The 129320-nt window shown below is 51.6% G+C and overlaps 5 long non-coding RNA genes across 11 annotated transcripts; 2 read left to right on the forward strand and 3 right to left on the reverse strand.

Annotated features, from left to right (window-relative positions):
• Nucleotides 1-2381: 2381 nt before the first annotated feature.
• Nucleotides 2382-40590, reverse strand: LOC148754942 (uncharacterized). Of its 5 annotated transcripts, none has more exons than XR_016019420.1 (5): nucleotides 39916-40590; nucleotides 13079-13179; nucleotides 10248-10927; nucleotides 9977-10092; nucleotides 2382-6384 (listed from the first exon to the last, which is right to left on the reverse strand). It is a non-coding gene; the product is annotated as an uncharacterized LOC148754942 (long non-coding RNA). The 5 variants fall into 5 exon arrangements; XR_016019419.1 differs by having other exon boundaries at nucleotides 10248-10604; nucleotides 10803-13179; XR_016019418.1 differs by having other exon boundaries at nucleotides 10248-10325; nucleotides 10484-13179.
• LOC109445928 (uncharacterized) lies at nucleotides 36148-39832 on the forward strand. The gene is made up of 2 exons (XR_002137112.3): nucleotides 36148-37561; nucleotides 38369-39832. It is a non-coding gene; the product is annotated as an uncharacterized LOC109445928 (long non-coding RNA).
• Nucleotides 40591-49885: 9295 nt separating the features above from the next.
• LOC141571197 (uncharacterized) lies at nucleotides 49886-71760 on the forward strand. The gene is made up of 3 exons (XR_012495979.2): nucleotides 49886-49993; nucleotides 66986-67038; nucleotides 67425-71760. It is a non-coding gene; the product is annotated as an uncharacterized LOC141571197 (long non-coding RNA).
• Nucleotides 61446-65069, reverse strand: LOC148754943 (uncharacterized). Its single transcript, XR_016019344.1, has 3 exons — nucleotides 64761-65069; nucleotides 64466-64578; nucleotides 61446-63118 (listed from the first exon to the last, which is right to left on the reverse strand). It is a non-coding gene; the product is annotated as an uncharacterized LOC148754943 (long non-coding RNA).
• A 377-nt stretch (nucleotides 71761-72137) lies between the features above and the next one.
• On the reverse strand, nucleotides 72138-110371 carry LOC109445926 (uncharacterized). Of its 3 annotated transcripts, none has more exons than XR_016019342.1 (5): nucleotides 109869-110371; nucleotides 102366-106074; nucleotides 89624-89882; nucleotides 85369-85551; nucleotides 72138-76653 (listed from the first exon to the last, which is right to left on the reverse strand). It is a non-coding gene; the product is annotated as an uncharacterized LOC109445926 (long non-coding RNA). The 3 variants fall into 3 exon arrangements; XR_016019341.1 differs by having other exon boundaries at nucleotides 102366-108290; nucleotides 109869-109907; XR_016019343.1 differs by lacking the exon at nucleotides 109869-110371 and having other exon boundaries at nucleotides 102366-105674; nucleotides 105949-109862.
• Nucleotides 110372-129320: the final 18949 nt, after the last annotated feature.

Genomic DNA, 129320 nt, shown 5'->3' on the forward strand with positions numbered 1-129320 from the left:
AAGGTCTTCCAAACTCGAAAGCTGTCAGAGGCTGAGGGAGTAAGTGCCCAGGCCTTGCTAAAGTGGGCGTCCTGACACAGGAAGGGGTCCCTGTGTGGGGAGAGGAGCCCTTCACCTTGCACAAGTCTCCACGACTGGCTCAGGGCAGGAGTTTGGTTGATGTTGAGGGGTTGCCATGTTTCGAGCACTGACCATATGCCAGGTACGCTGGGTTGAGCTGTTTGTGCAGGGCACGACTGTTTCCTCCTCACTCTGACCTTAGGTGGTAGGTATAATTCTTCTCCCCATTTCACAGATGAGAACATGGAGGCACTGAGAGATGAAGTTTGCCCAGGTCCCTGCAGCTTGCAGATGGCAGAGCTGGGTTTTGAACGCTGCGTGCCTGACTTTAGCCTTCACTCTTCCGTCCATTAGTGAATGATTGGGAGGGGGGCCTAGGCATCAGGACCCTGGGCTCGCCTCTGAAGTACAAAGCGGGGGAATCTGCCTTTTCCTTGTTCGTGCCTCAGTGCTCCCAGAAGCACTGAGTGGCTGGGTGGTTCACTTTCCTCCTGGGGAGGGTGGGAAGGAGGAAAGAGAGCAGAGGCTCACCTTCTAGGGGACTTCCTTCAGAGGACAGCAGTGCAGACTCTGACAGCTGCCTCCTTTCTGCCACACCCACTCTTCTGGGGCCGCTGGGGACCTTTTCCTCCCCAAACGCAGAGACAGCTAATCTATCCATCCATTCATCTGTTCACTCATTGATTCAGGCCCAGTGCGGGCAACAGAATACACAGGTGAGCAAGAGACGCCACGTGTGTGTCCTCAGGGAGCTTCTTGAAGTGTAGCCGAAGACACATGGTGAACAGGTGAATGAGGTAGTTCAGGCTTAATAAGCTCTGTGAAGGCTGTGGTGATGAAGAGGCAGGCAGAGGAGTGAATGAGGGGCGGGCTGGGGACCTCCCTGAGGAGGTGACATCTGAGCCGAGACCTGAAAGGTCGATAAGAAGAGCCCCTGGAAGGGCTTGGGAAAGGGGTTACCAAGTGTAAGGAAGGGCGAGTGCAAAGGCCTAGAGAAAGGGAAGAGATAAAAGGGGGGTGGGGGGGGGAGTGACCGGAGGTGACCTCAGCAGGGGCTGTAGGAGCAGTCAGGGTCTGGTGCCCTCCTGGGTGCAATGAGAAGCCGTGGGGTGGACACAGCCCAGTCACTCGTCACAGGCTCCCTGGGCTTCCCTGGGGCTGCACTGAGGAGGAGGCTGGCAGGGGTGGGGGTGGGGTGGGGTGGGGGTTGAGATGGTGAGGCTGGACTGGGAGGGGGTTGTGGGAGGCTCCGTTCCTTCCTCTGATTTTTTGGAATAGTTTAAGAAGGATTGATATTAATTCTTCTTTGAATGTTTGGTAGAATTCACCTGTGAAGTCATCCGGTCCTGGACTTTTGCTTGTTGGGAGTTTTTGATTACTGCTTCAAAACCATTGCTAATAACTAGTCTACATACGTTTTCTATTTCTTCCTGGTTCCGTCTTGGCAAGTTTTATGCTTCTAGAAGTTTCAAGGACAGGGTGAGACGATTACTGGGTAATAGGGGTGAATCAGGCCCTGCTCAGGTCTCCTATCTGTGTGTGCAGGGGATGGTGGGAGCTCCTGAAATGACAGTCACAGCAAATGTAATCCCCCATCTACAGGGCTCCAGCACAGTCCCGAGAAAGATTTATCCATGGCCACAAACGGAGAGGGCACTGCCTATGGACAATAATAATAATAATGGTGACGACGCCCACGCTCTGTGCTGAAAGCCACACTTGCTCAAACTCATTCCATACCTTTATCTGCCCCATCTCACAGAAGAGGAAACTGAGGCTCCATGGAGTGGAGTGACCCTCAGGAGGCTTCCACTGACTCTCAGCAGGGCCTGCAAGATGTCACATATTGGGGCCTGTTTGTGCCCCACTTGCTGCCTCTATGTGAGTCACAGACGCTTCCTGTGGATTCTGGGAGGTATTATGCTCCCACCAGCCTCAGGGCTTTTGCACATGCAGGGAACTCTCTTCCTCATGTTGTAATTTTTAGGGTATGTATTTGTTGCCCCAGAGTATTTACCTATGAGGATGAGGTTAAGGCTTATTTCTCCCTTGTTTCCCCAGGAAGTGGCCAGGCCGGGATGGAGCAGGGGCTCCCCTTCTCATGGGAAGGCATGAGTGAGTAAGTGGGCAACAACCTAAAGCAGGGCGCATGTTGCAGTCTGGCAAGGGGCGGGCAGGTCCCATGGTCCCGTTCTTCTGTCCTAGTTGGGGCACCCATGTTTGCTCAGGATGGAGCTGACTGGTTAACATCATATCATTGAATCCTCATAACCATCCTGTGAGGTTGCTACAATCATTTTTATAAACGAGGCTTGGAGACGTGAGGTGACCCACCCAAGGTTACTCAGCCAGTGAGTGGCAGAGCAGGGATTGCTTTCAATTTATTGAGGTATAATGGACATACAATAACTGCACCCATTGAAATTATACAATTGGATGAGTTTTGCACAGGTATAAACTCATAAAACCACCCCTACCATCAAGAGAGTGAACATAGCCACTGTCCTCCAAAAGTTTTCTTATGCCCCCTTGTGGGACCTTTTGGCCCAAATGATCCCAGGCAACCACTGAGCTGCTTTCTGTCACTATAGGTTAGTCTGCACTTTCTAGAATGTTCTATCAATGGAATCACACGGTATGTATTCTTTGTCACCTGGCTCCTCTCACTTAGGCGCCATGACCTTGAGATTCCTCTGTGTTGTTGTATTAGTTCACTTCTTGTTGCTGAGTGGTGTTCCCTTGTAGGGATGTACTACAACCCGCTGGTGGACACGTGCATTGTTTCTGGTTTTGCCTGTTTCAAATAAAGCGGCTATAAACATTCACGTAAAAGTCTGTATGGACCTGGGTTTTCATTTCTCTGGCATAAATGCCTAGGAGGGGAATGGCCCAGTCCTCGGGTAAGTATGTTCCGCTTTTTCAAAAGCTCCCAAATGTTTTCCAAAGTGGTTGAACCACTTTACTTTCCCACCGGAAGTGGAGGAGGGTCCCACAGGAGGGTGGGGACTTGAATCCAGGCCTGCCCTCTCCAGAGCTTGTGCCAAGCCCCAGACATCCAGGCCCTCTCTCCCAGTCCACCTTGCTACCTGGGCTGCTGGCAGGAGAAGCCAACAGGCAGCAGGGTTGCACCCCTGAACCCCCAATCCCACCACCAGGAGCAGGCACCTCCCTTGCCCTGCTTGCATCAGTTGCCCACCCGCCCAAGTCTGGCTTCCTCTTTGAGCAGCGTGCTGCCTTCCCAAGGGGCTTAGTTGTTCTGGAGGGCAGGGCTGGCACACAGTAGGCACCGGGCCAATGCCAGCAGGCCGAGAGAATAGCCAGTGGGCCCTCTGTGGACGTTTGTCTCTGGCTGTGTTGAGGAGCCTGGAGTCTCCCAGGCCAGTGAGAAAGGCTTGGTGGGGGGCTGGGGAGGAGCTGAGGGTTTCACTGGGTTCCTTACCAAGCTGCTGAGAGAGGTGAGAGAGAGTGTGTGTGTCTCTGTGTGTGTCCCTTTGAACTCAGAGAGAAGGAGAAAGAAAGAAGCCATCAGAATCCTGGCAGAGGCAGAGAGCGGGAGACAGAGACAGAGAACCAGAGAGAAAGAGAGAAGCAGCCCAGCTGAGGGGGGAGACCCTCCCCTTCCAGACCCCAGGGAGGTGGGCAGGAGGCAGGGAGGGGTGCAACAGGGGAGCAGGAATTCTTCATTAAAAATGAACCCCCGGAGCCGGGCCCGAGGCGGCCGAAGTGCTGGGCTGCCGCAGCTGCCCTCGCGCAGGAGCACTGAGGCCCGCGCTGGCTCCAGCCGCCCGCGGCCGACCTCACGCGTCCTTAAAGCCAGCCTGTCCCACTTCCCCCGCCGGTTGCTACAGCAACTGAGCTCTGAGTAATCAGCTGCACGGTGACCTTTCTTCCCCCGGAGAGAGGGAGGGAGGGCAGGCGGGAGGAGAAAGGATGGAGGGAGGGAGGAAGAGAGAGGATGGAGGGAGGGGGAGAGGAGAGACGATGGGGAGGAGGAGGAGAGGATGGAGAGGGGGAGAACAGAGGGAGAGAGATGAAGAGGAGGAGGGGGAGAGGATGGAAGAGAGAAAGAATGGAGAGAGGAGGAAAGATGGAGATGGAGGGAGGAGGAGGGGAGGGAGAAGGGGAGGGCCAGGAGGGAGACTGAGCGGCTGGTCAAAGCTGTAAAAACACTACAGCTGGGGTCTGGGGGCTTTGTGGGGGAGGAGCTGGCAGTCAGAAGGCGGAGAGTGGAGAGGCTGCTGACAACACTGCTGGTAGAGCGGGTTCCGTAATGTGGGGGGCACTGACCTGGCCAGATCCCTGCCCAGAAACCCCCTTTACTGCAATCACCCCTCCAGTGCCGCCCCTCCTAAGCCTTTGGGGATTATGAGAGAAGGATGAGTCCCCCTGTGCTCTGGGTTAACTCCCCCATTCCCCAGATGGGAAAAGTGAGGCCAGGAAGCTTGTTTACAGTTTCAGAACTCAGGCCCTTCACCTCTGTGACATCCCTTTCCTCTTCCCTCTCCCCAGCTGCCTCTGACTGGAAGCAAAGCAAGCCAGGGCCATGCGGGGTGGGGGTTGAGTCCTGGTCCACTGCCAGCTCCCTGCTGTCGGGACTCAGTTTCTTGGTGGTAAAGCAAAGATGCCTGAGACCGACGCATGCTGACCAGGAAGGCAGCCTTTGTGAGAGAGGGTCCATGGAGCGTCTCACCCCCAAGTGCTGATTTGAAATTCTCTCAACACAGGGGAGGATGTGAGAGATCCAGGTGCTGGAGGAGGTTGGGGAAGGGGGTAGGTGCAAATGGGAAACCAGGCCACAGAGGAAGTCCTGGGGAGTAGGGACACGAAGGAGGGAGGGCATGGAGCCTTCCTGGTACCTGGTATCCTGCCTACCCACCCACAGGCTCCTCCCCAGCCCGGCAGACCTGGGCCACCACTAGGCCCTGGGGACCAGTCGGCCTCCTGTTTACCAGGCAAGCCAGCCCCCAAGTCACGGCCTTGCCCACTGAGTGGGGGAAGGACAACAGATGGTGGAGGTGCCATTTTAACCAGAATCTGCAGTGGGTAGGAAAGGGGAGGGGGGAACCCAGGGCTGGAGGGGGCAGAGACCTAGCATTGTTGCCACCCCCAAGGTCCCTGGGTCCCTACTCCTTTCCACCTGGCACATCTCCCAAGCCCAGGTCACTCAGGTCTGACCCACCAACCGTCACTGGGCCGCCCAACCCTCTATGGAATCTGTGGGTGCGCCTCGGGTCAGCAAGGTGTTAGGGGTCCCCTGGGGGGAGAAGGGCAAGGAGGACGGTCTCTCAAGGCTCCGGTGCAAGGAGAGCCCTGTGACCCCCCCACCCCCAGCTCATAGCCAGGACTACTGCTGACCAGGAGGTGCCAGGTACCGATAGGGAGTAGTGGCAGGAGGGGTGGGGCAGACTGAGGGCTCCAGAGCCAATTTCACCTCCACCTGCAGCTGGAGAGCTCAGGGCAGGTTGGGAGCCAGCTTGGGAGGGGTCTACATTTTTATCCTGTCTCCTCACCATCTTCAACTACAGAACCTCTCTGGACCTCCAGCAGTGAGGGGTGCTAGCCCCACCCACCTTGCTGGGAGGCAAAGCAGGTGGTGCTACCGAGGCGGAGGCAGGCGAGCTGCAAGGCATAGAGCTCACTCAGAGGCCCTGTCTTCTACAGAAGGAAACTGAAAATCAGAGAGGGGAGGTCCCTTGCCCAGAGGCACCTAGGTGGTGATGGGAAGTGCTGCCAGGCTCTGGGTTGTCCAGGACATGGTACACATGAAGCCACAAAGCGACCACACAGAGTTGGCATCAGAGCTGGCTGCCCCGGCTGGGAGCCGGCTTGGCCCCCAGTTCTTGACTCCCTGGAACGTCCTCATTCCAGAATCCTGTGTGCACCCAGACCTTCTTCACACAAGTGACACTCATTTTACAACAAGCCCTGTGGGTAGTCATTTGGGTCATGGAGGAGAAGATTGGCAAGGATGGCTGTGTCTCCCTGAGCCCAGCCCTGGGCCCACGAGGGGCCAAGCACCCACGTGTGCTTTCTCACAGAGCCTCCTGGGCACCCTGGGAGGTGGGTGCTGCTGTTATCCCTGTTTTCAGATGGGAAAGTGAGGCTCAAAGCGATGTGGTGACTTGCCTCAGGTCCCACCACACTGAGTGCCAGAGCTGGGATCAAAATCCTCTTCTTGACGTCAGAGATGACCTTCTTACCCCAGCCTGTATCAGCCAGGCTTGACCAGATTCTGGGGCATGGGTCACCCATGCCGGACTTGGCTGTGAACAGAATTCCTTTGCCCCTATTAGAAAATGTTGACGGAAACTGCACAGAAGGTCCCTGTGGGCAGAGGAAAGAGGAAGCTTGTCACAGGATAGTCACGTGGGCAGGGTGAGACTGGCCAGTAGGGTTGGAGAGGCCATGGTGCCAGAGGGCACTCACAGCCCAGGGATCTTTTCTGACAATTGCCCCCGTTAGACAGATACAGAAGCAGAAGTTCAAGAGATGACTCACTGCAAGTCCCACAGGGCACTAGCATCAGAATCAGGGCAAAGGCAAGATTCTCTGACCCTCAACCAGTGTGCTGTTTGCTGTACGCCAGTGCTACCTCTAGCCACCCACTCACCCCCATTCACTTATTCTTCCATCCATCTATCTGCCCATCTACCTACTCATCCACTGATCCATCCACCCATCCATTGACTCACCCACCTACCCACTCCTCCATCCATCTTCTCATCTACCAGTCCATCTGTCCATCCACCTGTCCACTTATCCACCCAATCATCATGAACCCACTTACCTGTTCATCTTCCCATCTACACCTCCATCCATTCATCCATCCACCACCCATCCATCCACTCACCCATCCACTCATCTATCTATTCATTCATCCACCTGCCTTCCATCCATGTATTCATCCACCTTCCCATCCACACATCCATCTCTTCACCCATCCACCCACTCGTCTATCATCTATCCATCCTCCCATCCATCCTTCTTTCCATCCATCCATCCTCCCTTCCATCCTTCTTTTCATCCATCCATCCATCCTTCTTTCCATCCATCCTTCTTTCCATCCATCCATCCATCCATCCATCCATCCATCCATCCATCCTTCTTTCCATCCATCCATCCATCCATCCATCCATCCATCCATCCATCCATCCATCGACTTATCCTTCCATCCATCCAGTCATCTAGCTATCACCCATCCAACTATCACCTACCCACCCATGTACCATCCATCCATCTATCTTTCACCTACCATTCATTCATCTATTCACTTTATTCTGTAACTATTCTGAGTCTTGTTCCTATACCTTTTAGTTCTGAAGCATATATTTATGTGCACTGGGTGCTGAGCCTGTGCTCCGTGTGGAAACATACCAACTCCCCACCCCCAGTTCAGTACACCAGTTCCAAGTGATCCCCATCAAGACTGTTACTCCAGTGGAAGAGGTTCAGGCTGCCCCTCTTTCTGCTGGCCTTCACTCAAGTGGGAACTGAGTAGGTGCTTCTTCTCCTTTTCTCTTCTGAGTCACTTCACCTCCCCAGTTGGGTATTTCAGTCCCAAGAGAGTAGCCTCAAAAAATGTGGGAAAAGACCAACTCACGAGTATGGAGTTCACTTCCATAACCTTATCACTCTGCAAAGGACACTGATCACCAGGGGTTTGGGACCGTGCCATGGGCACCAGAGGCTGCCATAGTATGGGCCCAGACCCACCAGTCCAGGGACCAAGGACCAGTAGAATGGTCTGGACCAGGAACTGGGCAGCTTCTGCTCCTGCCTCCAACCTGCTGTGTGACACAGGGCAACTGAGAACTGGAAAATATTGTCCCTGTCCTGAGGATTTGAGGGAAACATAGAAGTTTTAGAAAAGGCAGTGGCCCTTCACCAACACAATGGGAAGTTCTTTGAAGGGGTTAGCAGGGCTCAGCCTTTAAGGTGTACATTCTCTTATTACAAAAGCCTTCTGGAAAGGTCTCTTGATTCTGCTCAGACCAGTTAGCTATTCATTCATTCATTCATTCATTCATTCATTCATTCATTCATTCTGCACCATCTATACTAGGATCTATATAAGACTCCAGAGATCAAGAAATCAATAAAGATATTTTCTGCCCTCAAGAAATCTGCTGACACGTGGCTTGGAACAGAAATCAGTCCCGTTGCATGGGTGCTGGTTCTGGCACAAACTCAGTCCTGGGGGATCCGAGGAGGAGTGTCAACTGTGCCTGGGCTGGGCGGGAGAGGAGGGGCACACGCAGGATCCGGAAGGACAGGGCGGCTGATGTGGACAAGGGCCTTCAGGGCAGAAGGAACAGCACCTGCAAAGCCACAGAGGCAGGGGCGGAGGGGCCGGGGGAGAGAGGAAGGGAGCTGACTCCCTCGAGTACCTCCTATGTGTCAGGCACTGTACCCAGTGTTCCCGTCTCATTATCTCAAGATCCTCCCTACAACTCCACATGGTCAGCGTTCTATTCCCTTGCATATTTCACCTACTATAAAGCCAAAGCTCAGAAATGACCGGCAACTTTCCCAAAGTCACATGCTAGATCTGGGACACCAGCCCAGGCCTGTCAGCCTGACTCCAAAGTCTGGAGCCTTCATTCATCTCCCCTCACTCTGAGCATCTCCCCCTCTAGGTGTGAGGGTGAGGGAGAAAGCATCCCCATCAGTATTCACCTCTTTCAAGCAGCTTAGGGGGCTCATGCATTCATTCGATTAACAAATATCTATCTACCTGTTCTCTGGGTCAGGCCCTGTGCCGGGCTTGGGGGTGTAGCAGTGACAAGAGAGCCCCCTCCCTGCCCTCCTGGAGTTCCCTGTTTGGGGACTCTGTGGGGATACACCTTAACTCCCAGCAAAGCCCTGCTTCACCTGCTTAAAAATAAACCCAGGTGCTGTCCAGGCCCAAAGAGTGTGTGTGTGTGTGGGGGGAGGCACAGGCTCCCGAGCCGGGCTGGGGAGGCAGCAGGCAGAGCTGTCAGCTCCTAGCAAGCTCCTCTCATCAGCATGGGGCCCCAGCCTTCCTGCTTAAAGATCGCCTCAGGCGCTCTCTTAAAGATGCGAACGTTGCAGCTGACATTTGGGAGATTCTGGCAGGCGATCAAACCCGAGCTGAAAATCGGAGCTGCTGGGGGGGCACCAGGCAGCAGGGACCATGCTGCTTTGGGCTGAGGGCAACTGGGCTTGGGCAGCCGGCCCTGGCTAAAGTTGAGCTTTCAGTCCAGCCTCACCTGGCTTGGTATCTGGCTCTCTGCTGGAAGGACAGGGGAGGAGGAAGATGCAGGAGTCAGGGGAGGAAGTGAGAGGAGAATGGATATGGAGAGACCTAAATCTCTTAGTTCACTCCCAAACTCTAGGTCATTGTCAATAATTACACCAATTGGCAAAAACAAACAAACAACAAAAACAAAACTCCAAAACATCCACAGAGTGAAGAGTTATGGAAAAAGGTTAGGTGGAAAAAGATTCCTGGTGCCAGTGACATCTCTGGCTGCAGTGCCCAGAGCTGGGTCCCCCCAGTGCATGGAGGAGAGTGCTCTGAGGAAGCTGAGGAAGGAGTTAGGAGAGAAGATTCCCACTCCAGCTCCACCTTGGACACTCTTGGCCTTCACAAACTTAGGTGCCTGAGCCAATCGTGTCTCCTTTCCCTTCCTTTATATCCTGTCTCCTTTCCACCCACTCATCCACCTACCTACCCATTCATCTATCCAATCTACCCTATCTTCCACCCAACCAGTTCACCTTCTGCGTTTCCATCTCTCCAACCATCTCCTTCATCCATCTATCCATTAATTCATATACTCAGCCATCCATCTCCAATCCATTCACTCAACCTCCATTCATTCATCCATTTCCCCATCCATTCACCCATCCCCCATCAATTCCCCCATCTTATATACCTTATCCATTCACCCACCCATTCAAATGTCCATCCATTCCCTCTGTATCCATCCGAAGAATATTTCTTCAGCACAGGAGAAGCACACCAGCCCACTTGTAGGGCGTAGGACAGGCTTCACAGAGGACGACCACCTAAGTGGAGACATAAATAATGGCTAGGAGGATCCAGGAATCCACTAAAATGTGGAAGGGAGAGTGTTCCCCAAAGAGATGGGAGGCAAGAGACAAAGGCCTCTTCGGGACCATCAGGTCTCATTCTAGTTGTAGCTTAGGAGAGAGTAGCTTACCAGAGAGCCAGGGAGAAGCCAGCTCAGGCTGGAGTGGGCAGCAGGGACAGAGCACTAAGCTGGGACAACTTGCCCGGCCTGGAACCAGTCACCCGGGATCACGGGAAGGAAAGTGAAAGATACAGAAGATGTCTTGGTCCTGTAGCTGTTTACCGCTGGCCCCTCCAAATAGGCCCCACCAGTTCCTGCAGCCCTCCCACCCACGTCTCCGTCCTCTGGATTCCCACTGTACTCACAGTTAGGTCCCCACAGTCCCACTCTGATAGGACTTTCCCTGATATGTGTGAATTCTAGCTTCTCGGGGTCTAGGCTGTGCCTTGTCCTTTTAGGTTTCCTGTCCATGGTACTTGGCCAAAGCTCAAAAAAGATTCAAACAATAAAAAATACATATCCTCCTCTCTAAATCCTCCCCTTCTTCCTCTTGGGGACCCCTTCCATACACCCAATCACCCTCTCCTGAAATTTGGGTGTCGTCCTCATCCCCTTCCTGTCTCCCTGGTACCCTCATCATGTCCAATCAAACACCCAGACCTGTCAGTTCCACCTCTGACATACCTCGAATTGGTCACTTCTCTCCACCTGCTCAGCCACCAACCTGGGTCAGTGTGGCTGCGTCCAGTCTGCCTCCACGTTTGCTCTCCATCCAGGCCATGTGCATGGTTTAATCAGAGAGATCTTTTCTAAAATATAAACATTCCACTCTCTTCTCCTATGTAAAGCTTTCATGGCTTCCCACTGCCCTCTGGATTAAGTCCTAAATTCCTGTCATTGTCTGTAAGACCCTTCCCAAGTTGGCCAATCTGACTTCTCTGGGCTCCAGGATCATCCGTCTAAGATATGAGATCCATCAAATACATTGCTGTCCATACTGGGTCTCCAACGCCAAGGTCCTGGCTCCATCCATGGGACTGGCGAAAAGCCTAGAAATGTCCTGAGTCTTCAACTCCCTGCTCATCCTACACTTGACTCCACTTAGACCCCATATGGTGGCCCAGTGAGCCAGGCAGCAATCCCATGTTCTCAATACCATAGCCAACACTTGGCTGGCCCTCAGCTAAAAGAATATTGCTAAGAGCGACAAGAATATCAGAGTTTACCCCAGACCCTGCCTCCCCAGATCTGACCATTTCCATTTGTTATTTGTGCCTTAAACCAAAGCCAACTGCCTGGCCTCTTCTCTGCCTACAAAACATTTTTACTGATTTTATGGCTACAAAAATGTTCTTCCTGTCTTCGCATTCACAGGAGAGAGAGAGCCTGGCCCTGACTCAGAATTGGATTCTAGCTGGAGGCGTCCTCTCTGTGGCAGGCTCCAGGGAAAGGGTTTATCTGTTTGTTCCTTGACCTTGAGCGGGAGCTGAGGCAGCCAGAAAGAGGGGAGACAGGAGCTGGGAGGGGAACGAGGGGGAAAGCTGGAGCTGTGGCCCCAGAACCCTGCTCTCTGCCTGGAGGGACCAGCCAGGGGACGGGAAATGAGAAGAGAGGGAGGAGACGAGCCATGCTGCTTGCACAGCTGGTCCATGGAGGCCCCCGAGGAATAGGAAGCAAGCTGCTGCTCCTGATTTCCATCCTCTGAGGTCCTCAGGCTGCACTGCCTGTCTGTCCCCACCCCAGTTCTCCTGGAAACTGAACAGACCAGGTATTCAGAGCTGGAAGGAATTGTCTACTACCCTGGGAGAAACAGAATTGCCATCCACACGGGGGTGGGGGTGAGGTGGGGTGACAACTGTGGCTGTTACAGACCCAATGCTAGATGGATGGACACAGTCCACGCCCACAGTCAGCCTGCAGACTGAGGACAGTGGCACTTACGAGGGCAAGAGATGAAGAAATAAAGCAAAGGAGCCGTCGGAAAGGGTCTTCTTGCTTCCCCCTCCTGGTGCGTGACTGAAATTTAACCTAGACATTTCTTGAGCTTCTGCTATTTGCCATGTCCTGTCTCTCAATGAGCCAACCATCTTTCCTCCAGCTGAACTGGAGGGAAGCTTAAAGTACGGACTGTTTATTTCCTCCCAAACAACCTCATTCCTAATACAAAGTAAAACATACATATTTAGATACTGTAGGAAATACAGATAAGCTCAGTAAAGAAGATAAAGCCCTTTTCCATCCCATCACTTAACGGTGGCCACTTTGGACATTTGGGCTGACGCTCCCCCCTGTCCTCCCCATGCAGCATTTTCTCTGCGTCTTACACACGATGGGCATGTGAGAACAACTCGGTTGTCTGGTCATTTACCTGTGGATTCATTATCCTTTCATTCCAACAGCATCCATGGAACCCTCAGTAGGTAACCATTTAGTGGTATTTTAAATTCTTTGGGAATGCAAAGACAGGTACAGAAGCTTAAGCTAACACTGGTGTAACCCAAATAAAGCCAAGGTTCCACATGGCTCACTCTGCCCTGAGTGATTTGATAGGCCAGAAGTCAAAAGTAATTGAAATGAGTTTTCTGAATTTACTGGTCTCCCAAAGAACCTCAGAGGAGTCTAATTTACACCTCGCAGTAATTGCTCTCACCAGCGCTTTTTCTATCTCCCCAGTTCCCTCAATAGATGCTCTGGATGTTTGCAAGTGCCCAAACTCCTGAACCATTTGACCCGGTTGATGGTGCTTTTCTGTCATTCAAATTCTTTCCCAGATGCTTTTCCTGAGAAGACTCAGGGACAAACCCTTCTCTGCCCCTCCTCCAGGTAGGGTGAGTGGTGAACGGCTCATTCTCTGGGTCCAAATCCTGGCCCCATCACTCATCAGCTGTCTGGCCTTTGGCCAGTCGCTTCACCCCACGCTACCCAAAGGATGGTCCGCAAACTGGTGCTGGTCTACGTACGGTTTGATCTTGAGGCATAGATATCGAGAATAATTAGTGGTGGCTGGTTAGCTCAGTTGGTTAGAGCGTGGGGCTGATAACACCAAGGTCGCCACTGGGAGCTTAAAAAAAAAAAGAAAGAAAAGAAAAAGGAATTGAGAGTAATTAGAAATGTTCATTTCAATTTGGCACTTCCTATATCCAACTGTGATTGGGTATCATTCCTGAAAGGATGGACATTTTTTCTAAAAGTTCCTTCAGCACAGATAGTTTGAGAAGCACAGACTTAACCTTCTCTGTGCCTCAGTTTCCTCATCAGTAAAATGGGAATAATGATGGCCCCTAACATCATCATTCTGGAAGGGTAAACAAGTTCATTTACGGAATCCTATCCGCATAGTGCCTGGACATTGCCATGTCTCATTAAATGTCAATGTCACTATTATTTTGGCACATTCTCCCTATTTTGCATTAAGAACACCAAATTCTCCTTTGAGGGCAAGAGAAGGGAAGTTGGGTGGGAAGTGGACCCAGGTCAATGCATCCTATTCCATCCTCCAGTTTCTATGATTTTTTAGTCAATCCTTGAGATTGAGACACTCTTGTGACTGCATCCAGAATCTTTCAGTGGTTCCTTCCAAAGGAACCACTGGCAGTTTATTCACTTCACAAATATCTATAGACCACTTACAGGGTTAGAGGCAGGAGAGCCCAGTGGCTAAGAACTCAGGAGTGAGACAGCCCTGGGTACAAATCCTGACTCTGCTACTTACGAGCTGAGTGACCTTGGGCAAGTCACTTAACCTTTCTGAGCCACAGTGTTGCCATGGGAGGGCTGGAAATGTCCTGAAGTCAGGACTCAGCCCAGCCTGGGCCCTGGCAGATGACCCCCACACACTTGACAGAGCATGACTACAGGTGCTCACTGCACCTGTGGTCAGTGTGAAGACTGTGGCGGCCTTCCCGGTTCCCACCCGCAGTGAGGTCTTGTGGACTCAGGAAGAATAGGTGGTGATTGGAGATGCCAAACTTGCCGGGTGTTACTTCTAGAAGAGTGAATGAATTTAAGGACTTTGAATACTTGGGAATGGAGGGATGTCGTAAAAAATATAAAGGTCTCGAGACGAGTAGAAGTCTTAGCAATTGGACGGTGTCGCACGGACCGGGGGAGCTTGTCTAACGCCCCTCTCTCCAGCATGCTGTTCTTTGCGGAGGGAAAAGCGCAACCAACTGGCTCAATGGTGGCTCTGAAAGTTTCTCTGAATGGCCTGCTGTCACCTCTCCTGATTCACGGGCTAAAGCAGGTCATGCGGCCACATCTGACATGGGATGGTAGGGGAAGTGCACCCCTCACACGAGGCCTGCACATCACGTGGCGATGGGACAGGCATGGATAATTATCTCATTGGGAAGACAGCTAACAACTGGAAACAATGACCAATCCACTATCGTGGCCACAAATATTCACTCCACTCTCTTGCACCGGTGTGGGGGATTAAAGACTGCTGCAGACTCTCTGTCTTCCCCCATCAAGAGATGGGTGGTTTTTTTTCGCCCCTCCTGAACCTGGGCTGGCCCCAGGAGAGGCTGTGAACAGCAAAATGGAGTCATGTGATGCTGTGTAGCTTCTGAGATTTGAGGCATCTGCGTTCACCCTTCTTGGTGCGTCCCTCTTGGAAGTCAGCACTATGTAAAAACCCACCATGCTGTGAGGAAGCTGAGATAGCCACCTGGGAAGAAGAGGAACACTGAGGAGCCGGGCATAGAAAGTTCTAGGACCTTCCATCGCAGCCGCCAGCTAAATGCAGCAGAGTCAATCATGCTTCTCTCTCTTTTTTTAAAAATATTTTATTGGGGAAGGGGAACAGGACTTTATTGGGGAACAGTGTGTACTTCCAGGACTTTTCCAAGCCAAGTTGTTGTCCTTTCAGTCTTAGTTGTGGAGGGCGCAGCTCAGCTCCAGGTCCAGTCACCGTTGTTAGTTGCAGGGGGCACAGCCCACCATCCTTAGCAGGAGTTGAACTGGCAACCTTGTGGTTGAGAGGATGCGCTCCAACCAACTGAGCCACCGGGGAGCTCAGCCACAGCTCATTGACTTCATTCTAGTTGCGGAGGGCACAGCTCGCTGGCCCATGTGGGAATTGAACCGGCAGCCCCGTTGCCCAGAGCTCGCGCTCTAACCAACTGAGCCACCTGTCCACCCCAGGGACTGAGTCTTAACTGACTCTATCACACAGAGTGTTTCTTAGTTGTATTCTTTTTCTTAAGTCTAGAATATTCTTTATTGACTATTTGTGGATCATCCATTTTGAAGAGTCTCTACAGAAAGTTTAAAATTCACAATTAGACTTCTCAAATAATGCATTTCTGGGGGCACAGACATAGTTGAATTTAAAATTCATATCTGCTCCAAGATCATATCCTGTATTCCAAATGCCAATATGTCAGAAGTGTTACTAAAATGTCATTTGTAACTCGAATTTTGCAGAATCAACTAACTGCCAGAGGGGCAGGGACCGTGTCTCTTTTACCCACTTGTCATGCAAAGAGCAGGCTGTTCCAAAAATGGCCCTGGGTTCTCCCTCTAGGTTGTCTGGAAGACAAACTGCTAGGGTGGGAGTGGAGGTATCAGACTGTTTCCAATGGGGATGGGTGTCTGTGCCCAGGCTTAGCTTCCTGCAGGCGGGGTGGCCTCCTCCATGACTTCCCTGCATCTTCCCATGGGCTCCTGGCCCTCAGGCACTGGGCTGCGAGTCTCACTTCATTTCTCTTTCATTGGATGGAGATGAGAAATATTTGCATTTTTTAGCCCTGCAAATCCAAAATTTCTGGATTTTCTCTTTCCCTTTCATCAGTGCTTGCAGACAGGCTAATTCCCTTTGGCGCCCATCTCTTTTCTGTAGTATCTTGTGAAATGCAATGTATTAGTTTGCTAGGGCTGTTGTAACAAAGTACAGTAGAAATTTATTGTTTCACAGTTCTGGAATCTAGAAGCCCGAAATCCAGATGTCGGCAGGTTCATTCCTTCAAAAGAAAGGATCTGTTCTAGGCCTCTTTCCTTGGCTTGTAGGTGGCAGTCTTCTTCCTGTGTCTTCACATGGTCTTTCCTTCTGTATCTGTTTGTGTGTAAATTTCCTTTTTGTAAGAACACCAGTTATATTGGATCAGGGTCCACCCTGATGAGCTTGTTTTACCTTAATCACCTCTTTACAGACCCCATCTCCAAATACAGTCACATTCCGAGGTCCTGGAGATTAGGCCTTCAACATATGAACTGGGGAGACATGATTTAGCCCCAAACATGCAACAAATAGCAACCAAGGCATACTAGACATTTGTGCTTCCTGAGTTTTTCAGCTAAAGCCTCAAGTACAGTATCAGCTTTGCAAGTTATTGTGGGCAAGAGTCTTCCCAAATGTTTCCCACCGGATAACATGGGTCACCATCTTTCCTGCGTTCAGTAATGGTTTCCTTGTCCCCTGGTACTTGTTTCTAGAGCCAATGCTACATATTTTTTGTTGTAGCCACCTCTGCTAGGTACCAATTTCTGTATTGGTCAGATTTTGCTCAGTTATGCTGTATAACAAACACCCCCTAAATGTCAGGAGATTGCCATAGCCCAGGTTTATTTGCACTCAGGTATAATGTTGGCTACAGTTTGCTTGCCTCACCGCTCAGCTTCATATGTCATCTTCACTCTGGGATCCAGGCTGAAGGTGCAGCCTCTGTCTGGACCGTGGCAGCCACAGAGCAAAGAGCCAGAGAGCTGGGAAGCTCTGACATCTTCTGCTGGGCACTGGTATATGGTCACTTCTGCTTACATTTCCTTAGGCAGAGCAGGTCACATGGCAGAGCTGACGTCAGGGGATGTGGAAGTATGCTCTGTCCATACGGAGGTGCTCTGAGTCACTGACCACAGGGCAGGGCGGTATAACCTTCTCAGCACAAAGAATTATTGGGAGCAATGGCACCATCTGCCAGAACTAACGCTGGTTGAGATTTACTAACCAGTGTGGGGCTTGGCTCCAGCAATGTTACATCTTTGGCTCGTGGATTCCTCCTCCTAACCCCATTTGATAGATAAGAAAACTGGTGTTTCGAGAGGGGAAGAGGCTTGTTGATGGCCTAGTATTAAAACAAGCTCAATGAACATACTTTGAGAAACCCTGTGGCTCTAGACACATATCAGGCCTTGTTCCTAGTATATCTCTTCCCAGCAACCTCAGTGAGAACATGCTTGGTGAGAAAGGGCTGGCTCAGGATGTGGCCATGAGAGCACAATGTTCTCAGTTGGGTGGGGAGTCATGAGCCAGCCGTACACCCTGCCAGTGTTAGAAGAGCCTGTTCCTTGGGGAGCCTGCACCCCACCTTTCAGCTAATGTCTGCCTCAGCCCACCTGCCCTGTGAATCTAGGAATTCTGCCAGAGCTGTGCAGGGCTGAGGGAGGGCCAGGGGTTTATGTAAATAAGTACAACTCCCCTTGGAGGAAAGGGAGAGACAGAGCCTGCTCCACCCTAGGAGCCTGCGTGGTATGTAAGTCTGAGCTGATCACCCGCTTGCTGGAGGAGCGCCCCTGCTCTAAGTGCCTAGGGGGAGGTGGGTTGAGCATTTTCTGGTTTGTTTGTTTGGGGGAGGGAAGGCGGAAATTAATTATATGGCTTTATTATTATTATCCTTGTTTTACAGATGGGGAAACTGATGCCCAGGGAGGTTAAAGTGACTTCCCACATCCAGTGGTGATGGACCCAGGACCCAAAGCGAGCCAGGACGGTGACAGTGAGGCCTGAATGCGAGGCCCACGCGGACCTGCATTCAAGCAGGCTGTGGGGTGGGCTATAGAGAACGGGGTATCCTCTGCTCCTCAGGGTTGCCCTTGGGTCTTCCCAGGTCACACAGGTCAGCAGGCCTGTCTTTCAGTGAAGGGGAAGACGTAGGTGTGACAGTGGTTCTGTGGCAGAGGGACATAATCCAGGGGCCTGATAATGGGAGAGAGCACCCAGCAGGCGGCAAAGGGCTGTGTGCAAAGGACGGTGTGAGGACCCTCTGACAGATGTAGGACACACATTCCACACACACTAGATTCATACACTGCACACAGCACATACTGTATTCACACCCGCCTCACACACACACCACAGACTTGGTTCTGACACTCAACTCAGAGAAAGCTTTTTTTTTTCCACTTCAGATGTTTGAAAATGTCATGATTAGGAATAATAATAAAAATAATAAGGATGATAGCAAGCCTTCGGAGACCTTACTGTGGGTCAGGAAACTTGCTGAAGGCTTTGTGTGGACCTCACCAGGTCCTCACAACCACCCTGTGAAGTAGGTGCCATTGCAATCCCCATTTTAATGATTGGGAAACTGAGGCTCTGAGGATTTGGAGCTTGGAACCGATGGACCTGTCACTGCACACAGGCCAGCATCACTGTGACCACACAAATGACCTTGAGAACAAAAGCCCTACCCTGCTGCAGACAGAGCTCTGTGCTCCCCCCTCACCCCCACCCACTGACTTAGGCTCCATCTGCGGATGAGAGGTTTGGGACTCCCCTCTGGTTTGCAGTGGCAGTTTGGAGGGGGGAAGGAAGCAGATGACTGGGGACAACAGAGGGTGCAGAATGGCCAGAGGAAGGAGCTTGCTACTGACATGCCTTTACCTTTGGAACACAGACCACGCCCACTTCCTTAGGGAAGGGAGGCAGGGAGGGACCAGACAGCTGTGAGGCTCCAACGTCCGTGGGCCCCCAGATGACCAGGTGAGGGGCTTCCCCTGAGGGGATGAGGGCTGGACCCTGGGACTCTTGTTTCCTGAGGCCATTTCCCACACCAGCTCTGGTCCTAGCAGGGCCCCAACCATCCTCTCCCTGTGGAAGGGGCTGGAGTCTCCAAGAGCCACCCGCCTGCTCCCCATTCAGCGCCCCCTCCAATACCAATAAGGGCTCCTGCCCGTTAATGAGCCCTGAGAGGACAAGACTGGACACAATCTGTGTGGCCTTCCATTGGGGTTTGGATAGCCGCATGCAGGGACATGCGACCAAGGGGGTGCTACGCAGCCACGAGGAAGAACTAAAGGAGAAAGTCTAACGTATAGACTTGGAAAGGAGACCATAACGTGTACAAGGAAAAAATCACCAAACAGGATGTATAGCATTGCCCAACTTTTATAAAAAGAAATATTAGTTCTTGAGAAAGACTGCTGAAATTCATGGCATCTGCTTCTGACGTGCTTCCTAATTTTTCACAAGAAGCATCCACTTCGAAATGCACAGGATCTGAAGGTGATGACCAAACTTTCTGATAGTCCTTGTTTCTAACTGTTGAATGATGAAGGCCTCTTTAAAAAACACAATTTTAATGTCTTTCAGTGCATGCAAACAAAAAGCTTTTTTGCCCAGCCTTCCTCACATTAAGAAAGCAGCAAAGTTCACTGTCCTAAATTTTAAAATGTCATTTGTCAGGTTATTGGAAAAATAAAACATTTCAGCCTGAGTAAAAAAAAGTATTTATACATGCTTGTATTGACAGAAAAACCCAGAAGATTTCATGTTAAACTTTTGACACTGATTATTTGGGGGAGTAGAATTGTGAGGTGTTGGGAGGGAGGTAATTTTAGTATTTTCTTTCTTCCTTCTGTACTGTAACAATGAAGACGTCTCATTTTTGTAATTAAAAAATTAAAGGGGGTAGGGAGTGGAACATCTTGAGTCTCTGCAAAAAACACCAGAATTTACTTCCCAGCCTCACTTCAGGGAAAGTGGGTGGCTTTGTCCAAAGACCAGGGGTTCTTTCTCTTCTCTTGCATCTGTCTTCCCATCTTTCCCAGCAGGGACACCGTGGGTGGGTGGGTGGGGGTTTCAGCACCACCCCCGTAGGGTGGAACCAAGAGGCATTTGAGATAAACTGCAGGGTCTGGCCAAGAGAAGCCTGGAATCGCTGCGACAGGTGGGTACATAAATTATAATAATAAAAGTAACACGCACACGACTGGGGTGGGGGCACCTCCAAGTGCCCAGAGCTCTGCAGAGGGCTCCACCACCGAACTCACTGAACCCCAACAATGGCTCAGTGAGCTTTCTCATCTTACCAGTGAGGAAACTGAGTCTCAGAGATGGGTCGTGGGGAGCAGACCCGGCCTTGCCCTGGGGGCCCAGGCCCCAGCCACACTCTCTTCAGGGACAGAATCGTCCAGCCGCAGAGTCCAAGTTATTCCCAAGAGGCAACAGAGACACCAGGCAAGGAAAGTAGGTGAGGTGGACACAAGACAGGTCATGGTGACCATGACAGAGCCGCCCCCACATGCCCAGTGCAGTGCCCACGTTGACTTGGTCCTCACAGGAGGTACCACGGACTCCATTGGAAGGTCACAGAGGGGTCAGTGGCCAAGGTCAGTATGATGGGAAACGTCATGGCCAGTGTTTGAGCCTAGGTCCGTGTGATTGCAGAGACCTCCTCGCCAAACACTAGGCCCAGCCTGCAGCACTGTCCAGAGCCCCTCATCCTTGGTGCCTGCTCAGAGCTTGTCCCCAAGCACGAGCTTGATACATATACAACCTCCTTCCTTGTCTTGGTTCTGCCAGGGTGTGACCTTGGCCAGGTCGTTCTCAGTTTCCAGGCTTCATTTCCCTATCTGTGCAGAAAAGGGGCTGTCCTGGGGGTGTCCTAGCTCCCCGTGCAGCTCCAACATCCTAGATGTCCATTATGGAAAACAGGAGGGACTGGCGGGGTCCTCTGGAACTGGGGCAAATTTGGGGGCCAGGGTTCCATTTGGGGTGATGGAGGAGAACCCCGCAGACGGACCCCAGAACCCTCAGTCCAGCAGCCCTGCCCAAATCTGGCTCCCACCTCCATCCCTCTGCTACGCAGAGCCATGTTGGACCAGACTTGGGTCCCCCCATCCCCCAGAATCACGCATACTCTTGCCTCTAGCTGGGGCAGCCCCCGCCCCGGTCAGTGCTCAAAGCGCCTTGAAAAATCTCTCTGGCATTCCTTCCCCAACGCCCAGCCCCAACTCGCTGCGAGGTGAGCAGAGTGAGGGGGAGACAGGGAGAGAGCAGAGGGAGCCGGCAGGCGCGAGAGGGAGAGAAATGCAAATGGTTTTTATCCTCCTTTCTTTTAAATGCTGAAACCAGCCTTGACAGCCTCTGAAAATAAATGGCACTGACTCGCTGGGATTTCAAATTCCGTGATTAAGGGCTGAAGCAAATACTTTTTCCCTCCCTCCCTCCGCCCCCGCCCTCCCTCCGTGGGCTGATAGAGCGGCACGCAGGACCGGGGACAGCTTTTTGCGAGCCTGCCAGGAGCTCTGATACGCAGCCTCCTGCCGCCGCCAGCGCTTCTGCTCCGACTCCCGGGCAGTTTATCAGGAGCGCTCACGCCGCAGCCGAGAAAGCAGCTTTAAATCCCCTCCTGAGCCTCAGCGGCCTTCTCCTAGCGCCTGCCGCCACACACACAGGCGCGCACGCACACACACACCACACATGTACATATGCATAAAGGCACACACGTATGCACGCATGCACAGTACATACATACAAATATACACGAGTGCATGCACACACGAACACACACGCACACAAACCACACGTGCACACATGCATAGAGACACACAGGACACATGCACACAACACAATGCACACACATGCACATGTGCCATACTCTAAATCCAGCCAAGCTGGATTTCTGCCTGTTCTCCAACCAAAGTTGCGGGGATAAGGGAAAGAGGAGAAAAAAGGCGAAATGCAGAGAGGAGGGGGAGGGGCCGGGAGGAGAGAGGCCTCCTCTAGGTTCCCAGTTTGCAGGAGCTGTCTTTTGGGGGGCTACCCTCTCCTTAGCTGCTAACTGCTGGCTGGCAACTCCCGCCTCTGCCGCCTTGGTCTTCCTCCTTCCTGCTCAGTTTCTGCTGGCACCGCTGTAGCCCCAGGAGCAGGGCGTTCTGGCTGCCCAGGGGCCAGGCCTGCTCTGGGTTGTACCTTCTCAGGGTTGGATTCCCCCGAAAATGAGGGGCTGGCACAAGTCAGGCCTCAGTGTGACCACCAGTGCTGTGCACCCACGGTGTGCCAGGCAGGAGCTGCGGCAGCACCTTACACCTCACCTGTGAGGAGGCCGCTCCCCTTTTACAGGTCTGAAAGCTGGGGCTCAGCAGGCTTCACAAATGGAAAGAGGGAGAGTCAGGATTCACAATCTGGCAGGCCTTGGGGGTCGGGGTGGGAACTAAGAACACTTCCCTGATTCTGCAAGGGCCAGCTCTGCTCAGAGACAACATCCAGAGTGACTCCCTGGCCAGCTGCCTGTCTCTCACTCTGTGGTCTAGACCCTGCTGATGGATGGTGACAACAGGTGTGCTCAGGTGCCGGCTAGAGGGGGCACCATTCTCCAGGGTGGTCATTTGTGGGGAGCTGAGAACTGGGGTGAGGTGTGAAGCAAGTCCTCCCTCCCGGTGCCCGCTGGCTGTGTCACACCATCTCCCAGCAACCGTGACAATGCCTTACTTGGACAACCTCTGGCGGGGCACCTGTGGAGAGCGCTGCACCACACATCCATGGGGGGCAATGCCAGCCAGCAGAGGCGAGGAGTCTTTGCAAAGGCTTCTGGGCTTCAGGAAGGGCTCTGCATAGCTGGAGTGCCGCTCCCCATGCTCCTCTCCACACATCTCCCAGAAGCCCCCACCAGGCGATAGGGGGGATAGGCGGGATTTATGGAGAGTAGTGAGCATGTGAAGACACTCATCCTGCTTGCTGAGCTCAGTTCCATACGCCACAAAAATGCCTCATGGAATCCTCACTGCAAACAGACCCATTTACTAATGGAGACAAGTTGAGGCTCAGACCGGGAAGTGACTTGCCCAAGGACTCCTAGCTGGGAAGAGGCAGTCAGGATCCAAACTCGCATTTACCCCATTCTGCCCCTGGAGGCAGAGATGTCACAGAATCCCACTTTGCTCTTTATGTGCAAAATTGTTGGGCTGAATTGTATGAATGTGCTGGTATTCAGCCATTTTAACCCATAGAATCCTCAAAATTGTGCGGTTCAACTTGAGAGCAGCACTCATTGTACATCAGTTCCATTCCTGGTCAGTACGGCTCCAAAGCAAAGCAACGCCAAGTACCAACTGGGCCTTCTTCATTGATGGAAGGTCCATGGGCTCTTCAGGGAGCGGTGACCTCCATCCAGAGATGGGGATTCTGGAACCCAGACAGGTCACGTTCCCAAAGCTGCCCAGCAGGGTGGTTTAGATCTCCCCCAGAGTCTCTGCCTTACACTTTCTCGCTATAGATGCTGAGACTCTGGGGGTCGGGTCACCAGATTTAACAAATAAAAAATACAGGACACCCGGTTAAATTTGTGTTTTGAATAAATAATAACATTTTAGTTTAAGTATGTCCCATGAAAATACTTAGAGTGAAAAATTACTCACTGTTTGTGTGAAATTCACATTGAACTGGCTGTCTTGTATTCTATCAGGCAACTCTAGCTCGGGTTTTCCTCTGAAAACAGGCTTTGAAATTGGGTGCTCTTTGATCCGGAAACCCAACAACCATCAGGAACGACACTGGTATCCCTGAAATTGGGACCGATCTGGACAGATGAAGTAGCCTGGGATTTCGGGCTGAACTAGGCTCCCCCGACTGCCACTTAAGGAAGTGGGCAGTGGGGACTACAGTTGGTCATGAGAGCTTGGGGTTCCACACAGACTGGAAGATGCGATGAAATGAAAGCTGAGACTTTCCAGAAAACCACCTGTCATGCAGGGTGTCATGTAGGGTCTCAGCTCCCGCTCCCCACATAAGAACACAGGACATGGTGAGGCCAAAAAGGAACACCCACGGAGCCATAGATAGAGGAGTCAGACCACTATAGTCTCACTGGCGGCTGGGTTGGAGACACAGGAAGCAGGAGCCACACTGTCTGCAACCTGCCGTCCACTTTTCTCTGCCAACCAACTTCACTTGCTAGCAGCAATCTGCCGTGCTAACTGCAATCCGCTCTTGCTAGCTCAGCCACCATCTTCTTGCTAGCCCCCCTTTTTCTGCTAGCATAGCCATGGCAATTAGTGGCCAATGGCTCACTGGTTACAGCTGACGGCCATCTAGTCACAGCTGATGGCCATCCAATCAGTTGATGGCCATTTACTACCTGAGCCAGCACCTTTCCACGTGAGGGCGAGAGCCTGGAAACTGCACTCCTGGCTCTGTCCCCACACCACCTGTGCAGTCTCCCAAATACCCATTCCAACCCCCTTCCCTTTGGTTCTCCTCTATCATAGAGTCCAGAAAATTAAAATACTCAATTTTCAGCTTCCCTTGCAGCTAGGGGTAGGCATGTGACCCAGTTCTGGCCAAGGAGATGAAAGCAAAAGGTTCTTAGGAAGGTTTCCCTTCCTGCATTAAGAGGCAAAGATTTCAAGGAAAATACAGTGGTACCTCGATTTTCGAACATAATCCGTCCCAGAAGACTGTTGGAGTTCTGAAACGTTCAAAAACAGCCGACAGCTGGGTCTCAGGATCTTGTACTCAACGGAAGCCACGTGACATGTTTGACTTCCGAGGTGTGTTAGAAAACCGAAGCATTTACTTCCGAGTTTACAGCGTTCGTAAACCGAAATGTTTGTCAACGGAGATGTTCAAAAACTGAGGTACTACTGTATACTTCACCCTGCCCCACCTCTTCCTGCCTGGAATGTGGATGTGATGGCTAGAGGTGGAGCAGCCATCTTATGACTCTGAGATGTTCGCAAGTGCCCCATTAGGGACCAGTGCCAGGTCCTGGGCTCTGGCAAACCTTTCTCAGATCTTACAGTGTAAGAGACAGTGTAGAGTCTACAAATGCTCCTTTTGGGGGACGATGATCATTCGAAGATCATGTCCTTCATGCCTTTTGTGTTTCAAAATGTAATTTATTTCATGAAATGAAGGGATAGTTGATGATGAGTTTTTGTAGTGCGTGTGTTTTTGTTTTATTTTGTTTGTTCTCATTAATGTCCTTCCCTAGCAAAATTAAAAATTGGCATCACCTTAACAGTTCCCCAAGTTTTCTTTGGAAATTGTATTGGTTTCTTAAAACCAAAAGCTTAGGGAATGTACCTAAGAATCCCTCAAGTCACTCATATACCCAGGCCCATCTGGGAAAAGAAACACAGAAGCCGGCAGCTGCGGGGGTGGATGGCCCAGTGGCCCATGTTCCAGGCGCCTGTACTTTGGGGCCCAAGGGCCTGGCACTGGGAGGAAGTTCTCAGCTTGTTCTGTGCCTCTTGCTGCCTCCTCCCCACCCCCACAGGCATCCACAGAGGATCAAGAACAGCTTGTTCCAGCAACCCAGGAAGGTACGCCCAAGTACCCAGTGTTCTAGAGGCCAGCAAGGGCGTGTACCTGGCTCAGGCAGTGAACTGTGTGTGCACACCTGTTCCAAGGCCCAGCAGCCTAGCAGGTCCCGGCCAGGGACAGCCACACTCAGCCCAGCTAACTCCGGAGGTGGCCAGGGATAGCAGGGACTCATGGGAGAGTCCAGCCTCCTCCCTCACCCTCATCCCCACCTCACCACCCCTGAAAAGGCACAGGAGACCCTGCTGACCCACCCATCAGGAGAGAGAGGACCGGGGAGAGAGCGATGGGCTGGGAAACTGCTCAACCAGGAAGATAAAAGACGAACAGGGTACTACACTCTCAGCATTTTAAACCTTGCAGCTCCCACAACTCTGCCCTAATGAGAAGCAGGAAGGGGAGGGAGGGCCTCGGAGGTGGAAAGGATGGCAGAGCAGAGAGTTTAGCCTGGTTTCCACCGTGCCCTGCCGTGCCCTGCCACCTGGGGACCATCCTGCCCCACACAGACCCCGGGAGAGTGCTTCCAAGCAGCAGAGAGCAACCAGAATACCTGGATTGCGTTTGGGGCTCACTGTAATGGTGCAGACTGGGGTGCACGTGAGGATGACACCATGCATGGGAAATGCACTCACACATCTGTGGGTCATGTCCATGGTACCGCGCATCATGCCAGAAAGGTCCTGAGGCTGTTACAGCAAGACCCACGCACTCTGTCCCAGCCCCCTCTCCCCCCGCCATGAAAACACACAGCTGGGGGCAGCACAGCGGCACATGGTTCTCTCCTTAGGGGTGAGGCCCAGCTTCAACATGTGCAAGGTCATCCAGGGGCCAGGTGTCACAGCCACCTTGTTAAACGTGTCTGCTTCTTCCAGCCTCATCCTCCCCACACCCCAGCCCCAGATCCAGGCCCAGCCTGCTTTTAACAAGGCAGTGAAGAGTGTCAGCTAAAGGTCTGGCTGGCATCAGACAGTGCTGAATTCAAATCCTGATTGAGCTGAAAACTGCCTGGCTGGGTGACCTCGAGCAGATAACTTGCCTTCTCTGAGCTTCAGTTTCCTTTCCTTTAGGGGAAGATGAAGTCCACGTCCAACAACTGCCATGAGGGTCAATGTCAGTGCCAATTAAAGGCTCTGGTTGGCCGGTTAGAGAAATGGCCTGATTCCTTCCAGAAGTTTCCAATGTTTCAGTGCCCACAGGGCTCCTAGGAGATGCCTCCAGATCTCACCATTCAGGGAAGCGTGGGCTCCACTTTCATTAGAGAGGATTTATCTTATTTTTAAAGGAGTTGAGGCCACTTGGCAATCAGAGCCCTCCTGGCTGGAGCAGAGAAGATCGGGAGGGACATTAATCAGGCGTCTAAGGACATGCAAATCAGAAGACGCTCAAGTGATTAGGTGAGGTGGGGCCTGGGGTCCGGCCTTTATCTCTAAGAAGAGAGAACCAGGGGGGAGATGGGTGGCTCAGCTGGTTAGAGCTCGAGCTTGATTCCCACATGGGCCAGCGAGCTGCGCCCTCCGAAACTAGAATGAAGTCAATGAGCTGCTGCCACTCAGCTCCTGGGTAGCCGGATGGCTCAGTTGGTTGGAGCGCGTCCTCTCCACCACAAGGTTGCCGGTTCGATTCCCGCAAGGGATGGTGGACTGCGCCTCTGAACTAACAATGGCAATTAGACCTGGAGCTGAGTTGCGACCTCCACAACTAAGATTGAAAGGACAACAACTTGACTTGGAAAAGTCCTGGAAGTACACACTGTTTGTTCCCCAATAAAGTCCTGTTCCCCTTCCCCCAAAAAATAAAAAACAAGAAGAGAGAACCAGAGGCGTGGCTGGGGGCAGCAGCCAAGGGATTGCCATGGGGGCAGGGACAAGGGACTGTGAGTGAGTGAAGGACAACCACACAGGTGGCCTAAGGGCCTGATATTGTTGGAGTAGACGCGGTAGCCCTGCTTGCTTCTGCAGCTGTAGAGCGTGGGGCCTGTTTTGGCAGGACCCTCTGCCTGGCCTGGATAAGGCCCGTCTCCCTAATGATCAGAGAGTGGACAGGACCGGGGCCAGGAACGTGGTGCCAGCAATCTGGCAGTGTCTACACCGTGACAGACGTCCCCACCCCACGTGGACCCAGGGGTTCTAGTCCACAGACCTGACCTGACAACATAGACCAGTGAATGCACAAGAATGCCATCTTGGGGACGTGCACATTAATGAAAGACTGGAAAGAAACCGTGTCCATCCAACAAGGAGAATGTCCGAGCTGGTTATGGGATGTGTTTACGATGGATCTCCCTACCCCCCCGAAAAACCATGACTTAGATGTGGGAAGAGGGCACAACATGCTGTTTAATGATGGGGAAAAAAGTAGGTTACAAATCACCAGGTAGTGAAGTAGTGAAGACCATCTTTGGACACACACACACACACACACTATATATATATATATATATATATATATATATATATATATATATATATATATATATATATATATGAAAATATCTAAAAGGAAGGCTAGTCAAAGAAAGACCAGCAATAGTTACTATGGAGGGGGTAGATTCCAGGTTATTGTTACTTCTTTTCTATTCGGGTTTATGATAATGAGCAGATATTACTTTTATAATCAATAAAGCTATTTTTTATTCTCGTTTTAAGAAAACTGCTCTGTTGCTTGACCTCACATCTGCCCAACCCCTTTCATAGGAAATAAAATATCCCAGTGGATGTGGCAGTGACACCTGCCAGCCTCCTCCGGGGGGTCAGGTCAGTGAGCCCCCTTTCTACCACCCAAGGAGCAAGTAGGCCAGGGACAGGGGTCACTGTCGGACACTCATGCTGCCACTTGTCATCTTCGGAGGATGCAGAAGAAATGGGGTGCGTGGCAATCGCCCTGTACAGGGTGTAGATACACGTCCTGTGTAAGTCAAAATCGCTTTTCCTCAACCCCCGGGGCCGGAGGCATTCGGGACTCAGAGTTGTTCCTTTCAGATGGTGCATGTGATATACATTAGGTAACACCCCAGCAAGGCCTAGAGGGCCCCCACAATCATACACATTAATACCCAGTAATGAAACGTACCCATGTTCACATCAAGGGGGATACATAAAACTATAAATAGCTTCCCGTCAGCTGAGGTCACGTTTTGCCTGCAAATGAATCTGCCACCATCTCACAAAAGAACTTTGACATTCGGACTTTTTATTCATTTCAGAATTCCAGTGAAGGGATGGGGGCCAAATCAGGACCGGGGCTCGGGCTTGTTGGTTTGGCTCTTCCTGCCCAGTTCCCCCAGCAGCAGGGCTGGCTTCATGGGCAAGCAGCCTGAACAGTTTCTCAGGGCCCCGGCTTGGTTTCATGTTGTCACCATCTTGAAATTCTTAATACATTTTGGACAAGGGGCTCCTAACTTCCTTTTGCATAGGATGCGGCAAATCATGTGGCTGGTCCTGCCAGCACCCAGAACAAGGGCCCGCTCAAGACAGTCGCTCAGTGAGTGCTTGTTGAATGAATGAATGAATGAATGAATGAATGTAATGTCATCCCTGTCCCACCCTGCTTTGCCCCTCCCTGTTTGCCACCAGTGTGGGGAACTAACTCTCATCAGGGTCCTGAATGGCCCACTCACTGGACAGCGTGACATCCATGCAGATTCTTGGGGTGCCCAGACCTTCATTCTAAATCTCAGGGGGCATTTGAATTTCTAACTTGCACCCCAAGTGATTCAAACACCCAAGACATTGAGAACCAATCGTGTGGTTGCTTTGAGGGCAGGCTTGCTCTCTCTCCCTCCTCTAGCTGTGTGATCTTAGGCAGGTTGCCAAACCTCTCTGAAATGGGCAAGGGGTCAACTCCTATCCTTAAGTCCTTCCAGGCTAATTGCCTGGGAATAAGCGCCTTCCTGCCCGTTATCAGGGGGCTCCCTGGGGGCAGACAGTCTTGTCTTGTCCCCTGAGCACCCTAGGACGCAGCCTGTGGGGACCAGGCATATGGGGGGTTCAGGAAAGAATTCCTAGTGTACAGAGGGGAAAGGAGGATGACCCCCAACCTCACAGTGCTGCATGAGGGTGAGAGAGGGCGGGCAGAGGGCTTCGCCAGCATTGGCTGGACACACAGTAGGTGCCACATAAATGGAGCTATCGTTATTGGTCTCACACCCTGCTCTGGAGGCTGTGGCAGCCGGTGAGCCCTGCTAGGGGCTGGAGGCTTGCAGGCTGGAGGCGGCTGCAGGAGGAGAGGAAGGCAGGGGCCAGGAGGATGGAGTCCAGGCACGTCCTGATACCAATTAAGGCAGCGCTGGCACAGGGGGGCCTTGGACGGCATTTATCAGCCTGCCGGGGAGGGGCTGGCAAGCTGTCCTCCGGCTGACGGATTAGACAGCGGACAATTAGGTTTCAGGCTCTCTCTCTCTCTCTCTCTCTCTCTCTCTCTCTCTCTCTCTCTCTCTCACACACACACACACACACACACGCACATCCCTTTCTCCATCAGTCTGCAAGGCCCATTGACAGAGCCCAGCTGGGTCTCTGCCCAGCCCCCAGTGGTAGGGACAAAACAGACACAGAGCCCCGAGGAGGTAAAGAATGCCCCTCAAAGAGAATAACTAGGCCCCCACCCCCAGCGCTACACACATGAGGACCACGGCTCAAGACCCCACAGTCTGTACACCAAGCATCGCTTCCAACTGGATCAGGAGTGGGGGAATTCTCGAGAAACCAATATATAGGAGATGACAGCAATGTTGGTGCTTCTTAAGGCTGAGTGGGGGATGAACTGGACTCGCCCAGGCACCCCCTTCCTTCCAAAGAAATACCTCTCCCCATCCATAATTGGAGCCTTTGATCCATGGGTCCCAAAGGAAGGAATGTGTGAGCAAGGACAGGAACTGTGAAGGACTCTGCAATCCCAGAGGAAAAATCTTCAGGATTCTAAAATGTTCTATACTGCAGACACTCTGGGATGAGTCAGGAACACAAGAAGGGATAGCTGACCCGAATCCTTTGGGAAAGGCAGAACGGCCGGAACCCTGGGGCAGCTCCCACCCACAGCTGCTGCCGTCTGTCCTGGTCTAATGCCCACCTCTCCCCCGGGTCTTGGATGCTGTGGCCGCTGGTGGAAGGACCCTCCCAATAAGACTGTCTCAGGCACCTGAAACTCTGACAGGCTCTAACCTGAGCTCATTAACGTTCTTGGGCTCTCCACACCAGCAAATGGTATTGTTGTCACCCCAAAGCCCAGTCTAGAAATCTGGGTTCAGTTTCACCTCTCTACCAGCCTCACCCTCCACGGTTGTAATAATCAAACGCCTCCCTTAACCTCCTGGCCAGCTCTCAACTCCACCTCTTCTTCGTCCCATGGCCGCCATCTCTCGCCTGGATACTCCACGGGCCCCCAGTCTTTGGTCCTTCCTCCTCCAGTCGGCCCCAGCCAAGGAGTGTCACCTAGAATGCCCTTTAGTCACACAGCTTCCCGCTTCACGACGCCTCCTCAGTGCCCACCACCCTCAGGAGCAGATGCCAGCCTGGGCCCCCCACAACCCTGCTGTGCTGGTTCATCCACTCTGTACCCTCTCTGATGCTCTGGTTTATTTATTTGGTTACTCAGTTGCTGTTTGTTGTCCTGCCTTCTCCCATTGAAATGTAATTCTGGGGGGCCGGGCGGGCGTAGGGACCAGTTCTCTTTTGTCCACCCTCTCAGCACCTGTCACCTGGCAGGGACTCTAGGCATCTGTGGGGTGAGTGGGGACAGGAGATCCATCCTCTGGCTTCTGTCCACCCACACGGGCCACACCCAACTCCTGGCTGTTTCCTGAAGACCACACTGGCCTCACTGTCCGTCCCTGTGCCTAGAATGCCCCTGGCTTATCATACCTCTCTTCAGCCACCAGCGCCCGCTCCCACTTCCAGCCTCAGCTTAGATGTCACTTTTTCCTGAGGGCTCCTAACTCCAGCTGGAGCAATCTCTTCCCCTGGGGTGATCACAGTCCTGAGGGCCACTGAGTCCAGGGGCCAGTTCACTCACCTGCTTCTCCCATGCCATGTGCACTTCCTGGGGGCTGTCTCATTCAGTGCGTGACACACAGTAGGTGCTCAATAAATGTTTGTCTCACACATGAATGAAGCTGGAACACCTCCTCTCTCCCTAGCAAAGCCCCTGCTGTCCTCTGGTCCGGTCCGCCCTCTGCCTGGGGCTCTGAGAGCTCTGGGGCCAGAGTGGACAATGACCAGGCACCAGGCTGAATGACACGGACAGAAAGTGCTCTGGGGATGGCCTGTCACTGGGGACTCTGCCCTGCAAAGGGGGCAAAGCCTTCTGAGATGATGGGCTTTGAAGGGCAGGATGACAGTTTGGGGAGAAAACAGAGAGAATATTACCTTTATCAGTGAAAAGTTACATGCTGGACACCGTGCTGGGCTTATTCACAGGTTCGCTTGTTCATTTCTGGTTATAACCTTTTAAATAAATAGTTTTACCACCATTCTTCAGATGAAGGTAGCTGAAGAGACCTACCTAAAGCCACTTGCCCAAGATCTCACAGCTACACAGTGTGGCTGGTTCCAGGGGCAATGTCCTCGCTACATCTAGGGCACCAGGGACCACTGTGTCACCATCCAGCATGCCACCCTATACCGTGCCAGTGTCTGGGGGGAGGTAACTCTGTGAGCAAAGGCATGGGGGCTGGGTGAACCTGGTGAGTAGAGGCAGAAAATACCTCAGAAGGCTGTGAGGACTAACTCCCCACCCCAGAAGTCAGCAGTGAAAGCCTGAGGGGAAGTAGGTAAGGTCAGTCACTTGTCCTCTCTGTACCTCAGTTTTCTTGTCTGTAAAATGGGGACATAATGGCACCCATGTCATACTGAGGATAAATATCTCTAAAAGGCTTAGAACAGTACCTGGCACAGAGCAAGCACTCTGTAAACAGTTTCAAATCAATAAATGGGGAACACGACGGGTTCGAGTCCAGACAGAGAGGCTGAGTAGCCCCCAGGGTGTCTCTGGATGGCCAGGCTCAGTGGGTCCTGGGCCAGTAGGAGGCATGAGGCGATATGCTGGGGTGGGGTTGCGGTCATGGCTTTGCTTTCACCAGCCAGATCCTTGGGGAGCCTTGGGACTGCCCAGTGGGGTCACCAGACCTGAGGGCAGTGGGCAGCTTCCTTGTCCTGGTCTTTGGAGGCTGAGCTGCAGGGAAGCTGCACGGACCCCTTCTGGATCCAGGCTGGAAGATGGAATAACTGTCCTTCTCTTCTTCACCCAAATGGGCACGTGTGCACAGAGGCTCCTGGTCAGACCCCAAGGAAACAAGAGGAGGTGAGACGGTCCCCTGAGCATGGGTTAGGCAGGCAGGGAAAGGGGGTGAGCCCACCGTCAGGAGCCACCACTATTAAAGTATAAGGTCATGAAGATACCCTAAAGCAGAGGGGTGGTCCCAGTTCTTGAATAGGTATCACAAGGCTGGTTATTTTTCAGTTCTAACTCCATCACTTGCTCACTCACTCACTCAACAAACATATAAGGGGCACCTACAAAGCGCCAGGCCTGCCCTGGTTATAAGGTAAAAGCTGAGCACACAGACTCAGTATGTGTGCACAGGGGACTGACAGTCAGGTGACACATGGAACAGGCTCATTGTCACTGACACTGAGGGAGAAGTTCAGGGTGCTGCAGAAATGGACTGGCCCCTGAACTCACACCCGGAGGTCAGGGCAGCCTGCCCTGGGGTGGTCACGTTTAACCACGACAGGGATATCTGTTAGCTCAGCAAACACGTGGCACCTCTCTCAGCCTCTGTTTGCTCATCTGTAAAATGGTTACTCATCACAGCTAGTGCACCAAACCTGCTTGGGGAACCTCAGGGAGTCAATCAGATCTAAGCAGAGGAACTTGGTCCGTTAAGAAATCGCTACCAATTTACTCTGTTCATTTCTCAAGGGGGGAAGGGCATTGTTAAGGCCCTGGGGGTCTGTGATCTATACCCAGGACCTCATCAGACCAAGGTCAAAGGCAGAATTCGAGGCTGTCGGATCCCGAGAGGCCTGTGGCCAAGCCACCTGGCCCTCTGTGGGTCCCGTGTTCCAGGGCCACCTCCTCCCACTGCCGCCTGACTTTGCCCACAGGCAGGCAGGTCCCTCTCCCTCTCTGAAGGGAGGAATCACAGCCAGGAAGGCCAGAGTTCTGCAGTGCCCAAAAGTCCTCTCTTGGACCAGGGGTGTCATTCTTGCTCGCTCATTCCCCCATACACACCACCAACCCTAAATACGGAGCCTCCACAAAGCATCTTATTAAGAAATTGGTCAATCTCCTGCTAATTAAAATAAATTCTATGCCATATTAAAGGCCAATTAATTTTCAGGGCTGCCAGGGAAACATGGCCTGGAAAATGTGCACCCCGGCGTACCCCCCACCCCTCAGAAAACAGCAGCCATGCAACGAGCTGCTTCCAGCCAGGAAGAGAGGAAGGGAGGGCTGGCAGTGACCAGGCTGGCAGGCGAGGCTTCCCGTTCCTAGGGGACCCTGCTCACTCAGCCCAGGAGCTCCCGACCCCATCACTCCCCCAGGACAAAGACCAGATCTCCCAGGCAAACCCCACAACCAAAGTCAAGCCCCTTCTCCAAAAAGGGTGTCCTTAATTTGTGAAAAATTTGGTGTTCCAGAAGGCTTGTGATCACCAGGCCCTGCCCCCTTGGGTTATCTCACTGAGCCCCACAGCAGCCCTTGGAGGGAGGTGCCATTGTCCCCATTTTGCGTATGAGCAAGCTGAGGCCCAGGGCCACCAAGTCCTTCTCCTGAGGTCACGGCTTCTAGGGGCAAAGCAGGATGTATGCTGGTCCCCTCTGACTTTATCCAGATAAACCTGCAGCAGTTCCTTTTGCAACACTGAGGATTTTTTTCATAACATAAAAAAGGGCAGGGGAATTGCCATGTCTGCATAAAGACAAATTTCATTGGCTACATTTGTTCAAGGTGAGGCTTACCTGCTCCCTAATCATAAGAAAGCTCCTGTTCCAATAAAACGCACCTAAGCTATCAAAAAAAAGAAAAAGAAAGGTCCTGTTTACTGAGAGTTTGGTATGTGCCAAGAGTCCTGCTAGGCCCTGTACAGTTGTCATCTCACTGAATCCTCACTAGTGCATGAGGCTCAGAGAGGTTAGGTAACATTCCCAAGGTCACACAGCCTGCCCACGTCTTAGCTATGGCAATCTCTTGTCTTTAATGTCCAAGTTTTTCCATTTCCTCAAGGTCAAAGCTAAGGTCTGTGGGTCTTCTCCTCTCCTGGCAGGGCAGCAAGCTACAGAAAAGAACACTGGATTCACTGTTGACCTTGGACAGAGGCCCCTTTCCCTCTCAGGGCCTCAACTTTCTCATCTGCCAAACGGGAGGGGCTGAACAGACCCCTGCACCCTGTTCAACTTGAGCATCCTACAGGGGCCCTTGGTTTGGGGCAGGTGGCTGGGAGCAGAACATCCGGTGAGACAGCAGCATAGCTGTTTTTCTGCCAGGACAGGGAGACCTGGCTGCCTCGAAGTGAGTGGCAGGAAGAGGCCTAGTGGCCAGGCAGGGACACAGTGAGAGCAGTGGGGACAAGGGCCCAGCCAGGCTGGCCACAGAGCAGCCCCTGGCTGCCCTCGTACTGCAGGCAGCTCACAGGGCAGTGAGAGGGGTGCCCTCCTCTCTGATCCCAGCAGTTCCTGTAGGACCTGGGAACCTGTTGCCCACCTTCCCCCGGCTCTCCATTCCCCACCCAATCCTGGAGATCAGTTGCTCTGCCCAGGCCAGGTGTAGAAGGCAGTGGAGGTTTGCAGGAGAGGGGCTGAGAAGGCAGGTTATGGGGGGGAGCAGACTTTCTATGGGGCCACCATGCCACCCCTCACCCAGAGCTCTAACTTGAAGGCCCCAGCATTTCACAGAAGCTTCTCCCATGGGAAACATCAGAGAGGCGCTGAGGTGTCCTGTTTCTCCTTGATAAGGAAGGAGCACAGAAGCGGGGAGTGGCTTGCTCTCCTCTGGTATGTGCGCTCACTGCTTGGGGATGGATGGCTCCAATCATTCAATCCACTCTAAGGAGCACCCACTGTGTGACACTGGGCACCGAGGACGAGAAAATGAATGAGCCATGGCCCTCACTTGTGCCTAAGTCACACTGACGTAGGAGGATCAGACGGGAGGGAAACATGGATACCACACTGGGACAGATGCCATTTGGTTGTGTGTGCACAGAGCTCTGGATGCAGAGGATGCTGAGCAACCTGCCCAAGGTCACGCTTGGCTGAGGTGGGTTCGCAGAGCCCAGTCTCAGGGCCCCTAAGATGCCCTCTCTTCTCCTGATGTCCTGTGCACACATAGGTAGTTGTTTTGTTAGTGTCTTTTTCAGAATGTGAGGCCCCTGGAGGGAGGGATCCTGGGCACCTAATGTAAGGTTTGGATCAAGATGAGTGCTCAATAAACACTGGATGAATAGAAGGGGAAGGAAGTTAGGGAGGGAGGGAGTAAGGAAATGAGTAGAGTGATGAATGAATGGATGGGTAGAAGTATGGAGAGAATGGGAGGGAGAAAGGATAAGTGGGTGGATGGATGGATGGACGGATGGATGGATGCATGGATGGAAGAAAGGTTGGGTGGGTGGGTGGACAGATGGATGGATGAAAGAAAGAAAGATCGAATGGGTAAATGGAGTGAGTGATGGGTGACTGCCCCCTTCACCAGGGGGCATCCAGTGACTCAGGCATGGAGGGTGAGAGGATGGACTCGGACACATGAGCAGGCGATTCACCTCATGGCCCCTCCCCTCCCCCCTCTCCCATCCCCAGCATTTTCATTAGGACACATCTGCTGCACCTTGGCCCCTGCCGGGGAAGATACAGACGCCTCCGCTGGCTTTATTAAGGACCTATTAACCCAACGTCTGTCAGGCCTGGGTTATAGAAGCAGCTCTGGGTAGGACTAACAACCCTGCTACTAGAGACCTTGGTTGAGCCCCAGAGGGGCTCCAGCGGGGAGGGCCGGTAACCTAAGGTTACAGGGAGGGCTTTAGCGCTGCTCAGACCTGCCTGGTTTAATCTCAGTTCCTCTGCTAATTGGCTGTGTGGCCTTGGGCAACTTACTTCCCCTCTCTGAGTCAGCTTCCTCACTTATAAAATGGAGTTAAAATGTGCTTGTTTGAGGATTCACTGAGCTAATGCCTTACATCAAACAGCAGAGCGAGCACTTGCTGTAAACATCCGAGGAATCTCTGGGAGCCAGGCAGGGCGAAGCTCTCCCATGGGTTAGCCACCTGATTCTGTGGGACAGCAGGTGCTGTGACCATCCTGAATTTATGGATGAGGAAACTGAGCATCACAGGGAGATTAAGTGCTTGGCCAAAGCCACAGGGCCAGGAAGTGACAAGGCCAGAATTCAAATGTAGGCAGTGGACGTCACAACTAGGCCATTTTGTGCATGGCTACTGAGTGGGAACAAAGCCTGGGGCGGGTGGGTGGGGCGGGTGGGGGCGCCTCTTCCCCCAGTGCCTGGAGGTGACCGCACAGCAGAGCAGAGGGGAAGCTGGGACAATCACGGAGATTTACGGCTTCCAGTGCCCATTAACTGCACCATCTGGATGCCACACGTCCACTAGGGACCCCGACCCTTCGGTATAAATGGCAGGGAGGGATAAAGTGGGTGGGAGAACTGTCATGAGCGGCTGGGTTGACTGCAGGGATTGTGTGGGGCCCACCTGGCTCTCCTTGAGCCCCCAACTACTCTTGAGGGTGTCTCCCACCTGAGAGCTGGGTTCCCCCCCAAGTCTCAGGAGAGTCCAGAATGCCTGAACCCCAGGGTGCAAATGCAGAGAGAAGGCTGTGGTCAGATTAACAAAAAAAGGTCAGAGGATGAGCAGGAAGGGTGTGTGTGGAGTGGTGACAGTAATACAAACAACATGATAGTTGCTCTAGGGATGGGCGTGAGGATCCAGCACGTGATGGCCTTCAGGCCTTTGCCGTGTGAGCCCCAGCGAGGAACTTCACTTGTCTGAGGCTGTGTCCTCCCATCTGTGGCATTGGGATAGCCATGGTACTTAGCTCTTAGGATTGTTCTGAAGGCTGAATTAGACAAGGAAATGCACTGGCCTCAGTGTAGTGCCTGGCAGTCAGTTCACCATTAGTGGTTGTTGCCCTTTATTGCCCGATTTGCCAGATGGAAAGACTGAGACGCAAAGAAGGTAAGTGACTTGCCTCAGGTTGTACAATAGGTGGGGGGCAGAGTCTGTGCCAAAGAGGGACCTGCCAGGCCCAGATGGGGCACAACCAGGTCCAGTCTCGAGGCCCTAAGGCGGTAATCCTGGATCACACCAGGCAGAGTGTTAAACCTCCTCCAGCTCCAATAATGGTTACCAACTTCTGAGAACATACTCTGCGCCAGGCGCCGCCGTGCTAAGAGCTTTTATGCATCACTTCACAGAACCATCACAACTTGGGAGGTGGGCATGGTACTGTCCTATCATCCAGATGCGCAAACTTTGGTGGGGCCGAGCAGGGCTCAGCACCAGCACCGGGTCTGAAGCCCGTGTCTCAGCACATGCTACGCCCTCTGGACAGAGGTGAGGGCTTGTGTTTATTGTAACAACTGTTCCCAGCTCCCTCCTCCCCTCGAAGGAGAAGGACAAATACAATGCCATGTCAGCCATAGGGACCAGAAGTCTTCCTGGTCTTCTAGACATCAGACAAGCCTCCCCTTGAGGGCTGGGGTGCCTCTTTCACATGTTGCAAGGGGAGGGAAGAGAAAGGAAGGCGCATCACTCAAGCCCCTCCCTCTCTCTTTAGCTCTGTAGAGGCTGAGTGGCCAGAGCCCTTCAGCCTGCACAAGGCCACACTGGGGACCAGGCTTGGTGGTTGAGGAGGGTTAGTTTTCAATCAGTACTCCCCCCTTCCTTTCGCACACACTCCCTACATTCCCATCTGGTCAGCCTGAATGCTCAAAGTCTACGTCTGCCAGTACAAATAACAAAAGCATCTCGTTTCCATTCTAGAAAACCCGAGACCCAGCTGCTCTGCTTGCCTTCTCTTTCCGCCAGTGTGGTCAGGGCAGGAGAAGGGGAAACGGCAGCTGTCCTGCCCACGGGAGAGAGGTCCCTAGGTCCTCTCTGGGGCCCATACCCCAGGGAGGAGCCTGGTGAGCCTGATGGACACCCCACCGCCTGCCCGGAGCAATGCCAGATGGGGTGGCTCTGGCTCATGGCCTGTGCCCCAGTCTGCAGGCCCCATGACCTGTCCTGCAGGGACTTCCTGGCCTGTCCATCTGAGGTGACCCTTCCCCACAGAAGCCCAAACCTCTGACCCTTATTAAAAACAAAACAAGCAAAATCTGGAGAAAAAAAGTCCTCCACAAACAGCTTCAGAGATGATCGTGTCCCCCCACAACACACACCAACACGCGTATCTCAGACATTCAAGGCTTCAGCCAGGCTTCCACATAAACAAGCTATTGAAGGGTGAGTTGTTTATGATCAACATTTAGGCTTCCCTCAACTTTTTCTGGAGGGGTGGACTGTTTCATAGTTTTCTGGTGAGCAGGAAGCAGAGAGGGAGCCTGGGGTTTGGCAGGATTTCATTTTTCCCTCCTGCTCTGAGCTGGTTAGAATTTGGGGAAGGGGATAAGAGAAAGGGCTCAGGAAACACGGGAGGGGGGTAGTCCCCCCAATCCCCTGGGGAGGTCAGGCTCAGAGAAGGCTGCAGGTCAGCCCTGGGCCTGGTTAAACTGTTTCAGGTCGGGCCTGCGGGAGGGTAAGGCCAGGCGCCCTAATCCCCTCGGCGTCCGGGGTCCAGCGCCCGGCGCTCAGAAAACATGTGGGACCGCTGGCTGATGAGCCCCAGCCCCCTCGGCTCCCCGCCTTCAACGCCTGGGAACCAGTGAATCCGCCAGGAACAAAGGCGGGGCTGCTTTCCAAAGGCAAACAACCAACAGTTTTGCTTTTTTTTTTCCACCCAAGCGGGCGGTCGGGCAGGTTTGGGGTCCTGGCGGCGCCTGGTCTATGGCGGGTGCCCCACGACGCCCGCGCGGGGCAGACCCCGGGCGCATGTGCAGGCGGGGCGCAGGAGGCCGGGGCCGCCCGCGCAGCCTCGCTCTGGCCAGTCTCCTTGGCAACGGGCTCGCGGGGGAGGGGCCGGGCGGCGCGGGCCGCGGCGGCAGCTATTTCTGCCGCTTCCTGTTCCTCGCGGCCACGTCGCCATGGCAACCATGTTACTCACAGCGGCCGCTTCCCGGCACGGCTGGCGCGCGTGACCCCGGCTGCTCGCGTACCCTAGTCTCTCACTCGCCGTGCTCCCCCTTACCCACGGGTCCTTTTCCTCTAGCACCCCGGCCCCACCCAGCGCGCCCCGGTGTCCCGTCCTTCCCCCCATCTCCGCCCCGCGCTGCCGCCAGTTCCCGTGGCCAGGGAAGGAGATTGATGGGGGACGCTTATTAAAAAACATTGTAACCGTTTCCGTTTTTATTACGTTGACAAGGGAGCGTTATTTATTGTTATTGTTTGCCGAGCGGGCCGCGCCGGAGCGCGGCGGCCTCCGGGGGGCTCACCTTTCGGGCGGTCTTGGGGAAGTCGCGAGTGGGAGCGGAAGGCCGGGCTCCGCAAGGACGGGGGGCCGGGGCGGCGAGGGGGCGCCGGCAGACCCGGCACCCTGGGGTCCTTCCTCGCAGCCCGCCGGCCGACCCCTCGGAGGGGCGTGTTTGCGCGGGGAGAGACTGCAGATGCCGATGTCTCGTGTTGCAGGAGAAAGGCAACAAAAAATAAAAAAGGAACAGATGACTTCATTCTCGGGAAGGCTCTGCCCTACGTGGACCAATTTCCTGGGGACGTGGTGGAACAGCCCTGCTGCCTTTGGAAGCACTTAAAACTAAACCAGATAAAGACCAGAACATTCTCAGCCTTGTCTGGACCAGGCAAGGGCAGGCTGGTTGGTGGCGCGTGAGCCCTGGGTGCTCAGAGATGAGGGTCAAATTCCTCCTTCCCCGCTGAGGCTTGGCTTCCAGCAACCTCCCCATTTAGACTCCAATACCCTGAGAGGCTGGGCAACTGCCCCAAGGTCACACAGCCAGTTTTTATCCTTCAGGATCAAAACCAGCAGAGGCTGGTGAGCAAAAGCCAGTGGCTGGGCTAGGAGCCTTGGAAGAGAGTCAGGCTCAGCTGGAGGCCTGTCCAGGGGAGATTAACTCGGCAAGTCTAAGCTGGCCTGGGTTCTGCTAACCCCACCGAGCCTCAGCTGCGGGGTTTGTGGGAGGTGTGTCTACTGGGATCAGATGGGCCTGAAGGATGCCCCGCCCAAGCCCCTGCTGGGATGTTAATCTCATCTGCTAATTAAAATTTGCAATACTGTCCCTAATTCAACTCCCCACTCTTGAAAATTATTAGCTGAAATGCCAACGATCCTGCTCAGGACAGAGAAGCCAGAGGAAAAAGGCCTCTGGAGTTCACACTGTAAAAGATTTTTAAAAACATGTTTATACTTTTAAACAAACACTCCCAATGAACAGACCAGGTTTTGGAAACTGAACTTTCAGAGCCCCCCTCGACCTGTTTTGTATGGGTTGTTTTTCCCCTTTCTAAGGGCACAAGGCTTGGGATTTGGTCACTGAGGCTTCTCCCAGTCTTTTGGCCTTAGATGATAACAGGGCTTTCCAGCCCCAGAATCGTCCTTCCAGACTTTCTGGAGTCTAGTGGACAGGCCAGTTCCTGGCTAAGCCCTCTGGGTTTGGGGCATCACAGCAAGATAGTTATCTTCTGCTCCATTGCCAGCACCCATCAGCTCTCAAGTGCGGAGCCCTCCTTGAATGCATGAACCAAACAAAAGTCCGGGCCCCAAGAAAAAGCGAGTGCCCCTCCCCCTCAGTCCTCCCTAGCACTTTGCTGGTCACCTCTGTAATATGGGAAGGCAGAGAAAAGCGGTGGGGGGCAGTGGCTCCTTCCACTCCTCTCTCACCAGCACTCACCCCATGGGCTGGCCTTCCAAGCAAAACATCTCTGGCAGCAGGTTTAAGGAGTTTAGCTGATGAGAGTCATGTCCCTGGTCAGTGTTTGAAAATTACCAAGATGACAAATGACACCCAGTATCACAGAACTCCAGAGCTGGGAGGACTTGGAGATTACCCACACCAACCATTCCCGCTTTCCCATTATACAGATGGGCAAACCGAGGCCCAGAGAGAGAGAGGAAGAGACCTGCCTGAGATCTGTCACTGGTTAGTGGCAACACCTAGACCAGAACCTAGGTACCTTGCCTCCCATTCAGGAGCTCATTGCGCACTCTGATTCTTCTGTGGAATTATCTGAATGAACAGAAGTTCAGGAGCTGGGGAGGTGGAGATAACAATGGCGAGGCAGGAGGCACTGAATTCAGATTGCCTGGGTTCAAATCCTCACTTCTAAGGGAAAACTTGGACAAACAAATCCTCTCCAAGCCTCTGTATTGTCTTCTGTATTAACTGGAGATAATAATAGTACCTGCCCTAAGTTTGTCTTAAGGCATAAAGAAGATAGTGCAGGAAAACCAACTGGAAAAACACCTGGTATATACTAGTACTTAACTAATGTTGGCAATGATGCTGATGCTGGTGGTGATGCTGGTGGTTGTAGTGTGTTGACTGGCACCCCCCGCCTCCAAGAAAAAAAGTTCACGTTCTAATCCCTGGAACCTGTGAATGTGATCTTATTTGGAGAAAGGGTCTCTGTCGATGTAATTACGGTAAGGATATTGACATGAGATCACCCTAGATTACTCAGGTGGGGACTCAGTGCCATCACAAGTGTCCTTATAGGAGACAGAAGAGAAGACAGGAACACAGAAGAGGTCATGTGCACATGGAGATAGAGATGGGAGTGACGCAACCACAAGCCAAGGGCACAGAACGCCTGGGGCTGCAGAAACTGGAAGAGGCAAGGAAGGATTCTTCTGCTCATCTTGGGAGGGAACACAACCCTGCTGACACCTTGACTTTGGCCTTCTGGCCTCCAGCACTCAGAATAATCTTGTCTTAAGCCACCAGGTTTATGGTCATTTGTTATGTAGCCACAGGAAATTGATACAGTGGCAAATCTGGCTTTGCCGCTGGAGTGATGGTAATGATGGTTGGTGACAGTGGTGGTGACAATGGTCATGATAATGGCGGTGATAGTGATGCTTGTAATGTCTGTATGAGTTTCCCGAGGCTGCCGAACAAATCACCAGCAAATTGGGAGGCCAAAATAGGGTGCCAGCAGGGCGCGCTCCCTCTGAAACCTCCTGGGAAGGAACCATTGCAGGCCTGTCTCCTGGCTTCTGGTAGCTCAGGTGTCCCCTGTCGAGGTAGCACTCCGATCCTCCATGCACGTCATCTCCCCTCTGTGTCTGTCTCTGTGTCTACATTTCCTTTTTTGATAAGGACGCCAGTCATATTGGATTAGGGCTCATCCTAATAACCTCATTTTAACTGGATTAGCTCCGAAAGATCCTATATCTCCGAATAAGGCCTCATTCTCAGGTACTGGACATTAGGGTGTCAACATATCTTCTCAGGGGGCACGATTCACCCCGTAACAGTGGTAATGATGGAGATGATGGTAATAGGCTTCAGCCTTGGACCCCCAAACTCTGTAGGAGCTCCTTAGGGAGCAGTGGTCAGTTTACAACGCTTTCTGGAGGTCAGGGACCTGTTCTCTGCAGTGAAGGGCTGGGTCGGAGTGTCCAGCTACAGGAGCAGAGAAATGAAAAAGGCGGTCCCAGGACTCCATTGCCAAGTTAGTCCCATGGGAAGATCCAGACACCCTTCTGGAAGCGCTGCCATTTGCCAGGTGTGAGGCCTTAAGCAAACCGTTTAACCTCTTTGCCTTGGGTCGGATCTGATTGCAAGGACTTGCTCAGCTCCAGGATGCTGAGAGTCTGGGATTCCCTGTGTGCTGAAGTAGGAGCCCAGCCACCTCAGGCTAGGGAAGAGTGTGGCAGGGCGAGTGGACAGAGGAAGGAGGGGACAGGTATGCGTGTGAGCGGCTACCTCCAGTTCCCTGTGCGCATGCGTCCTCCCTCTTACGTGCTAGCACTGCTATTTTTATACACAGTTAAGTCAGTGCTGTCTCCTGGCCCTTCCCAGCTGCCAGAAGCCTCCCTGAGGGCAGGGACCATGTTTGCTCATCTGTGAGGCCCCTCAGAGCCTGGCCCGGCCCTCCGCACGTGCGGATTGAGCATGGACTGTTTTAAAGAACATCAACTCCCTCTCTTCTCTTTCCATCTGGGCACAACGGCGGGGTGGCCACCTGTTTCTGAACGTGATATTTCTCCGCCAGACCCTGGGCCCCTCAAGGAAGATGTGCCACAAACTGGATAGAATAGCAGAGTCAGCTTGACCTCGCCTTTCTTCTGGAGTCTGAAGCGTAGGCAGACTGAGCCCTGACCCCAGAAAGCCCACTGGTCTCTGGCAGAAAACAGGCAGGGTCAGGCCACTGTTTTTTTTCTTATTAGACACAATGACATTAACTCCCTCCTCACCCTATCTTTTTCCAGCTCTCACAGAGCAAGACTGATAATAATAATAACATAATTCATTCGTTTGTCCAGTCATGGCGATCAGGGGGCATGAGCTCTTCCAGGCACTGTCCCATGAGTCAGGGGACAGTGGACTCACATTCTAGGGAAGAGAGAGACAAAGAACAAAGAAACCGGCAATACCAGGATCCAGGGCACAAGACAAGTTACAGAGGAAACGAAAACGGGGAGGGCCTAGGCTGGAGAACGCCAGGGTTGGAGTTTGGAGAGGGAGGTCACTCAGGTGAGGAGGTGACAATGGACTGAGACTTGGGTGAAATGAGGGAGTGAGCCCTGTGGAGGGCTAGGAGGAGAGGTTCAGGGCACGGGAACAGCAAGTGCGAAGTCCTGAGGTGCCCTAAGGAGAGGGGGCAGTGCATGCAGGTCTTGTCAAAGTCTCAGGTTTTTTCTGGGTGTTCCTGAAACCAATAGAGTGGGGAGGACAAAAGACAGCCAAGGGCCAGTTTGTGTGTTTAAAGGATCTCTGTTTCCTGAGTGGAGCACAGACTGAAGAGGCTGGAGGAAAGCTGAGAGAAGTTAGGAGCTGATGGAGTCCAGGCAAGAGATGGTGGTGGCCTGAGGACAGCAGCCGTGGGGGAGGGACAAATGGCTGGATTTAGGGTGTGTTTTAAGTAGAGCCGTCAGGATTTGCCAAAGGATCGCATGTGGGTGTGGAGGAAAGAAAAAAACGTCAAGGATGACCGTAGTGTCTTGAGTGGTGGGAGGTACCATTTCCTGAGCTGAAGAAAGACTACAGGAGAAGTCGGGTGGGGTGGGCGCTCAAGAGCTGGCATTCGGACACATTATGTCCAGAAAGCCTATTTGATACTCACATATCACGCACTTAGAGCTATCAGATACTGTCGTTTAATCCACCCTATGGTAGATTATACACCTATGTCAATATAACCACCCTAAGAGGTAGGTGCTATTTTTATCCCCATTTTACACATGAGAAAACCGAGGCCTGGAGAGGAAACTGGCCTACAGGTTAGAGCTGATGAGGATACAAACCCATGTATCCTCACGGATTCTAATTCCGAAGCTCATCCTCTTGTTCAATCAATCATTCATTCATTCATTCATTCATTCATTCATTCAGTGCTGTATGCACTGCATGCCAAGCCTTGCTCTGAGCACATCGAGCTAATCGCTGTGCAGGCGCCTGGAAGGTGTGCCAGCAAGCCAGACCAGGCCTAACCACAGGAAGCTGACTTTCTAAGGAGGCAGGCAGGTGACAAGCAAAGAGAAGCACAACGCAAGATGCTCACAGACTGTGAAAGGGCAGTGGAAAGAGTGGCAGTAAGAGGGGACATGAGCTATACAGTGCGTGGGGCTGCCTCGGAGGGGGGATACCTCTCAGAGGCAGCCCAGCCGAGAGAGAGGAATGGCGTTCCCAGCAGACAGAACAGGAAATGCAGAGTATCTCTTGGTGGCACAGTGGGGAGGGGAGAGGGCTGGATGGTGGCACCAGGACTAGGCCAGGGGGCCGGAGCGCCCCCAGAAACCAGCCACAAAGAGGGGCCAGAGGCAAGTGAAGTGGGGAAACAAACCAAAGCAGGCAGTGAGGGGCCCTCACCTCACAAGGCGAGCAGCCCTGGAGCTCCGTGAAGGACATCAGACCATGACCGCCAAACCTGAAACATGCAAGTACAGGCTTTGACCCAGTGGAAACCAGGAGACGGATGGCCCAGGCCCAAATAAGGTGAGGAACCCCCAAGTTCTTCCCTCTTCCTCTACTGTAAGTATCAGCACTTAAACCCAGGGCTGACTCCACGGCTGGGCCCTAAAGCACCAGGCTGTTCCACCCCAGGCTGCGCTGCCTGTGGCCTCCAAGGAGACCCAGGGCAGAGCGGCATCTGCCCTCTGGCACCGCTGAATCCTATCACCCAGAAATAGCCCTGCTGAGCCCTGTGAGCCATTCATTCACTCCCTCACGCACGCAGTCAACAATTATTAGCAATCCTCAACGCACCCTACTCTGTGTTGGGGAGCAGCATGGAATGAGACCAAGTCCTGTGCATCAAGAAGCTAAAGATCAGGGCGAGCCCGGTGGCTCAGGCAGTTAGAGCTCTAAGCTCCTAACTCCAAAGGCTGCCGGTTCGATTCCCACATGGGCCAGTGGGCTCTCAACCACAAGGTTGCCAGTTCAACTCCTCGACTCCCACAAGGGTTGGTGGACTGTGCCCCCTGAAACTAGAAAAGGGCAACTGGCCCTGGAGCTGAGCTGCGCCCTCCACAACTAAGATTGAAACGACAACAACTTGACTTGGAAAAAAGGCCTGGAAGTACACACTGTTCCCCAATAAAGTCCTGTTCCCCTTCCCCAATAAAATCTTAAAAAAAAAAAAAAAAAAAAAAAAGAAGCTAAAGATCATAAACGTAAAGTCAGGTAAAGTCAGGTAGAGAGGTACAGGTGTGATGGGGAGGAAGGAGGTGTGGCCGGCCAGAGAAAGATGGGTTTCCTGGTCTGAGCTGGAATGGTAACTCCGAGTTTGGGGACCAAGCCCTGTTGGCTGCTCTTTGGGTCCCCCTGGTGCACCCTCTCCCTGGCTCATGGAGATGTGGGGGCTCCCATAGCCAAGGGCAGGCTTCTTGTGCAGAGAGAGCGTTGCTCCCAAGCTCCAGAACCTTTGTTCCCCTACCCTCTCCTCCCCACGCTGCTGGGCCCTCCCTCTGAGTCCTCACCCCTCCTTTTCTTGGTTAGCTGCCAATCTGGGGCAAAGCCAGGCCTGCAAGCAGAGCAACCTCTGAATGCCCAGGGGCCTATGTCAGAGCTGGGGAGGAGCTCACAGCACAGCCCCCTGCCGTGGGGTGCAGGCTCAGCTCCTTCAGGCCTCACCCCTTTACCTCCCCTCACCCCATCTTCTGCCTGGGCATACTAAGGGTTGGGGGAAACAGGGTCCCTGAGACCCAGGCCTCAGAGACTGAATACTTCATGTGGGCTGGAGGGCAGAGAGTCGGGCTGAATATTGGGAAGGGAAGGGAAGGGAAGGGAAAGGAAGGGGAAAAGAAAAAATCGCCCAGCAGATAAAGCAAAAAATTTACCGGCAGCCACTTCCGTTTAAACCCTCGACACTCACTGAGCTAAACGTATCCCTGGATGATCTCAGGGCAGCCTCGCACCCATGAGGGATGAACTATCACTTGCTCCATTTTATGGAGGAAGAAACTGAGGCTCCATGGGTCCAATGAGTTACTTAGGTGGGAGAACCAGGACTCCAGCACAGGGCCAATGACATTAAGCCGGTGTTGGCAGAATGGCAGAGAAATTGGGAGTCAGGTGAACAGCTGTAATGGCAGCAGCTCCGTCAGGCTCCCACACGCGGGGTGGGCCAGGTGCCTTACATGGAGGGCCCCACTGGGTCCTCACAACAATCCTGAGGGTGGGCCGCTACATTAGCCCCACGTTATAGGTGAAGAAACCAAGGCCCCAGGAAAGGGGTGAGTTACTCCCAAAGTTGCAAAGTAGTGAGAGGGTAAGATATTTGAGCCTAGGTCTCTTGGATGGGAAGGCCCAGGCTCCCATGTACCTGGGAAAACAGGAGGGACGAGTTAGGGGCACGGGGTCTTGAGAACTCTGGCCCCTCAGGCTCTCTGCACAGGCCTCCCTGTGTCCACATGGCGAGCATGGAGGGTTGGGCACCTCCGAGGGCTCCCCAGTGGCCAGCCCAGCTATTGTCTTCTCACATCACGTCACTGTTACAATCCGTGCTGCCCCAGGACCCAACCCCGCTGCCCTCAGGGCTGCCCTCCACTGCTGGGTCTCTGCAGTATGGTGACCACGGGGAGGGCACTCTGGGGAGTCCAGCCTTTCAGAAGCTTTGGCCTGGTCAGGGGTATCCTTTACCCCACAACCTCAGAAAATGCAGCTGCCAAGCTGCTGGAGTCTACGGAGCCCAGGACCCCAGCCCAGCATCGGCTGAGCCAGGAGGTGCCTCCAGGGGTGGGGACAGAGGGAAGGGCCATGGGGTCTCCTCCCACTGCCTCCTCCTGGGGCCAGTCCTCACCCTCATCGCTGCTGCAGAGCCAATGGGCAGGGGTCTGTGTGTGTGACTTTGCATGTCACTGTCCGTGTGTGTCTCCACGCGTATTTGTGTGTGTGCATGTGCGTGTTTGTGTGTTGAGGTGGGCAGAAACAGCAGGATGGGAGAGGGAGGGAGGGAGGAAGGCAGATACAGACAGAACAGAGGGCTGGGGTGACAGACAGAGACAGCCATGGCAATACACAGAGAGGAGAAAGCTTGAAATACAGCTGGGGAGAGAGGAACTCAGAGAGGGGGAGACCAGCGAGGGGCCAGCCGGCAGCAGAATCATAAAAGCAGAGCCCTGAAGAGCTGGATGTGGGGAGAAAAGGGAAAAGAGAACGGAGGGAGGAGGTGGGAGCCAAACCCGGAATACAGCTGGGGGCCCTGAGTGGGGGATGGGGCTGAGCCTGGGGGTCTTTGATGGGGACATGGACAAAGCCATGCCTTCTCCACAGTAACATCCTGAGTCAGCCCTGCAGAAAAGTCTGGGGCTAGGTGGGAGGCAAAAGCGGGTCACCTAGCCCCCGTCTGGCCCCCAATGCCCTGGGGAGAAGACTGGCATGAGGATACCAGCCTGGAAGGGCGTGGTGGGATCTTCTAGGGTCTCATTTTGAGCCCTTGAGCCCCCAAACCCCTCTTCTCCCTGTATCAGCCTGGGCTGTGTGACCTTGGACAGGGACTTTGCCTCTCTGGGCCTCCAGCCCCATGAAAGGAGAGCTGAGCTTAGTGTGGGAGGACGCCAGGGGGGTTGCAGAGTCAGACCCAGACAGGCCTGGGTGCCACTCGGGCTGGCGAGTGTCTGTGTCCAGGGTGCTGGTCTTCTAGAGCCGCGTACCTTCTCTGTTGTGAGGGATGGTCAAATAGGGTCTGCTGAGAAACGTGTAAGCGGTAAAGAGCTAGGGACAATAGGTTGCTTATTTTAAATGGTCATTCTCAAAGGTAAAGTCAGATTTATACAAAACTGAAGGGGAAGGAAAGTGCACTGAGAACCCACTAAGGGACCCAGACCATTTGGGTAGGGAGACTGTGGCCTGGATCTACGGGCTGGGCTGCCCCAGGAGCAGCAAGTCTGTCCTGGGGACTCCCGCCTGGGCAGCAGGGGTCCCCCTGGGGCCAGGCTGGACCCTAGGGAGTCCTGGAAAGGCATGGGCATGCAGTGGGACCCCCTGAAGGCTAAACTTGCAGACAGGATCTCCAGGAACCCCCAAGCCTCAGAGTCTCTAACCATCCCCCCATCCTGTGGCCCAGGAGGAGGCTGCCAAGGGCAGAAGGAAATAGGGACAGGGAAGGAGGCTGGGGTCTGGTTCTAACTGTGAAGATTTTTTTCCATTCTGTAAAGGTAAGGAGGAGGGATGTGGGGAGAGGAGAGAAGAGGGGGAGGTGGAAAGGAAGGAAGGAAAGAGAGGGATCAGGAAAGGGAGGCAGGGAAGGAGAGGAACAAACGGAGAGGGTTTGAAACCTGTGAGAAGCAGCCCAAGGAAAAGAGTAAATGAGAGAAGGGAGGGAAGAGCTGCGAGAGGCTGCGGGAGCCCACCGTGCAGCAGGCAGGCGCTCCAGAGACAAAGGCCCGAAGGCCCAGGGAGGGGGAAGGAGGGGGGGGAGCTGAGAGGGGGAGGTGGCAGGGAGGAGGAGGGAGAGGAAAGCTCGGCAGCCTGGACGCTGCCTGGGCTCCAAACCCGGCCGGCTGAGACCCTGCCCCCAGCCAGCTGAGGCTCTGACCCTCGGGAGAGGGAGCATGCTCCAAACTTAAGAGGGAGAAAGTCTGCCAGCTGCCCTTGGGGCTGTCACAACAGATAAAACCTCATCCAGGCTTCACCAAGAGCGCCCCTGCACACTAACGCACAGCAGCAAGCTAAAAATACTGGCTTGAGAAGGGAGGAGGGTGACAGAGGGAGGAGGGACAGGAGGAGGGTGGGAGGAGGATGGGGAGGAGGGAGAGGAGGGAGGGGAGCAGGGTTGCAGGTCCGGGCTCCGGTGTTCCAGAGCGTCCTAATGACCCAGATGTGCTGCTGCAGAGAGATGACTGCTTTGGGAACTGCAAATCACCGGCCCCTGGCGGCCCCCCCCTTGGACAGGGTGAGGTGGGGAGGAAAGAGCTGGAGAGAGAAAAAGGAGAGAGGCAGAGTGCGAGAAACCTGAGAAAGAGGGAAATCTAGGAGAGCAGAGCTCTGAAGGGCAGGGGTGGAAAGGACGAGGGAGGGAATATGAGGAGGGAGGAGGGAGCACGGGGAGGGAGGAGGGAGGATGAAGAGGGAGGAGGGAGGGAGAATGGGGAGGGGGGAGGACAGGGAGGGAGAAGGGAGGACGGGAAGGAAGGAGGGAGGACGGGGAGGGAGGAGGGAGGATGAAGAGGGAGGAAGGAGGGAGAATGGGGAGGGAGGAGGGAGGACAGGGAGGGAGAAGGGAGGACGGAGAGGGAGGAGGGAGGAGGGAGAACGGGGAGGGAGAAGGAAGGACAGGTAGAGAGGGAGGAGGAGGGATAGAGGAAGAGGACGGGTGGTGGGGAAGAGGTGGATGAATGTCCCTGGGGCTCTGAGGCACAGGACTCCAGGGCACCAAACATGGAGGCCAGGTCTCTCCCTGTCCACTGGCCCTGGATGTTGGGGAGTTTGGCTGAAGGTGTGGCTCCTTGGAGAAGACCTGTCAGGACCCCCGCCCAGCCCCGGCTCAGCCTTGGTGCCCTGGCTAGTTTAATACTCAGAACGTCCTGGAGAGGGAGGGACCGTGTTGTCCCATTGGACAGATTCACTCCTGCTTTCAACAACATCTATTAGCACCTTCTCTGGGCCGGATACTGTGGGTGCAGGGAAGAACAAGACAGAAAAATGTCTGCCGCACATGGACAAAGCTGTCTTTAGGCCCATAACATGAGAGAGAGAGAGAGAGAGAGAGAGAGAGAGAGAGAGAGAGAGAGAGAGAGAGAGAGAGAGAGAGGTCAGCAGGGTAATGGTGGGAGGCGGTGCTCATGATGACCGGTCCCAGGAGATGACAGGGAACCTAAAATCTGAGTGGCAAGGAGCCACTGAAATCCAGAGGCATGTACCCAAGAGGGAAACTGAGGCTGTGAGACAGCAGGGTTCAAACCCAGGCCCAGCTGACCCCACCTCCTCAAGCCGGGCAGGTAGTCAGGCAGGTAACCGGGCTCACCTGCAGCTCCTGAACCAAGGGCTGGGCGACCTCCAGGGGACGCAGGGAAGCCAAGGGACCTGGGCCCCAGGAGTTGTGGGAGCAGCAGCAGCGGGGGCCTCATATCCCCGCACATCACAACCTACAGGCTGGCCCTGTGGCAGTGGGCAGATATGCCAGCCTCTGGGACAGACACTGCCAGGCCTGGCAGGGCGTGTGACATTGGGAAAACCACCTCACCTCTCTAAGAAGGGCCTCTTTCCTTTCATTCACCAATCTTTTTCATGCTGAGCTAGAACTGTCTATGGCCTTATGGAGGCAGGACTGCAAGGTGGTCTGGGGCAGTAGGGCTGACTGCGTTCTGACCCCTGAGCAGCTCTCCCCGGTCATGACAACTCAGGCCTGTCCCTTAACCTCTGTCTGCCTCAGTCCCCTAATCTCTAAAATGGGGCTCCAGTGAGGTCTTGCTGAGATGCCTACATATAAAGCCGATGCTGGCCCAGAGCAAACAGGCAGTGGGGCCCCAGCTCAAAAGCCCCTCCCCAAAGAGGCCTGCCCTGCTCCCCTCTTCCCGGTCACTCTCCACTGCCTTGTTTCTCTACAGCAGTTATAATCCTAGGAGAGGCAGCAGCGTCCAGTCCAGCTGTGATGTTCGCCCACTGGGAGCTTTGGGTAGTGACTTAACTGCCTTGCCTCAGTTTCCCCATGCTCAAAGGCGATGGTGGTGATGGTACCTGCCTCATGGGGCTTTCATAAGGGAGTTGGAGGTAACCCTGCCAGCCATCGGTGCCTGGCACCAGGGTCTAGCTTATTGGCCCAGGCCATGGCATGCTCGCCCTCTGCAGTGATCTGGTGTCCTTTGCGTCTCCCCCACTGGACCAACCCTGAGTCTCCTGGAGCAGGTCCTGTCTATCCTTGCACTGCACCTCGGGCCGGGCCCCTCGGCAGCTCCTTCTCTGTGTGGTGGTGGTGGAGGCTGTGGAGTAAATGCTGACATGAGTGTCTCCCACTGCCTCGCACTGCCTCTTTGGTTTCTCTCCAAACCCTCTTCTCTGACAGAGTACATAGTTCAAAACCACACTGGGACAAAACAGAAGGAAGCCCCATCCTCCCTGCCCACTCCTGCTTGCTCAGCGTGGCACCTGCCTGAGCTCTACCTGTCCCCTTCCCATCCATCTCTGCACCTTCCAGGTCCCCTCTGCAGCTGCCCTTCCTGGGCTTTGCCTCCCTACCCATCGGACCACCCCGGGCCCCCAGTAGGACAACGATAGCCTGAGGCTGGGGTCCCCTCACACACAAAACACAGAGCAGGGATGTGACCCCAAAGAGGAACAGAAAGGAAGAGGAGGGTCTGAGAGAGACCTGGAAATGAATACCAGGAGAGTTGGAAGCTGAACTTAAGTTGTATTTCAGATATATATATTACACACACACACACACACACACACACACACACACACATACACACACTCGTTTACTATACCAGAGGTGCCAAAAAAAATCTATACAAGTGGACATTTTGGTCAACGTTGCTCAAGCAGTAGTTTGCCGTAAGTCTGAAGTGTCTGGGCACTGATGAGAACCACTTTGAGCACCTCTTGTAATTGTAATATATATATATAAAATATTTGGCCTTTCCTTATTTTTTCATCCTACTGTCTCACTAACCATTTAATGCAGCCCCTGATTCTTAGGCTTTCCCCCCTTCTTTGTCCCCCTGGGCTGCCTGGCTCCCTTCTGCAGCTCCCATTGTGTGTGTGAGTGTGTATGGTATGAGTGTGTGTGTGTGTGTGTATGTATGTGTGTGTGTGGTGTGAGATTGGGGCTGGGGAGTCAGGGGAACGGGCACTTTCTATGGGGGCTGAGAGGGAAGGAGGCATTTTCCCCACAGCTGAGCAGGGCTGGACAAGCGCCCTGGTCCCCAGCACCCAGGACCCAAGACTGTGCCAAGGTGACGTGGGCTGGCAGGGCTGGGTGGTTGTTTGTTTGATTTCCCCCTACTTCCAAACTAGTTGAAATTACACACCAAGAATCGATTTAATTAAGTTTTCCGGTGTGTGGCATAATTAGTACGACACACGACTGGAACAGGGTGGGCGGTCCCATCTCTGCTCTTGCCTGTTAGAATTCTCAGCCCTCGGGCTACAAAATATACCAAGTGGTAACATGGGGATGGAAGGGCCAGGGCCAGCCAGCTGGAACTCACCTCCTTGGCTCTGCGGGCTTCTGTCTGTGTGAGGGGAGCCGGGTAGGCCCTGCAAGGAACCCACCACATACCTGGTGACAGAAACTGGGCCCAGATGGAACTCAGGGAGTCTGTCACCCTCACAGGACCTCAGACTGGGCAGCGAGGATTAGAGAGCGGCCTTGTTCTCTCTGTAGGATCAGTGATTTCTCTATAAGTACGTTATTTCCAGGACATGGTCACCCAGGGCCTATTTGCTACAAGGTCTGCCCAACCTCTTGGCAGCAATCTAATCACAGATGGACAACCCCGTAGACCCGGAGCCCCGTCGAAGCCAGCAGGACGTGTCCTGTGGAACCCTAATACTCTCATTTCTCTCATACTCGAGGGCTGGACCGAGGGAGGACAGGCCTGTGGCCTGGCTGGAGCTTCTTGACCCCAGTCAGGAGAGGTGAACCGTAACGCTGGGCTCCCATCCTCCTGGACGAGGCTTGCTTGGACTGATGGAATCCCAAATCAGGAAGCACCTTTAGGAGTCTTCCAGCCCATGGTACACCTGGGGAAACTGAGGTCCAAAGAGGTGGGGGAGCCAGGTCCTAGTTACTGACTGAGCGAGGGAGAGGCTGTTGGAGTGGCACCCCTATCTAAAAGCACCTCACATGAGTCCAACCTTGTGGAGCGCCCTCTCTCCCCTGCATGAGCCACCACCCTCTCCCTCACCCCTGCTCCTGGCTTTGGCACCCCTTTGGGCCATGCCTGGCCCTCTTCCCTTTCATCTGAAAATTCCATGACCCTGTCCTGAGCTCCAGCGACACGGATCCCAGGCCCCAGCCCTGACGCATTGCCCTCCTCTCCTTTCCCCTCCTTCTCCCCCCGACTCAGGCCACCCTGGGGCCCCTTCTCTGTCCCTCACAAGAGGTGCCTGGATCCGGACTGATCACCTTGCCCAGTGGACTCTGTGACCGTGAAGGCAGCCCCAGCACTTCTTTACTCACCACCACATCCCCAAGGCCGAGTTCAGGACTGGGATGAAATAATGGAGTGAACATTTATTAAGCACTTACTGTGTGTCAGGCGCTGTCCTAAGCTCTTTCCACGTATGAGCCCCGAGTTTCACTGCTCTTTCCACCAGGGCTCCCGTCCACCTTCCCGTCCAGGAAAATTGAGACTCAGAGAAATTATGTCACTTGTCCAGGGGACACAATTATTTGGTCACTCATACTTGCGAGAGGCTTCCCTTGATCTCTTCTGCACCCCTCTCCTTCTGCGCCTGGGCTGTCCCTGCTGTGCTAACTCCTCTGCCCCCAGAGTGCCCCCCACCATGCCAGCCCCAGACTAGCAACCCAGGGGGTGTTGCCGGCCCCCCATCTCACTGGGCCTCGTTCTCTGCAGTGGAGAGAGCAGGGCCACCTTGAGGGCACACACAGTGGGATGTGCCTTGGGGGACACAACTAATTTTAACAACAGCCTTAGGAAAAAGACAAATCTGTTCCCATTTTTTCCTCCTTGGGGGAGGAAATGTGTGTGCGCACACATGCATATATGCACACATGGTTCAGAGCACCAAATGTCAGAAGACTGACTCGGGGGTCACCTGGCCACATTTGCAGCAGCCCCACATGCTGACTGCTGGCAGCCAGGTCCCCACATTTGCTCAGCCAAACTTCTGGCTGTGCCCTCATTCATCAGCCCAAAAGCCCAGGAACATCTCGTGACCCACCTTGGGAGAAAGCTGAGCAGAGAAGGGAGAGCAATAGCCTGCCCAGTGGTGAGCCAGGCACCCTTGAGCCAGGTAATGACCTGGGGCCCTCAGCTGCTTCCCCTGTCAACTTGGCAGAAAGGCTGCTGAGAGGAGGAAGCCAGACAAGTCAGGGAGAGCACCGGGCACGCTGCTGGTTCTCCGGCCTGTGTGTCCCCTCCTCTCCAGAGACAGGCTGACTTGCCCAGCCCAGATCATCTGACAGGCCAGACAAATGAGGGCATGTGGCCCAATTCACTCCTATGGACCACCTTGGAGTTTGGGGCTCTTGTGGGGATATGAAGCATTTGGAAACTCTCCCCCGTCCTCCCCACCATCCTTTTCCCTTCCAAGGCAGGATCTGGCCTCTTGAAATTCTGCACACTAATAAAATTGTAACTAATTTACATCTGAGATGGGGAGTGAGTGGCAGCGGTTGTCATGGAGACCATCTCCAGGGCCCTGGCTGCCTCTGCCTCTCTGTAGAGCCAGAGATCAAGAGACTCACTCCAGCTCTGCAGCTGGGGCCAGTCCTCGGTCCTCGTGCCTCCCAGACACCTTGCCCTCCACCCCCATTGGGTAGGCCCCTAAGGGATGGGATAGGGGAAGGTACCCTCCAACACACAACAGAGCACGTAGACAGGTCTCCCGGGCTGGGGCTGAGCATCCACTGTCACCCCTGCTTCTCTCACCCCGTGGGACCGGCTGGCTTCTTCATTTCAGATGGAGACCCCAAGAGGGACACAGGCCCTTTCCCTAAGCACAGTCAACAACAACACTCAGCGTGGGGACAGTTTCCAGGGATAGAGCAGAGCCCTGAGCTGCCCACAAGCCCGCTCTCCTGGGGTCTGCTCTGAGAGCGGTCCTATCCTAGACCCCCAAGTGTGCCCTCCCTGGCCTCACAGAGTCTGCTCACCAGCAGGGAAGACGTCACAATAACTAAGTGTACTCTATGCTGTGTACTGTGCTCAGCCCCTCACACGCATCACCTCAGTTAAACGGCAGGGCCACCCAAAGCAGAGAGTAATGTTTGAATCCCCATTTAGTCAGTAATGAAAAGGTCTGAGAGGTGGGTGCACAACACGCAAGTTCAGACCCCGGGTAAGCATAGGGGTTGGAGGCAAAACCAAGTCCCTGATTCTAAAACCATCACGGTAAAGATAATAAACTGCCTCCAGGGAAGCAACTGAACAAAAATAATTATAACAAAGCAGAGCACTTGCAACCAGAGGAGGGGATCTCAGGAATCATGGAATCTAAATTGGGTTTTGAGGGATGAATAGGAGTTCTCCAAGGGGACATGTGGGAAAAGAGCATTCCAGGCAGATGGAACATGTACAAAGGCACAGAGGAGAGAACCTGCCTGGTGCACTCAAAGATAATAAGCTGGATGCTAGAGGGTAATGTGGAGAAGCATCCGAGTCAGCAGGAACCCACGGGGGCAGGGCCCTGAGGGTCTTTGCTCACTGAGTTAGGCCCCTGGAGCTCATCCTGTAGAGAAGGGAATAAAGAGCTGAGGTCCAAGCAGGGCCACCCTTGGCATTTGTGAGACCCAGGGCAAGTGTACAAAACATCTAGACATTTACCAGTTAGCGATCTGGCTAGAAAACCCGTCGTTCTGGCTGTCCCCTTGACATACACCCTCACAAGGCTCTGGAAGGCCAGGTTCACCTTTATATCATCATGTCCTCAGAATGTTGAGCCAGCATGTGAGAATGGGAGTAGAGCCAGGCCCTGGGCCTCTGACCCCAGCCCCAAAAGGGGACTTGTGAAATGTGCGTTCCTGGGCCCCACTCCAGACTCAGAAAATCTTACTCTTCATATGGCTATATTTTAATAGGTTCCCCGCTTGTAATAATTATGTATAAAAAGCTGGAGAAGCCCCTGCAGAAGACAGTGGAGTCTCTGATGGGGGCCAGGGAACACAATCAGATTTGTGTTCTAGAAAGATGTCTCCAGCTACTGGGCAAGAGTGGGCAAGAGAGGAGAGGCCAGGGGAGCATGGAGGCCAGGCAGGCGCCGTGTCCAGGTGGGAGGGTCAGAGGCTGGGGCTAGGGCCGGACAGTGACAGCTGCCAGCAGAGGCTGTGTTTGAAATTCAGAGGCTGGAATGGACAGGGCCTGCTGCTGAGGTTTGGAGGTGAGCAAGGATCCAGGGTGCTCCTTTGGGATCATAAAATCTAATCGGGCTGCAGGAGGCCTAGGCAGACTTCATTAGGCAAGAGCCTGCTCCCCTCTGCCTGACCCCGGCCTCCCTGGGGCCCTTCACTGTCATACTGAGGGTCAACTCAAGGCTATGAGGGGGGAAAGAATGAAAAGCTGGTCCCTCTCTCCTCCCCTCTTCCCACCCCCAAGGAGCTTCAGCTCTGCCTCGAGGAGGAGGAGGCTAAAGTGAGCTGCAAGGAGCAGCAAGCCACCAGCAGGGCAAGGCGGACAAAAGCCAGGGAGGTTGAGTGATTGGAGGACGTGGAAAGGAGGGAGGTCTCCTGCTATAGTAGGATTTTGCTTCCATCCTGAGAGCAGGGCCCTCTCACCTTCCCTACCTGGCTAGAGCACTCTGGAAAACATCTTGGGAATAAAAACAACAGCCACAAAAACAACAGCAGCAACTCTTCCCATTGTCTCAGCATTTATGACATGTCACACAGCAAGAAAGGGGCAGAGGTGAGTCTGTTGGGCTCCAGCCATGGGCTGGAAGCCAGTCTTCTCCGTGCCAAGCAGAGAGGGGGATTAAAACTCAGCCCCTGCTCTCAGGGTGCTCACAATCTATTTGGGGCTGAGACTACTCTGGATTTATCTCTGGGGGCACCTAGAAGGCTCTGGAAGGTCCATGTGTCTCTAGAAAGCTATGTTGCCGAATGCCAGCTTTCTAGACCATATGGGACTAGACTGTATTTATCAGCAGCAGGAAGAGAGAGAGCTTGCAGGAGCTGCTGGGGGAGGCATGACTTGAGCAGAATGCTGAAACAGCAGTCATCTGAACACGTGAGAAGAAGTGGAGAGGGCATGCTAAGTAGAGGGTTACAGTCTGGGCAAAGGTGTGGGAATGGAGTAGGAACAAGGAGAAGGTCAGTGGTCTGGAATGACCAGTCACAGGAGGCAGGGACCCCACGTGCAGGGCGAAGGATGTACCCAGGCCTGGCATGTACACTCATGTGTATGTACCATCAGGAGGATATAATAATGGGACATGGAGGCATCCACCATCACAGGCCTGGATGGTTCCCCATTGTTAGGGGTGGGTTTGATGAGTTCCCAGGAACAAGAGCCATCCAGAAGGAGGCATCATGAGGGGAACGGAGCTGAGGCTCTCGTAAGAATGGAGGCCTCTGATTTCCTAGAACCGTGGGAGAAACGTTCCCATGCCCCATCCCCACCCCAACCAAGGGCAGATAACCAGGAGGCAACAATGTAGATCCAGCCATTAGCTTGGCCCCGCTGTCTCTTGCCTGCCTCTAGCAGAAGTGGACACCCTGGGCTCAAACCTTGCTTCCCCATTTACAGTGTGACCTTAAGCAAGTTTCTTCACCTCTCTGAGCTCAATTTCCTTACCCATAGAATGGGCATAAAAACACCAACCTCAAAAAGGTTTTTGATGTGTTTTAGGATTAGATGACATGATGGAATGATAGCATTTGTTGGTGTACTCGGTGCACAGCTCATGTTTCATAAATGTTGGCTCCCTCACTCTCATCCTCAAACCCACAGACAGGTCAGGTGCAGCTCCAGAAGGTTCTCTCTTGACCTACACTTTGTGTTGCATAATTCTATGTCATTCGACAGTCGCGCCAGGCTGAGAACCTCGTATGACAGAGATGTGGTTGCTGGTGGCCTTTCCCTTTAAATCAATTCCACTGTGTGTTAAATTGTGTATAAGGTATGAAGTTCAGTTTTTAACAAAATGAACATCCAACTGTTCTAACACCATTTGTTGAAAAAAGTATCCTTTATGCGTTGAATAGTATACAATCTTGACCTCCCCCAATTTCCTGGCCTTACTACCCAATCTTTTGTGCCTTTCAGTCATTCATTTAATAAATACTAAGGGACAATTGGGCATCCATAGGCAGAGAGAGAGAGAGAGAGAGAGAGAGAGAGAGAGAGAGAGAGAGAGAGAGAGAGAAAGAGAGAGAAAGAGAGAGAGAGAGAATCTTGACTCTTACCTCACACCATAATACAGGAAAAAAAATCAATGCACAAAGGATCATAGATCTAAATGTAAGATCTCTAACATAAAACTTTTAGAAAACATGAGGATAAACCTTTGGGACTTGGGATTAGGCAAAGGGTTCTTAGACATGACAATAAAGAACAATCCATAAAAGAAAAAAATGATAAATTTTACTTCATCAAAATTAAAAACTTTTGCTCTGAGAGCAAAACTGTTAGGGGAATGAAAAGACAAGACATAAATTGCGAGAAAATATTGCAAATCATACATTTGACAAAAGACTTGTATCCAGAATATATAATGAAATATAAAAACTCAAAAGTTAAAAAAAAATCTAGTTTAGAAATGGGCAAAAGATTTGTCCAGACATTTCATCAGAGAAGACATGGATGACAAACAAGCACATCAGGGACATGAAAATGAAAACCTCAATAAGCTACCACTCCACGCCTAGGAGGGCTAAAATAAAAATACTGATAACACCAAGTGCTGCCAAGTATGCAGAGCAACTGGAACTCGCCATTGCAGGTGAGAATGCAAAAGGGTACAGCTGCTCAAGAGAACAGTTTGAAAGCTTCTTAAAAAGTTAATCTTAGGGCCGGCCCGGTGGCTCAGGTGGTTGGAGCTCCGTGCCCCTAACTCCGAAGGCTGCCAGTTCGATTCCCACATGGGCCAGTGGGCTCTCAACTACAAGGTTGCCTGTTCGACTCCTCGAGTCCCGCAAGGGATGGTGGGCTGTGCCCCCTGCAACTAACAACAGCAACTGGACCTGGAGCTGAGCTGCGCCCTCCACAACTAAGACTGAAAGGACAACAACTTAACTTGGAAAAAGTCCTGGAAGTACACACTGTTCCCCAATAAAGTCCTATTCCCTTTCCCCAATAAAATCTTAAAGAAAAAAAAAAGTTAATCCTACGCTTGCTGTATGATACAGCCATTCTGAGTGCTTATCCCAGAAAAATGAAAATTTAGGTCCATGCAAAGCTGTGTGTGTTCAGAGACACAGAAGCATGAATGTTCACAGCAGCGTTATTTGTAATAGCCCCAAACTGGAAACATCCCAAATGTTCTTTAGCAGGTGAATGGGTAAACACACTGGTCCATCCTTATCATGGACTCTTACTCAGCAATAAAAAGGAACAGACTATGGATGCACACACAGCTTGGATGGCTCTCAGGGCCATCGTGTTGAGTGAAGAAGGCCAATCTCAGATGATCACATACTGTATGGTTCCCTTTTCTAAAGGACAGAACTAGAGCCGTGGAGATAGGTCAGTGGCTGTTGGGTTAGGAGTGAGGGCAGAATATGACTACAGGACAGCACAAGGGGGTTTTTTGCGGTGATAGAATTGTTTTGTATCCTGTTTGCAGTGGGGGTCACACATATTTATATCTACAATAAAATTCATAGAATTGGACTCCAAAAAGAAGTCAATAAAAATGCAATTTAACAGAAAGGCTATGCAGGACCTCGAGTTCTCAGATAGCTTCTTCTAGCAACCCTCACGGGCCACAGCTCTCCCCTACAGCTCCTTTGAACAGATTAGAAAAGGGTACTGCCTCCCGTGTGGAATACAGCCCTTTCCAGAGCCTTCAGCTTGGCAAGTGGAGGGCTGGTGGAACTGCAGCTCCCTCTGCCCCGAGTGGTACCTTTGTGCAGTGAACTACCTACACAAATGTCCATGTGGGTACCAGAACCCCTATGTTTCCTTCTCAATCTCTGTTCTTCCCCCAAGGACGGAGCTTTAACAAGCAGCCTTCAGGGAGCGGGGGTGAGGGGTGGGCTGTGCATTAGCCCTGACTGGCCAGGCTGGGGCCTCTTACTAATGGTTGTGAGTGCACTTAATGCTGAGGCTGCAGGCTAGTGCTTTTGGGGCCTGGTGCTTAATGGCTCTAGCTCGCCCGCCAGGGAGAAAGAAGGATGGCTGGTTAGCCAGACACAGAGCCAGGCTCAGATGGAAGGAGGGGGTGGGGGGACTTGCCCCAGCCTGGAAACCTCCCTCCTTCAGACATGTGCAGTTGGGGTGTGAGCAGATGCAGGCAGAAGGACCTTGTTGGAGAGGCTGCCTTGCCTGAGCTTGGTACCAGTCCGGGCCTGTCCCTTAGCACACCTTTGCTCATTGACGATGGAAGTGTCACGCCTCTGAGTGAGTGGGCTTCAGGTGGGCCCAGCCATACCTGCTCGGTCCCAGGAATCTGAGGATGATGGTCAGGGTCCCAGCTATTACTTTCCAGCACCTGCTGCTGCTGGCACTGTGCTAAGGGGTCTACCAAAGTGGCAGTAATAATGAAGGCACTGATAGCAATAATATGAAAAACAAGTCATGTTTACTGAGTGGCTGCAATGGCTAGGCCTTAACCCACCGAACAACCCGGTAGGCTAGTCTGTTGCTGCCTTCATTTCACTGTGTGTAAACTCTCTGCAAAGTAAGAACGTCAATAGAGGTAAAAGGACACTTTGCTTTCTCATATGTAAAAAAACAAAACAAAACAAAAAAAAAACCACAAAAGCCCAACTCTCCCTTTAAGCCTTTCTTCAAGGTTGGTTCAGGCCCTACCTCCTCCAGGAAGTCTTCTCCCCTCCAGGCTAGAAACAAGCTGAGAAACAGGATTCCTCACTCTTCCAGGGGGCACCTCTTCATCTTCCAAGGATGAGCTGGTCTTGCCTTCTCTGATGGAGCGACATGAGGATAACACCTGGGACTCCAAAGTCACTGCTACTACACTAACTGGACCCAGCTAACACCAGGAGGAGGACAGAGGGACAAAAACTGCAGAGAAGCCAAGCCAGAGCCCCAACAATAGCATGGATCTCTGGATCAAACCATGCCTGAAACCCACAACCACCTCTGCACATTCTATTACATGAGCTCACAATTCCAGATTTTCTGTCTGTTACAGCAGAAAGAGTTCAAACATATAGAGGAATTCCCCAAATATAGACAGTAGCTGTTTCTGGGGGGTAAATAATGAGGGAACTTTCATTCTCCAATGTACGTATTTTATATTGTTTGCAGTTTTACAATGAGTGTGCAACAAAATTGGTGCTAGTGTTTCTGTCTTGAGCAAACAAGTTGGCTGTGCGTTTGTGGCTTGAAGAACTGGGTTGGTGGCAGTGTCAATAATAAAGGAGTGAAGTGGGGGGACAGATGGCGGGTTTGACCTGGGGCCTGGCTGATCTCTGGTGAAGCACCCATGTAGGGACTTTAAGGGGCTGCTGCTCAGGATGGAGAAACTGAGGCAAAAGTGAGTCAAGGTGAAGGGCAGGTGGCAGTGCTGAGGAAGGTCACATGCCACAGCCAAGGCCAAGGCCTTAGTCGTCAGTGAAGTTGATGATGATTCCTCCCCAATATGCTCCCTTTGGGAGCTGTCACGGTGCCTCAAGCATCCCCATTGTTGCAACTGATGACTAAGGCTGGCTGTGAGTGGCAGAACCCATCAAGCTGCACGTTTCTTGGAAGTTCGCCCTCCCCTGTGCCCTACATGTCCAGTCCTGTCTCTATGTTGGTCATCACCTTGAACCCTGAAGCATCCTATTATGAACCCATTTGACAGACAAGGAAATGGAGGTTCAGAGAGGTTAAGTCATTTGCCCAAGGCACAGAGCTAGTGAGGAATGGAGGTTTCTGGCCCTTTGGAGCCCAAAGCCAGTGCCGAGGCCCTGAGACAGGACCTAGGAACAGGGTGCATTAGAAGAACTGTCCGGAAGCAAGCAGGCTGGGGCCATAGGGCAAGTGGAAGAGGCCCTTCTCAGCCACATCCAAATCCTACTTTCTCAAGCAAAAGGCTCCACCTTCCACCGGATTTGGCTTCCTGCTCAGTGGAGCGAGGCTCCATCCATTCTGGTCTCGGTTTCTTGTTTGGAGGGGAAGGGTCACAGAAGGGCCTCTGGAGTCAGGAGAAGTAGCAGCAGCTTCAGGGGCGAGTTGTTTTTCAAAGACCTAGAAAGCGAGAGGAGGCGGGAGGGGCAAAAGGCGGATGCCTGGCCCCGGATGCAGTGATGAGAATGGGCCTTTTCTCCCGTCTACTCCAGCGGGACCCACCTCTCCTGGCAATGCAGGCAGGGGTGGAATTGGGGCCGACGGAGCGGCAGGGCTGTGAAGGCCAGCCCCAAGCGCGCTTTCACACCCTTCCTTATAAAGAGCGCAGGGCGGCTGGGCCACGTCGCGCCTGACGCCAGGCTGCTGGGACCCGGCGACCCGAGCGCGGCCCCCCCGGCGCGGGCCGGGGCGCGAACGCGGGGAGAGTGCAGGCACACAGGCGCGCTCGCACGGAGCCCGCAGAGGAGCCGAAAGGAACCAAGAAGTGAAAGTGAGCAACCTCTAGTGAAAGAAAGAGACATGCACAGACAGCTCGGGAATTTACGCCGGTGGCGGCGAGCTGGGCATGCCCGGGCGCGCACACGCGGCGCGATCCCGGCAGCTAGGCGCGTGCTCGGCGGCCCCCACGGAGGAAACGCCACTGGGGGCCGTCACTGGGCTCGCGCGCGTCGGGAGGCCCTGCGGCGACAAGGCTCCTCCCTTCCCTGGTTCCTGCCTGCCTTCGCCTCTCCACGCCCGGCGGGCACAGTGTTTGGCACCCAGCGGGCGCTCTGGACGCTCGCCGGACCGAATCCCCGGCCCTGGCACCTGGTCAGGTCGTGCTACTCCGCCTGGGCTTTAACGTAGCGCCCTAAAGGCCCTTAGCATTGGAGAACTTTTGCCCCCTCTCCTCCCCACCCGTCTGCACGAACTGTTCCTTCCCAGCGGCTCCCAGGAGCGCCAGCCCTGCAGTGGTCCTTGCTCAGGTGGCCTTAGCAAGAACCCATCTCCCAGAGAAGGAACCTCCAAGTGACAGCCCTGGGAGACCAGGAGCCACTTGGCTGATGAGAACAGCTCGGCAGCAGGGGCCCTGGGGCCTCGGAAGCCCCCCCCCCCCCCCCCCATCGTCTCCTTTCCAGAACCAGCTTTTCCAGCTCAGCAGCATTTTCCAGCTCTGGCTGGTGCAGATTGTTTTCAAACCCTGGGGCTTGGGTGGGAAGAGTAAAGACTGGGAAGCTGGTTGCCCACATAGTGTTCTGCCATTCCGAAACCCCTCTCCTCCAGAGGGCCCCAGGGACCCTCACAGCTGAAATAAACAGAAATCAGGCCCAGCCTTAACAAAAAAGGCACCGACGCTCATCAAGTCGTGTTTTTTGGATAGATACCAGGTAGAAACCATGAATAGTACTGCAAGGATTAGCTGATGTTCTTGGTGGGCAGTAAAGGGCACTAAAGGGTCTCAAGAGACAGAGAAGGACATGGCTTCTTCCCAGTGCTGAGCAAATTGTTCGGAGACTTGGAAGACTCACCCCAGACCTTGTCTCAGCTGGGTGAGGTCCAGGACTCGGACCCGCAGGACGTCCTCCACTAAGCTGGGATGCAGAAAGACACACCTGGTCCCGGCTCTCTCAAAGCTCACAGCCTGATGAGAGACAGAGAAGTGAACAATCAAACTAGGGTGGTCAGGAGCCCAAGAAGAGCACTGAGGCAGAGAGGCATCCCAGAGGAGGTGACATGGCGACTGAGAAGGTGCTCTCTGCAAAGGCAGGGATGTGGGAGAGCGGGCCGTCTCAGGAGGCTGCAGACCCCAGAGGCCCCACACACCTGGGCTCAGAAGAAAGCTGTAGACGCCATTAAAATAAAGGTGAAGATCCCTCAGAAACTGAGGCTGCCCTTCACTCTAAAGATGGAGAAACGGGCGATCTGAGAGGTGCAGGGTCACCCAGGTGGCTGTAGTCTGGGCTGGGCCTGAGCACAGTGGTGCTAAGTAAATGGGGATTGTGAGGATTGGAGTCCAGGGAGCCGGCCGGTGTCCACTGCCCCTCCCTCCCTGCCTTCCTGCGAATTGTACATTGAATACCTTCTACATGGTGATTAAGATACAAACAAGAGCCCAGTAGACAAGTGTGAGGATAATTTTAGCTGTTGCTAAGTGGTATGAGTGTGAGTGACAGGGGGACTGAGAGAGCAAAATTAGCAAGGGCCTCTCTGAGGATGGGGCCTCTGAGCTGAAGGACAAGCAGGGTTCAGCCCTGAGATGATTTGGGGACAGAGCACCAACCAGGCAGAGGGAATGGTCAATGCAAAGGCCCTGGGGCAGGAACATGCCTGGTGTGGTGTAAGAACAGAGAAACAGCCTGCAGGGCTGGAGCAGAGGGAGGTGTGTGGGGGCTTAGGCCTTGGAGAAGGGTTGGGGTTTGATTTCAAGTGAGTATCATGTGTAGCTGGCATGGAGAGGGCAGGGACAGCTGTTGTGGGCTGTGGGAGAACCACAGAAAACCAGAGAAGCAGCTCCAGGATGAGCACGTGGGCTGAACATCTCTTCACCCCCCTGATTCCTTTGGCTGCAGCATTTTCTAGGAGCCCTGTGGCCAGGGGGGAGGGATACAATCATCCCGCCGGGCCGGGAGCTGCTTTGGCTTGCCTTCCTGGTGACTCCCACATGTGTGGTGTGTTCTGGATCACCTTGGTTTGCTGCCACCAGAGGAGCACCGTCACCGTCCTCACCGTTGGCAGCATCGTGGTGGGTAACGTTTTTTTGCGCACTCACCATGTGCCAGGTTTTGGGCCAGGCCCTTTATGTGTGGCTGCGAGCTCAGTGCCCATTTCACAGAGGAGAAGACGGAACAAGGCAAAAGCATCCGGCCAAGAGTGCATGCTTGATGTGCCCTCACTCAGATGCAAGTCGGATGCAAGCTCTGGGAAATGTATGGCTGGCTGGAATGTCAGAGCGGAAGCCCAGATGGAGCTGGAGTCTTTGCTGGGGGTGGGACGGTGGGGGCCGGGGTTGGAAGATGAAAAAAAAAAAAGTCAAAAGCAGGAAGGTAGGCTGAGTGCAGGTCAAGGAGAGAGCAATGGTGAGAGAAAGATATGTTGAGTCCTCCATCCTTGAGCAAGAAGTAGTGTGCACGATTGGCACAGGTGTGCACACATGCATGCACACACAGGTAAACACACATGCACACATGCAGCCTCCAAGTCCGTGCACACACATGCAAGCACTATATGCACTGCCCACATAGGCACACAACCCTGCACATGCGTATCTGCACACGCGTGCACAAATGCACCACACCCACCTGTGTGGACACATGCATGCACATGCACATGGACACAAGCACAAAACATGCTCCCAGAACCTCAAAACAGACCATCTGCACATTTCTCTCCTTAGCAGTTACATGATTCATTCATTCATGCAACAAACATATGTTGAGCCATTTTCAGTGCCTGGCCAGGCGGTGGGCACTGCACACCCAGCCAAGAGGACCCATAGCCCAGTCCCAGCCCAGCTTTCCGGGAGCTCACAGTCTAGGCTGAGAAGCGACAGTAAACAGTGGACTAAAATCTTTAATGACATCTGTCTCTGGGGCCCTGGAGGAAGAAGCGTAGGATGCTGTGGGGAGTCTGGTGAGCTGGTCTGTGGCAACTTCCCAGAGAAGGTGTGTTTCCATGAGTGAGGGGACTACAGTTTGGTCAAATGACAAGTCAGGTCAGGAAGGAAGAAGTAGGTGTGGTAAGTGGGAGAGGCTCAGACAGGCCTGAAGGGTATGGGGTAGCGGGGCACGCTCAGGCCCAGGAGTGCCCACACATGGACTCCCCTTCCCCATTGTGAGTTCAAAGGACCCAGCATAGGTGAGTGCCTAGTCCCTAGTCCCTTACGCAGGAGCCTGGGAGTGGCCGCAAGCAAGCAACGTCCTGTGTCTCCCCTCCTCTTCTCTCCCCCTGCCCCCTCCCTCCTTTGCCTTCTCCTTTCCCCCTCCCCTTCCCCTTATTCCTTCATCCGCTTTCCTTCCCTCCTCCCCCCTCTCTCTTTTGCTCACATACAGGCCTCAGTTTCCCTATCTGGGCAATGCGTGGGTACCTTCCTCAGAGCTGTGAGGTGAGTTGATGGGAGACTGCCTCCCAGAGGGGCCTGGGTCACTCCCCATCCCTCCAGGCAAAGATGGGGCCGGATGTGCCCCGCATGTGGCAAAAACATCCCCACCCTGCACCCTCTCAGGACCCCTTCTCACACCACACACACAACTCCCCCAATACACTCGCTGCGCCCACATATACACTCACACCACACCTACCCTACACCACTCCTCACACCACATGAGACCACCTTGGGCTGTCCAGACAGTCTTACCCTCCCCCTAGCTGACTGCCCCCTCAGGTCCTGGCTTGGCGGTGACAAGCAGAGTGCCCTACGACACCCCCACACACACACCCTGGCTGCAGGCTCTGCTCATTGATCCAAAGATGCTCTTTCCTCTTCCTCAGGCACTTCTCTGAAAGATGGAAAAATCGATGTGCTCAGAACTGTGGAGCAAGGAAGGTACCGCCCGCCTGCGCTGGAGAGGAGACCAAGGGCAGGGAAGTCAGGCACCTGGGGGGGCTGTGGCCTCTTCCCCATCTCCCAGAACTAACTCAGAGGCAGGTGTGGCTTTGTTTTTCATATTTTCTTCTGATTATAAAAGTCATATATGTTCATTGGAGAAAAGGAAAATCACCGAATCCACCCCGGAGGTAACCTCCCTGTTAACGTGCATAGGAAATCCTTCCAATCTTTTTTCTCTACACATCGAAGGCACTTTTTATTTTCGCAAAATTAGGACATGCTCGACTGCTTTACTCATCTAACTCTGCCATCAACATCCTTCTTTCCTTACTTGGTGCCACACCATTGTACCTGAGTTGGGTGATGGACATGCACAGCTCAGGACTTGGGGTCAGACTCTTGGTCCGTTGGCTGTGTGACCTCGGGCAGGTGGCCCACACACTCTGACCTGGCCTGCCCTCTGTGTGGTGGGGCTGCTGGCACCTGCCTTACAGCAGGTGGTGAGAATTACATGAGAAAAGTGGCAGTGTTCATTCCATCGAAAGCATGCCATCAACTGTGGGAATCATTATTTTTTATCTTTGTCGTTGTATAGTTAAATCATCACTCTTTCACCAACCCTCAATTTTTGAACATTGAGCTTGTTTCTTCAATTTCCCTTAAAGAAGGCTTCAATGACTGTCCTTGCCAAGAAATCTTTGACAAGTCCTCAACTACTAATTTTGAGTAATTTCTATGAGGAAAGTGCACGTTTCTAGACATGGCCACGCTGCCCCCCAGAAATGTTCTGATGACACTGCGTGAGTTTCCTAGGACTGTTGTAACCCATTACCACAAACTTGGTGGCTTAAAATAACAGAATTTTACTCTCTCATAGTTCTGGAGGCTAGAAATCCCAAACCAAGGTGTCTCGGGGCCACACTCCCCCTAAAGTCTCCGGGGAGGAGCCTTCCTGCACATTGCAGCTTCCTTCAGCTACCCACCTTCCTTGATTTGTAACCCCATCACTCCAGTCTCGGCCTCTGTGGTCATGTTGCCTCCTCCTCTGTCATTTTCCCTGCGTGTCTCTCACAAGGATACTGTCCTATAATCCAGGACGACCTCCTCATCTCAAGATCCTTAATTTCATTATATTGGCAAAGACCCCTTTTCCAAATATAGTCACATTCATGGGTTCTGGGGATGAGGACATGGTGATATCTTTTGGAGGTTGCCATTCAACCCATGACACACTACCAAGGAAAGAGGGTCATGTAGAATTCCATTTCCCTCACCACATAGAATATTCTCATCTTTCTAAAAACATTTGGCCAATTTCAGAAGGTAAAGAGGATGTCTTGTTTTAATGTGCATTTCTTTTAGTATTAGTGGAGAGGAATCTCTTTTCATATGTTTATTGGTCATTTGTATTTTTTATTTTCTTGTCCTTTGCCCAATTCCCTATTAGGTATTATTGTCTAGATGTGTAAGAGCCCTTTGTAAATTAAGGATGTTGAACTTTTATTATATCTTGTAAATAACTTCCTAATTGGTCACTTGCTTTTTAGGTTTTTTTTTAATATTTCTTCAATGTACATAACCTATAAACTTTTCTATAATCAAAGCCTCGAGAGAATTTTACCATCAGTTGAATAATTAAATGGGCTTTTCTCACTCACATTATTTTCACCTAGCACTTTTACAGTTTCACTTTTGTATTTAAGTTTTTGTTCTGTCTGCAATTTATTTTAGTTATGGTGTCTGTTAAGGCTAATTGCCTCCTTCCCAATTATTGAACAGTTGTCTTAATGTCATTGAATAAATAGTCCATATTTTTCCTACCTATTTTAAATGATTCCTTTATAATGCATTCAATTCGACTCCAGTAACTTAGTAGACTGAGCTACTCCTCCTGCTGAGGGATGTCAACAAAATTTAAGAACAACAAAAATAATAGATGTTGAAAGAAAGATAGGAAATTCCCACGTGCTGGAGGTTGGGAAGAGAAAACCAGAGCCAGAAGCTCTTCCATAACTGAGGACCCAACAAGAAGGCAAGGTCCTCAGGGAAGAGGCACTCACAGGACGAAATGACCCACCACAAGAAGAACATCTGACCACCAAGAAACTGAGCTAATTGCACGGTCTGGAAGAGACTATAAAACAAGTGTGCTTTAACTTATTAAAGGGAAAAAAAAAAGAAACCATAAGAAAATAAAAAGACACCATGAAAAAAGAAGAGGCAGATTTGTAAGAAAATGAAGATTTTCTAAAAATGAAAAATGCAGTCACTGAAATTAAAATTTCAATGGGTGGGTTGAATAGCAGATTAGACACAGCTGAAGAAATGTTCATGAACTGAAAGACAGAACTGAGGAGATTACCCAGAGTGCAGCCTACAAAGATAAAGAGATAGAAAGAATGAAAAGGGAAACAATTAAAATGCAATGAAAAAGTCCAGGTCTTAGAGAAGACCTGGAAGGAGATATATTATGAAGAGAATGTATGAAAGATCGTATTTGACCTGATAATACCTGTGTATATTCCAGATGTGATAAATGACACAACTCCCAAGTACATCAATCCTAAGAAAGATAAATAACAGTGAATCTACACTGAGATGCATATATACTAAAGACAAAGGAAACAACTTAAAGCAGCCAGAAGGAAAGATTACCTAACACCATTAATAAAAGCATAGTGTTCTTAGCACTTTACACATTAGCTCTTTAAGTCTTCAAAACAATACTCTTAGTATTATTATTATCCACATTTTAAAGATGGAAAAGTCAAGGCAAAGAAAGTTCAAGTAATGTTTATTAATCTAGTTATGTAAGTAATTTTTGTTACAATAACGGCCGCAAGAATCACACCTCCCCATGACCATACCCTTTTGTGATGTGACTTCGCTTCTCCTCCCTCCAAGAGGACACTCTTGCCACGAGGGAAAACATGAGTCTCTTTCTCCACCCTTGAGTCTGGACTGGGCTTGAGACTTGCTTTGACCAATGGAATGCAGCAGAGACAATGCTGTGTGACTTCCAAAGCCAGGCCTTTAAAAAGTCTTGTAACTTACATTTTTGCTATCTTAGATCACATCCACCATCATGTCAAGAAGCCCACTGTAGACTTCTGGTGGAAGATAACCAAGGTGACCCACCTGACAGCCAGCACCAACTGCTAGGCTTTTGAGTGAGACCATCCTGAATCCTCCAGTCCAATCAAGCCCCAGATGAGAGCAGCTACATGAGTGACCCTAAGCAAGACCAGCAGAAGAACCGTCCTGCTGAGCCCAGCCTAAGTAGCAGAATTGTGAGCAGTAGCCAACAGGGCACAAAATTACACAATGATTCATGGCAGGGCCAAGGTGGCCCAGGACTCCAGAACACACACTTTAACCAGGATGCCACAACAAAACCCATCAGCAACAACGAAAGCCAAAGACAACGCAATCATAATATCTTCAAGATGATGAAAGAAAATGCTTGTCAATCTCAGCTGTCCTTCAGTTAAACTTTCAAGAGTCAGAGCAATAAAAAATAAAAATAAATAAAATTTTAAAAAAGAGTGAAAGCAAAATAAAGACATTTCAGACAAAGACTGAGGAGCTGTACCACTCACAAAGAACAAAGGATTACCTAAGGAAGAAGGAAATTGAGCCCTGTATCAAGGATGTGTTGAATAATTAGCAAAGATACTAAAACATGGGTAAAATCTAAGGGAGAGTTGGCTGTACACATCAGTAATAATAATGACAAATGTATGCTCCAAGACAAGAGGGAACTAAGATACTAGGCAATCATGTATGGTGACTGGAAGGTATGACTGGGGTTAAATCACTCTATGACCTTACATAGTCTAGGAGGAGGGTGGAGAATATTTATTTAGATTGTGTTATGTCAATTATACATGATAAAAATTTAAGGATAACCTCTAATAGGCAGAAGAGGAATATATAACTTTCAAACCAATAGAGGAAAAAGGAAATAATCCACAATCAGCCCAATAGAAGCAAACAGAGAGGAGGAAGGGGAAAAAAGCCATTAACTTTTTGTATTTTGTAACTGACCACTTTTGTAAAATTTTCCTATTATTTAAGTTTTTTCATTTGTTTCCCTTGGGTGTTGATGTAGACAATTATATTATACACAAATAAGAATAATTTTGTCTCCTTTTTAGTGGTCATTCTTTAATTTATATTTCTTGTCTTATTGCATTATCTAGAACTTTCAGAACCATGTAAAATTATAGAGGCATTATTAAGCATCATTGCCTTATTCTGGACATTACTGAGAATGCTTCCATCATTAAATCTGATGTTGGTGGGGGGGCGGCCGGATGGCTCAGTTGGTTAGAGCGTGAGCTCTGAACAACGGGGTTGCTGGTTCGATTCCCACGTGGGCCAGTGAGCTGTGCCCTCCACAACTAGATTGCCGCTGAGCCCCCGAGGGGCTGCCAGATGGCTCAGCTGGTTACAGCGCAAATTCTCAACAACAAAGTTGCTGGCTCAATTCCTGCATGGGATGGTGCACTGCGCCCCCTACAACTAAAGATTGAAAATGGCAGCTGGACTTGGAGTTGAACTGTGCCCTCCGCTTGAGATAAATATTCTATGTCATTGAATTAGTCACGATAAGGTAGATTACACTGCAATAATAACAACAAAAAGTCACAATCTTATGGCTTGATAGAGGTTTATTTCTTGTTCATATGAAGTCAGCTGTGGGTCCAGCAACTCTCTCTGTTACAGCTGTGATTGGCTCAGCAATCCACCTCCACATCATCAAATGCTTCCCCACTTACTGAGGCAAAGAAAATAGAATTGAAGAGACTCGCAATTAAGTGCTTCTACCTAGAAATGGAGCACGAGTGGAAGTAATGTCACATGGTCCTGCCTAACTCCCATGGAAGAACAATCCCAGCCTGGAAAGAGGTCTAGAAAGATTGGCAAGCATTGCAGATGTCACCATAACCATATTAAGGAAGCTGAAAGACCCTAAAGGTCAACTTGAAAAGTCCTTGGACCTTGGCTGTCTGATGAGTAGTGGAGAAGGCTCATGTACAGCAAAAGGTGATTTATAGGCCCTGACAAATTCTGTCTCCATCGGAGCCTGGCTGCCCGTTTTCCCCTTTAATTCCACGAGGTCTCTGAGTCCTTTTAAGGGGTCTCCCCCTTTCTTGAGTGTATTTGAGCAGATTTCTGTTTCTTATGACTCAAAGAGTCTCAGCCAGAACAATTTGCTGGTGCTTTATTTAGGATTTTTATCATATTCCTAAGCTGAACTGCTGTGGTTTTGTGCTACCTGACAGCTCTTCATTTTAGGGTTATGCTACATTCTTAAGATAGTTGGGGAAACTTCCATCTTTCCGGTGTCCTGAAACAGAATATTTGAAATATTTGAATATTTGCCAGTAAACTTGTCAGGTCCTAACACTTCTCTAGGAAGTAGCTCTCTCCCTATTTTTCAATTTACTCTGTAGTAATAGGTTCTTTTTTGGTTTCCTTTTACTTGTTGAATTGGTTTTGGTTATATGTGTTTTCCTGTAAAAATACCTTATTCATATTTTCAAATTTATTATCATAAGGCTTTACTTAATATAATTTTAAAAAATTTCATTCCTATTGTGTATTCATTTCTCTCTGCTTGTTATCTTTGGATCTGCCAGAAGTTTACCTAATTTATTAGACTTTCCAAGGAACCAATTCATAGATTTATCTTTTATTTCTATTGTTTTCTCTTCTGTAATTTAAATTCTGTTTTTTTTTTCTTTATTGACTTCCAAGCTTCTTTATTTAAGAAATTCACAACATTGAGCTATGAATTTTCCTCCTTGTAACATTTTAACCACCTTCCCATATGTTTAGATGTGCGGTATTTGCAGTGTTATTTTTTTTTTTTTGTAAATAGCTTGTCATGTAGGTTTTATTTAGAGTTATTTACCAAAGTGGTTTTTAATTTTCAAATGGTTGTCTTTTTCATTTAAACTTTCGTTAATAATTTCTAGCGTAATTGCACTGTGGTCAAAGAATGAGACTTTCACTATATCTACTTTGGGGATTATATTGAATTTTTCTTTATGACCTAATATATGATCAATTTTCATAAATGTTTGATGGACTCTGGCAAAGAAATGAGTATCTTTTATTTGTAGGGTACAAAGTTCAATTATTAAATCAACCTTATTAATTATAGGATTCTGATCCTACACTAGCGTGGGGAGATTCTCTTTAAATACATCAAAGACAGAAGTGTGTTATGTCTCCAGTGGTTTTTTCGTTTGTTCTTCTATGTATGTCTAAGTTATTACTTCCCCTGGGTGGGTCTAGTGCTATATAGGACATAAAAGATCATGACAATCAGATCTTTATTTGACTTGTGTTCTTCTTTATCAATACAAATGACCTTCTATCCCATCTCATGATTTTTGCCTGTGATTCTTTATCTGATATAAATATTATTACCTTTCTTGTCATTTGACTGGAACTTGCCTCATATAACTTTGCCCAATCTTTTATTTGTATCCTTTTTGTGTCCCTCGGTTTTAAGTTTATTTCTTATAAGCAGCATATAGTTGAATTTCCATCTTGGTTTTTGTTTTATCCGATCTGAGAATCTTTGGTATTTTACTAGGAAAACATCATGCATTTACATTCATTCATTATTGACGTTGACGCAGCGGATCTCATTTCGGTGAAAAGGCTGGGCTCAGTCTTTTCTGTTTATCCTATAACTGATTCCTTTTGTTTTCTGGGCTCTGAATTTTCAGTCTTCTCCAGACTTTGGTTAGTAGATATTTCATTTCTAATTGCACTAGAAGTCATCTTTATACTAAAAAAGACCCCTATGTATTACAGATGCCTGATCATCTGAATGGACTCTGAAACAGGGCCCCCGGAGCCCCTCCTGCCTGTCAGGTCCCAGCCACCTTTCGACCCATATTGATGTGACTTAAAGTTTTAGATCACATGGTTAGATCATTATTTTTCCATACTACAATTTGTCATTTAAGAATAATTTTTGATATTTCTATTTGATCTATAAATGATATTTATAATAATTCTTTAGACTTGCTATATTTATTTATTTCTTATTTTATTATTATTTTTTTACCCCCTCCCACACACTTGCTATATTTTCATTGATTTCAGGGCTAATGCCCAGACTTTTTAGCCCCCGTTTATCCTTCCTGGACTCCCAGCTGGTGGGAGCATACCTTTCAGTAATAAATGTTTCAATACTCCCTCCAAACTTCGCTAATAAATGCTTCAGTATTTCCCCCACTTTGCAAACGTGTGCTCCGTATCACTTAGCACCCAGTATGACACAATCAAAACCAGCCTGGGTTTGTTCTTTTACAGGTAAGTCACTTTTCTTCCTGGAGGCACATACAACATTGTCATTATTTGGATAATTCATATTGTTTTCCAGGACACGTCTCGGTAGGAGTCTCTACTAATTTCCTCCAGAATGCAGCGAACCTTTCCAATCTGTATATTTAGATCTTTTTGCTTCACTTTAAGGCACAGGTGAGGTTTTATTCATTATAGTCTAAGTTATCTCTTACTCTGACCTTTTCTGCAAGACTCCCGTTATGGGTCTGTTGCCTCCCGTTCCTCATCACCTTCCCGTGCTTTGTTTTCATCTCTTGGTTTCTGTGACACTTTTCAGAAAGTGTCTTCAGCTTGGCCTCCCTGTCTCTGCATTTTGCTGCTTTATAGTTTCTGTTTGTTACTGCCTCTTGTGTGGATTCCAATTCTGCTATTATGTTGTTCTCTTTCCTTGCCATCCTTCCTCCCCTCATCTGTATTAGCTTCCTGGGGCTGTACAAATTATCACAACTGGGTGGCTTAAAACAACAGAAAGGTGGTCTCTAGCAGTGCCGTAGGCCAGAAGTCTGAAATCCAGGTGTAGGCTGGGTTAGTCCTTCTGGAGGCTATGAGGGTGGGTCCCCTCTCCTGGCTTCTGGGGGCTGCTGGCAGCCCTTGGCCTTTCTTGGCTGGCAGCTGCGTCACTTCAGTCTCTGCCTCTATGTTCACAAGGCCGTCTCCTTGTCTCTCCTCTCGTGTGTCTTTTCTTATTATACAGATACTTACGACTGGATTTAGGACCCACCCCATTAACCCACGATGATCTCATCTTGAGATTCTTCGTATCTGCAGAGACCCTTTTCCAAATAAGGCCACATTCACAGGAACCGACAGTTAGGACTTGGACATATCTTTTTGGAGACTACAATTCAACCCACTACACCATCCACGTCCCTCTTCATATCCTCATGCTGCCTTTCCCCATCTGTCAGGGCTTCCCTGTGCTCCCCTGGTCCTGTTTTGCCATTAAAGTTGCCCCTCAGTTTCCTGGCATCTTCTTCTGGTTCCTTCAGGAAATCGCTGTCAGCCAAACAGCCTGCTGTTCGGTTGTTGCAGAATGCCAATTTCTTTTCCATGTTCTGCAGTTTTTTCAGAGTCCTTTGTTGTTGATGCTTATTCCTCTATATTGTCCCTCAAACGCAGAAACGTCAACCCACACGCCACGATTATAAGTAGACGGTATGTCAATTGCCTTTGATCCTGTTCTCGTTACTTGCCTGATGGCTACATCCCAGTCTCAGTGTTTGCTCTGGGCAGCAGAATCCAGGGGACTTAGCTCGATCCAGCTCCCATTTCCAGCAGGCTTCTGCCAACTGCAGCTCAGCTGAGTGACGGCAGCTTTCTATCTCTTCTGCCCCACTAGGTGGTTCTTGGATATTATGAACCCACGATATCAGCAAAAGTTCCAGCATGCACTGCTACTGGAGCGTTCCCTGCTGCTCTCCCCGCACCCACCCTCCCCTACACTCATCTTGTTTGCTTCCCAGAATACCATGCACCCTGAAAGCCCCCTGCCTTGCCCACTTTCTCTGAATGACCAGGGACTATTACTCAAGTCACCTCGCAGGCTAGTTTCTGTGGGAGAAGGGACACTGTCAAGTTTTCAGACTGGCACAGATTCGAGTCTCTGAGTGGGGGCAAATGATGGAGGAGGTTCTGAGCACCTTCCTACTTCGGTCCCTGGTGTCTGTGTCCTGAGGCTTCCCTCCAACACTGTCCCCCACCATTATCGTCAGCGTTGCTCCTCCAGATTCTGGCACGAGGTTCGCAGCTCTTTCCTACACTGAGTGAGGTTTCATCTTTCTCTCTGCTTTTCTGGGCATTCTGTGGAAAAATAAGAACAGCTGTATCAGGGGGCTTCTAGTTAGATGCCATTTTACATAGAAATCCATGGATTTGTTTTTCAACCCAGACTTGCTCGTTTATTCACGTTTATTTATTCCAAAAAAGAGTAGTGCCTTCACCATCTGGCTTCATAGGGGGATGTTGAGCTAAATCGGCTAATATACCAGGAGAGGATGGAGGATGGAGGAGTGGGGGAAAGGCCCAGGCCCCAGCCCCTACCTGCTCTTCTCTGCAAAGCTGGCTTCCCCAGGGGTCTTTCCATCTCGCAGACTTTATTCTTGTGCCCCCCAATTAGCAGTCTATGAAATCAGGCAGGTTTATTGAGCAGCTATAATACTTTGACCCAGGCACTAGGTAGTTCTAGGCGCAAAGGAGATAGAATCGTGGGGATTCCTGCCCACATGGGACCTGGTTTTCATCTCCCACTTTAGAGCATGGTGTCCATTTGTCCTCATGGTTAATGATGGTTATTTGGTTAATAACCTCGCTAGACTCCTGTCAGGAGGGCAGGGACAGTATCCTTGTTAGCACAGCTGGGACTGGGTAGGACGGCCTGGAGGAGAGGCCATCTGAGCCGGGCTTTGAAGGGTGGATAGGAGTTCAGTGAAGATAAGGTGAGAGGGAGCAGGAAAGAAGGGTGAAGTCTCTCTCTCAGGGGTCTCCTCAGCCCAAAACCTGATCCTCTCTCGGCCTTGTTCTCACTGTGGTTTCTGCTGCTACATGGAGAAAGTTCCTCTCTGGATCTCATTCAAGGTCGAACCACCCCAGGGTCTGGGCCGTGCTCAGTCCGCCGTGTTTATTCCAGTGGACGGCTGCGTCCTAAAGCAAAGGACAGCCAGGTCCTCTAGGCCTAAAAGCTAAGCCAGGAACACAGACAGTGCCTCCTCTGCTTTCCTTTCTTTGGCTTGCTCTTTACTTTATCTTCTTAAAGCAGATATAAGTGGTGCCTGTCCCACCGAGGCAGCCTCCAGTTGTCATTACTTTTCCAACAAGCACGTTCATGGCTGGGTCTCCTGGATATGAACCAAAAGCCATTTGCTTCGGAGGCAAGATTTGAGTCAGGCCCAGCTGGGTTTTCCCATCCTTTATTTGCCCAATGCTATTAATAATTAACGGTACAGTAATGAGAATTGCTTTTAATAGAATCTGCTGCCATCACCACATTCTGTTCCCCACCAAGGGTTTCCCCCAAAAGGATTCACGCTCACGTGGCTGTGTTTACTGCCACAGGCACTGGGCACCGGACACGGGAAAGCTGGAAGTTCTCCTGCCCATGTCCTTCCCAGCCCCTCCTCTCTTCTGGGCCTGAGCCCCACTCCCCCACGATCTGGAAGCCCCTCTCACTCCTCTGCCATTTCCTAACCCTCCCCAAAGCCCGGTGGAGTGAGGCTGCCCCATCCTGCCCAGCCAAGCATGGCGCTATCATGCCTCATCTGTCATCAGGGCAAACTGGTCCCATTGGGCAAGGACGGGGCAGGCTGGAAGCTGCCTGGCACCCAGCCTGGAGCGGGCATGAGACCCACGTCACACCTACAGGAGCTGACACTCTGGATGAGAAACTCATCTACAGCAGAGGCCAGTAAGACGGGGTGTGGGGGAAAGGGCCTGGCTAAGCTGGGTTAAGTCCTGGCTTGGCCACCATTTGTGGGACTGTACAGAGTGTGGTCACCCTGCCCCCAGCCTCAGTTTATTCATCTGCAGAACGGGGATGAAGATGGTCCTTCCTACCCCCATCAGAACATTCTGGGAAGGAGAGCGAATGTGAGGGAAGCAGAATTAGGGGCTACTCCTTAATACTCCGGGAAAATATCCGTGATGTGCCAGGTTTAGTTCTTCATGATGCTCGTCATTGTGACCTTATTAATGATATCACAAATTGGAAACCACCGTGTTCGGTATTAGAGGACTGGTTAATAAGCGTGAGCGTGGGGAGACTGGTTAGCTCCGCTGGTTAGAGCGCGGTGCTCTTAACAAGGTTGCCGGTTCCATCCCCACATGAGCCACTGTGAGCTGTGCCCCCCACAACTAGATTGAAACAACTCCTTGACTTGGAGCTGATGGGTCCTGGGAAAAACACACTTCAATAAAAGTCAAAAATAAATAAATAAGTGTGAGCGTACCCACACAGTGGGACACGTGGCCGCAGGTGGAAGGGGGCCTGCTTCCCAAACTGCCCTGCGCCTAGGAACCCCTGGGAATCCTGGGGAAATGCAGGTGCTGGGGCTTCAGGGCTGAGACCTCACACTCCTCACATCCTCACAGCTGGGAGGGGGGTGCTCTGAGTACCAGGTGGGTGGAGGCACCTGATGCTGTACAAGTTTGGCGTCTGGTGGTGAACGGAAGACTCAAGTGGAGAAACAGAGTGTGCTCTGTGACCCGCTCCTGGGCTTGGAGCAGAGCTAGAAGTCCACGTTCATTACACAGAGGAGGTGAGAAGCTCAAAGTGCTCTTAGATGGGTGATGAATTACAGATCACTTAGAATTTTCTCTTTAGTTTACCTTAATTTCAAAATTATCCACAATTAACATGGACTACTTTTACAAACGGAGAAAAATGTCATTTTTTTAAAGAAGAAGAACAAATGTTCTCTTCCTTTTCCTACAACACAATCAGGGTGATATTCAGCCTGGAAAGATGGGGATTAAGACAGACGAGGACCAGTGTGGGTTCTGGCCTTGGTCCACAGCCTGCGTGGAGGGCCATGGGCTAGACTGACTGGGCCACAAGGCTCCAGCATTCGGCACCGGCCTGACACCATGCTAAGCCCTCTGCTCTGTGTCCCCGTCCCCCACAACCCCTGGGAGGGACCATCACCACAGGGACTGGTATTAGTGCCACTTTGCAGGGAGGGAACTAGGAGCTCTGGGAGGTGAGTACCCCACCCAGGGTTGCCCAGCTCCCTGGGGGGTAGATGTGGGGGGTGGGGAGTGAGGGGCTGCTGGAGGAAGCCCCTTCCTCCTTGAAGGTCTTTGTTTGGCCACTAGTCAGGGAAGCCTCACTGGAAAATCCAGAAAGACAGGTAATGAAGAGCTTCAAAAATTAGCTGGAGATTTTATATCCTTGGGGGGCGGGGGAGGCAATGGGGAGCCATTGAGTGTTCCAAATGAAGAAGAAATGATTCAAGTTCTGAGCAGCTTGGAGCAGAGAGCTGCGGTGACGACAGGAGGCCCAGACATGCGCTAGGAGGTATTACAACAGCCTGGGCTGGATAATTCATAACAATAACAGCAATGACAATAAGAGTTAACATTTACTGAACCCCTATGGCCTCCAAGGAGGTGACAGACACGCTTCACTTAATCCTCACAACAGCTTTAGGGCGGGTGTGCTGGGGTTCTCCCCATTCTGCAGATGGGAGAACTGAGGCTCAGTGCCATGAGGTGGCCCAGCTGCGATAAGGATCCAGATCTACGTGACTTCAAATTGGGTGCTCTTAGCACAGTGCTAGGTTGCAGAGAGAATGGGGAGAGGGGAAAAGCCAATGAGTCCCCGGGAAGCACAGGGGTGCAGGGATGGGGCAGGGCCGGAGTGGGACAGGGTGGGACTTAGCCATCCGCCCACCAGCCCTGGTGACCACACCTTCTGGCCAGGCCTTCGGCTATTTGATCAGAGACAAACAGGACACACACGCTTCCAGGACAGTCTAGTAGGGCCACAGACAAGTAAACAGACCGTGGCCAGAGGGAGAGTCAAGGGCAGCTCCCTGGAAGAGGGGAAGCCCCTGCTGAGTCCTAAACAATGAACAGCTAACCCAGTGACAAGAGAGGACAGTCTAGGTCTCCAGACAGCATGTGCAAGGTCCCAGAGGCCTGGAAAGCAACTGGGCTGGCTGGAGCAGGGGTAAGGGGTGGAGATGCGGGAGGCTGCAGGGCTGGGTAGGAACCAGGACCCTGGAGCGTTCAAAGCCAAGGGAAGGAGCAGACTTCATCAGGAGTGACTGGGGCATCATGAGCTGGGGGGGGGGGGGGGGGACACCTCATCAGGCCTGCAGGGCCCTGCATGGGGCCAGGTCCTTGGGGACATCCTGGAGGCCAGGGCCCTGGAAGAGGCTGGTGTGCGGTCCAGGCAGGAAGTGAAGGAGGAGTAGAAGGGTGGTGGCTGGGAGAAGTGGGCAGATGTGTGCTTCCTTGGGGAAGAGTGGCTGCAGGCTGGGGGAGGTGAGAGAAGGGCGGGAAGGATGGCTGTGAGCACCCAGGGGGCGATGGTTCCCAGGGGGGGGGTCTGGGGGACTCAACAATGGCTCTATGGGGATGTGTGTGGGCAGCATGGAGGGATCCCCCACTCTAGGGTGCCCTGAATGTCCCACACTCTAGCTTTGGTCCTCTGACCTGTCTGCTGGAGAAATCTGGACCCTGCTCCTGTGGCTTGGGCCCCCCACCCCCCACCCATGGGACTCTGGCTAGAACCCCTGGTTGGGGAGAAAAGTGCTAGCCCAAAGGACACCAGAGCTACCTTCAGCTGAGGGAGGGACAGCATCTCATTGAACCCTCCTTCTAGCCTCGTTGGGTCATTTACAGAGGGGGAAACTGAGGCCTGATGTCATAGACCAAGGACACAGCTGGAGAGGGATGAGATGTGTCTCAGAGGCTCAGACTTTCCCCAGGGACATTTTGCTGGTCTAGGTCAGGAAGTGAGAGTTGAGGAGTGTGGGGGGGAGTGCTTTGTGACTCCTGCTCTCCAGGAGTCAGCCCTCCCCTGCCTGCCTCTGTCCAGGGACATCCAGTAGTGGGGCATGGCCTCCTGAAGCAATAGTGGCAGCTGGCCCTGGACCAGGAACTGGAGAGGGAAGAGGAACAGCCTGCAGAGGGGGGTGGGGAGACAAACCACACTGCAGCATTCATTGGCAGTGCTCCCCGGCCCCCTGGGAAAGGACCGCAGACAGCCCACCCTACGCACTGTCATGCAGGTACTGTACCCAGCAGCCACTGCCCAAAACTGTGGCACCGCCCCCTGGCCCCCACTCAGCCTGGACCGGGGTGTGCGCAGCCCTTCGTGGTTGAGACCTTGGGGCTGGGAGAGCTTGGGACTCCATCTGTTAAATCCACTCCTGTTACCCAGTTAATCCTCACCAAACCTCATGCAGTGGATACTACTCCCAACCCATTTTACAGACAAGGACACTGAGGCCCGGAGAAAATGACATGAGCTGGCACCCAAACCTCGCTAGGTGCAAGGCCTGCCTGCCGTGTAGACATCCGGTAAAGACCAGCTCCTTGAGTGATGTCCTCAAACACAACTGGAAAGAGGTGCCCACATCACTCCACATGAGCGAGCTGGAAGCAGGCTCAGCTGGAGTGAGACTGGGCGAGGTCACACAGCAGGCAGTGAGGTCCCTGTCCTTGCCCTGTGCTTCCACTGGCCTTCCACCGGGCCCCTTCACAGGGGAGCTGCCTGGAGGCTTCAGAGAGGGAAGAAGAGAGAGGGGTGTGGGTGATCTGAGGCTGTGGTCACTTGAGCTGCTGTGACCTGCCAGAGGTGGATGGCCCTGGCTAGCAGACCTGGCAGCTCCGCACACACCCAGGGGCCCCAGGGAAGGTGGGAACAGCTAGAGACAGACCCAACTGCATCTTAACATCTCCATGCGTGCTGCTCCAGAAGCCAGATCTGGAGGCTCTGAAGCAATGTTGTCCAATGTGGGGTACTCAGGAGCCTCAGTCTCCCAGCCTCCCAGGCTGGGTAGCCCCACCCAAGAGGGGACCCCCTCGGCTGTCAAACCAAATCAGTTCCCAAATATGGGTTGGAAAATTCTCCAAGTTCCTTCCCTATGTTGGAGACCAACAATCCCCATCAGCATGTGAAGGTTCTAAGTCCTGCAGGAAGGAATCCTACTCGATTCTGCTTAATCCAGCTTCCCCCACCATTGATTTAACCATGAACTCCACTTTTACCATGAAATACATACTAGCATCTGTAGCAGATTAAACATAGTTACAAATTCATTGGCACTCCCATCATTGAGAGGAGGGTCTAGTCTCCCCTCCCTTCAATCTGGGTGGGCCGCAGGACTGCTTTGATCAGCATCAGCTGCCAGAAGTGACACTGGGGCAGTCCCAGGGGTGGTCCTTAACTGACCTGACAGCTTTACCCGCTGCCTCTCGGAGTCTTGAGCTGCAATATAAGAAATCCAGTCTAGGGCATATGAGGCACCAAGATGAGGCCATCTTGGGCACCGGCCCGGTGGAGCCTTCAGATAACGCCCGCCCCAGCTGCTGACCGCGACCATACAAGAGACCCCAAGCAAAAACCGCTCCACTGAGCCTGGTCAACCTCCACACACATCACAAGAGAGATGAATAAACTACTGTTTGAAGCCACTGCGCTCGGGTGGTTTGGCACACAGCACTGGGTAACTGGAACCGTGTCCTGTAGACCCCTTGGGTGCTAACAGGAGGTTTTCACCCCATCCTCACTGCCCATCATACCAGACCCTTCAGTCGTTACCACATGCAGGCGCTCGCCTGCCTCACCACGGCTTTGCGCAGGTGTGCCCTCTGCTTAGAATGCCCTTCTGCCTCCCTTTCCACTTGGGAAGACCCTTCTAGCCTCAGTTCCTAGGAGGCCTCCACTTTAAAGGCTTGTCTAACAACCATCAAGGCAGCTGCAGCGTCCCAAGGCTGGGATCCACCTGGGCTCTGACTTGACTGAGCTGTATGAACTCAGTCAACTATTTGCCTCTTTGGGTCTCAATTCCCCCATCTGGAAAATGGGAATAATAATGGTAACTCCTGCATGAGGCTGTTGTACAGATGAAACAAGACAGCAGGGTAAAGCGTACAGTAGGTGCTGAATAGATGGTAACCTTATTAGCTGCTTAACACTTCCATTGCCACATGGCTGGGAGTGTGTCATTTGCACTCTGGCTTCCCCCAGACCAGGAACCCACTCCCCAGAGCTCACTGCTCACACAGCCTTTGTGAAACTGCTGGTGTTTAAGAGAGGTTTGGGGGAGGATGAACCTGGAAGAATCCTTGGAGATTCCTTATTGTGAGTGATGCCCAGAGAGGTAGAAGGCCTTGCGCAAGGTCACACAGCTAGTTCTGGGACTGGATCCCAGGTCTCAGCTCCCATCCCGTGCCTTGTCTGACATGAAGGTCAGACTGGTCTTTTCTGACCTCTCTAATCTCTCTCGTGCCCACTGGAGACACAGGTAACCCCACAGCCTGATCTCTGTCTCCACTGTGAGACCAGCTCGCTGCAGGGTCCTCCCTGCCTCTCTTTCCTCTGTTCTCTCCCATAGATGTCATCGGCCAGGGAGTATGAACTGGACACCCGTAGTGTGCCAGGCAGAGATACAAGCTGTCCTGCCAACCCCAGAAGGCCTTGGGGAAACCCCAAACTAGCATTAGGGAAAAGATGGCAGGATGTTGGCCGCTCCCCCAGCCTGCAAGCGTAGCCGTGTGGGATAGAGTCTAGAGCCCCAGAGACTTGGGCTCAAGTCCCAGCCACTCCTCTCACCAGCTGGGGAATCTTGGGTAGGTTATCTCTCCCAGCCTCACCTTCTCCATCTGGAAAAGGGGAGTCAGAGCACTTCCACCAGGACGAGCTGAAGCATGGAGAGCCCTGGGCCTCACGGGGCATCTGGCCCCCCCTCTCCCCATCACCCTTGCTTCCCATCAGTTTCTGGGAGGCTCAGGGTTCTGAACACACTTCGGGGGTCCTGGAGCTCTGAGGGTATGGGACAGAGAGTCTAGACTCTTTGGGACATAGAGCCTAGAGGGTTCTGGAGAAATCCTTCCCGGCAGGAGAAGTGGCCTGGGTGAGCAGGCCAGGCTTCGGGACTAGGGGCCCACAGGCCTCAGACACACAACGCCGGTCCACGTGGGAGAGCGCTGGATGCCGCACGGATGAGTGTGTGTTTGCTGCACTGAGAGGCGTGTGTGTGTGTGTGTGTGTGTGTGTGTGTGTGTGTGTGTGTGTGATGCATATGCCTGCTGTGGAGAACGGGAACAGGGAGGAGGTGGGGGGCCCTGCAGCTGTCCCCAGTCCTGGGAGAGCAGGCCAGGCCTGTCCCTGCCACTGGAGTAACCCCAGGACCTTGAGTTGGGAGCACTACTGCAGCCAGATTAGAGCTGGGAGCTTCAAACAGGGCTGGCCTGGCAATGGGCCTGCAGCTCAGGCTTAAAGGGGCTGCTGAAATTATAAATAGCCGTCACCCAGGTGACTTCCCAGTCCTCCCTGGGGGGGGGACATTCTATCAGCCCCTTCACCATCTTCCAGCCCAGCAGCAACAGGGGGGCAAGGAGGAGTTGGTACCTATCAGAAGGGTTGCGGCCAAACAGTCTACCTATTAAACGGCACACTTGGTTTTAAGTTGCAGGGATGGCGAGTGTAGGCCAGGAAGCCCCTCCCCCGATGACCCTAAGGAGTCCTCGTTATTAACCATATGCTTCCCTGACCCCAAATCTCGAGCTCATAGGGCAGGCTCAGAAGTGGCTTCAGGGGAGGAGCTGGCATCCAACTCTGGGGTCTAGGCAAACATACCATCCGTCTTGCCCCCCTGAGACCGTTTCCCTACACGTGGAGGAGTGGAGACCAGGGCCAGCTCTGGGTGCAGCACGGAGCCAACTGCTGTCAAGAGCGGGATGACCTCTGTGCGCCCAGGTTCCGGCTCACAAAGGGTAGCCTGAGGAAGTCAGTGTTGCTGAGCTTGTTACACGGCTGGTGACCCCACCCCCCAGCCCCAGTTCCCTTACCGTGCTCCCCAGGCACTTCTCTTCTCAGGGCCTCCATTTGCCATGTGTGAATTAAAGGGGCGGACCAGGGCGATGGTGACAGCATAGAGTCAGCCCAGCAGGCAGGTTCTGCTGTAGCCCCATTGCACGGAGGGGAGGCCGGAGGCTGTCGAGGTGCCAGGGACAGACTGGCTCAGGGCCGCACTGCCAGGAAGAGGCCAAAGAGCGATTAGAACTCAGCTGTCTCACTCCACACCAGGAGCTCTTAACCTCTCCTGCCATGCGGGCTTCTAACTGATTGCTCCACCGATTAACTGATTGACTAACTGATTGACTGATTACCTGCCAAGGCCCCACCTCTCGCCCCACCGCCGACTCCAAGAGTCTCGAAAATCCCAACCCAGGTGCGCCCCACCCACAGTGGGGTAGGGGGCGTGGCCGGGGCGTGGCTCCCTCCTCTCCCCGCCCCCGCAGGTCCCTGTCGGCCTGTTAATCCGCATCCCCCGAGGCTCCTCCATTCGCCCGCTCGTTGCCGGGGAAACGACCTCTCTCCCCCTCCGGCCCTTCAAAGGGGTCTCCCATCCCCTCGTTGGTCCCACCCGGCCCGGTGTCCTCCAGCTCCGGGATCGGCCGGCGGGAGCTGGGGCCCCAGATAGGAGAGAGTGGGGGAGACACAGACATGGAGAAACACCCACAGGTGGAGAGACAGTGGGAGGGAGAGACAGAGATAGAGAAGAACACAGTCAGGGAGAGACACAGGCTGCAGAGAGAATGGAGACGGAGAAGAGACACGAGAGACATGAAAACACACCCCGCCCCCATCACAGTACGAGAGACCAAGAGACCAAGACAGAGAGGGCGAGACTGGAGGAGAGAGACAGCACAGAGATGGGGAGAAGTAGAGGGGGACCCCCAAAGGATAAAGACAAGGGCAAACAAGGGGGAGAGAGTCGGAAGGGCGCGAACTTGTGAAAATAAATATTTATAAATTGAGTTTCTAAATTCTTTTTGCATTTTCGTAGTAAATTATTCATCTGTGTAACTCCTCTCTCCTATCTGCTTACCGAGCGGGGTGGGGGGGTGTTCATTGCTGTGCTCCCCCTCCCCGTCTTCCTCCTCCCCGTCTTCCTCCCCCCACCCCTCTCCCTCCCCACCCCCCTCCCCCCTCCTCTCCCTCCCCACCCCCCTCCCCCCTCCTCCTCTCCCTCCCCACCCACCTCTCCCCCCTCCTCCTGTCCCTCCCTAATCCTCTCCTTCCTGTCCCTTTCTTCCCTCCTACTCCCGCTTCTCCCCTTCCGTTTTCTAGTCCCACTAACACCCTCTCCCCTCCCCTTCTACTTCTTCTCCCTCTCTTCCCCCCTCCATTTCCTTCCCCCTCCATTCTCCTCCTCCTCCTCTATCCTCCTCCCCTTTTCCCTTCTCCTCCCCCTCTTTCCTACTCCTCCTTCCTACCTCCCCCTTCCCTTCCCCCCCCAGCCCAGCTTGGAGCTGGGCACCTAGGCAGGCAGGCTGGGCCACTGCCACTGGGAGGTGACCGGCTGCCATGCTCTCCAATTTCTTCCCCGCCTTAAATAAGAATAATCGTCTAACTCAGCAGGGCTGGGATTAAAAAAACACTCGTCGCTGGCAGTCTGGCACCCCCAACCGGGACCACAGAAATATTCCTCTAGAGGGCTGGGGACACTGGAGTTGGGGGGAAAGGTGGGTGCCCTTGGAGGAGGAGGCTGCGGTCCCAGGAGGGCCCCGGACAGAAGCTAGAGGCCACATTGCTTCCCATGGGACCTGGACAAGCCCCTCAGTTTGCTGAGCCTCAGTTTCCCTCTCTGTGGGATGGGGACAGGGACTAACTGTTCTCTCGGCCCAAACCCTCTCTCACATCTGTTTGGGAGTCTGGAAGATTTCAAGGCCCTTCTGACCATTTCCCACAGCTTATCAGGCACAAAGGATGAACAGGGTACAGTTCATAAAAGCATGATGTGAGTTCCTAAAATCAGGCAAGGACCCAGCCGCCGGTCATAGTGTGCTGCGTAGAGAGGCCACACCCACTATCAGTCTGTGGCCTTGAGCAGAGTGCCTCAGTTTCCTCATCTGCGAAGTGGGCCGGTGATGCCTCCCTTCCCTTGACAAAGGATGAGTGCTCCCACCCTGCAAGCTGCTACATACTACACACATGTCAGTGTCTAAGCAGCATTTGTCACCTCTGCTCCATGTCACCCCTATCTGACCACCCCTTGCACCCAACCCCTCCTGACTACCCAGAATAAACAGCCACAGGAGCCAACACCAAGGGTGGGGGGGACGGGGTGCAGGGAGTACTGGATCGAGGCTCTCCTGCCACTGAGATTAGCCAGGAAGTCACCAGCAAATCTTTGGGGAGCCTTCAGGGATCTGGACCCTTCCATCCCAAGTGATGCTGCAGGTGGAGTTTTGCCTCTACTCAACTGGCCTTCCCCTTAAGGCTGGGCAAGGAGGCACGGGTGTCAGGTCCTGGGTTTGAGTCCTGACCCTGCTGTTTGACCTTAATCCAGTCCGTTTCCCATCTGGGGTGAGAGTTCCAAGGTTCCTTTCAGCCCACTCCTGATTAAGATCCCTGTTATTGCTTTTAACGACAATAAGTGCTACTGGTCCCTTACTTGTTAGGTGCCGGGAGCAGTGCTCTGAGCCTTACAACAACTTTCATCCTCCCCACACCCCTGTCATCTAGGGCCCAATGACTACTGCCCCATTTTACAGATGAGGAAGCTGAAGGTCAGGGCAAGGACTTGCCCCAGGTCAGGCAACTGGACCGCGGCTGATGGGGTTCTGGCTGAGTCTGCTCTGGTGATGCAGAGGGATGTCATCACCCAGATCCCTGTGCTTCCCACGGGAACATCCTAGGCCATGTCAGTGCCACCCAGAAGGAGGCTGGCTTTTGGGGGCCCCAGCTTGGTGACCCCAGTCCCGTCGGACATCCAGACACACTGGTCTTTGATCTGAAGACTTCTCTCCTTTCTGTCTTTCTACACAAGCACAGAGAGAAGCGTGTTGGGAAAATGACCCCCTCTGGGTATCTATCTGCCCTTCTACTTCCCGTGGCCAGTGTCACCCTCACTGGCCTAAAATAGTGATTCAATCCTTTCGTAAACCCTTGGGGGCTTGGGGGCAGGGGGTGCAAAGGGAGCAGGTGGCTGGGCTCTCATCCCTCACCCCTGCTTGGTTCAGTATTGATTACTTGGGTAAGATTTATTTTGAGAAGTAATAAGGCACGAGGTTGAGATGCAAAGATGGGTGTAAAAAACCAGTTTGAAACTTGCTGTTGTAAATAATGAGGAGCCAGGTGGGACAGAGAATTGAGGCTTCCTGAAGTCTCCCCACTTACGTAACTCAGTTCTTCCCAGCAGTCACCCCAAGGGTAAGGAGACAAAAACAAAACTAGGATGTAAGGAGGCCTCTCCCAGAACTCCACAGCCCGGAATGCTTTACAAGGTCATTGCATTCAGTGATTGAAACAGGCCCACCACAGTGTGGATGAGGCAACTGGGGCTCAGAGACCTTAGGTAATTTGCCCAAGGTCACACAGCCAGCATAGACTCAGCTAGGACACTCTTGGGTCTGTCTGCCTCCAAAACCCATGCCCTGACACTGAGCGCCCTCCCCTGAAGAAGCTGCAGGGTCACCCTGTGAGTGTCATTGGCTCTCTCCCCCATCCTGCTCACGGTCAGTGTCAAGGTGTCCTGAAGCGTTTCTTTGGATACCAGGGAGGATTCACAGATGCTCAGGAGCTGGTCTGAGAGAGCCACACTCCCCGGGCAGAACTGCCCCTGCTGTGGGCACTGCCATGCTGTCCACCTACCCTCCCTGAAGGCAGGGGCCTCTGCCGCCCCAGCTGGGGGTGACAGCCGTGTTTGCCACTCCTGGAGGAATGTTTGTTCCCAGAGCCTTTGTGCCCCTAAGAGGCCTCAGAGCAGGTCGCTAGGGTCCCCATTTTAGAACACGTCTGTTTTCCTTGCTGCTCTCTCTCTCCCTCGCGTCTTGAGTTGGACTGTGTTCTGACCTCAAGTCACGCCTCCTCTGGGAGAAATAAGGCCAGGCCCTGGTCAGTCCTGAGCGGTGTGGCCCCTTCTTCCCTAGAGGTGGAAGTCTTCCCAGGAAGGGGGTCGGTGGAAGCAGCCTGGGAATGGCCCACCTCCCACTGCACTGAACACCAGGAACACCCAGGCCCAAGCTTAGAAAACGTCCATGTTGTAATGGATGCTGGATGGGATGGGAGGGAACAACAGAGCAGATAGAGACCAACCTGTCTTCCGCTGGGTCTCAGCCTCTTGCGGTCTGGAAGGTGAGAGGTGTGGAGTGGATGGAACTCTCTTTGGAGGTGGGGGAACTCTCGGTTGGTACCACTCCCTGCAGGATCTGCTCCCAGAGCTGGACCAGCTGCTTCAACCTGGAAGCAGGAGCACGGGAGGCCCGGGCAAGGCTGGGGGTGAAGGATGGGGGGCCTTGGAGGGGCGGAACTAATGGTGATTTTCAGGCCCACCCTGGTGACTCATACACCCCACCTGTGGTGAGAAAGGTAGAGATTTTCATTATCATTAGTGGGGGTAGTTAGAAATGATTAGAATCGGCGGCTCACCCAAACGCTAACCATGGTCCTCTCTGAGTGGGGAATGTTGGTGATTTTCACTTTCTTGCTTATAATTTTCAGTGTTGCTTGAATTTATTTATTTATTTTATAATAAGGATGTCTTGCTTCCCCCACCCCAGAAACAATAGTGATGTTAACCAAAAAAAGAAAAGAAAATTTAAAAATCAACGAGAATAAACTTTGTAAACAACAAGATGCTCTTGCCAGGAGATGAAGCAGATACGAAAACGACAAAGGGGAAAAGGAACAGGCTGTTTGTTCTGCAATCGGACCAGCCAAAGACCTGGACTCAGCAAGTCCCAAGGAAGTGAAGGCGAGTTTCAGAAACGTGACAGAAGAAAGCTCTGGGGGGGACATCAGTGCCTTTGAGAGGAGCCAGTAAAGAAAGGACCTGTGAGGTGTCTAGCTGGGAGCTGGGATCTTGGAGCCCAGTCCAGGCGGGCACCATGGCTCAAATGCTGCTTGCTGGGCAGCTGCAGGCAAGTGACTCAACCTCTTTGGAACTCAGTGTTTGCTCTCTGTACAATGGGCATGGCAGAGCAGCACTATTAGAACTGGGATCACAGAGTCAAGATGGGAAGGGCACCCCCACTTTCCACCTCCCCTCCTCAGTGTCCCATTTGGAACCCCCCAGGGACAGAGAACTCACCTGGTCCCTGGAACTCACTGGGCTCCATTAGCAACTATTCTTAAAAGCAACTCCTGACCCTGGAGGCCGCAGCTGCTGCCAGAGAACTGTCAGAATGTTCAATGCACCTGCCCTTTGACCAAGCGATTCCATTTTTAGGAATTTATACCACAGTAACACTCGCTCAGGTGACAAGGGAAAAGGCACAGGAAATTCATTGCATCACTGTTTATAATAGCAGAACTTTGGAAACCCCCTAGACATCCATCTGGGGACTGATTATATAAATGTGAACGTGCTGCCCAAAGGAAGAGCAAGGGGCAAATACCTGCCTGCTTTTTCAAGGAGGGAAAAAGAACAATAAACCTTCATTTACATTTCAAGAGGGGCATCTTGACACTCACCCTGCTGTAAACCCACAGAATAGCCCTGGTGACTGGTTGCCCAAGAAGAGAGCTGGGGGGTTAGGCAGGAGGGGGAATAATTCCAGCTTTAAAGTCTTTTCTCTTCGACTCGGTTCACTAGGAGTGTATGCCCTGGAAACAGCCATCCGCTGGCCTTCACCCCACTTAGATGGTGAATAGAAATTTCCAGGTCTCACCCACAGCCAGTCCTCCTCAGGACCTGACACCCTGTGACCAGTGCTGGCCAATGTGTTGTGGGAGGAAGTGACGCTCTTCTCTGTCTCAGTGACCCAGAGATGGAGGTGCCACAAGACAGAGGCAGTCTGGATCCCTGAGTTTTCCCATGGAGGGCAATTGCCTGGAGAATCACCCGGCCTCATGGCAGACTGGATGCAAAACAAACTTTTGCTGTGTTGAGACAATTTGGTGAGGGGATCATTTGTTACTGCAACACAACCCAGCCTTGCTAACCAATACAGATTTGGAAAACCATATTCTGGTTCCAGGGAAGCCAAGAGACCTTGGGTAAGTCTCCTGACTCCTCCAGGCCTCAATTTCCCCATGTGTACTGTGGGGTAAGGGGTCTTTTCTCCTTCCACTTGGGCCCGTGCTGCTCATGTTCCCAAACCCCGAAACCTGAGGAATATTTGCCAGGCTGTAGGGTGCTGAGTGCTCTCTGGAAACCCACCACTGGGCAGACCACCTCCGTGGCATCATGAAATCCTCACAGTGGCCCCAGCAGGGAGGCACCACCATTATCCCCATTTCCTCCATGAGGAAACTGAGGCTCAGAGAGGGGAGGTCACTTACCCAGGAGCATCAGCATCTGTGATTCTTAACTGCCCTGACGACATCTGCCATCTGACACTTTATTTCTTATAAATGCAACTTAAAAGAAAGTCCACTGCTAACAACTTGAGAGAACTTAGAATGAGGATTATTTTTTTAATTTACCATCTTAACTATTTTTAAGTGTCCAGTCCAGTGGCATTAAGTAGCTACATTCACATTCTTGGGCAACCATCCCCACCATCCCTCCATCTCCAGAGCTCTGTACCCATCAAATAATAACTCCCCATTTCCCCCGCCCCCCAGGCCTTGGCAAACATTCTATCTTCTGTCTCTATGAATTTGCCCATTCTAGGTACCTAATATCAGTAGAATCATACAATATTCGTCCTTCTGTGTCTGGCTTAGCATAATGCCCTCAAGGTTCATCCATACTGAAGCAGGTGTCAGAATTTCCTTCCTTTTTAAGGCTGAATGATATTCCATTACATGGATACACCACATTTTGTTTATCCACTTGTCTGTTGATGGATACTTGGGTTGCTTCCACCGTTTGGCTATTGTGAATAATGCTGCAATGATGGTTGTACGTATAGCTGAGACCCTGCTTTCAGTTCTTTTGGGTTTGTACCCAGAAGTGGAATTACTGGATCATATGGTAAATTCTATTTAAAAATTTTTAGGCAACGTCATACTGTTTTCTGCAGCTTCTGCACCGTGGTACCTTCCCACACAGTGCACACGTTTCCAGCGTCTCCACATCCCCATCAGCACTTGTTGTTTTCTGCTTTTTTGTAGTAGCCACCCTGACAGGTGTGTGAGGTGGTCTTGCTTTGCATTTCCCTGATGATCCCTGGGGAAATAAGGACTTTTTAAAGCCACTGGTGGGTCTATAGTGGTGCCATCATCTGTGCCTGCTTCTAAGGGAGGAAGCAGGAGGCCGGGTGCTGCCCCGCTACTGGGAATAATGCAGCCACATCTCAAAGTCCTTGACCCCCAAACAGGTGAGTGGGCTGTGCTCCTGGGGCTGCAATGTGACCTGTGCCCCAGTGAACAGGCTGGGGTGGAGGCCCCACCCTGGCTCAGGGCCCAACTTCTCTAGAATTTCAGCCTGATGTTGCAACCCCTACTTCCCCAGCTGGGCCTGGGCAGGAACTGAGCAGGGTCTTTCCAGCCCCGGCTGACCCTGTGACCTCGAGTCCCCACCCAGGCCTGGGACACAGAGCAGCGGAGGCAGATCCATAGCAAGGCAGGAGTGGGGGTCAGCTGCATGTCCCTTGGCCTTCCGTGTCCAGATAAGGGCAGATTTGTGTGTGGGACAAGAGCAGGGACTTTGGAGCCAGACAGGCTCAGGCTGACTTTCATTTGACAACTGTGTGACCTTGGATAAGTCACTCCCCCTCCCAGCCCTCACTTTTTAAATCTGTAAAATGACTGCAATAGTGCTTGGCACATAGTAAGTACTCACTAAACATTTGTATAATTACCAACATACTATCATCCTCATTATCACCAACATCCAGACATATGACCAGGCCACGCCTGTGTCAGACTGTCCATGGCGCCCCATTGCCAGCAGGAGAAAGTCCACCACACTCTTACACACTGGTGGGCACTGCCTAGACTGGCCCCTGCCAACATCTCCAGGCTTCGCTTCCCCTCACTCATCACATCCCAGTCATCCGGGCTGCCCTCCTTTCCTTCCAATACCCAGCGTGCCTTTCTGCCACAGGCCCTTTGCATGTGCTCTCCCTCCTGCCTGAAATGGGCTTCCCCCACCTACTCCATTCCCATCCCTTCAATAGTTAACTCCTAAAAGCCTCTGTCTCACCTCAAAACATTACATCTTCAGAGAAGTCCTGGACGTCCCCGCCCCCGTCCACATGGGAACTGTAAATCCCCTGTAGCACTTCTCAAGGCTGCTCACAGCACTGAATTGTGAAATTATGTGAGGAATGTCAGCCTCCCCACATGAGCTCTCTGAGGCCAGGATCACGCCTGTTTTGCTCCCCATTAGAGTGCAGGCACAAAGGACAGGGTTGACCCAGGAGCTCCCCAAATATTATTCCCATCAAATCATTAATTTCCAGAATTTTCCTGATCTGGGAAACTCAGATTCTTTTCAATTAAGACAATCCATTACCTACATAACTAAATATGCTTTAACTTTTTGCCTTTGTTAAGATTTTTCTACTCATTAAATGAACAAATCTGAGAAAACCCTCAGCTACATCCTGTGTCCTAATTTTTCAGCTCAGGAAAATGTGGTCACTGCACTCAGAACAGCTGCTCACAATTCCTACTGTGCCTTGTCACAGCCCAGCCTCCGGCCACCCCTTCCTCGGAACACACGGGAAGCTTCGGGCTGCTCCACGGGACCCCCTTGCTTGGGGATGAATGCCAACCATGAGTAATGGCGGGTGGCGGAGGGAGGTGCAGAACATTTTCAGCCCCGTCAGCAAAATCAGCCCGAGCCACGGTGGCCCCTTGCCCAGGGTTAGGGCCTGACTCAGCTGATCCACACATAGCAGCCCCCCAACCAGATGGGGAGTGAGGGTGCGGACCCCAAGGGGGCCCCAGGGCAGGAAGCTCAGACAGGCTTTGCCGCAGCCCATGCTGTCATTGATTCCTCCATGCTCTCACTTATCTAGTTCAACCAGATAATGCGCTGAGTGACGACTATGCTCTCGGCCGGTTTGGGGAGGTCCTCGTGAAGACCAGGTCCTGCCCTCCTGTAGCCAGAGAAGGGTGCTGAACAAGCAGTTCCACAAACACAGTAATTCCTTCTGGGGGGAGACCCAAGGCTCCACCCCCTCCCCAGGCTCACCACCCTTGGTTCTCTGGGCTTTGGGTCTATGGGGGGCGTGGCTGGCTTTATAGGATGCTGGAGAGGGGCCCTTCAGAGAAGGGCCTGTTGATGTCCATTCAGAATGGTTCTTAGTGAAAGAACTTTCTTGACACAGCAGTGCAAAGAGGCTACAGGTGATGATACGGTTAGCACCGCTGGGGCTGTGATGGTGGTGGGGGCCCGCCCAGGGAAGGAAGTACCTGGAGGAGGCCTGGAAGAAGGGTGGACAGTCTCAGGACATAGGTGAGTGGAGGCAGGCCTTAGGACTTGGGCTCACTATCTGGTTGGGCCTCGGTGGGTGCATGCGCCCTGCCCACAGCAAGGACCTGCACTTGGGAGAAGAAGTGCGGCCTGCAGCGGGGGCCCGACACGCTCACAGACATCAGAAATTGACTGAGCACCCCCACTTTCTAGGTTCTCTTGGGGCTCACATTCCTGTGTGGTAGATGAGAGTGGACAAATGAAACACAAGCAGCTAGATGGGATGTGAGAGGTGGCAGGGCCAGGGAGGCGGGTGGTCAGGGAGGATTCCTGAGGGGAGGGGGGCAGTGAGCATGTCTAGGGGGAAACTCCCGGAGAGATGGCTCCTGGGACTCCAGGGCTGGTGAACTTGAGAGGAAGGAGAGTGGGCGTGGGAGAGGGAGGAAGGGTGGGGGCAGGTCAGAGGGAACTTTCTAGGCTGCAGTGGGACTCTGGGAGGTGGCCGTCAGGGCCCATCCTGGCTGCTGGGGGAAGGGGAGGTTACAGTGTTCGAATGGGGTGTCCCAGGTAGAGCAGTGGGATTGTGGCGCTATGGGATTTGCAGAGATGAGAGAAAGGGAGGCTGAAGGACAAGGTCACTGAGGCAATGAGGTGGGGGGGGGGGCTGTTGCTATCTCTTGAGCCGGCAGGGAGGGGACACAGGATCCCAGAGAGTCCACCAAAGTCTGGTTCTTGGTGAAGACAACTCAGAGATGAATGTGGCAGAGCCTCATGCTTCATGCCCCCCTCCACCGGCCGGGCACACACAGGCACACCCCCCTCAGTCACTCACGTGTGCACCCCACAGTCTCACACACACACCCTCACTCTCGCCCACACTGTCTCAAGCACACACACATCCTACACCCCCACCAGGGCTCAGGAACCCCTCGGACGTCTCCCCAGGTTTGTCTTCATGTGACTGATGGCGGCGCCCAAACGCTCCCCACTGGCCAGTGGTCAGGAGGGCCATTTCTGAAAGCCCCGTCTACCCCAGAGGAGCTCGTCAGATGTAAAAGGACCTCCCCTACATCCCGAAGATATTTGAGTGAGGAGAGCCATTTCCCTATTTGGATGAATCGACCTGTGAAAATCCAGGTTGTCACACTCACGCGTGCGAGCACGCACACACACGGAGAGCTTCTCAGAGAGAGCTGTGTGCACCTCTGGTTTCCTGCCCAGAAACCCCAGGCTTACCCACCAGGTAGCAGGCTAAACCTCACCCCACGTTAAAGGAAGTCCTCATCCATGCAGAGCATTCAGGGTGCCTCAGCCTTTGGGGGATCTTCCCCTCCTCACAGCTGCCTGGTGGGGTGTCCTACCCCCTTTCTGCAGCTGAAATGACAGGGGCTTTCGCTGCAAAGGGGAGCAGACCCAGCTAGGGGGACAGGGAGGCCAGAGTCTGTCCCTGAGAAGGGAGGCCTAACCCTCAGGGAGATGCAAACGCACAGGGAAATTCACACTCCAGCTCCTCGCCAGCCGAGGACAAGAGTTCTCAGCTGCTGTCACCTCAACACACATGCGTGCACACAGACACACACGTGTGTTCACGGACACACACAATCCCACCCTCACACTGACACACACACACTGGCACACAGACATGCTGACACACTCACAATGACTTGCACATATACACCGATGTAACACACTGACAGGTACACACACAGAGAACTCTGGAACTTTGGTTCTCCAGTGGGTCTGAGCTGTCTGGTCCAGAACGGCCCTCTCTATAGGCTGGAACCTCCTCTGTGAAATGTTCCCATCTTCACATGACCCTCCAGGCTGCCCCCCCCCCCACTGCCACATGTCACCTAAAATCCTGAGAAATTAGGAAAAATTCTTTTAAAACTCACACCTCAAATTTTAGGCTTACACAGTATTTTGAAAATTTGGGATTCAGTCCTCAGGCTCAGTCAGATGTGGGCTTGTGTTACCCGGCAGGTGGGGGCAGGTAGGACCCTGGGGGTGGGCAGGATGGAGAGCATGGGTTGTGGTGGGGGCCAATCCTGCCCCACCATCCATAGCTGGAGCAAACTCTACAGAGCAAGAGATGACTGAAAGCTGTGGGGGTCAAGGATAAGGCTCTGAGTCCCAACTACCCCCACCCTGCCAACTTGGCTCCTGGGATCCTCAGTTTCCCCATCTGTATAATGGGTGTGCTGCACCTCACAGGGCTCAGGTGAGTTAAATGACATCATACTTTCACATTATAAGCCCTATAAGCCCAAGAAAAGAAAGGAGGGGGGTGGAATGGGGAAAACTCGCAGTCAGTGGCCTCCCTGGCAAACCCGGCTGAAAAGCAGCAGCATTTTCCTTTTCTCTGAGGCTGAAGCCGAGCTTCCCATAGGATCGCGACAGCTTATCAGGAGCAAAGAGGCTCTCTCCGCCAGAAGGTGACTGTGGGGGCTCTGGCTCCTCCTCCAGCCTCCAGCCCGACTCCCACCGAGGAAAACACTGAATCCTCTCCTCCCAGTTCAGGTTTCCACCCCCCCACCCCAAAAAAAGCCCCACAAACAATTTTGCATATATTTAAATCTCCTTTGCTGTTTCCAGTCTTGAGTCCCCCTTCCCTCCCCCCAAAAAAGGGAGAAAGAAATTACAAAAGCCCGTCATTTGTCTCCGTCCCCGCACCCCATCTATCAGGCCGCTGAGCCCGTCGCCTCGAATGAGGCGCGCGCCCGGACGGCCGCTTTAATGGGGCGCCGCGTGTGACTGTGCGGCGCGGCGGGCGCAGCCGGCCGGCATTTGCATACATATTAAACGGAGCAGTAAAAAATGCAGACATGCAAACCATTTGGACGGGCTCCTCGGCGCAGAGCCGGCCAGGAAATCAATCTTCTGGTTTCTTAAAGGAAACCTGCTCAGGAGGAGGTGGCGAAGCAGCAAAGCCCGCAGGCCCTGGGAGCAGGCAGCCATCATCTGTCCATCTGTCCCGGAGCCCAGCCAGCTGTGGGGGTCCTTCCCAGCCATGGCCTCGGTGGAGCCACCGACAGGGAGCCAGAGGAAGGGGAGCCATCATCACCCTGGGCGTGAGTCCTGGCTCAGGGGGCTATGTGCCCTAGAGTGAGAGGCTGGGCCCCTCTGAGCTCGCCCCACCCGGTGATCGGTGATCGTGATAACTTAGGACAGTGCCTCCCCCAGCCCCACCCCCAGTGGGTGCTGGAGAGTTCCCCCTCACTTTGTGGCTCTGGGGCTTAAGCTACTAACCCAAGGGGGTCCAGCCCTTCTATACAGAGCCTGGATCCCAAGCCAGGTGTGGAGGAAACTGGCCAAAAGCACAGGCTCTGGAGGCAGGTGGCCTGAGTTCAAAGTCTGGCTCTATTTAGTACAAGCTGTGTGACCTTTGGCAAGTGAATCAACCTCTCTGTTTCATTTTAAAAAATGGATATCTCCCTCTTAGGCGTGTTGGATTAAAATAGGTCAGTCACTGCCTGGCACACAGTAAGGACTCAATAAAGAGGGGCGAAGCAAAGGGTAGATTAAAATCCCTCTCTTGGGGCAAGCCACTCCTCCCATGAACCTCCTTACCTGTAAATGTGGTGTTGATTCTCACAGGACCGTCTAGCTCACACGGATCATCTACCCCACCCTCCAGAGATGTGGGCTCCCAGGAACCCCACTGCTGACTCCAGCCAGATGTGGCAAGGTGGCACTTCTGAGGGCTGCTGAGCCCGTCATCTCCTGGCAGCTTAGGCAAAACCCAGGGCCTAGATGGGCGGGGGACACTCTGACAAGCCCCAAACGGACTGAAAGTCTGTGGTACCAGGAAAGGCAAGTGACCCAGAGTCTTGGCAGAGCCAGACTGGCGCTGCCCACTTCACCTGGCCCCTCTCTGAGTTCTACTTTCTAGATGAGGAAATTGAGGCCCAGAAAGAGGTGCCACGCCACGAAGCTTCAAAGGTGGTGGAGCTGGGATTCAAATCGGGTCTGAATGACTGCAGAAACCTCTTGCCCAGAGGTCGCTTGTAAATTGTGTCAGCAGAGAGAGCTCATCTGCAGTGTCAGGGAACTCTGCTCCCCTAAAAGTATGTGTTTGTGGAGAAAGAAATCCCTTTGTGCCTGAGTTCAAATGAATATTTGACACCCATGAAGGTCCTTCCTTGAAGGGAACTGGAAGAAAGAAGGAAATGGGGCTTTGGAAAACTAGTCAAGTTTGGCCTTTATCCATTGACTCCATGCTCCTGGAAGCAAGGAATGGAGGTGACCAGTATCCCCAAGACAGGCTGGGCAGCGGACAGTGCTGGGAGGTCATGGTGGGCAGCACCCAGCCCGATGAGAGTCGCCATCCTCTCTGAGACCCCAGGGCTTGAGTGAAGAGCCAGGCCAGGGCTGGAGGGAGAAGGTCCCCTGAGATTCAGAGCTTCCCACCTGAGTGGCAACATGACCTCCCCGCTCTGTAGACTTGCATTCTGGTGCCATGGGTACAATAAAGGCTAAATCCAGGGTGCGGCCCAGTTCGGTGGTACCTTGCTGTGTGACCTTGGGCAAAGGCCCCACCCTCTCTGGGCCGAGGTGGCTGAGCTGACTGCACTCCTTCTCTGTCTCTCATTGGAAGCCCCTCCCTTTTACCCCTGGCTTCTACCTTCCTCTGCAAGCCCCAGAGTACCGGCCGCCCCCACTGCCCGGCAGGCAGGCGGGTGGAGGAAGCCAGCAGGGCGGGAAAAGGCGGGAGGGGCAGGAGTTACAGGAACCGGCTGGGCCTGGGCGATTGCTCAACTGGGGAGCCTGGCCCGGCCAGCCTCCACAGGCCCCCACTTCCACCAGCCCGCCCTCCCTCCTAGCTCTGCATTGCAAACATTCCTGGCCAACCTCGGTTGCTGCAGCCCCGGAAGGGGGAACTGCCGCAGACACAGCACGAGGCCGCCAGAAACACTTAACCCCTTCCCGCCTTCCAGGCAGAGCCTTCAGGCAGGAGGATGGGGCTGGGCGGCGGTGCCAGGGTTCCCAGGCTCTGAGTGCCAGGGTCGGGTGAATCCCTGGCAGCCCTGGCTGGCCCCAGGTTACCAACAGGGATCAGCAGGCCGTATGTCATGCTCACACAGTCTCTCGCCACAGATTCAACTCAGCAGACATTTCCAGAGCTCCCCCGTGGGGCTGGGTACTGTGCCTGGCACCAGGCATGAAAATCTAACCAGGAGGTTCTCACGGGGCCCATGCTGCGGTGAGTGGTGGGGGGAGTCAGATAAACAGGCGTTTTCAGATCATTACAATGAGGGGTGCTACAAAGGAGAAGTACAGGGGGAGCCAGAGGGTGAACAAAAATTAGGCAGGGAGGGCTTCCTGGAGAAAGTGACATTTAGTGAGCCATGAGAAGAAGAGAGGGAGAGTGTTTCAGGGGGAGGATGCAGCAAGCGTGAGGCTTTCGACAGAAGAGAGAGATTGGAACATTCCAACCTGTGTGTCTGGAGGAGAGGGGGTGAGGGGTGGAGAGCCCCCAGGTGGGAGAGTTTGGTCTGTGCCAGGCTGCAGAAGGCTTTGGGGCCACTCCTGGGCTTGGACTATCTTCTAAGGGCAGTGAGGAGCCATGGGAGGATTTTACCTGGGGAATGACCAGGTCAAGTCCAGCTCTAGGCATTGAGATTTACTCGAATGAAAAACAGAACCTTAATGGAAAGAGGGAACCAGCACATTTTCACGTACAAACCAATATATTTTAAGACCAGAACACCTGAACCACGCCAAAGTGCCACCAACAGGAGACATTTCGAATGGCAGCCTGGCACCTGCACCTGGCACCAGGTTCTGCTGGGGTGGGGGGTGCGTGGCGCTCTGAGCCCTGCCCTCCCCAGGCCAGCTGGAGGCAGCAGGCTCAGGTTGGCCCCTCCTCCCAGAATGGGGCCCTCCCCTCCCACACCCTAGACACCACTCTACAGACAGCTGGAGCTCAATAAATGCAGCAATTAGTGTTGAAGTTGGGAGGAGCTGAGCAATCATCCAGGCCCACAGCCTCCTCACTGCACAGGTGAAACTGGGACCCAGAGGCGGCAGCGGCTGGTCCAGGTTTCCACTGGAAGTGGGGGTGGCAGCACTGGACGGGCCCCTGTGCATATGCCTCTGGCACAGGGGGCCCAAGAGGCATGTTTCCCAGATGCCCATAGCACGTGTCCAGAGAGGAGGGTAGCGTGCCAAGGTTACGGCCTCCGCAACCAAAGCCCCCTTCCTTTCCCCATCTCTCATAGCCTCAGGTCACTTCAGGAGGCAGAGGCCCAAAGAAATAGAGATTCAAGTCCAGACAACTAAGAACCATTTGGAAATGGGCAGTCACTAAACCCAGCTGGGGGAGGGAGTCAACACCTCTGCTCCCTTAGGGCTTGAAGGAATGAGCCAGGGGACATAGTAAGTCGGTGGGAAACTTTTAAGACGGTATGGTTTTTGCTATGGATACGTTTCCCTTTCTTCTCCTCCTCCTCCTCTTCCTTCTTCTAGTTTTCTTCATGAAGTATTACTCAGAACACCAACATACCAAAGAGATGAAATGCAGCTGCCCAGACTGGACAGGAAGGGGTGTGTTAGATCCGCCCCCTTCACACTCTGTGGGTTCTGTGTCCACCTGGCCAGCCCCAGACTCCTCAGAACAGACTGAGGGCCAGCAAGAAGCCCAGCCCGGGGCCGGGGAAACTGAGGCCCAGGGAGGGGGAGGCACTTGCCCAGAGTCACACAGCCCTGAGGGATGTAGGCAGGTGCTCCTAGGCCAGCCCCACCCAAAGACCATTTCTGTCAGCCCAGGCCCAGGCTATAGGATCAGGCGCCAGCACCTGCCTTCTGTTTTCCCAGCTTTTCTATGCCTGGTCTGTTTGTTAGGACAGCAAATTTAGCCAGAGCTCCCCAAGTCCTGCTCAGTGAGTTGGGACTTCCCAACGGAAAACACGCCCAGGACGCTCCCTGTGTTGAAATCTTGCTGGACAGGACAGGAAGGGGCTAGGCGGGCTCTGTGCCTGCACATGCCCCCAGAAAGGAGGGGCTGAGTCCCTTCCAGCCTGCTGAGGTCAGCCTCCCTGTAGGAGGCCTGAGCAGCTGCTAATGTCTATGTTGTGGCTGTGGGTCCATCCTCAGTCACAGAGCAAGACTCCTTCCAGGCAATCGTGTTTCTATAAGCATTCTTTGAACCTTGGTGCCACCACCTCGGTGACCTCCCATCAGCTTTGCCGTGGTAAAGCATTCCAGAGCCCTCAGGCAGGGATTGTCTCCCTGAATCCTCCTCACAACCAGAAGAGTTTGCCAGGATCACCCCACTTTACAGACGGGAAACTGAGGACCGTGATGTCACTTGCCTGAATCACACCGCTAATGGCAGACATGGGCAGGCCTGGATACAGGTGCCTTGGGCACCCAGGGGGACACTCTCACTACGGAGGCCTCACTGCCTCCCAGCCTGGAGATGTGACCAGTTCTCATAGCGATGGGGCTCCAGGAAACCAAAAGTTCCCCTGGCTCACCCTGATGCCTCGTCTTGTTAATGTACACAAGATAAATATTTGATCTCACCTGTTTATTATTTGTATATCTTCGGCATTTATCCATCTTGTTTACTCTCCACTCCAATCTTCTCCACCTGGGTTGACGCGAGTCACTGATTTTGTCTGAATTTCCAGAACGCAGAGCAGCCTGTGTTGCTGTAGTGGTCATGACACCCCCAAAAATCTCATTTTATGCATGTTGTAGACATGAGTGGCCTAACTTGGAAATTTTGGTGGAACCTACTGCTTGGGGACAGGGATGGCACAGGTGAGCATTCAACAAATGGGGCTGGATTATTATTCTCGCTGTTGCTCACTAGGGCTTGGCGTGCCTGATAAATACCTGATCTCCTCCTCTGCCCTTCACGTCACAGGTTAGCAGGTTCACTTCTCTAAGTTATTAACTGGCACTAAATGATACGAAACCAACGGTGTGAATGAGCCAAGTTACCTGTCCTTCTTGTACTGAAGTGATGGTTACCATGCTAGTCGGCCTACAAGACAGTCTGCAAACAATTCCTACCTCCTGGTCTTCGGGTCTCTGTAGGCCTTTCCCACAAAGAATAGGCCGGCCTTGTATGACCAATAGGACACGGAGAAAATGACCACATGTGCTGCCTAAGGCTCGGTCATTAAAGACACTGTAGCTTCAGTCTTATTCTCTTGCGTCACTCCCTCTGGGGGAAGCCAGCCACCATGTCGTGAAGAAACTCAGGCAGCCCTACAGAGAAGCCCCTAGGCCAGGAAGCGAGGCCTCCTGCCAACAGCCAGCACCGCCTTGCCAAGCATGTGAGTGCACCTTCTGAGAAGTCTATCCTCCGGCTGAGTCGGGCCATGCGATGGCCATAGCCCCAGCTGACAGCTTGACTGCTACCTCAAAAGAGACCGCAAGCTAGAACCAGCCGGCTATGCCACTTCTGAATTCCTTTCCCAGAGAAACTGTGAGCTAATAAATGCTTATTGTTTGAAGCTACTACATTTGGGGTGATTTGTTATGCAGGTAACTCATTACTGATGAGGTTACTAATAGAAGAACCAGAGAGACCTTCCGGTTCTGAGGACCTTTCATTAACTGGGTTCCCAAAGTGTGTTCCTCGGAATACTGATCCCAGAAAATGCTCAGGAAAGCGAAAGTCCATCCAATGTAGGCAGAATGTGGACGTGGGTCTCTTATTCGAGATTCCCAGCGCAGAGCCCTGTGGGCCGGGAAACCCAGCACTCTCCTAATTCAACACTTCTCAGCCGTCTTCTCGGAACATCAGCATCATTGCTTCAAAGGCCTCTGGGAAAAATAGCCGACCTGTCAGAGCAGCAGGCTCCTTGAGCACATTACATGATTGTGCCCGGTATCAAAACAAAACCACTCCCAACCTGATGTTCAGAGTGCAGCCCGGGATTTTACATAAAGGCAAGATGGCCGGCCAAAAATAACCGATGGTCTGTCTATGCTTCTTGTCCACTTACGGGGCTGGTTTGCCCTGGGTCTCCTCTGGTCCCATCACTCTTACAATTGGTCAGGGTTCTAGGCCAGTGTTTGGCCTTGGACCACAGTCCATTTGGGGACCCACTTGGGATTCAGGATTTGGTTCCCAAACTCTGTGGCTCCAGCTCTCATCAGCTCCGAAGCCATGACTTGTGGGCCACACTATACCCTTGAACTCTCCACCCCTCAGAATGCAACCATGATCTTAAAACACGAACCACTGGAAAATAGCATTTGATATAGAACAATTCATTTTACAGGCAAGTTTTTAAGAGTGAATCCACCCCCTTCAGCAAGAGAAGGTTGTGCTCAGAAAACCACATTCTTTCGGGCCCCTGGGGCTGCATGGGGGGTGGGAACAGAGATCTTTCTACTTGATAGGAAGCAGAGGTCTTTTTTTTTTTGGTTAAAAACATCGCTTTACCCTCATGTTGCTTCATCTTTCCCGAAGTGGACATTCTGCGGCTCTCGGGCCAGTCTGGAGCCATTACTTCCAGAAAACAAGTATCCTGTCCTCTTCCCTCAGGCCAGAGGTGCTGGTGTGGACGCCTCACTACTCAGAGGCTGGCCCAGCATCAGCCTCACCTGGGAGGTCCTGCCTAGGCCTCTGCATCAGAATCTACATTTAAATAAGATCCCCACATGATTTGAGGCATGTTAAAGGTGGGGAGTGCTCAGATGCACCCCAGAACTATCGTCTCAAAGTACCCTCTGCCTGCCCTCTCATGGGCTGCCATGCCTGCTCTGCTTACTCCCCTTTCAGGTTCTCTGTCCCATCGCAGACTGCTTCTCAGAGGGGTTCTGTGTGTTCCCTATACCTTTGCATCCCCATTTTATCACAGAAATCCAGTAAGATGATCACGGCATGGCAGAGTGAGAAGTCAGGAGACCTGCACAAGAGGTAGTGACAACAGTAAAGATACCCACAACCCAGGTGGTAGGCACTGGGACCCAGAGATTCAGAGAGGGGAAGCCATCTACCCAAAGTCACACAGCAGTAAATGGCAGAGTCAGGCTGACCCCACAGCCACTGAGAGTTCCCCAGACAGGACACCCTGCTGGTGTGACCAGGACTTCCTTTCTGGGGAAATGGGAGTGGCTGCATGGGTTGTCAAAGAGATGCACCCCCATTCCAACTGGTTTAGCCAAGGGGTTCCCAGTCTGGAGTTCCCTGGGGGGCCCTCAAAGGTTGTCTGGGGGGGCTCCAGGCTATTTACAGCCTCTTGAAGTCCCTGATGGTCACTGCACCTTTACTGAGAGCCGGGCCACCACGACCTACATATACTCCTTTGCTTTGGGCAGGATTCTACCAACCCACTGTGCCTATTCAGACTCTCTGGGCTGGTGGGAGCTGAGCAGGCATCACAGTTGCCCCCGATTAACCCCAAATGAGAAAGATTATATTATTCAACAGATACAGTTTGCTTGTTGGGCAAACAAGGGCCTTGGGGCCAATAACAGCAGGAGGGACTTTTCTGGTGGGAATGTGGAGAGGAATTCATTTAGAAACTTGAGTTACTAAAGGGAGGGCATTTGTCTCAATTATTTTTCAGCGGTGACACCCGCTTTCTTATATTTTCTTTAAAACAAAGCAAGTGCTTCCCCACCCCCACCCAGCCCCACTGGTGCTGGGGGTGCCGAGGCAGCCCCATGGGATGGCTGGGCTGAGTCGCCTGGGAGGCAAGGACGCAAGGGGCCGACTGTGCCCCCATCCCTGGTCTTCACCAGATGCTCCTCATGCCACATTCTCCATGAACCCTGACCTTGAGGACAATGTGGAGGCTCTTGCTTGCAGGTTTTCAGGGGAGCCTGGAGGAAACCAGCCATGGACACACTTGAAGTTCTTGTAGCGACCTGCAACAAGACAGGCGTGCGTCTCTCTGAGCAGCTTCTCCTCAGCTCTGCACCTCCCTTCGCACCTCGGGTGTGGCCGCGTGTGCTTGTGAGCCATGGTGGTGCCTCGGTTGCTCCTTGTAGGCAGAGTCCTCCCCTCCACTCCTCCGACCTCCACCTCAACCCTCAGGAGGTTTGAGGTCTTAGAGGGTCTGGTCAGGAGAGCTCAGAGGTCAATGGCCGGGCTCTGAAGGCCGATGCATGCAGGGGGCTTGCAATCAACTGACAGCTTCACCTCACAGCCCCTCGCCTGAGCGCTCTTCCTCTGTCTAGAGACATCTCGTTGGTTGTGGAGACCCTGGAGCTCATAACTGAAAGGCATCCTCCCATCCAGGACCTGAAGTCACCTCTGGGCACAGGGCTTGGGGAGGTGGGGGAAGAGACAGACACAGTTTCTTCTTAAAAATGATCCTCATGTGTCTGAGTAGCAGGAGCTGGAGACCCTGGGCCAGAGGTCTCACGACCATGGACTAGAACACCACAGTGGACAAGCCAACTGTGTTTCAAATATAACCCAAGAGGAGTCCACTTTGAGGTATTAAAAAAAGGCACCATCCATCCATCAGCCACAGCAAAGGGCCTAGGTCTCTGATATCGACGCACCAACTAGGGGACTTTTTTAAAGCCAAGGTCCTGCAGGGGTCTTTCCAGCAATTCCTTATGGGATGGGTCAGTTACACAGCTTTGGGTGCCCTTTGTTTTGCCACGTTTTCACTGGTCTGTCCACGTGTCCCCTTCTCCTAAGAGACGCAGGGCAGGGACCACCTGTGGTTCATCTTTGTGCCCTGACAGCTCTCCTGGTGCCCTGCAGTCAAGACCCAAAGTCGGGACGATGTCACTCCCTAGCCCATGCTGGAAGCGGACCCCAATTTGTTCATCAGCAGAACAGAGCACCCAGGTCCAAAGACAGTCCCATCAGTTTCTCACTGCGAAACCCTAACCACCCCCTCTCTGTGCCTCATTTTCCTCGCCTGGACAATAGCGGTCCCAATCACTGGCACCGCTGGGGTTGTGTAAGGACAGCCTGAGCAGGTGAGTTTTGTGCTGGACACACCTGGATGGAGTGGGGTCTCACCATCTAGCCTTCCAGGGGCCAAACTTACGTAATGCTGGGCGCTCAGGTACTGAGCGGTGTTCAGATTTTTTTTAAAGCAAATATCTCTTAAAGTATGAGGATAAGAATCATATATTATTTGTGGAAAATGGGATTTTTTAAAAGAGGAAGCTTGACCTCTTTCTCCCCACCTCCTACCAGGCATCAGGACGGTTACTTTCCCTACATGTTACCATTTTACAGATGAGGGAGCCAAGGCTCAAAGAGGTCAAATGAGGTTCCCAAGGTCACAGAGTGGTAGAGTCAAGCTGTTAACCATCAGTGTCTTGGCTCCATAACCCCAGCCTCTCTAAGACATTTGCTTAACTCCCCAGCACCAGGTGACCCATCACAGAGATCAGTGATCAACTGCACTTAACCGAATCAGAAATCACATGGTAAAGTATATTCACTTCAAAGACTTCTCTGAATGGGAACCAATGTGACAAGGAAGGAAAACTGGAATCAAGTCACACAAAACAGCCAGGTAACTCCAGAAGAGTGCAACTGCCCCAAGACTGCGCCAACTCGGGCCAACTTTCATCCAAGTCCACAAGCCAGGATAAGGTGGGGAGGAGGAAGATTCAGTTGGTTCCTGGGTTTTAGTACGGGCCTGAGAATGGTGGGTGGGGGTGTGAGTAAGGGGATTCATGCTCTGTGGCTTTCTTGAGGTGTGCATCTCAGAGAGGGTCTCTCAAAAAGCCGCATGAGGTAGTGATTAGAATCTGGGCTCTAGAGCCACAGAAACCTGGGGTGCGCTCTTGGCAAGATGTGTGACCTCTCTGACCCTCAGTCTCTTTATCTGAAGTGTGTCCAGCAAAGCTTTACTGTCCAGCTGCTCTTTGTGGACCTGGTGCTGGGTGCTGGGGAGTCAGCAATGAATTGGAGAGACCAGACTGGGACCTTCACCAAGCTCACTGTTTAACAGGAGACAGTGAATGTAGAGACTAACAGATTCGGATACCAGCTCTATAGAAATAACACAGGGATGAGAATAATCTCTATTTCAGGCTGGTGGTGAGGGCTCAGAGTGTGCATCCAAGTCAAGACTGAGCCCAGCATTGAGCACACGGTGAGCGCTCAGTCCAGGAAAATAGCTTTCGTTCCTTCTGTTACCACTGTAACCTGAATAAAACTGGGCTGCTGAGGGGCCCAGTCTCATAATCACGTCACATGCAAAAGAAACACCAGTCTGACATCCGCAAATCACTGGAAAGCAGTTTAAATCTTCCTGGTCTCTCAAAAAGACACCAAATGGGACCTCCTTTGCACACCACACACAAAACCATTCTCAAGACTCTGTGACAGTCTATCTGCCCGAAGGTCTCGCGGTAACAGCTCTAGAAACAACTCCCTTCTTGGCACCTATCTTTTATCCTTCTCAGAGAGGGAGGGGCTGCTGGGCCTGGCCTCACGAGACATGGGACTGGCTGTATCCAGGCTCTGCCATGTTGGTTACCCACTCTGTGCCTCAGTTTCCTCATCTGCAAAATGTGGATAACAACAACACAGTTTTCAATGAGTTATCGTGTGGCAGCTCCCCACAATAACTTTCTAGGTCTTAGCACCCAGCGGCAGCTCCCCCCACCGCCCCACCGAGCACAGGGAAAGGGCCAGGACTGATAGCAAAGCTCTGACACTTTCTGAGGAGGGAGCAGCAAGGGCTGGGACTGTGGCATTAAGGTGGCATTCTCCCTCTTCCACAAGAGGCACATCCGGGCAACTTCCCCTGAGTGTCACCTGCTCAGAGGATAGGGCCAGGTATTCCCCAGGAACTTGGGGCCTGCTGAAGCACTGGGGAAAGATGGTTCCCTAACAACTGAGGCCGCGTGGGCAGCGTGGCTCTGCTTCCTTCTGGCTTCTAGGGCCATAGGACCCATATTAGGCATTTGAATGTCTCACTTCCTGAGGGAATTGGGGCCAGGCCCTTGCCAGGTGTGTGGTTTCTGCTCTCACAGGGCTTACAGTCCTGTGTGAGGCAGATAAGCAGGGTCTGATTATGAGGTGAGACACCAGGGGGCGGTGGGAGAGAAGCTGCTGGGGTGTCTGGGAGGGCTTCCCAGAGGAAGAGGCACTGAAGGGAAGGGCTGGAGTGAGAGGAAGGTAAGGCATTCCAAGCAGAGGCCACAGCCTGGGCAAAGGCCTGGAAGGGAGAAAGGTGGGTTCAAGGAGCTAGGAGAAGTTTTCTTCCACCTCCCCCAATAGGCGCAGTTTACCAAGCATTGTCACCTACACCATCTCACTTGGCACCCTCCCCTTCCCACTTTCCACCTCCACCCCTACCCCTTGTGTCAGAGAGCAGGAGCTCTTACTCCCAATTCACAGATGGGGAGACCAGTTCAAAGAGAAAGCCAAGGACAATTCCTGGCTAGGACTCTGGCCCACATCTCCTAACTCCTGGCTCAGGTAAGACTCAAGATGCAAGGCTGGGCCGAATGCACCCCTAGCATCAGCCAAATAAATGGTCAGGCGGACCTATTATCTCCCCCATTTTACAGATGAAGAAACTGAGGTTTAGTGAGACCACAACATCCCTCCAGGCCTGCTTTTTTTTTCTATCCCTGGGGACCTAGGACAAGTCGGAGGTGCCAAGATGCCTTCCCCAGGTAGAGCAGGAAAAGGCCAGGACCTGGGTGATTCCCAGCGAAGGAGGACGGAGAGCCGGGATGGGTTGGAAAACGGACACCAGGCAGGGGAAAGCAGAGGAATGTGGGTGGGGATGGGGGTGGGCCTTTCCAGGAGGCCAGTGGGCAGGGAACAGCACCCTAGGCTGCCCTTTCACTCACTCTCGAGACCCCGACTTCCCGGAAGACACCACCCCCCACCTGGGCGGGCAGACGGACCACCGCCTCCTGGCCGCCCAATCAGACGCACTCCCAGTCTGATGGGGGAGGCAGTCAGGGCGGAGGGCTCCCAGGGCCTTACCGGAGGAGCCCCCCCGGACCTGCCCCGGACTCGGCGGCCCACCGCCCACCGCCCACCCCCCAGCCTCATTAGCACCGACGCCTGTCGTCCTCCCCTCGGCTTCCGGTGGCTCCAGAATTTAAAGGTTAAATCCTAACCTCGTCTCAGCAGTTTCTCCCGGCTTTGCCTACCCAGCGCCAGTTGCTGGTAATTATATGCATCTCCGAGCAGCCAATCAGCTGTCAGACTGACAGATACTGATCTTTTCGTTTTATTTTTAGCTCTGTGCTTCCCCCTCTAGTTGCAAAAAAAAATTCTGTTTGTTCTGTGTGCTGCTGCTTGGCTCCCAGCTCTGCAGCCGGCTCTCATCTCCACCCGCCAGCCAGGCGGGAGCAAGCAGCCAGAGGGGCTGGAGCCGCCTATCCCTACAGAAAGGGGGGAACCAAACGCACGGGCTGCCCCCAGCTGCAAACCCCCAGGGCTGCGATGGGGAAGGGAGGAGACTGGGTGCTGCATGCAGAGGCGCCCTGGAGGCTAAGGGAGTGGGAGAGGAGTTGTACTTGGCCTTGAGGCCCAGCATGGAAGGAAAGCAAGTCCTCACCTGCAGGCTGGAAGCTAGGAGAGAGATACAGAGACACAGAGAGACATGCAGAGACAGACGAAGCTAGGCTGAGAACAAGAAAGAGAAGAGAGTGGAAGGAAAAATAACAAGCTCTCGTGCCCTGGAAATATTTCCCCCCCAGAACCGAACAGACAGAAGCAGGAATGGCTGACAGCACCGTGAGCACTGAGTGGGAGTCTGGACCGGCCTTTCCAGCCAGTCCTGCGGACCTCGGGCTTCCCCTCCGAGGCCTGGGTGCCTCATCTACCCTGTGAAGGGCAAGTGAAGTGCTCTCCAGGGTCCTTTTGTGGGTCATTCCAGAAGGTTCTGTGGACCTCCCTGGAGGTACCAGGAGGCTGGCAGGTGTGGGGGCCTGACAGGTGTGAGGCTCCTGTTCACGCAGAGTCTCTGGAAGGAAGGATGGAAGGAATCTGAGGCCCAGGCAAGCTCTTAGGTCACAGCGCGGCTCCCAGACATTTGAGGGATGGAAATGATTGTGAAGCTTCCTTCCGTCAGAGCACTCTACAGTTTGCAAAGCACTCCCCTCACCTCAAGGGCCTCTGTTCCTTTCCCATAATTAGCCCCAGGATGAAGTAACATAGAGATGGGGATGCCTGGTGAGGATCACCTCTGTTCTGATTGACCCTGGGGGAAAGGAAGGCAGTGTAGCCTAATGGTTTGGGCTTTGCAACACAACTGATGTGGGTTCAAGCCCCAGGGCTGTTGTTGACCAGCTCTGTGAGCCTGCAAACACCCTGCGCTCTCTGGGCCCCAGCGTCCCCACTGGAAGGTGGACCCCAAAGCCACTCACCTCACAGGATTGCTCTGGGGAGTGAAGTCACACTGTACACGTGCTCCCCACAGCCCCAGCATCCACGGAGCCCAGCACACTTGTGAGCAGGTATTATTAGCGACTCCGTTTTGCGGATGGGGAAACTGAGGTTCATGTGACTCGTAATTGGCAGAGCTGTGACTAGAAACCCCCCCTTCTTGGCTTCCTTTTCTCTGACACCACAGATGGTGCACTGAGAAAAGAGGGAAAGGAGAGTGGGGAGAAAAGAATGAGGACACCGAGTGAGATGGAGAGAGGCGGCAGCACCGCGATCAATTACTTGGGCTATAAATTTCTGCTGTTTTGCAAAGTGAACACACAACCTCGGAGAAGCATCGCTCCCTGGGTCTGCTTGGGAGAAAGCAAACAGCCAAGCTTCCGATGGTGGGAACTGGAGAGGGAGAGGAGATGAGCTCCGGGTGGGGTCAGAGTGGCTGGTGGTGTGGGCAGAGGGTCTAGGAGCCATGGAAAGGAGCAAAGGAGGGGAGGGATCCAAGGGGGGTGGGATTGGGAGCTCGCCCTTCTCTTCTCCCAGAAGCTTTTCTCTCATTGCTCCGAAGGAGAAAAGCAGCCCTGGGGAGCCCTGTCCACTACAGCACGCCTGCCTGGCCAGACCCCAGCCACTGTCTTCACAGCTGTTCCCGGGGGCTGCTGGAAAGGGGCTCTTGGAGCTTCAACTCCCTCATCTGTAAAATGGGGATAATGAGGGCTTCCGTCTCCAAGACATGATGTGAGGCATTAAAAAGATGTAAATGGCTTAACCTGGGGCCTGGCATACACAGCAAGTAGTTAATACTATTGTTTCGAAGATAACTGAAGGCGAAAGGGTTTGTAAAAGGCTAACATTAGTTTGGAAGCCGGTTGAATAGTTAAAAGGGTAGGGGGTGGTCCTCCCTCTGAGGGACAGTGGTGGAAAGGGTTGCCCACAGTGGGGATATAATTGACCTCTCGGTCTCCCCGTATGCAGGGGCCCAGAGCAGGGGCTGGGGTGCAATTTGTGATTGGTAAATAAGGCCAGAGTGAGGCAGCCCAGGCTCCCAGCCTCCACCTTCCCGAGCCTTGCTATAGCCCATTTAGGAAATGAACCATAGGCAGAGGCCAACTTATTCCTCAGGAATCCAAGGTGCCTCAGGAAAATGGGATTCTGGGAACAACCCTCTCAGCATTTCAGAAGCTCCCAATGTGTGCTCATTTTCTGGTGGGCAGAAGGAAATTCAGCAGTGAACCAGCCTCAGGCCCTGCCTTCAAGGAGCTATTTGTCAGGGAGGAAAACACAGACACAGCTGCCCCCAAACCCTGGTCTTTGGACCCCAGACAACAGCCAAAGTAATGGGAGGCCACCAAATGGAACAAGAGAGCCCCAGACTACAGACATAATAAAATGAGGAAAGCTGGGGTGGAGGGGCCTGAGGGCGAGGGGTAAAGCTGTAAATTGGGGTCCTGAAGAAGATGCCTTGAGTTCAGGTGGGCACCAGGCACAAGGCCAGCAGTGCACACTCTCCAACCTGGGGGATCCCAGGCTGAAGGTAGTCGGGGAGCTTGCTATTTTAAAGGAAACCCAAGATGGGTTCCTTTAGAATAAAAAGACACTTCCCTGGATGGGGAGAATAAAAATGTTACTTTAGTTAGAATGGGCCAACGGCTATAACAAACAGCCTCCAAATAAAAGTTTATTTCTTGCTCATGGTACAGTCTACTTTGGGCTGGTGGAGGGGAGGAGCCAGGGTCCTGCTCCACACAGTCACTCAGGGGCCCAGGCTTCTTCATCTTGGGGCTCTGTCATTTTCTAGGGCCTTACCCTCCTCTGCAATAATCTTGTGGAAGGGGAAAGAGTGGAGGATGACATGGAAGGAATTTATGGACCCAGCTAGAACAGGGGTGGGCACATCATTTCAGCTCACATTCCATTGGCCAGAGCACAGTCATGTGACCACACCTAACTGCAAGGCAGGCTGGGAAATGTAGTCCCTCTGCATGCCCAAGGAGGAAAATCATGAACCAGGGTTTGGTGAAAACAACAATCTCTACCACAAATGCTATCCTCTTTGAGTGGATGAGCTGATGCTCACAAAGGACCCGACGTAGGCCTGGCCACTGACATGTGTACCAAAGCTGGTTATGTGTCATATAAACCCAGAGGTGGCTCACCTGAGGGTCAGGACAGGACAGGTGTCTGAAGGCTATTCCTAACCCTCTTCCTGAAACTTTACATTAAAGTAAGTGTGTGTGTGTGTGTGTGTGTGTGTGTGTGTGAGAAAAAGAGAGAGAGGGAGAAGGAGAGAGAGACATGGATGGAGAGATGTTTTTGGTAGGGAGAGCATCCACAGCTTTCATCAGATTCTCAAAAATTTAAGGCATAATGGCTTAAAGAGAGATGGACCACTGTCTTATTAAAGTAACAGCTTAGCTGTGCGAAGTCAACTTAGCAAGGTCTTGGTACAGAGTACCTTAACCTTATGGCCCCAGTACCCATGGCAGGAAGTAGAACTAAGGATTCCCCAACTACCACCTCCCCTCCCCCACCAAACACACCCCAGGGAGCCCTAGTTCAGGGCAGAGAAGACCTCAGCTGATCCACAAGAGTCCCAGTTGGCTGCACAGCCATGGGAGCCTGGGGTGTCAGCATTGGAGGCCAGCTTAGACACGCAGTTGAAGAAACTAAGGCCCAGAGAGGGGCCATCTGCCCAGGGTCACACAGCGAGTCTGAGCAGAGCAGGACCAGCACTCACGTTTAGTCAGTCAGGTTTGAGCAACAGAAATAAACTGTTTTGCCTTGAGCAAAAAAGGGCTTCATCGCCAGACTGAGGTGGAGAGCAGGCGGGCCCCAGTGAGAACACAACCTGGGCATCTCGGAGAGCAGGGGACACTCTGTAACTACCTGCAGGGACTGGCCATCAGGATGCAAAACAAATACCTGTCCTCAGGGAAGGCGGGCTGGTGACCCAGCCGGGGCCACAGGCTCATCGCTTGACAAGGAAGGACCGCGGCACCTGGACTGACAGCCCACTCCCCAGGCTGCACACGGGGGGAATTCCCCATGAGGAACTTGGGGGGCTTTGCCAGAAATCGGGGATGGGGGTGGGTTCTGGGCTGGCCGAAACAGCAGATGTCTGCTCTGGCCTCCTGCACCAGGGTTGTGCAATCAAAACAAAACAACCAGGGGCTGGTTTCCTGCAGCCTAGAGCCGGGCCTAACCAGGGAGTCTAGCCCAGAGCATGGCTGCAGGGCCAGCAAAACTACGCAAACCTGGGTTCTGGGTTCTGGGGTTCCCCCAGGAGGGCAGCGAGCAGGCTGATGGCTCCACACCAGGCTGGGTTCACATGGGCTCACTAAGTGGGTTAACAGAGATTCCACAAGCAAAAGACACATGGCCCGAGAGCAGAGTCCAGGGGAGAAATCCTCCCAGGAGAGCTGGGAGGGCTGCTGAATTCATTCCCCCCATCGCCTCCCCAGCAGGGGCCACCGGCTGAGAGTAGGTGCTGGAGCTGGAAGGAGCTAGACAGAGGAAAACTGTTGTGATAGTCAATGTCAACTTGGTGAAGCTACAGTCCCCGTTCTTCAATCAAACACTAATCTCGGTGTCCTGTGAGAGTATAGCCCATGATCGATTGACGTGAAGTAGGGGGACCGTCTTCGATATTCTGGGTAGGCCTGACTCTGTCATTTGAAAGGCCTTAAGAGCAGAGCCAAGGCTTTCCTGATGGGGAAGGAGTTCTGGTGGGGACAGCAGTGTCAGCCCAGGCCCAGAGTTCCCGCCTGCCAGTCCGATTTTGGACTTGTCTAGCCAGGCCCTGCAATCGCATCACCAATTCCTTGCAATAAATCTCTTCACATAGCCCTCCTATTGGTTCTGAGTCTCCAGTTGAAGCCTGACTGAAGCAGATGGGAAGGGGAAGGTGTAGGGCTACGCTAGGAGGTGCCCAGGCCCGTCTCTGGTAGGGGCATTACACGTAAGTGCTGACCTGGTCGTGTCCCTTAGCGCAGCCAGGGAGTGAGGACACTCCCTTGTAGGGCTGTACAACCCCTGGCTCCTTGTGTTCAGAAAGGCAGCTCAGAGCTCTGGGGCTGTCCTGGCTGTCCTGTCCTCCATCCCTGGTCCCCTAGTGTAGCAGACATGTCATCGAGCTCTGGGCCACAGACACCTGACACTCTAATTTCTCCCACCTATGGAACTTGGGGTCAGGGAGGTACACTGTCTCCACAGGGAAACGTGGAGGCTGAGGCCTGGACTTACTCAATTGTCTGGGGGCTGAGATGGCCTCTGAGCTCTTTGCACCCCCACCTCTCTCGAAGTGGCCCCCTCTCAGCCCACCCCACAGAGGCTAAGGTCACCATGGCCCCAGCAGGTCCCTCACAGTGGCGCCACTTGGTTTGAGCTGACCTGGTGGAAGGATCTCTGCAAAGCGGCTTCCTGACCGTCGCGTGGACAGAACCCCGCCCCTTTGGCTGCTGGCGCTCAGATGAGGGCACAGCCTGATGGGGAAGAGGCTCTGTCACTGTCAGCCTCTCTCCCCCAGGTCAGGGGTCTCTGGGGCCTTGAGGTCCCTAACGTCTCTCCCCAACCTGTTAGTATGAGACCACAGACAGAGGCTTCGAAAGCACCCACTCACCCCACCTTCTCGGAGGGACCTCAGGCCATCACCAGCAGAGCCTGCAGTGGGGAGAATGCTCTGCTCAGCATCCCCTCCCCCTGGGACAAGGCAGGTGACAGGAAGAAGATGGAAGAGAAAACGGAGACACCTGCCTTGAACCACAGGCCTGTTCCAACAAGCAGCTGGGCCTGCAGGCATTTGGGGCACACTGCAGGTGGGTGGGGCTTTTATTTATTAGCCCACCCTGCCAGGCTGTGCTCCAAGCCCCGATGGTTGATCCCTGCTTTTATCCTCATGACCACTCCGAGAGGTGGAGGGGCAATGATCTCCATCATCCCCATTTTACAGAGGGAGAGACTGAGGCACAGGGAGGTTAACTTCTTACCCAAAGCCCCACAGCCAGCAAATGGCAGGTGGGTTCCATTGCCCTCTGGTCCAGCCCCATTTTATCAATCCCAAATCCGTAGGGTACTGTCCACACGCTCCTCATTCTTCAGGCCTCGGAACAAACCTCTTCCAGGATGTCTCCTCTCCCTAGGGCATCATCTAAAATCCCCAAATCAAGAGGATTTTCTCTGTCTTCTATTAAACACGCCACAGCCCAGGCCTCATTCTCTCTCTCTCTCTCTCTCTCTCTCTCTCTCTCTCTCCCCCTCATTACACGGCTTGTTTGGTCTTTTGGGCGCCCCCCCCCCCACCAATTATCAAAGCAATAAACACTCCTGAAGGAAAGTTTGGAAAGCACAGAGACCTCACGCTGTGGTGTAATTGATCTGTTCCCACACCCACCAGTCCCTTCCAGACCCACAGTCACACTCACGGCTGCTTCTGTGGGGTAGGGTGTGGGGCAGGGAGTGTCTCTGCCACCCACCATGGCTTTGCAAATCTTGGGTGGCTTATTAACCCAGTGCCCGGTGACATCCATCACAGCTGTCATCTGGGGGCATCTGCTGTGTGTTGGTGTCAGGCTGAGCGCTTACTGCCCCTCATCCTGCCCCTGAGATGTGCTGTCGTCACCATTCCCACTTCTCAGATGAGAAAACCGAGTCTCAGGGATGCTGGACCATTTGTCCTAGTTCTTACGTCTGTCTCAGATCAGCAGAGCCCTGCCTCCCATGGAGAGGCATTTCCAGGACCCCTAATTACTTAGCTGCCCAAAACCTCACAATGCTAAAACAGAAACAAGAGGCTGCACTGAGTAAAGTCCACTCACTGCATAAAACACAACGGGCGAATGTCACCTCCAGCCTAAGGTGTGGGCAGACCCTGAGGCCAACCAGTACTTTCACCTCAACTGTGATCTCAGAGGTTCCTACAAACCTGGTTTGCATGAAGCAAGGAAAGTGGAATTAATGGAGTCTGGGCGGTTTCCATGGAGTCTGGATTGTGCAAAACAACATTTATTCTCCCCCAGGGGTGCAGGGACCACAGGCTGGGGAAGGAGCCCTCAGCCCCCAAGAAGGCACCTGGGCGATCATATATGAAGCAAGGAAGCCACCTCACCGCCAACCACCAGCATCAACAAGAGGTCTGGGTCCATGGACAATCCCAGCTGGTGACACATGCGCCATACGGTACTGTCCACTCTTTCTGAGCTTCCCCTGGCCGGGAAAACATGCTTTGCATCGGCACACTGGTCCTGCCTTCCCTGGGCCTGGCTGCAGCAGCCCTGTCCAGTACTCTGTTCCCCAATCCTTCTAGGTCCCTGAGACACCAAGGAGACAGAATTTCATTGCCAAGCAAGGAATTCTTCAAGATCTCCAATGCAATCATTCATTCATCTATTCATTCATTCAATCATTCATTCATCTATTCATTCATTCAATCATTCATTCATTCATTCATTCATTCATTCATTCATTCATTCATTCCATGTAGTCATCACAAATCCTTTGTTAGATCCTTTCTCATCAATGCCCAAAGTGTTGGGAGCAGTCACCCCGCTCTCCCAAGTTCCCCAAACCACCACTGACTCTCCACAGTTCGGATTCATTGGGGCTGGGCCGATGGGATGAAATGAATCACCTGTCTACAAAAAACCTTTTCTGGACATCAGATTCGATTAGGCGATATCTTCAGTAATAATAGCAAGATCTGGCACAGAGCTCTTCCCGCAGACTCAGTATATTGTACATTATCCTATTTACAAAGGCCCTAAGAGGGAGATGCCATTATTGTGAGACCCTGTATTCATTAGATAAGACACTGTATTCATTCATTAATTCTTCCAACACATTCTTATTGAGCATGGACTCCACTCCCCACCCTGCACTGTGCAAGGCCTGGGGAAACCCAAGTTGAATAAGGCAAGACTTGCTCTCCAGGGGCTAAAGGGTATAGTCAAGGGTCAGCCTCCAAGATGGGGCTGTCCCTGGCCACCCCACAAAAGATCACATTTCCCGGCTCCCCTTGCAACTAAGGGTGCTGGCGTGACCGGGTTCTGGCCAGTGACATGCGATTGGAAGTGATGTGTGCGACATCCTGGCCTGCCCTTAAAAGGAAGAGGGGCCCTCTTTCTCATCTCTGCTTCCTGCTGACCGGAATGAGGATGCAGCAGCAGGAACAGGAACAACCATTTCAAATCCCGGGTTGGAAGCTGTGAGTTGAGGACGACAGAACAGCAAGCTAGCAGGAGTCTAGGTCCCTGACACTGAGGAGCCACCATATCGACCTTGGGCTGCGTATGTTGGGGACTGGTTATCACGTTTACGTCCCTGCTGTTTTGGGTTACATTATAGCAGCTGAACCTGGATCATAACATATAGTTATCACAACGCAGGAAACTTGATTCCAGTTTTGCCTTCAAGTGACAAAAGCTAGCGTCATCCACACATCCAGCCCCCCACTTGGCTTTGCGGAGGGGGGAAGGCAGGAGCGCTGCTCTCAGATAGTGTCCAATACAGCTGAGGAGACACAGTAAGTGTCCAGCAACGCCAGAGAGCCTGTGATGTTTCCAGGGGACAGTGAAAGCTAGGGAGCTTCCGAGGAAAGGAAGAGAGCCGGGGGTGCTTCCTGACAAGAGAGATGGATTAGCTAAACAAGGAAAGGGCATTCCCCAGAGAGGTCACAGCCAGGACAAGAGCCCGGACGCAGGGCGAGGCTTCCGGGAGCTCACCCCTCCTTCCAGCTTGGACAGTCTGACACTAGCAGAACGAGCAGGCTGGGTCATTTCTCTGGGGAAAGGTGTCTGAGCGGGCAAAGTGCCTTTGTATGGTGTGCAAGAAAGACTAATTTTCACGTGGAGGGGAAACCCAGGCCCAAACTGCCAGCCCAATGGAGGTAAGATGCCACCATCTCACCGTGCAGCCCTGTTGCCGCTTGTGCCTCCATCTCTCCATCTGGTAAATGGGAGTTTTCTACGTATGATCATTTGCACAGTTTAATACAATGAAACCCTGTCCATGTACAAAGCCAATTACACTTTCGCCATCTGGATTTTACTTGAACTTCAACACGCAATGGTATTTTATCACTGTGGTTAGATACTCTCCTATCAATAAACAAAGGTTTCTCCTTAATGGAGCTGAAGGAATTGTCAAGCACTGGTTGCCCAATTACCATGTTTGCAAATAGACATTTGTCCCAAGACCTGCCTCCCCCTAAGGCAAAGAAGAGCCCAGAATTCTTGGCCCATCACCTTCCAACACATCATGGATAATTTGCTTATATATTGGGTTCGGTGTTGAAGTCAGTATATTAGTTTCCTGTTGCTGCTGTAACAAATTACCACACACTTGGTGGTTTAAAACAAAACAAATTTATTCTCTTACCACTTTGGGAGGCCAATGTCTGCAATGGGTCTTACTGGGTCAAAATCAATACTGTTCCTTCTGGAAGCGCTCTGTGGGGGATTCATTTTCTTGCTCTTTCCAGCTTCCAGAGACCACCTACATTGATTGTTTGGCTCATGACTTCCTTTCATCAAATGCATCATTCCAGCCTTGACTTCTATTGTCACATTGACGTCTCTGACTCTGACCTTCCTGCCTCCCTTATAAGGACCCTTGACATCGGACCCACCCAGATAATCCAAGACAATCTCCCTGTCTCAGGGTTCTTAACTTAATCACATCTGCAAAATCCCTTTGGCCACATAAGGTAACATATTAACAGGTTCTGGGGCTTAGGACGGGACATCTTTGGGGGGAGGGGTCATTATTCTGCCCACCACAATCAGTATGCTTCCAGTAGAATGTAAGCCCCTGAGGACAAAGGATTTTCTTCGATTTGCTTGCTCATGTGTCCCAAGAACCTAGAACAGGGCCTGGCACATAGGAGCAGCTCAATGACTGTTTGGTGACTCGTGAATACATGAATGAAAGTGCTCCGCATTTCACAGGGAAAGTCTTACACGCTGTAACTACAACCAAGGAGCCCAATTCCCAGGCCAGTTCTGATTGCAGGGAGCAGACCAGTGGCTTCTCACCTGCTGGGGCCTGAAGTTCTCCAGGGAGCGGGTGATTCAGGCATAACATTTGTCTTTGGTATCTCGGAGGAGACATGAATCAAGCAGGTTGTGCCTGTGATGGAGAGCGGGCGGGAGCTGAGCCCAGCTACTGAAAGGCAGAGCAGCGTTGAGACAGTGCCAAGGGACGCCTCCTGTCTCCAGAATGTGGGAGAGCTTTGCCTTGTGATTATTTAAGCTAGTACAGTCAGGGCAGCTGAAAGCTGTGCCCTAACCGAGCTTGAGGGCGGCCAAGCGAAGATGGAACTAACTGGGTTCTGCATGAACAGTGGCCATGGTTTTGCTGTGATGTGTGTTGACCCATTTAGTGCTATTCTGAACCTTGGCTTGTTTGTTTCAGTTCAGGGTGTGTTTTTTTTTGTGTGTGAAATTTACATATAGTGAAATGTACCAATCTCACATGTACAATTTAAGGGTTTTGACAAATACATACACCTGTATAACCCACACACTTATGAAGGCATAGAACCATTCCATCATTCCAAAAAACTACCTCTGAGTCTTCCCAGACAGTCCTGAACTGCCAAAGGTAACCAATACACTGATCTTTTTTCCACCATTGAATAGTTTTGCCTGTTCCAGAACTTCATGGGATTATATAGTCTGTGCTTTTTGTGTCCAGCTCTTTTCATTCAATATGTCAATGTGATTCATCTGTGTTGTGTGTATTAATAGTTAATTCCCATTTTATTGATGAGTGGTATTCCATAGTATGGATACACCATACTTTCTATACCCATTCTTCTGTTAATGCACAGTTGAGTTGTTTCCAGTTGGGGGGTTTTATAAATAAAGCTGCTATAAACATTCACATACAAATCTTTTTGTGAACATATGTATTTACATCTTTCGAGAAAATATCTAGATGTGGAATTACTGGGTTACAGGGTAGGTGTATGTACGCTTTACTTTATAGGGAACCAGTAAAACTTTTTCCAAAGTCCTTGGAACATTTTGTGTTCCCAGCAACAATTTATGAGCATGCCGGTTGTTCTTTACCAACATTTGATGTGGTCGATCTTTTAAAATTTTAATCATAGGGGCAGCTGGATGGCTCAGATTGATTGGAGCGCGAGCTCTGAACAACAGGGTTGCCAGTTCGATTCCCACATGGGATCGTGGGCTGCGCCCCCTGCAACTAAAGATTGAAAACAGCGACTGGACTTGGAGCTGTGCCCTCCACAACTAGATTGAAGGAAAACGACTTGGAGCTGATGGGTCCTGGAGAAACACACTGTTCCCCAAAAGTCCCCAATAAAAAAATTATTTAAAAAGAATTTTAATCATAAAATATCTTAATCATGAGATATTGTAGTAGCATCTCATGGACCTGAATTTACATTTCCCAGATAACTAATAGTGTTGAGCACTTTTAAATGAGCTCGTTGGCCTTCTGTATACATTATTCTGTGAAGTATCTGTTCACATCTTTGACTGTTAGTATTGGGTGTGTGCCCTTTGATTACTGAGTTGTAGACTTTATATAGTCTGGAGACCAGTCCTTTGTGTTTTATAATATTTTCTCCAAGTATGTGGTTTCCCTTTTCATTTTCTTAACAATAAGCAGGAGTTTTCCATTTTGATGAAGTCAATTTGTCGATATTTTTTATGGTTATTTCTATCTGTGTCCCATCTAATAAATTTTGGCCGGCTCATAGGTCATGATTTTTTCCTACGTTTTCTTCAAAAAGCATCATAGTTCTAGCTTTTATATTTAGATCTATGATCCATCTTAAGTGTTGTGTATAATGTGAAAGATCAAGTTTCATTTTTTTCAATATAGAGATTCAGTTGTTCCAGCACCACTTGTTCAAAGGACTTCTTTTCCTCCTTGAAATGCTTTGACCCCTTTGTCAAAAATCAACATGCTGTGTAAGTGTGGGTCTACTTCTGGACTCGCTAGTCGGTTATGTTCATCTATTTGCCTTGTCTTGATTCCTTAGTCTTGAAATCAAGTAGTATAAGTTCTCTGCCTTACAGCCGGTTTTTTGGCTACCTTAGGTCCTTTGCATTTCCATATCAATTTTGGAATCAGCTTGACAATGTATGTATTTTCACAAGGATGCTGAGATTATAACTGGGATCATGCTGAATCTATAGGTCAATTGGGAAGAACTGACCTCTTAACAATATTGAGACTTCCGAGCCGTGAACATTCTGAGATAATTTCCATTTATCTTAGGTCTTCTTTAATTTCATTCTCTTCTTACATTTATTATTAAGTATGTTATACTTTTGTGCTGTTATAAATGGAATTTTAAAAATTTCACTTTCACCATTACACACCTATCAGAATGGCCAAAATCCAGAACACTGACAACACCAAAGGCTGACGAAGACATGGAGCAACAGGAACTCTCTTTCACTGTCTGTGGGAATGCAAAATGGCACAGCCACTGTGGAAGATATTTGGTGGTTTCTTTCAAAACTAAACATACTTTTATCCAGCACTCATGCTCCGGTATTTAGCCAAAGGAGTGGAAAACTTATGTCCATACAAAAACCTGCATACAGATGTTTATAGCAGTTTTATTCATAATTGTCAAAACTTGGAAGCAACCAAGATATCCTTCAGTAGGAGAACGGACAAATAAACTGTGGTACCTCCAGACGATGCAATATCATTCAGTGATAGAAAGAAATTAGCTATCAAACTATGAAAAGACATGGAAGAAACTGAAGTGCATATTATACGTGAAAGAAGCCAATCTGAAAAGGCTGCAAATTGTATGATTTAAACTACATGACATTCTGGAAAAAGCAAAACTATGACTACAGCAAAAGATCAATGTAATTCACCACATAACAGTCTCAAGGTTGCCAGGGGTTAGGTGAACAGGGGAGAGGAATTATGAATAGACAGAACACAGAGGATTTTGGGGGCAGTGAAAATACTCTATGTGATACTGTCATGGTAGATACATGTCATCATACATTTGTCCAAACCCACAGAATACACAATACCAAGAATGAACCTTAATGTAAGCCATGAACTTGGGGTGATAATGATGAGTCAATGCAGGTTCATCAATCATAACAAATGTTTCACTGTGGTGGGAGATGCTGATAATGGGGGAGGCTGTGCATGTGTGGGATCAGGATGCATGTGGGAAATCTCAATAAATTTTGAATAATTGAAACCAAACAGAGTGTATACTCTGACCATAAGAGAATCAAAGTAGAAATCAATAACAGAAAGATAACAGGAAAATCTCCAAACACTTGGAAACTAAACAGTGCCTTTCTAAATTATCTATAGATCAAAGGAAATTGAAAAAAATACATAGATCTAAATGAAAACAAAAATACAACATATCAAAATTCATGGAATGCAGCTAAAGCAGTGTGATGAGGGAAATTTATAGCACTAAATATTTAGAAAAAGAGAAAGTCTCAGATCATGCAGCTAAACTTCTACCTTAAGAAACTAGACTTTAGAAAAAAATTTAGGTGGATGAAATATCCCACCTAGAAAGTATAAACTTTAAATCCAGTTTTGATCTAATAGTATTATACTGGTGAAGTTAAAAAAAAGGAAAAAAAAAAAGGAAGAAACTAGAAAAAGAAGAACAAAACAAACCCAAAACAAACAGAAGGAAAAAAATAATAATACATATAAAAGCAAAAATCAATAAAATTAAAATCAAAAAAACAATAGAGAAAATCATAGAAACAAAAGCTGTTTGTGTTTTTTAATGATCAATAAAATTGAGAAAACTTTAGGAAGACTGGCAAAGGAAAAAGAGAGAGAGAGAAAATGCAAATCACCAATATCAGTAATGGAACAGGGGATACTCTACAGACCCTGAAGACATAAAAAGGATAATAAGGGGATATTGTGTACAGCTCTACACTCATAAATTTGACAACTAAGATGAAATGAACCAGTTTCGTGGAAAGCACAAACTATCACAACTCATCCGATCTGAAATAAATCATTTAAATAACACTATAACTGTTAAGGCAATTGAATGCATAAAAAGAGAAGGGAACACTTTCTATTCATTTTATGATAGCCGTATTACCCTGATACCAAAACCAGATAAAGACGATACAAAAAAAGAAAAATACAGACCAACATCCCTAATGAACATAGATGCAAAAATCTTTAACAAAATATTAGCAAACAAAATTTGGCAATATATGATAAGAATTATACATTGTGACCAAGTAGGGCTTATTCTGGGGATATAAGACTGGTTCAATATTTGAAATCAATCAATGTAATTCACCACATAACAGTCTCAAGGAGAAAAATCACATATTAATTAATGCAGAAAAAAACATTTGATACAAGTCAACACCCTATCATCAAAAAACTCTAAGAAAACTAGGAGTAGAGGGAGAACTTCCTCCATTTGACAAAAAACATCTACAAAAAAATCTATAACACAATGTTGAGCGATTGAATGTCTTCCTCCTAAGATTGGGAACAAGGTAAGGGTTCCATTCTCAACAATCTATGTTTAGTTCTGGAAGTTCTAGCCAGAGCAGTAAGATAAGAAAAGGAAATAAAAGGCATACAAATCAGAAAGGAAGAAAGAAAAATATCCCTATTTGCAGATGATATGATTGTCTACGTAGAAAATTCCAAGAAAGCTGCAAAAAAATCTCCCAGAGCTAAAAAATGAGTTCAGCCAGGTCACAGGATATAAAATCAACACACGCACACACGCGCGCGCACACACACACACACACACACACACACACAAATCAATTGTATATTGGTATATTAGCAATGAACACATGGAAACTGAAATTTTAAATATAATATTTATAATTGTTCAAAAAATGAAATAAGTATAAATAACAAAACATGTATAGGACTTGTGTGCTGGAAACTACAAAACTACTGATGAAAAAATTTTAAAATGATCTAAATAAATGGAGACAAATCCATGTTCATGGATTGGAAGAATCAGCATAGTAAAAATGTCAGTTCCTCCAAGTTGATTTATAAGTTTAACACAATTCTTATCAAAATCCGAGCAAGATATTTTTTAGATATAGACAGTATTATTCTAAAATGTAATATGGGAAGCCGAAAGAATTAGAATACCTAAAACAATTTTGAAAAAGAACAATAAATGGGAGGAATCACTCTACCTGATTTGAAAATATTATGCAGCAACAATAATCAAGACTGTGTGGTATTGGTGGAAGGATAGATACGTAGATCACTGGAACAGAATAGAGAACCATAAAAAGACCCACGCAAATACATCTAAGTGATTTTTCACAAAGGTATGAAATAATCCAGGGCAAGAAGGATAGCCTTTTCAACAAACGGTGCTGAAAAAATTGGACATCGATAAAACAAACAAAAAAAATTGAACCTCAAACTAAACCTCAAACCTTATACAAAAATTAACTCAGGATGGATTGCAGACTTAAATGTAAAATTATAAAACTTTATGAAAAAAATCATAAAAGAAAATCTTCAGTATCTAGGGTTAGGCAAAGAGGTCCTTAGACAACACAAAAAACATAATCCATAATAGAAAAAAAATGATAAATTGAATTTCATCAAAACTTGAAACTTTTGCTCTTCCAAAGACTCTGTTAAGAGAATGAAAAGACAAGTTACAGACTGAAAGAAAATATTTTCAAATCACCTATCTAACAAAGAACTTGTATCTAAATTATATAAACAGTTCTCAAAACTTAAGAGTAAAAAACCCATAAACAATCTAATTAGAAAATAGGTAAAACACGTATAGAGGTATTTCACTGAAAAAGATATACAGATGGAAAATAGGCACACAAAAAAGATATTTCATATCACTAGCCTTTAGGGAAATGCAATTTTAGGCCACAATGAGACATCACTACATACCTATTACAACAGCTAAAATTTAAAAATAAAATAGTGACAACATGAAATGCTGGCAAGGAAGCAGAGAAAATGGGTCATTCATGTATTCCTGTTGGGAATAGAAAATAGTATGACCACTCAGAAAAATGGTTTGATAGTTTCTCAAAAAAGTAAATATATACTTACTATATGACCCAGCAATCAAGCTTCTGAACATTTATCTCAGAGAAACGAAAACTTGTATCCACACTAAAACCTGTATGCGAATGTCCATAGCAGCTTTCTTTGTAATAGCGAAAAACTGGAAACAACCAAAACATAGGCAAATGGTTAAGCAAACCATGGACTAGTATTCAGCAACAAAAAGGAATGGGCTACTGATACACACAACCTGGATGGATCTCAAGGGCATCACATTGAGTGAAAAAGCCATTCTGAAAATATCATGTGCTGTACTATGTCAGTTACATAACATTCTTTAAAGGACAAAGTATAGATAGAGAGCAGGTGAGTGGTTGCCAGGGGATAGAGTGTGTGACTATAAGAGGCAATGTGAGGGGAGTTCTTTGTGGTGATGGAATGCTCTGTATCTTGACTCCCATGGTAGTTACAGGCCTCTACACGTGTTATAAAACAGCGTAGAACTATACACATGTCTCGTGTGAATGTCGATCTGCTTGATTTGCTGTTTGTGCTACTATGTAAGACATGAACATTGGGGGAGACTAGCTGAGGGTACCCAGATCTCTCTGGACTATTTTTGGAACTGTCTGTGACTCTAACTACTTCAAAATAAAAAGTGTCTTTTCTTTTGAAGAGGATGGAAAGAAAAATACTTCTACCCAAGAATTCTAAATCCAGGAAAAACATCCTTTAAGAATGAAGGTAAAATAGTCATTTTCAGATTAAAACAAATTTCTTTTTTAAACGAGGATATTTTTTCATCGTAAGACCTGGACTACAAGCCATGCTAAAAGGAAAAGGGTAAATATGGAAATTCAGATTAATAAGAAGAGCATGAGAAATGATAAATACTTGGGTAAACAGAAAACATCATTTTTTTGTAAAATGGTAAATTGGATTTCATCAAAACTTGAAACTTTTGCTCTGCCAAAGACTCTGTTAAGAGAATGAAAAGACAAGTTACAGATTTGGAGAAAATATTTTCAAATCACTTATCTAACAAAGAACCTGTACCTAGATTATACAAAGAATTCTCAAAACTCATATAGGAAACTATATAGGACTATCTAAAGCAAAAATTACACACATAGACACACGACAACTCCAGCATGAAGGGTGACCTTCGCAGTCACAAAGATTCAACATTTTATGTGAAGCACTTCAATATTAACTCTACGTTAACCGAAAAGTTAGGGATGTATATTTTAATCCCTTAAGCAATCGCTAAACGATAATAATTAATAATAATAACGCAGAGAAGGCAGGAAAGGAGGTGCAGAGGAACAAAATGCAGAGTTGCACTTTAAATACAAAGGCACAGATTGAAAGTAAATGGATGGACAAAGACACATACAAACAGGGGGCGGGGGGGGGGGGGCTGGCGCATTATACAAATATGAGCGAGAGCTGTGTGAACCCCGGCTCTGCCCTCCGCCGGGCAGGTCTTCCTGTCCTCAGCTTTCCACCCACCTCGGAACCCGGACCTCGGTTTGGCACCCATACAGGTGCTCAGTGAAGACTGGCAGATTCTATGGGTTCTTGATGGTTTGTTGGTTCCAAAGGCGGTTATTGCCTGGGTATACGGGCTCCTGGCCAGAGCCAGGGGTGCAGAAGGATTCAGGCAATGTTTGCCGAGTTCATCCAGTCAACAGAATATTGACCGAGCACCTGTTGTGTGCCAGGCCTGTGCCAGGCCCTGGGGATACATCAACAAACAAAACAAACCCAGACCCCCGCAGCCTGGAGAGCCAGAGGAGGCTGCATTCTGAGAGGGGTTGAGGAGGGGAGACTGAGGCAGGTTGCTCTGGGTAACCTTCTTGAAGAGGTGATGTTTGAGCCAAGACTTGGAGGGGAGGGAGGGAGCCACCTTGATCTGGGGAAGAACTCCAGGCAGAGGGAACAAAGGAAGGTCCGGGGGGGGGGGGGGCAGGAACAACATGGGGGGGACCATCTCCAGGCCACTTGGTCTTAGGAGACGGTGAGCATTGCTGTAATGTGTCTGCTAAAGCTGTGCCGAGACTTGGGAAGTGCACACAATCCAGCAGGTGATTCTCAAGCCCCTTCTGGGGGTGTGAGGCTGGAGGGAGGCTGAGGTCCCAGGGTGACAGGAGTGTTGGGGAGACAGCCTTCCTGTTACCAGTCCAGGCTGCCCTCTGGACCCGCTGAGAGTGAACCATCCCCTTTCCCAAACCCGGGACCTGTTTGCCTTGCCCACCATCTGGAACACACCCCCTAGGTGCCCCCCAATGGATATGGGAAATGTTTGCTTCAGGTCTCATCCTTGAACGCATTTGTTCCCAAAACTTCCTTATAGGTGTCTCAGGAACCCAGTCTTGACCAGGCCTCCGACCATCCAAGCCCTGTTGTCCCTCCCTGTCACTTTCCTGACTACTTGACAACCCTCCGGGAGTCACCTCCTTTCTGGCTTGCTAATGGGCCTGTGTCCCTCCAGATGCCCCCTCCCAGCAAACCTCCAGCACCCGCCTTATCCTTTGCCCCCTCTGGCTGGTATTAACAAGGCCCATTAAGGAGCATCTCATAGAATGTAGGTATTTGATATTCCAAATAAAATCTCAGCAGCACCCGTGAACCATCTTAACTGTCGAAACGCCCACAGGACTTGGGATTAGAAGCTCTACAGCCATGAGAAATGAGGGGATTTTATTTACTATTTAGGATTTATACAAGTATATGTGGTGTCGAGGGTGCCCAAATATTTATTTAAATGAAGTAACTTAATCCGCAGAGTTCAAGGCTAGAACCACCATAGGAGAAGGGTATTTGCATATATTAATCTCTTTACAGCCACAGGGGAGGATGTGTGGGAGAAAGCAGCACCACCTGGAATAGGAGGACCCCAGAGATCGCCAGGTGGTGTTTCCTTTCCGTTCTGGCCTGTACCTCCCCTCCCCCCACACACCTGGCTGGATAGACACACAAGGGCAGGACCAGCGTCTACACTGAATTTCCCAGTGCCTGGTGTTTTTTGTTGAAGGAACAAATAAATGAATGCATATGTGCACTGTAAGAAAGATGCTCTAAACAAAAATATGGGTTTAATGACAGCCCACTTACTCTCTTTTTGACACATACTGGGGGAGTGGGGGCGGGAGGGCGGCAGG

This window comes from Rhinolophus sinicus, chromosome 16 (genome assembly GCF_057876585.1).
Source record: "Rhinolophus sinicus isolate RSI-liver-muscle chromosome 16, RSI-T2T, whole genome shotgun sequence".
NCBI lineage: Eukaryota > Metazoa > Chordata > Mammalia > Chiroptera > Rhinolophidae > Rhinolophus > Rhinolophus sinicus.